Here is a 140335-nt window from a genome sequence, read left to right on the forward strand (position 1 = left end):
CAGCCTAGCGGCGGCAAATTAATTTGCTCAGCCTGTACGTCTAGTAGCAAACCATAGGAATTTCTATTGGCTAACACCGTGGATGTTATCCAATCACAGCGCTCTATTTTGTTAGAGAGTCTTAAGGCGGGCTTAACAGGATAACGACAGTCCTGCAACGGTGAACAAGGAAGGTGGCTATGGCGAACGAAGAGCAGTTGTTTGAATCGGCGTTGGCGTCAACTTTGGAGGAGTTGGACTTGTGCTTTTCTTTGAAAGTTGAGCAACACAATGCACTTAAGTCATTCCTTTCGAAGAAGGATGTATTTGCCGTTTTGCCGACCGGATACGGATATGGTCGTAGCGCTGGCCTATTGCATGCCTAGACAGTTTGAAAGACAATTCTCTGCCCGCCCCTTGGATTAAGCGAGGTGAATGGCTCGATTCCAGACTATACATTTCAATGATATAGGATGGCCCGCCAGGCTAACCACATACTAGATTTCAAGTTCAAATAAAAATCACACGGCCACATGCTGCTTCTTGTATAAGCCTGCATAGCTTTTATATGCTTTAAAACGGATGCATGTTATGATTATCAAATCTTACAATCTTTGGCTTTCCTTCATGCACTTCTGTAGCAGTTTATTAATGTGCAATATGCATTTCCCAATGTAGTTTGACCAAACCATATTTAATAACAAATTATAAAATCCTCTCATCTTTTTCAATTAAAAAATCCCTAATTAACAGATCACAAAAATGTACAAATCTGTTCATGGCCAGAGGGCAACATACCTTCTCTCTTCATGCCCGTGGCCAGGCACTTCTGGTAGCGGCAGTACTGGCAGCGGTTGCGCTGACGCTTGTCCACCACACAATCCTTGTTGTCCCGGCAGGTGTAGCTCAGGTCCTTTCGAACAGTGCGCTTGAAAAAGCCCTTACATCCCTCACAGCTGTGCACCCCATAGTGTTTGCCTTTTACAGAGACAGAGAGAGAGAATAAGAAAGAGGGAGCCTGTGCATATGATGGGACAGGAACATAACAGACCTAATATTTTATTTACTCGTTTTGAGCACTAATACGCAATTTTCCCTAATTGCCATATCATAAATTAAACTTACACAGTACAGATGCCACCAAATCTATACAAAATATGACAACTGAGGTTATGATTTATGGTTATTGGGTATTACACTCTTAAATTATATGAATAAATCAGAAATCTTCCTTTAATGAGTAGAAAATGGCTCAACAAACCATCTACTTTAAAATCATTCAACGCCAATGCTGACTGCTTGATCTACCACAGAACTACACTTAGAAAGCACATTCGTAATTCATCTTGGGGCAGCCGTGGCCTACTGGTTAGCGCTTTGGACTTGCAACCGGAGGGTTGCCAGTTCAAACCCCGACCAGTTGAGCAAGGCACCTAACCCCTCACTGCTCCCCGAGCGCCGCTGTTGTAGCAGGCAGCTCACTGCGCCGGGATTAGTGTGTGCTTCACCTCACTGTGTGTTCACTGTGTGCCGAGTGTGTTTCACTAATTCACGGATTGGGATAAATGCAGAGACCAAATTTCCCTCACAGGATCAAAAGAGTATATATACTTATACTTAATAGAGATTCTAAACAATCTGATTTATCAAAGTGCAGAGATGTCTCAAACCTGAAGATCGGTCTCCACAGATGACACACATCCGTTTCTGGGATAGCATAGGCCCAGGGCTGTGGCCTGACAGAGACTTTAGGCCAAATGGAGGCTTAACATCATCAGAGCTGCTTACTGCATGCAGCCCTGAGATGGACACTGAAGAGTTTATCTGCAAAAAGACATTGTTGGGTAGGCAGCATACAGACGTGATTAGGACATGAAAGAACCATGAGTATGACATAGGAAAGAACAGGGTGGAATATTGTTATAGCTATGCAAGGTCTTGAAAGTTTGCTACATCTCATTCACAACACCAATCAATATCGAAATTGGAATAGCGGGACGCCACCTCAGGGTTACTTAAGGGTCCACAGCTCGCTGAAGGTGTTGCTGGGCCACCAGGTGAGCCAAGTGATGAACTTGTAACAGAGAGGGGAGAATCCAGGGAGCTGACAGGGCTGCTGTCTGCCGCAGTGGTATGCGGGTGGGAGCTCATAGATGCAGCCAAACTGGCCAGTGAGAGGGGGAGAGGACATTAAGGAGATATTTGGGCCTCACAGATCTGCAGCAATAGAAAAACGGAGAGAAAGCAGATGATTAGTTAATCAGACCTTAACTGCAAGTTACCCACTCGACCTATGCTGAAGCTATCACTATATAGGCCAACTACGTTACTATCTTGGGACCAGGCTAATTAAAGAGTGTGGCCTTACGTGTCAAAAAAGTTAGCTTGCTACCTATGCTAACCGCTTCATATCGGCTAACGTTAGTGATGTAATATTCCAGAAAATAGATTGCCTGCGTCCATTAAAAAAAAGAAAAAGAAAGTGGTTGTGCAGTCGTTCGGGTGTTGGTTTGGACCCATGAATGCATATGTTAACAATAGTATTAGGCTGTGAAACAATGAGTAATAAAACACAGGGTAAGCAAGAAACAAAAGAATGAAATGGTACGAAATTGTTAGCTAGATAGCCAAATTAGGATTTGACGGCTTAAGTTAACTAACTGCCACGAAATGCCAATTGGCAACTTAACGTTATGTAAGACTCAAATAGATGGTTGGATAGTTAAAATCGTTGCAGGAGCGATTATGACCAAAATAATTTTAATTCAAAGCTGCAACATTTTCCCCTAAACGGTTACTGGAGAATATTAATATCTATACAAATAGCCAGTAGTTACACAGGGCGAATGGGCTATCGTTAGCCAAGTTAGCTTTTTAAAAAGAGGGACAGTGGCTAACGTTAGGTCTAGACAGATAAATTTAGCTGGCTAAACTAGGAGACATCAAAGATGTCAGATAAACGCTGGTTGCGCCGCTAATTTCTCCAACTGTTCAAACTACATTCAAGGCCAAAAGCACAAGTAGCACATGCACATAGCTGTGTGACGATATCTTGTTTCAAACATTTAATAATTTACTCAGTATAAGCAAACTAGTTGCATTTAACTCTGGCTAGTTGGAATAGCTAGTTTGATTACAGCTAGCTAGCTATAACGTTAATTCAATATTCTTAACTTTCACAGCTAACTTTAGCATTGTCAAGAAACTTGAAACGAAATACTCAATGTCAATTCAGTGTACACTCACAGACATAACACTAATGTTAAGTTAACAACAAATCAATCATATGATACAGACTAATCTTATCAAACGTTTTGTTGGAGTCACCGAAACAGTAACGTTAATGTTAGCAAAGATAACGAAAACAAACATTGGTTTAGCTTGCTAGCCATGTTCACATTAGCTATCGCTAGTTAGCTGACGTTAGCAGGGAAGGTTTACATTACATCTGTGTTTTGCTATTTGCCAAACGTATATACTTGCACTACAACACATACTCTAACACTTACGAGACTAAAATATACGAAGAAACGTTATAAAATCGGAATGTTTAAAGGAAATTTAACATTATGCATCCAACCACTAACCTTCTTGCTAGCCTCCTAGCGGCCAGAGCTCTTTGGGAGTGAAAATAAATAAATTAATTCATTAGCTAAAGACTTACCTTGTTAGCCCACTTGGGACACTGTACTCCAAAGTAAAGTCGACTATATAAAAAATAAACCAGGGACATGCTACCGTAAGAAGTAACATAACAAGTGGCATGGACAGAGTCCTTCACGTTAACGTTAAGTTACCCATCTGCTTTATGTTAACGTTAACGATAGAGTTGCCTGGTTTGCTCATTCTTCTGCATTGTTTGCCTTTATCACTTAAAACTGTTTGGACAGTGTCATTGGTATATTTTTGGGCTATAATTAGTTTATTCATGACTAGGGAAAAAAGTCAAAAGTATTATTTATAATAAAAATGTATGCAGCCCTAACACCATAGACTGTAGCTGCTATAGCCTAGCACTGAAATGCTGATTGTTTTTTGACATCAAAGAATCTGACACGCTTCATCATCAACCGCTTTTTATTCAGGGAGAAATTGACTGAGCATCAAAACTCTTATAGCCTACAGCAATGCCCTGAGTTTACAAAACATACAACAACAATAATCAAAATAACAAAACAAGAACAATAAAAAGATACAAACCCCAAATAAAATATAAATAAAATAAAAAATAGTGAGAAAAGAAGAGGGGTCTGTGTGTGTGTGTGTGTGTGTGTGTGTGTGGCCATAATATATAGGCATAGTTAAAACCAGAAGTTTACATAGGCTACACATGTTAAAGTTGACTAAAAAGAGGATTTTTGAACATTGATCTTAATGTCATAATTTAAAAAATGAGGAAAAATCCAACCTTTAAGGACACCAATTTTCTGAATAAATAATGTTTCGTGAATAAATAAACGTTCCTCCTTAAAATACAGGGGTTCATAGAATAGCTATACATCCCTATGTTAAATTCCTATAGAGGTAGGCAGTTATTTCATGGATCCAGGATCCTGATAAAGTTCCCTTGGCTTTTGGAATTAAAATAGCTAGCCCCACATCATCACATACCCTTCACCATATCTCAGGATTGGTATGGAATACTTCCCATAAGATCATCTCTCAATGCAAATCAAACCTGCTATTAGGCTAACAGAAATAAAACATATATAAACATATAGGCTATAAAATAAAATCTAAATAATAATAATAATATAGTCAAAACAAGAACATTGTACAACAGTCATATCATCAATCATATCCTTGAATTGGTCACAAACCAATTTGAATCATTCTTGCAATTTGTTCCATTTATTAGATGCAAAAAATGTAATTTACCAAATTCAGATTTAATTTGAGGAGTTTCAAGAGATATAAATCCATGTGGACGTGTATTGTGACAGATTGATTCAATTTTCAGAAGAGAAATTAGGGGAAAAAAGTAACTTTCCCAGTAATGCCTTATATAAACAAAAAGGAGGCAGTGTCTTTCCCTCCTATCATAAAGGTATAAGTATAAGTACTCTTGATCCCGTGAGGGAAATTTGGTCTCTGCATTTATCCCAATCCGTGAATTAGTGAAACACACTCAGCAAACAGTGAACAGTGAGGTGAAGCACACACTAATCCCAGCGCAGTGAGCTGACTGCAACAACAGCGGCGCTCGGGGAGCAGTGAGGGGTTAGGTGCCTTGCTCAAGGGCACTTCAGCCATGGCCTACCGGTCGGGGTTCGAACTGGCAACCCTCCGGTTACAAGTCCGAAGCGCTAACCAGTAGGCCACGGCTGCCCCACTGAGGGAAGACCATCATACATTTTGGTAAAGTTTACAATGCTGAGTTTTAAATCCATCCCCAGTTATAAAATGTAGAGAACTGTGGTAAACTGCATCAAGTGATTTGAAGGGGCTGCATGCATATACTACTATTATAGTTGCTTGAACAATGGTCATTCTGTTTTCTAGAGAGAGCAAGACCTAATCCTGTAAGGTGCACCCAATTTATTTATTTTTTTAAATTATGTTCTTTCAGGTGTAACAGGCCTACTAATGTTCTATGATCTATCACCTATAGCCAAGGTCATGTAGGCTATGTTAAAATCATAGATTGTAGAATATATCTGATACAATTATTAATTTTGCTATAGGCTACAGTCCTGTGAAACGAGGCTTAGGGTCTATATGGTCCACCAGGGTGAAAAGCCTATGTGTGCGGACCTGTTCATCTTCATTCCTTTCTATTGACTGACAGTTTTTTTGAAAGCACACAGCATTTTCATTAGACCTAGTCGACGCTTGTTTTCCAAGTTCAGAAACGAATGGCCTTTTCTTAAGAAATGGAGACTTTTACTGTGAGTGTATTTCAATATATATAGAGCCTTTGTAAGACTGGAGAAATATAACCCATTGCTTGTGTAGAAATTGATTGCCTTATGGAGAGAGAGTCCTATAGGACTGGTGATATATCAGCATCTACAAATTGTGGCATTCAGCGGAGTTCTGTTAGTTGTTAAGTCTGTCATTCACCATTTACAGAGGCGAGATTATTACATACAGAAGCCATGTCACTGGAAGTCTATTATTGCTCTATGTGTTTAAAGCGAAGACAAAAATAGTATAAGTGTGTATCTGATGTTACACTTTAAGATCACAACATGCAGGCTATAGCATAGTCTACATGATTCCAGGGGGAAGGGAAATTATAAATAATAGGCCTATATCTCCTTTTTGTCTGGCCTACATTTCGTAGATAGCCTAATGTAGCTGAGGCTACGTTTTGACCATTTTCTTGTATTTCTTAATTTCAACTCTACTCCCAAGAAATAGCCTTCCTCTTGTCTCATTCCAGTCCAATGCAGCCCTAAAATCTTGAAATAGTTTTACAAATTATTTTTGCTTTTCATTTTCCCTAGGAGTTAGGTGAAAAAAGTCAGAATTCAGTGATCTCCAATAAGATCTATTTCTGTGAGACAAGGAAAAGACAGAACAATTTCCCTCTGACTTGATTCAATTGTTCATTCAAAACAATTATTTTTTTCAGCTGACAGTTTTTCATGATGTGTTTTCACCCACAGCCATTTCCCCCTCCAAATGACAAACAAGAGGAATGCTCTCATAGGGTTCACAAAGCAGTATTATTCTTACATACCCACACACCTTCAACAATGATGCTTATACTATTCATCACAGGTCTGTATGATTTTGACATTGACTAATATATTATTAATGACCACTGCTTTTGTGTTTGCTATTAATGGAAAGGCCCATAATATATTTGGATGCCTTAGATATATCCTAATAATTAAACAAGAAATCTTTATTGTCATTAGTGATTTACTTATTTAGAAGTAGTCTGAACTGTGTTTAGAATGGGCATTTCTGTCTGTTTGTTTCTGTTTTTAAATGAACTGATTCAAAAGAGACTTGGCCCTGGCACAATGTGTAAAAACCTGAGCAGTTCTCTCATGTTCATTTTACAGGCGTCCTTTATGTTGGCTGCACCCAATACCAGTATCACTTTGTGAGCAGTAGAATGAACTGGACCGAAGCACAGAGTCACTGCAGAGGCACATACACTGACCTGGCCACTGTTTGTAGTGAGAGCGATGTAGACAGAATGACGGCAAATATCCCACAAAATTTTATAGGAGCTGCCTGGATAGGATTAGAGAAGGGGGAAGTGCAGAGATGGCAGTGGTCCTTTGCAGACAAGGATTTTTATACCGGTGATGACTTAAACTTCCGCAACTGGAGGAGTAGGCAACCAACAACTTCAATGGAGGACAGGTGTGCTGTTTTTGAGCCTGATGGTCAATGGTTTGATGACAGCTGCAGCACTCAGAGACGCTTTGTGTGTTTTAATGGTAAGTCCATTACATGTCTATTACTATGTCCTTTTAGCCTGGGTGTTCCCATGCTGCCTTGCGCGCGATTTGATTCACGCTGCTAAGGCAGCCTGGAGACCATGGAGCAAATTTTCGCCTGAGATAGGGAACCAATCACAGAACAGGGGGGAAAGCAAGACGATGATGAGCTATGCACAGACGCATTTGATAGACATCCGTGGCACCCAATAAACGGATCTGGGCATTTTTTTTTAATACGAGAAAATGAACGTTTGGTTCCCAGACCACGTCTCATTGAGAAGTGGTGGCGCTAGCCAGGCTAATGTCCTTTACAACAACCACAAAAAGAAAATTCTTGAAAATTCAATCTTAAAAAAAAAAATGTCTACAAACAGATGTCTTCCACCAGCCTATTGCAATTGAACTCACATGTAAAACTAATCACACAAAATTCCCTCAAATCAGAAAATATGCACTAAAAATGTTTATCAATCATATTTGTGTCACTGAAGCAGATTTCGAAAGGAAATCTCTGATATGTTAACTTCAGCATGCTGCTTTTTTCCTCACAGCTTGAATCCCTTTGAGTGTCTCTCATGCTAACATTTGCCATTGTTTCTTTGTGTAAACAACTTTCCACATTCCGACTTTTTCAAAGGCCCATTGGTGGAAACTTACCATCTCAGAATCAGGCCATTTTTTGAAGATGAAGACTAGTGGTTAAATAAGACTTTTCAATGACGTTTATTCAGATTAGGCCCTTACCTGCCAAGCAGACCAAACCCAAACTTTTAGGCCCTTTGGTAGCATGCAATTTAAAATCCCTTTATCTGAACTGCAGCTAGGTTCCATGCTTCTGTTGGTGTCATGTGATCAAGCATATGGGTGCTCTACAACTTGGATTGATTTTCCATGTGGATCCTTGATGCAGATGCCGTAGAACTCCCTAGATTTAGCATGTGCATTATATTCAACCAAGACATTTGGACCTAAAACCCAAATCCGCAAAGAGGTCCCATGAAGATTTCTGATTCTAAGTCTTTATTGTATGCATGTGGCATATGGGAAACAAAAATGAAGAAACCTCCTATGCAGATCTGAGCTAAGGGGTCAAGGGCTGTATTTTGGACACCAGCGCATGGCGTAAAGCTCGTTTTTTTAATTTGTTTAATTCGTATTTTACACGTTTATTTTTTAAACATTGCGCCCAGGGGTGTAGCAATTAACAACCTAGAGAGGGGGCTGGCGCGTTGCCTAAAAATCACTATCATACACCACCTAAACCTGGTCAACCTGGCTAAAAGTCAATGGCGAGTTGTTCATATGCTATTTTAAGAGTGCATATCAACAGTCATATTGGCAGGTGCACGCACCATCCTTCTATCATTCATGAACGCACACCAGTGCACGTCCATGCAAAGCATTACAAATTGCACGATTACAATGGGAAACATAATTAAAACTAGATGTACCACATAGCGGTACAAAATATGACCTCCGCTCAGTCCTGTACATCCGTTCCGCGAAAATAAATCACACTACAATTTGTCTCCATATTTTACTCCATCACCCACTCTTGAAACTTTTGTGTGCTTGTTTGGCATGCATAGCAGACGGGCATTGAAACTATGTAGAATCAACATTACATTGTCGACCATAAATCATTGAATCAATGTCGGATTTCGATGTTGATTTAACATCAGTTTGCACCCTCAGTTAATATTGAAACAATGTTGATTTATTAACTATAGACCAGCGGAATTTCAATTGTATTTCAATTAAAATAAATATTGAAACAATGTTGAAATTACAACCAAACTAAAGATCAATGCGATTTCAATGGTATTTCAATTCATATTAAACCGCAGTAAACCACTATAAATCTGGCAAAATATTGGGAAATTCATACCCTGCTTTATCTACAGCCAGGATACATTTGGCTAGGCCTAGGTATGTCTGGTTTAGGCTACACAAGCTTGCATAAATAACCATTGACAACTTGTTATCAGTTTGAAAAGCAAGTGCATTTATTCACTCTTCTTCATTTATAAATTCCCGTGTGCTGTGCTTCCCTGCCATCTATTCAGTAGGCCTACGGTTGCAGTCAGCCTGACCATCCAGTTGAGTGAAGCGGCACCTAACAGAAATAGAAGAAAGATATACAGTGTTAGATAAATATGTTAAACTGAAGGCTACTTACAAGTGAAACTTTAGAATAATCATATTCCGTCTATGTACATCGTAGCCTAACTTACAAACTCATTCATGCTTGAGCAGGGTCGGACTGGGAACAAAATTCGGCGCTGGCAATTTTCTCCTGGACCGGCCCACTACTGGACCGACGACCCCCCCCCCCCCCCCCCACACACACACACACACACACACAAGCCCACCGATACCAAAATTCCCCCCCCATAAATAACAAACACACAGTATCATGCTGTAGCAACACTTCATAAACTGAACCCAAACATTTAGATTTGGACCTATAGGTTATTATATAATCAGTATCGTAATTTCTGTCAACTATGACGATCTCCATGCATGTTCAGTAGCCTATATTTTTCATTTAGTCAAGCAGTGACATGTGGTTTAATCAGTGTTGGGCAAGTTACTTCAAAATTGTAATATATTATGTATTACTTATTCAAAGTAATTCATTACATTATAATATTACTGTCTCTGAATTGTAAGGCATTACACTACTATTGTATTACTTTTAAGTTACTTTTACCAAAATATCTGGAAATATGGATTTGGAATTCTAAATGCAGTTTATTATGCTCAATGCAGCTCATTGCACTTCTAATGGAGGGTGATGTGGTACAACATAATGACTGAGCTAGGCTTAAGGCTACAGTAGAATGCAATAGGTGCAGTGATGGCTCATGATGCAATACAAGGAAAAATCATAGCCAGAATTTTGACAAAAGAAGAAGACAAAAGAAGAAGACAAAAGGTCAAAGTCTGGTCAATTGTGATAGAAATGCTGTAACTTTAGGCTTAGGCCTACTCATTAAAATCAACAGAGAGCCCACTACCTGTATATTGTAACCCAAACCTTAAAGACATGTCAAGATAGGCTACACAGTGCAGCTACTGGCCATTTTTGTGCCCTAACTGGTGAAATACAGTATTAACCTAAGTATGTCATTATATGGCCAACTATAAAGATGTAATCTGCCTGTTCCCAGGGATGGGTAGTATTTCTGAAACATGTAATATGTGTTTCAAATGCAAAATAGTAATTTTGTAATTTTAAAAATACTGCAAAATACTATATGTGAAAAACACAAAAAAAGTAGATACTACAGACAGGTGTAATGAATAATTGGTAATTAGGCAACAATGGTTTATGTTTATCGCAATAAGCTAATGTGAGAACAGCTGTGTTCAACAACACTTACAGCTTTTCAGTGACGGCTATTGCTGAAGCATCAGCTCTGGTCTGAAGCACTGGTGTGAAGTGGTACGCAAGTAAAGATGAGCAAGTTGACCTGTGCAAGTTCACATAAGGACACTGACAAAGGCAACCATGTCAGAGACAGTAATATTATAATGTAATGAATTACTTTGAAATGACAGTAATAAGTAATACTTAATATATTACTATTTTGAAGTAACTTGCCCAACACTGATTAAACCACATGTCACTGTTTGACTAAATGAAAAATATAGGCTACTGAACATGCATGGAGATCGTCATAGTTGACAGAAATTACGATTTGTGCCAACATGTTGTAGAAACACAACCACAGCCTTTAGGCCTATTTGGTGCAAATCTTCTACATTGGTTATAGTCAGCGATTCACATTAACTGTAGGCTATCACCACAAGTGTATACTAAACGTTTTTGCCCAAGTTTGTGTGCCGTCATCACATTTTGCAAAATTTGGCTACCTTCGTTACTAACCTACCAGTTGATACTTTTTACGTGCATCGAGATTGATTGTGCATCTAATGTAACACTCGGTGGAGAGACTTCCACTTCCCAAGTTCCACTTTCATTGTCGTTGTGAGCTAAAAGGCTACTTTGAAGTTCCTTTTGAGTCCAAACATGAATAGGTTTTCTTTAACCTGTGCTACACTTTTCCACCAAGTTGTGCGAAAATGGTAGGTATCCAGAGATTTTTTTATGTTGACAGACAAACCGCACTACAGTAGCCTACATGGTGCAGTAAATGGAAGCTCTTCGTAGCGCGTGCAACTTACGTCTATGAAAACAATATATTTATGGAAATGATAGCTTCAGCGAAAGTTCTACTAGGAAGACTCGTAGTGTAACTTACTCCTCCCATGCTTACACGGAGCCAATCTTAGCTTTGCCTACTTTCGGGAAAGCCCTGCAATCTGATCATTCACTCATTCAATCAGTGCTAGCCTATAGGAATTCAGTGGGCTCTTTAAATACGTACCACCTAACACTGCTTCTACTTCTCAGTATGCTGACTCTGACGTCCTAGCTCAGGCTTCCGCGTGGACCTGGGCTCTCTGCATTTTTACATTCGCCCCTTCTGCCCTCAGTGGCGTTACTTATTACAATCCTACCGCGCTCGTTTGCTGCGCTGTTCAGACCTGTGCGTCCTTCAGTCAGGGCCACTGCATGTCGCTTCATCGCTAATCTCTGCATATCGGAGCCAGTCACGCTCACGCTGTTGCAGCCTTCAATTCACGATAACCTACTGCCGGGTCGCCGTCCTCGCGCAACTCTGTTGCAGGCCCATGTCGTTTTCGGCAACAATTTCTCAAGCTTCAGCGTCTGGTTGGTAAGGTTATCGTGCTCTCTCTTCCCAAGCTCCTCGAGCTGGGCTACACTCTACCCACAGTCATGCAACCTGCTTGCCAACGATATTCGGCGGGCAGCAAACAAACTGACTTGTCTGACACGGTTTAACTTTCACTTAAGCCTCCTTACATAATTCCTGCTGATTTTATAATCCTTGCGATTTGTGCTGTAAATTCCTGGCCTGCACCACGCTGCCGTTGAACCCAACCCTGTATTAAGACCTGTTTAATTGATGTTCTACACTCACTGTGGTTATCTCGATGTCTACCTTGGTTGAGCGTCGTCAAACCAGTTGTCTTTTTGTGTAGCCTCTTATTTTGCCTCGCTGCTCGTTGGGCTGCATAGGCTTTAGGCTAGGCTATTCGTCTGCTGGACCTTCGGTTCAGGTATCACTCCTTGTGCATGGCTGCGGGAAGCCAGTTCTTCGTTGCATTCATTTAATCATCTGGGATTGCGTCCCATACCTTCTGGTAGGAAGTCTACACGGCCTTCCTCGGGTGATTTTCTGCATGCACTTGCCGTTGCTCAAACTACTCTCAGCTACCGCTGATCTGTCATCTCCCAGGTATGCCGTGACGTCCCCGACGTTCTCAGCTATCTGGGTTCTCAATTTTGGGGGGTCTTACACCAAAGCTCGAACCAAAATGACGGCACGCCGGCCCATGGTCATCAATTGCCAGTATGTCACACAAGCTATTATCTAGGCAATAATAGGTGTTTTCTTTTCAATGCCCGTATTATGTCAGTGTTCATGAGCTGACACCACAGTGTGGGCTCATGCCCACATGGTTGAGCTTTTAATTAAGAAGCTGTGTCATTTGTGTATGTAACATATCCTTCTAGCGTCTTTTGTATGTTTAAAATGTATTTTCTGATTCCGTATTGGGTTCTTAGGAATTCTATGGCAGGCCTCACTTTGCTCACTGCCCACCAGTGGGTCGCTTCAGCACTCCATATATTGGTGTTAATGGTTACCGGCTGTTCATGATTATGTCGGCAATTTTACATTTCGCTAGTTGTGGTTTAAGTGGTGGCCTATGCTGGAAGTTCGTTGATCACGACTACCAACGTAGCCGTTGGCTGGTTGTTTTACCGATGACGATGCTACATGTCGCCTGTAACCACTCCTTCCTTCTCGCAGGTCAAACGGAGCGGTCCATCATCACTGGCAGACTCAAGTCTCCTTCAGGCCAACGCCGCGCCCTTCATGCACTCTCTTTAGACACAACGGGTCTCTGCGTGTCTGTGTGATTTCAGCCCATCTAGTCACGCCATCAGTCACATTGATTGCTGACTCGAATTGCTGTTTTAGCAGGATCCTCTGCATAATGTGTACTCTAATTTCCATTCTCCTATTTTGCCTTGGCTGTTTTGTTTTGGCAGATATGCTCACCCGAAGTGATCGCGCCAGGGAGGACGTGCAAGTTCCTTTTACATTCTCCTCCCAATCTTTAATTTGCTAACCCCTGCAGGTGCATCATGCCTCCCCTCTTCCGTTGAGGGGGATGCAGTTCGTCAATGGAGAAGCAGTTCCACATATCACACGAACATCTACTTTCTTACAGGGATGGCCGTGCCGGTTCACGGAATCACGCAATCGCGTGGATCATGTTTCCAGTTCATACTGGAGGGGGTCATCCCTCAGTCTTCACAAATCTCCCGAAGGCCAGCGCTTTCGAGGATATCTCCTCTTGTAGCACGGCTTAAAACTAGCCTTCCTAATCCCAGCACTTATCACCTGTCTAGAACTAACACTTGTCTGTGTAAAGCACACTGATGCACTTTTCGTTATTGCGCTCTACCTTCTAAATTGTTTTCAATTGCACTGGCATTGTGGGAGAATTGTTTTAGCTTTAACCTGTTTGCTGTCACGTTGGTCTAGGTTGCCCTAGATGCTGGTTGCCCAGCTCACTGTCCAGGTTGCCTTGGTCGCCGGTTGCCCTGCTCATGACGCTCGTCTAGGTTGCCCAGTCGGTCCAGGTGGCCCTGGATGCCGGTCGCCCGGCCATCATGTCTGTCTAGGTTGCCCTGGACGCTGGTTGCCCAGCTCATGGTTCAGGATACCGCTATACGGTCAATGTTAACTGCCTGATCCCGGACTTCGACGCAATTGGATGACACTACGTCTGTCGTCTGTTTAGATCGCCTCTGGCCCGTTATACCAGCTACACAGATATTGGTTCCCCGCGATGCAAGGGGCAAAAGTTACGTGCATCATACTCCTTGCCAGACTTGAGTCTCTCCCTGAGCAAACGCTTCCGTGAGAACTCTGGATTCCCAGGGTACATTCTCAGTCGCTTTGATTAAAAATGTCCTGGCCACATGGAATGTCACGTGAATGCACACCCCTCCACTCACTCAGGGGCCAGTGCTGGCGCATGACTAATATAATTTCTGCATCCAGTTGGGCGATATGTATTGCTTATTCTCTCCTCATTGCTACCTTTACTCATTGTCTCTCCAGCAGCCAGTTCTAAACTGTCCTATCCTGCCACAGTGGTGCAGCTGGTATAGCGAGCTCGCGTTAAGTCATTCTCAGAGCTCCTTTGCACTCTGAGATGCATAAGCACCATGGTGGTGCCCCAGCACTCATCTGTTCGTTGTCTCGTCATATTTCAGTTACATATGTTCTTCCTCCTGTCACATACAGGCATGAATTGTCCTGAAGTCCTTTGTCTACCTCGCAAGGTCATGCTTCCCTCGCATTACTGATTCTGCTCATCTTATTTTGGGGGGCTTTCCAAGAGCAGGTGCTAAGGCGTAGCACACGCATCCATCTTGGCTTGGGTCTGCAGCTCAATGCATTCATCTCACTCTAGCCGCTGCAGGTGAGCTATCGAACCAGAACACACATCTGGCTTCACAAGCACTAGTCTTCTACAAAACTAGTCATAATGCTTGTCTATCCTAAATATTAAACCACATGACTTCGACGTAAATATACTCAAGCACCCATATCAACTAACTCATCGCTCCGGTCCCAAGCATCTGCAACTACAAGCTCTATTCCCCTGCATTGATCCTGAGTACATTATGTTTAACCTTTTAACCCTAACCATGTTTTGCTTCCCTGGTCCCCGTTCACTACCTTAAACTACGGCTCACACTTTACCTGATTTTCAGCAGCCATCTAGCTAACGTGCTGCTTAAATGTAACCTCTCTTCAAAGAGGTTCACCTCTCACTCATTCCGCATCGGCGCAGCCAAGTCTGCCGGCCAAAAGGGCCATCCACGTCATCCATCAGGATGCATCAAACTAACTCCTCTTGACATTTTCGATGCTCAGAAGTTGCTCTCCCATGTTAACTCAGGTACCTCATTTTACCTTCACAAATCCTGGTGGCGGTGGTTAAATTCTGGCATTCGCCTTGCACTAATCGCTGAAACATATTGAGGCCCAGCATGCCGGTAGCTTGTGGTGATTTAGTCTCAGCCATGGGCATGTTGCCCTTTTCACTGGTTGCCCAGCTCGTTCGACGCTTATGGTTCAGGTCACTTCTCGCCGGTTGCCCGGCTCGTGATGCACGTCTAGGTTGCCCTAGACACTGGTTGCCCAGTTTGGTCCAGGTTGCCCTGGATGCCGGTCACCCGGCCATCACATCGGTCTAGGTTGCCCTAGACGCTGGTTGACCAGCTCATGGTTCAGGTCGCACCGTACGCCGGTTGCCCGGCTCGTGACGCTCGTCTAGGTTGCCCTAGACGCTGGTTGCCCAGTTCGGTCCAGGTTGCCCTGGATGCCGGTCGCCCGGCCGTCACGTTGGTCTAGGTTGCCCTAGACGCTGGTTGCCCAGCTCACTGTCCAGGTTGCCTTGGACGCCGGTTGCCCGGCTCATGACGCTCGTCTAGGTTGCCCTAGACGCTGGTTGCCCAGTTTGGTCCAGGTTGCCCTGGATGCCGGTTGCCCGGCCGTCACGTTGGTCTAGGTTGCCCTAGACGCTGGTTGCCCAGCTCACTGTCCAGGTTGCCTTGGACGCCGGTTGCCCGGCTCATGACGCTCGTCTAGGTTGCCCTAGACGCTGGTTGCCCAGTTTGGTCCAGGTGGCCCTGGATGCCGGTTGCCCGGCCGTCATGTCTGTCTAGGTTGCCCTAGACGCTGGTTGCCCAGCTCATGGTTCAGGTCGCGTCGTACGCCGGTTGCCCGGCTCGTGACGCTCGTCTAGGTTGCCCTAGACGCTGGTTGCCCAGTTCGGTCCAGGTTGCCCTGGATGCCGGTCGCCCGGCCGTCACGTTGGTCTAGGTTGCCCTAGACGCTGGTTGCCCAGCTAATGGTCCAGGTTGCCTTGGACGCCGGTAGCCCGGCACGTCTCGTGGTCTAGGTTGCCCTAGACGCTGGTTGCCCAGCTCGCATAAGCACTAAAGTCGAGGTTGCTCTGGATGCCGGTGGCCTGGCTCGTCACGATGTACTAGCTTGCTAGTCACTGGGCGCCCAGATCGTGAAGTGCTTATGGTCCAGGTTGCCCTGGACGCCGGTTGCCCGGCCGCCGCATTGGTCTAGGTTGCCCTAGACGCTGGTTGCCCAGCTCGTCAAGCTTCTAAATCCCACTAAAGCGAAAGCATGCTGCGGGCCCCACTACAACCCTAGGTTTATGGTTAACACCTAGCTACTTTAAAATTCTGTCGGCGTCCTGGCACAACGTCTTCACCCAGGCCCAGTCATGCTGTTTAATTCATCTTGTATGTATACTAATGTCTCTGCTCCTCTCAGAACCAGATTACTGAGTCACCGCCCGGGCATTACTCATCCTTTTGGGGGTAGGCTCCCCGCCCCTGCCTTCATCCATCGGCAGGAGACGAGATCCGCTCATCGCTGGACGGATCCGAGACGGGGCCTACGCCAAAGACTGTTACCTATTCAGGACTCTATCATGCTTGCATCCAAGCCGTTCCTTTACTAATTAAATTGTTAACTGATTCTATTCTGTCTACTGAGTCTTTCTGGTAGAATAAAATTAGACACCTCTGATTGCTGTTTATGGTTAAACTGCGATGATGTGAACACCAGCCAGCCACGGGCACTTATATAGCCTAGGCTACCATGCATGGACTCGTAGGCTATATTTCCCCACAAACCAAGCGGCTGCTTGGACAAATCCACTTGAGGGGTGGGGCAGGGGGGCGCGATCGTAACACACACTGAACCTGTCATGAAGAACACACACTGAACCTGTCATGCCAAAATGATTGACCTGTCACCCCCCAATCCAAATGGATGCAACTGCATTTATAGGCTAAGCCTAGGTCAAAAGTCAAAGTCAAAGTCAGCTTTATTGTCAATTTCTCCACATGTTCCAGACATACAAAGAGATCGAAATTACGTTTCTCACTATCCCACGGTGAAGACAAGACATTTTACCAATTTAAGTCCACAGACAAACATAACATTCAAGTAAACAAAAAAGTAAGTAAATAAGTAAAAAGAGGGCACATATAATAATGGAAAAAATAAGAGCAGCAAAATTTGGTTGAAATTGTGCATGGACAGTCAATAAAATACTAGTGCAAAGTCAGTCCAATAAAAGGCTTGGGTAGTTCTGTTTGACCTAAGTAATAAAGAAAGTGGCATAGTGGTGCAAGTTATGTAAGAGCAGCAGAAGTGTTGTGTTTTCAGGACAACAACACCAAGTTGTAAAGTGTACAAGTGTGCAAGTGTGCAAGTGGAGTAGTGCAGGCGGCCATTGTGGGTCCAATGTCCAGGATGTTATGTAGCTGAGGGTGGAGGTGGGAGAGGAGGGAGAGAGTTCAGCATCCTTACAGCTTGGTGTATGAAGCTGTTGGTGAGTCTGGTAGTGCGGGAGCGCAGGCTTCTGTACCTCTTCCCAGAGGGCAGTAGATCAAACAGATTGTGAGCGGGGTGACTTGAATCACTCACAATTTTGGTCGCCTTGCGGGTGAGGTGGGTGGTGTAAATGTCCTTCAGGGAGGGGAGTGAAGCACCAATGATCCTTCCAGCTGTGTTCACTATGCGCTGCAGGGCTTTCCTGTTGTATTCAGTGCAGCTTCCGCCCCACACAGCGATACAGCTGGAGAGGATGCTCTCAATGGTGCCTCGGTAGAATGTGGTCATGATGGCTGGTGGAGCACTTGCTCGCCTGAGTTTCCGCAGGAAGTACAGGCGGCGCTGAGCTCTCTTCGCCAGTGATGCAGTGTTGGTGGTCCAGGAGAGGTCTTCACTGATGTGCACCCCCAGGAATTTGGTGCTGCTCGCTCTCTCCACCACAGCACCGTCGATGGTCAGTGGCAGGTGTTGGGTGTGACCTCTCCGGAAGTCAACAACAATCTCTTTGGTCTTGACGGGCCGCAAATAGGCTAAATAACTTTAAAAAAAAAAAAAAATCCCGGAGGTCACCGGTCAGTGACTGAAGTATAATTCATACTGACCGTCACCGGCCCACATATGGACCGGCCCACCGGGCATTTGCCCGGTTGTACAGATTACCAGTCCGAGCCTGTGCTTGAGTCAACTTAGGCTAGCTAGCTGGTAAGTAATGGTTCACGTTAGCCAGCAGCACATCATCTTCAACCTATCATTTTGACAGTAAAAGTTTAAACTCAACAAACATTTTATGTAAATCATATGAATATAATAAACTCTAACTTACTGACAACTAACGTTAAGGAAGGCCTAATTATAAATCAGACTGCCGAGTAACGTTAACGTTAACATAACATTATGATGAACTGCTAACGTTAACGTAAAACATTAATTTGACCAGCAACGATAACGTAGCTAGCCTAAGTTGACTCAAGCATGAATGAGTTTGTAAGTTAGACAGTAGGCTACGATGTACATAGACTGTAAACATGCCCGAATTTAATGTAGTACAATTTCACATTGAAACATTATTGTTAGATAAATAAATGCTTGCTTACCATTAAGGTGGAGCGGCGAACTTGACAGAGAGCTGAAAACGGTTTGTCTGACTGAACCGTTGCTCAAAATGATCTCCCGCCGGACAGTTCAAACGTCGTCGCGCGGTCAACTAAAAATCCACTACTTTTCAATCACCACGTCAAAATTTCCCAGTAAACCATACATCCATGACTTTTCAATATCTTTTACTGAACTATGTATCGATGCTCTATCGATTATGGCAATATAAACTATAAACCAATGTTGTTTCGATGTCTCTCTATCTATGCTCATGCACTGTCGGGGTTTTGTCAGGATTGTAATGCTGATTCAATGTCTATTTACCATTGAGATTTCAATCTCAACCAAAATGATGATTTGGATGGAAAATCAACATCATATCAATGTCACCTTGCTATCTGGGGAGTGTGTGTGCGGCTGCACAGAAAGTAGCCTACTGGTGCTGAAAAGGTGAATAGATTGTAGAATAGCCAAAGAAGATGTAGCATTGTTATAAAACCTTTAAAATCTCTAAACAATCACAAGTAGGGCAGTTCATCACAGTTCATCCATTGCAACTGGATTGATGAAAGGTCACTTACACCTGTAGGCTACATTGCATTTGGGAAAAGCAAAAGGTATCAGCATAATGTTATTTATTTATTTATAAACAAAAACATCTCTGTCAGTTCCATGCCGTTTTCAACAGCTATCAAAAACAAAGGTCATTTTTGGATGGATGGATTTTTTGTGAATGTTTCTTCTTCTACATAAGATTTTAGTCATCTTTAGTTCATGTAATACTTTATTGTCAATGCACAAATTAAGTAACAGTAGTCTGAAACGTTATTGTTAATGCACAAATTAAGTAACAGTAGTCTGAAACGAAATGCTGTTTTACATCTAACCAGTGGTGCAAATAACTGACATGTCCAAATGGGCCTTGATGAAATGCGTCGCTAGACTGTTCATACACATTTTAACGGGCCAAAGTTGAAGAGCTGTTGTCCGTTATTGTTCGTGCAAATTTAGGCTGATTCATGTTCCCTTGTATTGTGTAACTGAGGTCCATGGCTAGTCTGGCTTTCACCAGACCAAGCTCAATCTTTTAAGAAATCAAAAAATAAATAGCGGGCAGATCAGGCTGGGTTCACCCAGCCTAGTCCATAGGCACCCGATATTGTTTAATTTTCCGATTGAGATATCCACGCTCTGGCTATTCTAAATGCAAAAATGCATCAGGGAGTTATGACAAAACTGTAACTAACAAACTAGATCCTAATAGAAAGCTGTTAGCTTCCCTAAGCTACAGGTAGGAAGGTAGGCCTATTTACAACATAAATTGTCAATAGGCTATGCTGGTGACACAAATAAAATCTCCTTTGGAAACCAATGGCTACGCCTTACAGTATCAAGCGGACTTAAACTGCCATATCGTGGCGAAAAGTTGTAATAAAATTCACGCAGCTCCATGAGTCAAGGAAAGCGCGAATGAAGTAGCCACTTCTAAATGGGACCCACTACACAGTAGCTTAAGGTGTGTTGATAAAGCAGCCATAATGAAATGAAGGTGTCATTGGATACTTCACACACACGTGCTTTTTAATTTCACAGACTACAACTACCAAGCTGGAATCAAAGCACATCGATTCCCCTCTCACACCCTGCACGCACTTAAAACAAAATAAACAGGCGTCTCAGTCTCACGAATGTATAGGCAAAACTGTATCAGACCTGTGTAACGTTGGTAAATCTTCCATTGCACAGAATGATTTTTGTAGCGCGTGCAACAAATGACAGTCGAAAGATACAATTACTAGCCTGGCTAGCGCCACCACTTCTCAATGAGACGTGGTCTGGGAACCAAACGTTCATTTTCTCGTATTTGAAAAAAATGCCCAGATCCGTTTATTGGGTGCCACGGATGTCTATCAAATGCGTCTGTGCATAGCTCATCATCGTCTTGCTTTCCCCCCTGTTCTGTGATTGGTTCCCTATCTCAGGCGAAAATTTGCTCCATGGTCTCCAGGCTGCCTTAGCAGCGTGAATCAAATCGCGCGCAAGGCAGCATGGGAACACCCAGGCTATACAATTACAGTGCTGCTATCAATTTGCTTGGTATAACCGCATTTATAGTTTTCTACAAATGCAATCAATAAAAATTGGCCTCCATCACTCAGCCAACGCTAACGGTAACATTACCTAGGTCCTTATTGATATTATAAGATTAACGTACCTGCAGTAAAAACCAAGCATGTCCGATAAACATCCTCAGATTTATTTCGGCTTCAAGAAGAAATGGAAATTACATTTCATGTGAACATCATCCTATCCTTATTAGACGTTCTCTGCGGTAAACTACACTCCTTGTATGAAGCGTCCATTGTTTTTCCAACCCACTTTTAACTTCCAACAAAATTACGTCTCACTGCAACGACGCGCCATCTAGTGGACAAACGACTACTTATCGCCAATACTGGAAATGCAGCCATGATGATGATGATGAATATTTATTTTGGCTTTCTTTTAATCCTACTGAATTTGTAATTATGTATCGGCCGTTCTAATTCCGATAGTCTGTGGGTGCCTGTGTGTGTGTGCATGTGTATATGTGTGCACCGCCATCTACAGGCCAATGAGTACACTAAATGTACACATAACCTTGACCTTTTTTAGACTCCCCCCATGGATGAAATTCTACGAAACTTGGTATACCCCCAGAGAATGCCAGGTTGGTGCAGTTCTGTAGTCAGTAACATCTTAACTGAAGATAGGGGCGATTAAAGCAGAATAATATTGCATTTTCATTTTTTACCGGGGGGGGGGTGCAAATCACAAATGAGTGATTATGGGCCAGATTGATGTGGGCCCTTGAGACCAACATACCATAAAAGATTAAAGATTCTTCATCCTCAGTCCCACGGTTCAGGTAGTTATTTAGGAAAAACGCTTTTTTTGCGGTTGGGGGGGCCCAGCACAGGGGGGGGGAGTGGCCCCCGGGGACGAAACGAAATTTTTCTGTAAAAGTCTAGTGGGGCTACATACGGTTTGGTGTCCCGGGTATCGTTGACCAAAAATTCAGGAAGTAGATGACGAAAAAAAAAAAAAAAAAAAAAAAACTTTGACAATCCCTATATGACCGCTTTGCTAGCGGTGGTCATAATAAAGATATTACGAAATACTGTACATCTCATGATGAGTAGTTATTCACAATCATTTGATTAGAGGAGAGGCGAGAGACACGTATGGTGCACAGCTGAAGACGCACTGTCACGAGATATAGCAACTCCTCTGCAGGATAAATGTTGTTTTATTCAGTCATTAGAGCAACATTAGAGTAAGTGTTGCTTTTTCCAGCCAATGTTTTCGGTGGTAACCAATTGTCAGTCAATAGTGAAAGTAACTGCATATACTGTCTTGTCGTTGACTGACTCCTTGGTGAAGTTAGTTTCACTTTGCCAATGAGTTCAAATAATAGACGAGTGCAAATGCGTGAAGGCTATGCTAGGTTTTAGTAAAGCATGGTTTAAGAATGACTATTCCATACGCTCTCGCAAGCAGCCTCCTTCAAATGCGCCGTTGAATGCCAAAATACCGATGCATTTATTTGACATATTGCGCTTTGCGCCGTTAAAGTGAATGACAGATGTCATTCTCATTGGGTTAAAATGATGTTACGCCCCAAACACACCCATATGACTGATTAAAAAACCTAGGAACACCTTGTTGCGCCATGCGCTCCACTTTTGATAACGAAACCCCTCCCAATGTGAACTGTATCCTACTAAATTTGAATAGACTTTTGACGAGTGACGATGCACTTTAGAATGTCATGATAGGATAAGTATTCTGGCAGCTGGATATGGTTTCTTACATTTAGGGCCATTTTACTATATGGCCATGCCAAACAAATCTGCATTCAGGAACTGACTATCCAACCTACAGTATATCCTGGTTGACGATGGGTTTCCTATTCACCAACATTACTAGATGTGCTTAACTCAACTTAACTAAACTCAACTCAACTTAATTTAATAGTTGGCTGCTGTAACCCAGATTTGGCATGGTTTGTCTTTCATTTGCACTATAAACTATGATGTTGCATGGAAACCTTTGTATAGACTTCACATGGTCAATCTAGTTGAGTGCTACTGCAGATCTGCAGTTTCACAAAAAATACTTGGCCCGCCATGACACCAACAGAAACATGAAACCTGATTTGAGGTAAAAGGGTTTGAAATTTCATACTGCTCCAAACGCTTGACAGGACGGGGTTAATTTAAACAAACTCTGATGAATATTCTTATTTGACGACTACATATGACACTTTTTGGAGATAATGGGCCCTATCTTACGCCTAGGACATCATGGCGCCAGGTGGGATACAAGTCTCAGAGGCCGTTTACACGACACCGCCGGGTGGATTTTCTCTTACCGCTTTCACACCTTTAACGACTCCGGCAAGAAAAAACCTCGCGTGCACACACAGAGGTGTAACCGGCTAAATGTGCTGTAATGCATATGCCAGACCAGTCGATGGCGCCGCTGTGCAGAAGCTTCACGACAATTTCGCGTGAATCGCGTAGAAGAAAACATTGTTGAAACAGTTTGTTAAGCCAGAGAATGTCTAATAAGTGCTCTGGTTAAGCCGTCGCATGAAACTGTTAAACTAATAAAGTTCATTTTCAAGGTATGTGACTGCTATGTGAAATTTCAAATACTTAGCCTACGCATTGCATTAGGTCTGAGCACCACTGGAGAAAACACTAACATGCAGTAAGCTAATGTTTAACTAAGTTAAGCTAACGTGTGCTTCTAACTTAGCCACTAAAGGCTGATAGGCTACATTGTGCACATAAATCATGACAGGGGAAAGAAAAACATTTTAATATGATAAATAAATGGTTTGGTTTGTTTTGACAAGCAACATGTCAGGTCGAGTGCCGTGGCTGAGTTGAGAGGTGGGGCTATGTCGTCATAAAGTTGCCGGCTTCGCACCTACAGGCGTCTACACGGCGAAAGTTAGCCGGCGGTTTCAAAAGTTCCCACTTCGGAAGCCGGTTTCAAAAGCTATCGGTTTCAGTCTCCTAAACTGCCGGCGTCGTGTACATGCAAGGCGTAACCGTTAACAAAACCTCACCAGTTTCACAAAAACCGGCGTCGTGTGCATGGCCCCTCATTCAGGCGTGTAAATGGAAAAAAAAAGTGTAGTCAGGCACATGATCACAAATTTCTGTTTTAATGGCACTAAAAATGATAACACCACTGACCAAGAAAAGCCTGGACTAAAGTGAAAGGCACATGTTCTACACTGAAAGCACACTGCCATGAAATGTAACAATTGGCTAGTTCCAGGCAACACCACTGGTGTTCTTGGATGAATGTCCTTTCTATTTAGTCATTCGAATATTATTGAGCTAAGTGCTGCTTTTTTCAGGTTACATTTTCGATTGTAACCCCTTGTCAGTCAGTAGTGAAAGTAAATAACTAAGTGTAAGACTTTGTTTTGTCCTAGCCTACGAATTCAAATACAAGGCGAGTGCTTGTCATATTGCTTTAGCAAAGCAAGCTTAAAGGAGAAATCTGGGGATTTTTCACATAGATCTCCGTTTCTCAAGGTCACAGAGTACTATGGTAAGAAAAAAAAGCCGAAAACAATTGGTTTTACCTAGCTCAAGTTGCTGCAGCCAACAGCTAACGTAGCCAGGCTATAGTGCTACACTCTGGGGGCATGAATATGGATGGATTAATGGAATGGATGTTACGCCCAAAACAAACCCATGATTAAATAAGAAATATAAGAACAAGCAACTGAACCATGTACCTGACAAATTTCACTTTCTCTCAAAATAGGTAAAGCAATTCAGACATGCCCTACACGTTTATTAACATCGTGCTTCAGACTATGCGATTAGACAGCTAAAACTGGGCCCCATGTGTTTCCAACTTTTGCTATTTCTGTAATTTTATAGAAATATAAATTTTGTTACAGTGCATGCATTGGCACCATGACATCATAAAGGGCTAATTAAACTGATTTGCACCTGTATCAACTGCCAGCTGCTCAACTAGGCCCCCTCAAAGTGCCAATTAAACTGATTGCACCTCTATCAAATGTTTTCTGCTCAACTAGGCCCCCTCAAAGTGCCAATTAAACTGATTGCACCTCTATCAAATGTTTTCTGCTCAACTAGGCCAACTCTCTCTGTCTCCCTCCATTCTACAAGGATATAAGGCACATTCCATCCAACTTTCTATCCATCTTCTTCAAACCACTTCACTCATCCACCCATTAAACTATCTATCAACATGATCCATTAAACAATCTGCCTATCAACATCCATTCAACTTTCTGTCTATCATCCATTACACTATATCTACATTAACCTTTCAACATCAACATCAACATCATCTACATCATCTTTTCAACATTTCAACTATGACGACCGCCAACTGTTTCCTCTGCCCACAACTGTTTCAAAATAAAACTTTGTTTTGCATTTTGTGTTAATATATGTTTTGCATTTTCATGCACTGGTAATTCCTCGGAATTACATTTTCTAGTTATCTTAAAAAGGTTGCTCTTAATTTCTGGAACACATTGTGATTTCACCACATAATCTTTCTTTATTTTGTAGAGAGTGCAGTGGGAAATATGAAGTATGTTTTGATCAAGGAGAAAAAGACTTGGCGAGATGCACAGAGGATTTGCAGAGAGGAACACACTGACCTGGTCAGTGTGAGGACTGCAATAGAGAATGAGGCCATAAGAACAGAGGCAAACGGTCAGGTGTGGATCGGCCTTTTCAGCGACCCCTGGGTGTGGTCGGACCAAGCCAACAACTCCTTCCGCTTCTGGGAACCAAACCAACCCAACTATTTCGGAAACATAAAGGAATGTGTTGTTACCAGATTTAATAATCACACACAGATATACCAGTGGAATGACATTAGATGTGATGTCAATCAGGCTTTTTTTTGCTACGGTGGTGAGTTTGCCAGTTATCTCTTTACCACAATTTTGGAATCCGTGTACATATAATAATTAGCATTGATAATTTTCCTTCATACATTTCAAACTTATCTGCAGATGTGGATGAGGAAATTACGCCAACGGTTACTTCAGATCCCCTGATAGGTGCCACTTACTCCACTGGCAGTGCTGACCAAAGCACAACTCCTGCTCATACACACCACACTATCCACAATGCAGCTACAGCTAAGACACACACACATGTAGCCACAATCTCAGGCAGCACATCCTCCACAAGCACAATAACAACTACAGCTACAGAACTAACCAGTACTCTGAGTAATACAGACACTACACACAACGCAGAACCAGTCATATCTACAGTTACACACTCAACAGACTCCACAACTACAGACTCCACACACACTCAATACACAAGTGGGGCTGTCACAAACACTACACACAACGCAGAACCAGTCACATCTACAGGTATCACACGCTCAACAGACTCTACACTCACTCAATCCACAAGTGGGGCTGTCACAAACACTACACACAACGCAGAACCAGTCACATCTACAGGTATCACACACTCAACAGACTCCACAACTACAGACTACACACATACTCAATACACAAGTGGGGCTGTCACAAACACTACACAACGCAGATTCCACTACACACAACGCAGAACCAGTCACATCTACAGGTATCACACGCTCAACAGACTCTACACACACTCAATCCACAAGTGGGGCTGTCACAAACACTACACACAACGCAGATTCCACTACAGCTATCTCCTACACACATGTAGCCACAATCTCAGGCAGCACATCCTCCACAAGCACAATAACAACTACAGTTACAGAACTAACCAGTACTCTTAGTAATACAGACACAACACACAACACCGAACCAGTCATATCTACAGTTACACACTCAACAGACTCCACAACTACAGACTCCACACACACTCAATACACAAGTGGGGCTGTCACAAACACTACACACAACGCAGAACCAGTCACATCTACAGGTATCACACGCTCAACAGACTCTACACACACTCAATCCACAAGTGGGGCTGTCACAAACACTACACACAACGCAGAACCAGTCACATCTACAGGTATCACACACTCAACAGACTCCACAACTACAGACTACACACACACTCAATACACAAGTGGGGCTGTCACAAACACTACACACAACGGAGAACCAGTCATATCTACAGTTACACACTCAACAGACTCCACAACTACAGAGTCCACACACACTCAATACACAAGTGGGGCAGTCACAAACACTTCACACAACGCAGAACCAGTCACATCTACAGGTATCACACGCTCAACAGACTCTACACACTCAATACACAAGTGGGGCTGTCACAAACACTACACACAACGCAGAACCAGTCACATCTACAAGTATCACACACTCAACAGACTCCACAACTACAGACTACACACACACTCAATCCACAAGTGGGGCTGTCACAAACACTACACACAACGCAGATTCCACTACAGCTATCTCCCACCCTGAGTTTACTCAGACTGACAATACAGAGCATATACTTCCCCAGACTATAACTGCCACTTCCAATACCATTCAAACAACGACTTCTGAAGAGAAAGTTACAGAACAAACAACAGCTCACCAACTAACTGAACAGACCAGCAGTGGACAAACACTTATTTCCTCTTTGTTTGAAGGTATTCAATTTTGACACTGATTTTAATGTGTTGATGATTGCTTGATTCACACTTTCACATGAGGTATTTAAGCAGGCATAATCATGGATACTAGCGTATAGAGTAGTATGCACTGGGCTGTGGAACCGTCCCTGAAATCACTGATGGTAAAATCTAAAGTGATAATTATTGCATAATTATTTTCTGTCCCAGTACAGAATGCATTGAGTAAAGCAAAATTCATCAATCAATCAATTCAATCAATACAATCAATACATTGATTTATAGCGCAAAATCACCTTGGTCTCACTTGGTACACTTTACTAAATAGCAGTAGTAATCACATACAAAAATAGTCAACTCCAACAGACTAATAGCCAAGGTTGGCAGTGACAAGTCAGGATGTCTGGACATGATGGTGACTCTTGGGGCCAGATGCACGTACATTTGCAAACGTAGTGTTGTCAGCACCATGGCCAACCCGCAGAAACCGCACGCTATGACACTTATGCTAACATCGTATTTACGTATCAAACCTGCAGTTCATTGGCACAGCGCCTTTCTCCGCCCCCTATAGCGCGGGAATGATGCCAAAAACCTCCCTTCCTACCAAACGGTGGATCCATCAAACGTCATGTCAAACGCCTACCAGCACGTTCATTGCTTTATCATGCAACAACAAATGTGTAGCTACTTCTCCGGACGTTTTGTTTTTGGTGCATTTTGTCTGTTTGTCTAAAATCTAAGACAGTAGAAAATTATGTTTAAAGAAAAAACATAATTTTCTACTGTCTTAGATTTTAGTTTCACATTGCAAGTAACACTTAACATGACCAATAGGGCTACAAATTGTGGTTAACTAGTGTTGGTAGTATATTGCGAGTAGTTGTGAACCATAGGAACTTTAATCGTAGCCTATAGCCAAATTGAAATAAATGCGAATTTATGATAGCCTAAGCCTGTCAGTTCGACTGGCGACCCACAGTTGGATAAGCAGGTTCCCCCGAGCAGTCTGCATTGCTACACTGAGGGCTTCTCTGTCTGCTGATGTTTTGCTCAAAGGTCCAGGCGGTCCACATATAGTCTTCATGCCATTTCAGCTGAAAACACTTTTCATGTGTTAGCCTACTTAATAAACGTATCTTTATTAGTGTCAACATTACAGTATTTAGGCTATGTTAATCTCGCCACTCTAAGAAATGGCCGTAGGCCTACAGCACAGCAAAATCTATTCAAATTGCAGTCCGAGGGATATTGTCCATAAAACGTTGTTAAACTTAGCCTATAGGCTAGAATAGGCTACATACATAATCACATATTTGGAGATGATTTGAAGTGGGCTCATATGCTTCCATAACGTATTGATGTAAGAAAGAGAAAATGTAGCCTAGTCCTGTTTTGCAGATGGTTATTAGGCCTACGCATAATAGTTTAAGCAACAGTAGCAATAGCTTGTCACTAATAACGACACAAATAGACTAATGAATATTCATTTAATGAAGTTTCCTACAGTTTTCCTACATGTATTCATGTTCCAACAGAAGCCTACATGTATCCATCATGTTCCAACAGAATAAGTACATGTTGCACCAATTCTGGGCACATGTTGGATACGTGTAGGTTCATGTAGGTATATGTAGGCTGCTTATAAAAAGGCAATTATTCTGATACATGTAAGTAAGGCGGGTGGTATGACGTTCGGTTGGTCGATCGGTTGGTTGATCAGATGGACGGTCGGAAGGTTTTAGGCACGATTCCCGCGCCATAGGCCATAGCCCCCTACCGCAATTTATGAACGTTAACAACTGAACAACTACTAAATACTTCAAGCACAAGCACAGTTGAATGAAGTTAACTGATGACAGCATTGAAAGGAATCAAACGTTTAGCGATCATGATATAATACAATGCATGATGTCAACAAGCAGGAAGACAATGAAGAGTTCAACTCAAACTAGGGTACTTGTGCACGTAGTCTATGAAAGATTGGTCAAATCGAGCAAGTAGGAAAGTTTAAGTGGATGACATGAAAGTGAAAGTAAGACATTCGAAAGGCCAACAAAAGTTAAGGTTGCTTTTGATATAATAAGACGCAAAACTGGTGCTCTAAATAGCGATTCTGTTGTCTTTGAAAGGTTCTCTTATTGACGCATTTAACCGCAAACCGCATTTAACACCTGCTTTTACAAAATATTTAGGTGCAGGGATGGATTACTGCACGGGCCTACCGGGCCCAGGCCCAGGGGGTCAGGGGGCCCTGAAGCCTAAGCCTTTGCATGGAATCATTGCCTCAATATCAACAAATCATATCTGATTGAATTTAGTATTGGCCATCCCCAAAATGCACCAGAATACAGGAAATCACATCAAACAAATTTAAAAAATTCTGGGGGAGGACCCCCAAACCCCCCCTCCCACATATACGACAATAAGTGGGGGGCCCTTAATACATCTGGGCCCAGGGGCCCAAAAGTTCATAATCCGCCCATGTTTAGGTGCAAAATAGATGTGCGCTTTCATGGGCAGTTTTCTTACATACAGAAGAATACTAGGCGCGTTTTACACTTCTCCCATCATTTTACACGGAACTCCCACTTTCCCCTGACCCTCCTATGAAAGCATATGCATGAGATGGAAAAGCACAATTTGACATTCACAGCTCTCGCGACAGGCAGTCTGCGCTTTTACCTCAGCGCGGCCTGTTTGTAACCTGACTATCGCCAGATGAATTTCGTTCCGCTTAGCTCCGCCTAGCTTCACTCACATCCATCTGGGACCTCTTCCGTTGAGAGTGATTTCTGCACCAGATTTTATGGTAGAGCCAATCAGGACGCAGGGCGGGAGTTTCATAGATGTGACATAGCGTAGAAGCGACTGAGACTGTTATCAGCATCACGGGTTGGCTTCGATGTGAGTGGTTGAAGTAGAACGTCAATAGATGACGGACAAGTGGCTTATCCAATCATATGCAAGCATTTTTTGATTAGGCCTAGCCTTCTGAAGCAACACTTCAATGGTGTCAGACACCAAACAGGACGAGGACCACAAAAGCGTCACGTTCAAAAGTTTATTTAAGGGTTGGGGGTTTCAGGGGTTCCGGGGGGGGTACAGGAGTTCCAAGAGTCTGCGTGTGTGTTCCCCCAGTAGCCGAACAGCGATGGCAGGAGCTGGATGATCCGGGAAGTCCAGGGCTGGAGAACACAGAAGTAGTCGAGCGGGTCTAGGATCACAGGCAAAGAGTCAGAGGCGTTTTCCTAAAACAGGCAGGTAACTGGTGCTGGTTGCAGACGATCTGACAAGTGTGGACTGAAAAGCAAGGCTTTATATAGAGGGCATGATGAGTGGTGAATGCAGTGCAGCTGGTAGGTAACGAGGGTGAGGCAGAGCAGAGCAGGAACAGGTGGAGGTCATCAGACTTCAATCAGCGTGTGTTACCAGGCAGATAGAGAGCTCATGACAGAACCCCCCCCCTAAGGGACGGCCCCAGAAGTCCCCAAGAGTGACACCACGTCGGGAGGGCGGAGGGGAGCCGGTGGAGGGCTAGAATTCCTCCGAGTGGTCCGAGTGAACATCCTCATCCTCGGAGGGAGCTGGAGGGTCGTGGACAGAAGACGGGACAGGTACCGAGACAGGGTCAGGCACAGGACAGGAAGCCGGGCGGGCAGGACGGTTAGGGACCCCTCTGGGGCGGCCCCTACGGATTGCAGGTTGATCAGGATGCAGACGGTGGAAGTCGGCGATGAGTGTCCGGTCCACAATCCGACTGGCTGGCACCCAGGTTCTCTCCTCAGGTCCATAGCCCTCCCAGTCGACGAGATACTGGAGGCCCCTACCTCGCCGTCTGGACCGAAGCAGGCGTCGAACGGTGTACACCAGCCCACCGTCAACGAGGCGAGGAGGAGGAGGAGGAAGCGGCACGGGGACCAGCGGGCTTTCATGCGTCGGCTTGACTTTCGAAACATGGAAAGTAGGGTGCACCCTCATGGAGGTTGGCAACTGGAGCCGGACTGCGGTTGGGCTGATGACCCTCTGGATAGGGAACGGGCCGAGGAATCGAGGTGCCAGTTTACGCGATTCCACCCGCAGTGGGAGATCCTTGGCTGACAGCCACACCTTCTGGCCAACACGGTAGGCGGGTGCCGGCGATCTTCGGCGGTTAGCCCCAGTGGCATAGCTGACAGCTGACTTGAGTAGCGTGGCACGAGCTTGTGACCAGGTACGACGGCAACGGCGGGCATAGGCGAGGGCAGACGGGCAGGACACATCTCCTTCCTGGCTGGGGAACAGGGGGGGCTGGTAGCCATACACACACTGGAAAGGTGACATACCAGTGGCAGAGCAGGTGAGGGAGTTGTGAGCATACTCTATCCACATCAGTTGTTGTGCCCAAGCCTGGGGTTTGCGAGAAACCATGCACCGCAGCGCCTTCTCCAGCTCCTGGTTTGCCCGCTCGGATTGACCATTGGACTGGGGGTGGAACCCAGAGGTGAGACTCACTGTGGCCCCTAGAAGACGGCAGAACTCCTTCCAGAATGTAGAGGTGAATTGCGGGCCTCGGTCAGAGACAACATCCCTGGGCAGCCCGTGTAGACGGAAGACATGATCAAGAACAGCCTGGGCAGTCTCTCTGGCAGATGGCAGTTTAGGGAGGGGAATGAAGTGTGCCATCTTGCTGAACCGGTCAACCACAGTGAGAATGACCGTCATCCCACCTGATGGTGGGAGGCCAGTTACAAAGTCCAAGGAGACGTGGGACCAGGGTCGTGTGGGCACAGGCAAGGGCTGGAGTAAACCAGCGGGGGGCCGAGTGGAGGACTTGTTCTGATTGCAGGTGGGGCAGGCACGGACGAATTCTCGGACATCCCTTCTCAAAGAAGACCACCAGAAGCGCTGGGCAAGGAGATGGCAGGTGCGGGCGGAGCCCGGGTGGCAGGCAAGGCGGGAGTTGTGTCCCCACTGTATGACCCGGGACCTCAAATTCTCTGGGACGAAGAGACGACCGTCTGGGCATGCACTGGGACTGGGATGGTCACGGAGGGCCTCTTGAATTTCCTCCTCGATATCCCAGGTCAGGGCAGCTACGACGCAGGGATCGGGCAGAATTGATGCAGGTTCCTGGGAAGGGGCGTCATCCTTATGAAACTGACGGGAGAGAGCGTCTGGCTTGGTGTTCCGAGAACCTGGGCGGTATGACAGGGTGAAGTTGAATCTGGTGAAAAACAAGGCCCAGTGGGACTGTCTGGGGTTAAGACGTTTGGCATTGCGGATGTATTCGAGGTTTTTGTGATCGGTCCAGACCAGGAACGGAACTGTGGACCCCTCCAGCCAGTGACGCCACTCCTCCAGGGCAAGCTTGACAGCCAACAGCTCACGGTTTCCAACATCATAATTGCGCTCTGCAGGTGAAAGCCGGCGAGAGAAAAATGCACAGGGGTGCAACTTGTTGTCCTCCTCTGCCCGTTGAGAGAGTATGGCCCCGACTCCCACGTCTGAGGCATCCACCTCGACAACGAACTGCCGGTCTGAATCCGGCATCTGGAGGATGGGGGCAGTGGTGAACCGGGCCTTGAGGGTATGAAAGGCTGTGTTGGCCTCTGGGGTCCAGAAAAAAGGGTGTTTGATGCTGGTCAGAGCTGTGAGGGGAGCGGCGACGGAGCTGTAGTTCCGGATGAATTTCCGGTAGAAATTGGCAAAACCGAGGAATTGCTGCAACTTCTTCCTATTCCCCGGAACTGGCCAGGAGGTAACTGCCGAGACCTTTGCGGGGTCCATCTGGATATTGCCTTCAGCGACGATGTATCCCAGGAATGACACAGTCTGAGCATGGAACTCGCATTTCTCCGCTTTGACATAGAGCGAGTTCTCCAGGAGCCGTCGAAGAACCAGCTGGACATGACGGGTGTGTTCGGACAGAGTTCTGGAGAAAATTAAGATATCGTCCAGGTACACGAAGACGAATTTATTCAGCATGTCCCGCAGCACATCATTCACCAGCGCCTGGAATACCGCTGGGGCGTTGGTGAGGCCAAATGGCATTACCAGGTACTCATAATGGCCGGTGTGGGTGTTGAATGCAGTCTTCCACTCGTCACCCTCCCTTACTCGCACTAGGTGGTAAGCATTTCTAAGGTCCAGTTTGGTGAAAATAGTGGATCCCTGGAGCAACTCAAAAGCAGAGGTGAGTAAAGGCAGAGGGTACCGGTTCTTCACTGTGACATCATTCAGACCTCGATAATCAATGCAGGGGCGAAGAGAACCATCTTTCTTTCCCACGAAGAAGAACCCGGCACCAGCAGGAGAGGAAGACGGGCGGATGAGTCCAGCTGCCAGGGAGTCCCTGATGTAATCCTCCATAGTTTTTCTTTCAGGAGGGGATAGTGAGTAGAGGTGACCTTTGGGTGGAGCAGTCCCAGGGAGGAGATCAATGGCACAGTCGTACGGACGGTGTGGGGGCAAAGATGTGGCTTTGGTCTTGTTGAACACCTCTCGGAGGCCATGGTAACATTCAGGGACATTAGAAATGTCGGGGGCAGTGCTGGGGGGTACTGAGCCGGGGGGCAGCGCGGCAGCACGCAAACAGGTCAGGTGGCAGGCATTTCCCCACTCTTTCACAATTCCGGAGGCCCAATCGAGGTGAGGATTGTGGAGACGGAGCCAAGGGTAGCCCAGGATTAGGGGTTGGCCTGGAGAGCTGAGCAGGTGGAAGCGGATGGTCTCTCGGTGGTTTCCTGACACCATCATTGAGATGGGGGCTGTGACGCTGGTAACTGTGCCAATTACGTGACCGTCCAGGGCCCGGGCTGGAACAGGAGTGGACAAGCGATGGCTTTCCAAGCCCAGCTGACGAGCAAGTCCTGTGTCAATAATGTTTGCTTCTGCGCCAGAGTCCACCAGGGCTGCCAGGGTGTGGGTGGAATCAGACAGGTGAAGACAGACTTGGATGAGGGGTTTACGGCTGATGGAGGGCTGAATGTTCATTGAGCTCATCCGGATTCCTCCTACATCTGGTGAGCTCCGGCTTTTGCTGGACAGGTGGCGACTCGATGACCATCACCACCACAGTACAGGCACAAGTTGGAGGTGATGCGTCGCTGGCGCTCTGCAGGGGTTAGGGAGGCGCGGCCGATCTCCATCGGTTCAGACTGGTCCGGCTGGCTAGATGGTGTGGCAGGTGCGGACAGAAGGGCAGTTGGGACACTCCGTGTGCTGGTGGATGGACTCTGGCGCCCTCTCTCACGACGGCGGGCCTGGATCCTGCGGTCGATGCGGACAGCCAGAGCAATGGCTTCATCAAGAGTGGGGGGTTGATCATGGGAAACCAGCTCGTCCTTTATGTAGTCCGCCAGGCTGTGGAGGAAGGCATCCACCAATGCTTCCATGTTCCAGGAGCTCCGACTTGCCACAGTTCGAAAGTCAATGGAGTAATCCGCAACAGTCCTTCTGCCTTGGCGAATACTAATCAGGGTCCGAGATGCCTCGGCTGTTGTGGATTCCAAATCAAATACCTTGAGCATCTCCTCTGCGAATAGGTTGAAGGTTGCACATGCTGGGGTCTGGCGCTCGAACTCCGCCGTTCCCCAGAGTAGAGCTCGGCCCGTCAGGTGAGTGATCACGTAACCGACCCTCGCCCCTTCAGTGGCAAAAGTCCTGGGTTGCAGGGTAAACTGGACACGGCAGCTCGTCAGGAACGCCCGTACCTGGGTTGGGTCGCCGCTGAACCGCTCTGGATTGCCGATCCTGGGTTCTGGGGCTCCGGCAGCCACGGCAGCAGTGGACTGGGCAGGAGACTCGGGTGCTGGGCCGGTGAGCAGGCTGGCTGGGGCTGGGCCGGTGGGAGCAGGCAGAGGAGAAAGGTTCGTGAGAAGTTGAATGATCATTGCAAGTTGTTGCTGTTGCTGCTGGAACTGCTGACGCTGTTGGTAGCCGGCTTGAAGTAGGGAGGCAATGTCAGCAGTGTTGCGGTTTACCTCTCTCTCTGTCTCTTCCAGGCGTTGCATGGCGGTGGGTGGTTCTGGTTCGTCGGTTTCCATGCTGGTTCGACCGTGCGCTGGGTCCATGTTTGGTCAGATCGTACTGTCAGACACCAAACAGGACGAGGACCACAAAAGCGTCACGTTCAAAAGTTTATTTAAGGGTTGGGGGTTTCAGGGGTTCCGGGGGGGGTACAGGAGTTCCAAGAGTCTGCGTGTGTGTTCCCCCAGTAGCCGAACAGCGATGGCAGGAGCTGGATGATCCGGGAAGTCCAGGGCTGGAGAACACAGAAGTAGTCGAGCGGGTCTAGGATCACAGGCAAAGAGTCAGAGGCGTTTTCCTAAAACAGGCAGGTAACTGGTGCTGGTTGCAGACGATCTGACAAGTGTGGACTGAAAAGCAAGGCTTTATATAGAGGGCATGATGAGTGGTGAATGCAGTGCAGCTGGTAGGTAACGAGGGTGAGGCAGAGCAGAGCAGGAACAGGTGGAGGTCATCAGACTTCAATCAGCGTGTGTTACCAGGCAGATAGAGAGCTCATGACAAATGGATTGATCCCAGATGGATGAGTGGAGCTAGGCTGAACGAAATTCATCTGGCGAGAGTCAGGTTAGCCTGTTTGTACATACCTCGCCATTTTTTTATGCACACGTTGCAAAACAAATACGCCTGAAATGGGGTGCAAAAGCATGAGAACATCTAGCCCTTGGAGATGACAGTGCACTGAAAAGTCTTCTTGAACAGACCAACCAGACACCCAGCAGATGAAATGAGTGATTCATTGATTAAGTCTGTATCAAAATTTATGTTGAAATGTTTAGTCTTGGATTTATAGCTTACACTTTTCTCAGACTCAGAGTAATTACTTTTTCCTCAGATACGCTGATTCTCATACGGGAGAATATGAGCTGGATCGAGGCCATGACTTACTGCAAGACACATCATCTTGGCCTGGTCTCAGTCACTGATGAGCACACACAGCAGGCGGTGGCAGAGAAAGTGGTCAATGCGTCCACCCCCCATGTCTGGCTGGGTGGTCAATGCGTCCACCCCCCATGTCTGGCTGGGTCTGCGCTACACCTGCAAGTTCTCCTTCTGGTTTTGGACGGGCTCTGACAGTGTGTGCTACCAGAACTGGGCTCCGGGACATGGCCCAGGGGGTCAGAGGGAGTGTGGCCTCTCAGGGGCAGTAGAGTCCAGCAGGGGGAACCAGTGGGTCAGCCTGCCCGGGACTCAGGAACTTCAATTCATTTGTCACACACGTGGGAAAGGGCAGAGTAATGACCTACAGTTAAGCATGTGTAAACAACACAGGACTTGAAAAGAAGACAAGACAGAGAATAAAATGTCAGTTGTGCCATACAAATGCTGTATAATGTCTTTTTTTCAGGCTTAGTTGTGCAAATGTATTTTGTTAGTGGTTGCAAGTATTGCACTCAGTAAAGCATGTTACTACATTTATTGTTGCAATATAATGATGAAATTTAGTTGGAGTGGAAGTATATACTTCCAAAATTCTATATTTTCGTTGGTACTAGGCAGGATGTTGAGGACATATGGACAAATAAATCAGCAGCCAAGTGTCCCATCCGTCTCCAAGAGTCACATTCTGACTCCGTCCCCCCGCACCCAGAGTCGCTGCCTGACCCTTGACCCTTCGAGCACCCCTCGCCCCCGCAGACCACAGACGCACAGCCGGCCCTCCTGACCTCACCTTCACTCCGTGCTGAGGGAGGCCAGCCCGCCTTTGTCTCCCAGACGATATCCCTCCCTGATCGGAACTGATGGATTCGCATTCGCCACTTGCCACGTTTCCCATGGCTCATCCATTGCTTCCTGGGAGCCCAGCAGTGGGAATGGGTTTCAAGGGTCTAGCTTTTGTTTCTGCTTTCCTAAAAGCATGTGAAAGTGAGAGAGCTTTTTATCATTTTCTATGGATGATGGCGAAGGCCTCTCAATGCTCTGTGATCCCAGAATTAGACGTCAAAGGGAATGTTGAGGAGTATGTTGTGTTTGATGTAAAAAAGTATTCTAGTTTCCTGTATATTAGCCGCATTGTGTATAAACCGCAGGACAGTGTTTTATGCAAGTTAAAAAAACGAAACCATATTAATACCATATTAACTGCCCCCGTGTATTAACCTCATTGCTGAAGAAAGTAAGATCAATGTATAAACCTTGACTAATAGTTGGGAAATTACGGTATATACATTGACATATTCTTTCTTTAATGTTATCATAATCAATTACCTCTGCTTATGTTTTGGGTAACATGTTTGAATTTCCATTGTCATGGTTGAAATAAAACCTGTGAATGGCAGTACAGAAGATGGTGCATTGATTTGCTCTGAGAAACATGCAAATAAATATGGTCAAGGTATAATGAGAGCTTAATATGACCATCAGAATCAGAGACTACATTAACCAATGTAAGGGCTTTCAGTTGAGTGAGTACGTTTGACTGGGTTTCAGGCTGTTTAAAAATGATCATAGATCTATGAAACAGCTAACTTTTATACAAAATGTTCCTTACATTCTACAGACAAGCTTTGACCACATGAAACACCATGTGAGCATGCTGAGTAGATTGCATCTTTGGGAACTGTGGTGAAGTTTGACTCTATGATTTCATCTGTATCTTCCCACGAAAGATTTTATGCCTCAAAATTATACACCTAAACCCCAAAACAACCATCTCTTCGTGTAAACGGGCCTCACAAATCACATCCTACCATACTGTATGAATATACCGCTTGCCTTGCTTTACACATACCTCATACTTATCTCAGCTCCACCATCTCTTCCAACCTTACAGGAAACACCCCTTACACACAGCCTTCACGCCTCAGCTTCACCATCTAACCACAGCAGACAGCACAGGCTCAGACAACCAGCTTTATCCTACTATTGGATATCTCATAAACGTCCCTTGCATTAAATACCCCTCACAAAACACATATTTTCACAGCCATGCATATTACACTTAGTACTATATAATACTATACTATACTTCATTCACACCTCACTACAAACATGCCTGGCACTGGAGAGGATGGATGCAACAGGATTAAGTACCACCGAAGTGTGACCATCCATATTGAATGAGGAAAATATATCCATCATGAAAAAATAGGCTTTGTATGAAAATGTGACTATAAACAGCTCTTTACATTTAAAGTTTAACATACTCAAAAGTAAAAAATACCTTTGACTAAATTGGGGTACCGTGACTTTGGTGTAGGGTAATGCAAATACTCAAGTTTTGCATCCAACGATAACAAAAACGATAATCAATAAAAGATAATAAAGATAATCGAGAAAACATAATTATGTTGCTATTATGCTTTTCCACAGCATTTGGAAAATCAACTGTTGGTAAGACAAGTTTTTGTTGTTGTTGTTTTATAAAAACAGGACGTTTCTAATGCCAATGAGTAATTGTGTTAATTGAGCAACCCTGCTTTTGTATGAAGTTTTGCTTTGTCAGTAAATGTGTGATTAAGAGAGCTCAGAACAGACATAAAGTGATTGTGACATTGATGATATCAGGCACACTTGGTCCAGGCATGCAGCCCAGACCCGGGTGTTTCTGGACCACCGTCTGCTTGTCAATCAGCCCCCAGTGGCTCGGCAGCTCTAGCAGCGAGTGTCACCCTGTAGGAGGCCTGGTCAGCGGGCTGCGGGAGGGACCGATCAATGGCCTTTATCCCAGTTCAATGTTAATGTCCTGTAGGCCCCTGTTCATCAGGGCCAGCGCGGGAGACCCCTCCTTCTTTTCTCACCCTCGGCTCCTGTTGTCTGCTGCCCAGCTGCCCGTGCCCCCTGACCTCCTGACCCTCACTCCTGACCCCAGGAGTCGTTCCCACGGCACGCCCTTTGTCAGCCTCGCACCATGGCAATGCACTGGTCACTGCTGCCGCGGTAATGGATGGCCGGGCCTCAAAAAGTGAGATAAAGGCAAGTGCATGGTGATCTGATTGACTATCTAATGATATGGCCTATATTACATAGAACTACTAGTGCTACTTTCCCTCCCGAAAAACTACACCTTAATTAATTCTATAACAGCAATGGTTTTACTAATACTGAACCTGTTGATCTAAACACTACTTCAGAAACATCACATTCTTGGAAGTCTACCACAGTCTTTTTTAGTCTGGTAGCAATGTTAGTAATGGTGTAATTATCATAAAGTTCTGAACATTTCACTAGCAGGCCTCGAAAGTTCTCAGTGAACAGTTGTAAAAGGGGGACATCATTTCATGCAAGTTAGTGGTGAATACAGCTCTTGTAAAAATGATCAGTGGTCATTCCAAGATAAATCCAAGGGCACTTGAGTCCACCATTATGGGCACAATATACAGTGATAAATCTGAATGTTAAAGCAATGTCCAACCACCACTCCACAACTGCATTATATCAACTCATCTCAAGTGATTCAGCCTTGCACTTCAACTGCTTACCAAACCAAAGTCATAAAAGTTCAACCACTTACTCTCTTCTCTCCCTCACTTTCCATCCATCCACCTGCCATGCCCCCCCCCCCCCCCCCCCCAACAACTTCTCCCCTCCATCTCTACTACTCCCTTTCTTTCCCCTCCCTCTCCACCCCCGTCACTTTCGTCATTTATTGTAGCAAAGGGAGATTTTCTCCATTGAGGCCCAGTTTCTTTGGTAACCCCAGCGCTGCATGTAATGAGATGGGCAGAGGAGGAGAGGGCTGGCCACGAGCTCACAGAAAGCAGAGGAGCACGAGCTGGACACACACACTTTGGAGAGACAGGGCCACGAGGAAGGACACTGGACATTGAGCGGAGGGGAGAGGACTTCATCACAGGAGTACGCGTTGCCACTGGATGCTGGATGAAGCTCAATGCTATGGATGATTACAGAGGTAATATTGGGATACAGCATTGAGATTTCATCTACAAAGATCTTTTCATTTGGAGAGAGGCCTAGAGTGAGATGCCTCAACCTTCAGAATTCTGTTTCTTGAACCAGATTTGGTTTTGCGTCAAAGAAATATGCTAGTGTTTTGCATGGCTAATTATATACAACTATAGCCTAAATAAATGTGATTTTTGGAAATAATCTCATGATAGACTTGACTTGACTGGACTGAAACAGAATAATTTAAGAACTAAATATAGGGTCTTGTTATATAGGGATACGTATTTAGACAATAATAACATTTTGTTTGATTGAATGCACCATTAGGTCAATTATTTCACCTTCTAAAATGATTACAATGAATTTATCCACAGAATGGTGGCTTTTACGGATTGCTTACTCATGTGTTGATGCTTTGTCTAACAAACACATAATGGGGTAAAAACTGTTGAGGGCTGAGTGACATGCTGCTTAATCCCCCTTTTTCCATCTCCCAGGGACGAACCAAAGGAATGGCTACTGAGCTTCTGGCCGATGAGGGTCAAAGGCTGATTGTCCAAACGCAATTCTTGTGTTTGCCAGTTCTCCCTGCAGGAGTTGTGGATGGACATCACACCTTTGACCTTCCCTTAACTTCAGCTGAAGAGAAAAGGAGGAGAATACTAAAGATATGCCATTGGGTGATCATAAAGAGAGGTGGGTTTGAAAAGAAGATGGTTCTAAGGGTTTAGGGGTTTAAATTAGAGATTGCACTTTCTTTGTAACTGTAGGAATACTGGAAGCATTGATATCAACATCACTGTTTTAATGGTTTTCTTAGCAGTAAACCATCTAATTAGAAATTACTGCAAAGAAAGACAGAAAAAGATGGATTTTACTGCGGAACCTGAGGTGGTAAACAGGGCAATGACCAGTCCAGGCCTGAGAAGGCAGCAAGGAGATGGGTCAGTGGGTGGAGGAGCTGCACAAGAGGATCAAGAAGGGATTGTTGTTAAAAATGCAAATGACCGGGGTCAGTGAAGCCAGTGACCACTCTAATCCCAGCTGCTGGACACATATATTAATACAGAGGGAAGGCTAGACGGAGAGAGAAAAAGAAAGATTTGAAAATATACTCATGTTTATGGATGACCTGCCACAGCGTGACTGAAATGTATAATTTTTTTACTTAGCTACTTTAGATAGCTACAGGTCTACTCTTTTCTGAACAATAGTCTGTGATGTTATCTCATGCAAGTATTAAAAATATCAAGATATGTGATATGTCTCTTCTGCCTTTTTAATGCTAATATGTTGTATACTGAGCACCCATGTTATGTAATGCTCTGAACTGGTTTTGCTTCAGTTTAATCACTCTGATGTAGTGTTGCTGAAGAAATGAGGAAAACATAGGAGCCAAAATGGATCAAAAGCTACACCTAGAGAACTTTTTTTTACTCAAGTCTTGGAAAAGTTTTAGACCAACTAATAGACCAACACAGACTGATGCAAACTGCCTCAGTTTGTAGACATTTTAAGTTAGGTTTCTTTCCTGAAGAAGGAGTAGAGTTCAGTGCTCTCAGAAAAACCTCAGGACCCCTACTCATGCAGTGCATTCAAGACCCACAGTAAGTGTTGAGGGTTCATTCTGAGGGTCAAGGCTTCTTTGGTGGCAAAAAGTTAACATGCAACAGTCATTTTAGAACAGTTAGCTTTCTATAATGTGAACTTTTTTGTCTATTTTTTCCCTGTATTTCTGTACTAGTATTAATAATAATAATAATAATTAATAACTAATATAATAATGACTAACATAGTCATTTAAATGTAAACGTGCCAATGACAAATAAGAATCTCATATATTGTGTTAAGAACCAGTGGCACGATCTTTGGGAGAGATGGCCTCTACGTAGCAGGAGCAGCAGCCTGACCCTGCCTTTGTTGTCCTCAGTGGGGCCACCGTGGACGTCCATCTTGGGGTCACTAATGTGACTGAGAGACGAGAGTGTCAGCACTCTTCACGGCTAATGGGAGTTATCCATGCTAATTAAAAAAACACAAATGCAATATTTTCTTAATTCCCATTCAGACAGATATAGCATGACTCTGCACTTGAGCCTCTGTTCTCAGTGTATCTCTTATGCATGCTCCATGACACAAATGTCTGCTCTTCAATATAAATATCTCTGTTTATTTACTTGACCATGATCAGATCCTTATCACATTCCATCACTCTCTCTGGGAGTATTTGGGGTGTGTCTATCCACCGGAGGCACCACATTTCAATCAGATGAGAGTGAAGCGTATGTGTCTTTATGCAGTCCTGTCCTGATGGAACACTGTGGAGGGAGCAAAGCTCTGACTCCCCACCTGCCTATTGCTTACTGCCCTGAATGCCACTTAGATGAGAACAAATAATGGGAAAGGACTGGTCACAAGCCCTAGTTGACATGGCTTTGTTGTGGAGCCATTCATTTAAAATCTTACAATCCACATGTTTTGATCCTCGTCTCCTCTGAAATGACTTTCCTGTGGTGAAGGATCAGAGGCGGAGAGTATAAAATAGCATAATTTCTGACACAAATGGATTTGCACTAAACACAATCTCTAGAGAGTAGCATTTTATTGAGAGTTTCTTAAGTTAAATTGGATCTACATTGGATTGGGATATTCAAATTTGACAAGTGTAATATATAACTGTTAATTTAGATATAATTTAGATAATAAAGAAATAAATGTTAGAATATCAGACCTTGTAGAATGCTGTTTTTCACAGATTACACAGGAAGGCAAGTCCTGTTTTCTCTAGTGGGCACATCCCTTAACAGGAAGCTGTCTGTATTTCCTGTCACATTCTTCTGTGATCCAGCAGATGGATTAAGAGTGAAGCCCAGTCACACCACAACCTCACACAGCCCCTCAGAGGATGCCGCAGGCCTGAGACAAGCCCATGATTTAGTGGACAGTACCACTTAAGCATGTAACATTTACACGATCATGATTGATAGATGGCAACACAACTGCACACACAAAGCTAAAGTTTATCAATTCAAATGGAGGAAAATCGTTTGTTCAAATGTTTAGACTAAAATCAGTGTCAATATTTTCAGTGCATTGTTCGACAGTGTACAGAATGAACTTTACAGGCATGTAAATGTTTATTCACACTCTCTGCGTCTGGGGCCAAGCGTGCGAGCTTTACACGGTCACTGTTTTTAGAACACTCCTCCCTCTCTCGCCCACCAGAACCACCTTCCCTTCATCCCTCTCCTTTGCTCGACCCGTCCTGCAGCTCCACAGGCGAAAGCCCACCACGCTGGCCACCATGGCGAAGCTGACCGACAGGACCACCAAGCCCAGGGTCAGCAGGAGGGAGGCGCTGGTCCTCTGGTGCTGCGAGTGGTCCCACAGCCCCACCGCCACCACGCTGACGCCAATCAGGATCCCCCAGATGCCAATGGCAAGCGTGCAGGAGCCGCAGGTCAGCTCGGCGCCACCTGTCACCACGGTGATGCCGGCCACCGAGACTATGCCGCCGGGCAGGGTGACTGTCTCCGATTTAGACTCGTAGGTCACAGCAGAGAAGGGAGCGGTCATTTCGGGCACGTCAGGTGTGGCCATCGTGCTGTTATTCTCTACATCCAAAGACGGACACAAAGACACCTGTGACATTTAGGCGCTGAAGTGTTTGGTTTTGTTGAACTGAAGTGTGATTTTTGACTTGGAAGGTTTCCCCTGTGAGTGAAGAGGTGAAGGCAGTGAGGAGTCACAGCTCAGTGGACACTGATGCTAGCTTGGGGACATTTCCCAGCTGTTTTCCTCTCTGGCACACATCCAAGTTCTCTCCCCACCTGCTCTGTGTCGGACTCAGACAGGCCGTTGGAAAGGCTCCCCTGAAGTTTGCTTTGTGTTTCCTCTTGTGTGTCTTGTCTATCTCTGCTCCTTCCGCTTTCCAACAGATGCCTGTGGTGGAACACAGAGCTACTGTAGCACTGGAGTGTGAAAACACAAGCTACCACTGGAGTCTGCCAACAGAAAATGGAAGAACAAGTTGAGGAGACTCAATGGATTTCGGATGGTCTGATATCAATCAAACCACTTACAAGACCAATTACAAACCAATTACAGAAAGGCATGTCAAAGCTGCAAATTGCTCTAGCATTCATCACACATCCATTAAACATGCAAAAAATAGCATTTGGCTATGTTGGATGGTCAAGTCTTAACATATTGTATTGAAAGTATTATATCCGAAACAATAAAATACAGTTGTGCTTACCATAAGGCCTTGAACCTCCTCTGCATCCACACCCTTACATGAAGTTATGCAGATGTAATAGCTACCTTAATGTTCCACAGAGAGTCCTCTTAATAGACGACCGTTTGCCACAAGTCGTCCTCCTCTGTGGGAACCAGGCCCCTTGAGGGGTGCGCATTTATCTAGTGCGTCACAACCTGAGGCCTACCAGCATGGTGGGCGTTGTTGTTAGTGTTATTGTTGTTATCATTTGTTGGTTTCCATCACCCTTTGTATGCTAAAGGAAAGCCATGTCTGTCATTAAACGTCATTACGGTCCATTACCTCTTATTTATCTAGACCCCACTCCCTTCCTCCTCTGTCCGGGCTTCTCTCTTAGCCGAGGAAGATCTGGGCTCTTTCTCGCGTGGGTATTGTTGTGTGCAGAGAGCTGTTCTCCTTTGTTTTTTCCCACTTTTTTCCCTTTGGCTTCCTCCTTTGCCTGCTCTTTTTACAATTAAATCAATGCTTCTATCTGCACCATTTTGAGAGGTTTCTCAAGGAAGGAGAAAGTAACAGATTTCACACAGTGAATATCCCCAGTATATTAAGTTTTCACACCACAATATCCATTGTATTTCTTCACACAGACATACATGTTACTTTGGCAGAATATTGGGAGTGTTAAAGGAATATGAATTGTTTAAATATCCCATTGGATATTCTTAATGGAAATATTGCATTGTCAAACTTAATGTCTGAAATGTGGGTATAAATCATCAAGAAATGGGTAAATCAGTTTAAGAAAAGAAATGCAAGGTATTATTTTACAGAAATGTCTTGCTATAAGGTGTTTGCCTTTTGTTATAACCAGCTTGTTTTTCCTTCCCTGTTTGATTTACACAATCACTTAATCCACAAATGTCCAGATTGTGCAGACACACAAACAGTGGAGCGGTCAGTACAGATTTAGCACTATTTCAACCCTTGTAAGGTGTTCGGGTCTGTGGGACACGTTTTCAATGTTTGCTAAAAGAATAAATATTTATTATTTTATTCAAACTTTCTGTAGCCTATTTATTATTTCTTCAAACTCAGACTCATTGGCCTTGGCTCATTTTCTGTGAAGAACATACTCATAACTATTACATATGTGGTGTTCGGGTCTACTGGACCTGAGTATAAAGTATAATAATTGTAGGTGCTATGTACCTTAACTGTGTCCTCCTCATAACTGGGCCTGCTGTGTGTGTGTGTGTGTGTGTGTGTGTGTGTGTGTGTGTGTGTGTGTGTGTGTGTGTGTGTGTGTGTGTGTACCTGTTCTGATAAGCATCAATAATGATCAAAAATCTTGTTTCTATTTTTTTCCAGCCTATACCTTGTTTATTATTGAATTTCCTCAAAAACTAAAATCATTCATCATAAATGTGATCTCACAGGGCAAAAGGCAAATATGAACCTATATGATGTCTACATCATTGGTAATTGAGCTAGTAGTAAATATCTGATAAGTATTTTTACATAAATTGTTATGGCTGTATTGATTTAAAAGCCTAATAATGTGGTGGGTCCACCAGACCTGGAAACATTGGCTGAGTAACAAAAATTTGAACACCTTACAAGGGTTAACATGCCTAAACAAGGATGAAGTGTGGCACATTTCTCAGTCTGATGTAGTAGGAAGCAAAACATCACAAGGCAGTCTAAGGATAGGACTTGCATAAGGGGGTGTTCCTAAGTGTAATCCAAGTAATACTATTGTGGAGTTCACTGATCTGGCACACAGGTGTGCAGAGACTTTGCAACTGTGTGAAATGTAAAAATAGACAGGGAGTTCAGATCAGGTGAATGGCCAGAATGTGGAAACACAAGAATAATAATGTTTCTGCTTAATCTAAGCAATAAATAAAGTTCTCAAATGTGATGCACAGTTTATCATAACTTAATCTTTATTTCTTTTGCTGACCCTTTTTGTCCAAAATGATTTACATGCGTAGGACCAGTTTCCCAGACATAGATTAACATTTAGTCTAAAAAAGAACTTCAATGAAGATCCCCACTGAATGTTATGGAACCTGCCCCATACAATTTACTTTACACACATGTCAGAATCTAGACTATAGTTATAGTGCTAGAGTGATAGATTGAAGTGTTAGATATTTCTAGACACAAGTGATGTTTTAGAAACCTCACTTCATTAAGCTTTTGTGGCTTCAGGATCACGATGGAAAAGGACCTGGCAGTGCAAGTGGTAAGAGGCTGAGAGCAGAGGGCTGTGGTCTGATGGGGGCAGCATTATTGGCTCACACGGCTAATCCAATAGAGCTAGGCTCCCTGCTGCCATTAATAGAGCAGAGAGAATCACTCCGAGTCTACTGGGTGGGCACTAGTCCCCACAGGAGCATCAAAAGAGGAGGACCGAAGTGCTGGCCAAAAACTCTACAAATAGGAATGAGGATGGACGGTTGTTGGGGCAGGAAGCACTGTGAATCTCGTCAATGGACATGCGGATTTCTTGCTCTTTGGCCAGAGGGTCATAAAGCAAACATATTAAAGGACCTCTTTCTGATAGACACTTAATTGTTTACCATAACTGCAATGTCCACAGCTGGTACGATCAGTTACACCATCACCTGTTAAAACCACATTCCTTTCACCCTTTCAGTTTCCAACTGCCAATTGTGCTGTCTTAGGTGGAGGGAAGATCTCAGGATGTTTGTGGCATTGTGTAATTTACCCTGCTAACACCCCCCCAAACCCCACCCCCAAATTCATTCTGATGCTACACTGACATGGAGAAGGGAGTCTCTGATATTGTCAATGCACGTCTAGAACGCTTACAGAATGTATTATGTAATGTTGTTGATCAGATAGGATCATGACCCTTTTAGTTGGATTTGGACTAACTTGGTATTGTCTTTGCACTAAAAAGCATTGGAAATTGATTATATGAAAAACAGATAAAAAAAACAGCCATTTAATAACATTCTCTCTTTTACAGTCTTCTGCTCTTTATCTCCTCTGATCCTCTGCCTCTCATCTCCTATGAGCTTAGGGATCCCCTCCTCCTCAGCTCACTCACTTTGTCTACCCATCTCCATGCCTTCTCTTTCTCTCACTCATTCATCTCAAGTTAGCTTTTTATTTCTCTGGTGTTTTGATTGTTGTAATTGTAATATTTTGACTGCCTTTATAATCAAATGGATAATACATGAAAATGCAATGCTGTTGATCTCCCCAGGAAAACTTTTGCAAGTGTAATAACCTGATTTTGTGGGGGAGAAAGGCACTTTAATGACATCCTAGGTCTAGGCCACATTGTTTTTGTAATCATACATTTTACAAAACAACAACTAACAAATGTCTTTAAGAGTTTTGGCAAGCACAATGCTGGTGTATCCTAAGATGATGTATCCTAAGATAATAAAATCATAGATTACAAATGCAATCAATAAATACATTTTATGGGGTCCCATAGAAAGCAAAATTCTAAATGAGACCTGAGCTGTTTCACCTCTCAATTTATATATTACTTTTCAGAAGAAATCGCAAATAAGTCTCAAATAATAAATATCAATAGGAGCTGATATTTTTTTTGTGGGAAAAAGAAAAAACAATTCAAGACAACAAATTTTCCTTTGGGAAAGCCCATAAGGCCCTGTTGTCGTGTCACATTGCTTTATTGGAAGCTGCTCTACGACTGGATTTCCACATTGTAACTGTGCCAGCCTGGGCAGGTTTTACAAATGACCAAAAATGAACCCTATTGGACCCTATGTGTTTCATAGCATTCCATGACCAATGTAAGGGCATGCCTGAACAGCTACAAAACGGGAGTTTAACAATAGAGCAGTACAGCAAAAATATATTCCAAAAGACCAAACACAGGCTAAACTGACTGTCAAGTCTTATATCCCAGTAGAAACAGAAGAGACTTCTTGCCTAAACTCAAGAATCGTAAATGCAGACGTGTTGGCTAGATGGTCCTATGGGCTGGCGTAAGAGCAGAATCTTGTGGGCGTGTGGGGGTGGGGACTATGGGAGTACTAGAATGGACCTTAGAAAGGCCATGCCAGATGGCCTGTTAAGACTGAGACGCTCCACACTCCATTAAGCCTAATTGCACTGGTTGTTGTTTGGTACAAGTCAGGTACTGAACAATGCCCAGATAGTAAATGGGTGTTATCTATCTATAGGCCTACCAGGCATCTGAGCGCTTGTGTTATTTTCGTCACTCTAGGAATGGCCATGGACTTCTCCCAGACTGTTGCGTATTTGATGATGACAAACAGAATCAAAGCATACAGATATTTTTGATGCAATGTGTTTTCAACTGGATATGTAAGGATATGTAATTCTTGAGGCCCAAATCAGTAAAAAGAAAATGGCTTCAATTCTGTTTGTAACATTAGCACTGGTATGTGACATGAAAGGCAAGGCAGCTGGTTGATTAAAAACTATTTTGCCATTAAATCATAAAAAAATACTATAATTTACTATAAAAATGACTATATGACTTATCTTGCCTATATCTGGCCTATATCTATTGGATATAGGCCTATAATTGTCTAAAATCGAGAGATCCAATGTAGGGGAAAAAAACAAAAAAGTAATTGTAGCATCTGAGGCCAAAGTCTTAAATAACTGAGCCTATTGTACTAATGATCAATTAAGAGGCCTAGTAAAACCATCAAAGGACTCATGAGGTGAATTTAGGTTGTTTGTCTCAATAGATTATGGTGTCTACCTTTAGTTGAATTTATTGGACACAGGAAAACATCAGACACATAACAATTGCTATTGAATTTATTATCTAGATTTGTTTTTCATTGGAAAGATGCTGTTTACAGATCCCATTGGCCTGGTGGAAGCTGGTCTGGTCTGATCTCAGGGCTGCCAAACCAAAACATTGGCTCCACATTGGCTCCATCCACACAATATGTGGCAACTCATCATCAAGATGTATATGGGGCAACAAGGCAACAAGTAAACTTAGGCCCCAGGGCTCAGCCAGTGTAATCCTCTTGTAATAGGTTTAATGCAGCTGTCAAAGGTAGCAGCCTAAGTCTGCCTCAACCTTTATCTCTTCATCTTCTCTTACTGTCTGCCACCCCAGGCTTTCGTCATCCCTTAAATATCCAGTTCTTGTCTTGGGAACTTATGATTCCCTCAGTAGTTATCACTGGTAGGTCCAGCAAGTGAACGGTCAGTCGATCCGGAAAGCCTTGTGCACTGCAACTTGTCTGGACTAGAGGTCTGATTTCTGAGACAGTGAAGAAGATTCAACTTGGGTAGACCTGAGTGGACTTTTTTCCCCCCTCTGATAGCAGGCTTCACCAAAGGGTGCGCCAACTCCACATCCACAGCACAAGATGGGAAACTCAAAAAGCAGCGCCATGTCTAAGGAGATCCTGGAGGATCTGAAGCTGCACACCAAATTCTCAGAGAACGAGTTGTCCCAATGGTACGAGAACTTCCAGAAGACGTGCCCCAGTGGACGCATCAACCCAGAAGAGTTTGAGGCCATCTACGCACGCTTTTTCCCTGATAGTGATGCAAAGACATACGCTCAGCATGTCTTCCGTTCCTTTGACACCAACGATGATGGAACACTGGACTTCAAGGAGTATATCATTGCCCTACACATGACCTCAGGTGGAAAGACACAGCGGAAACTAGAGTGGGCTTTCTCACTGTTCGATGTGGACAAGAATGGCTATATCACCAAGTCAGAAGTGGGAGAGATCTGCCAAGTGAGTTTCATCAGGGTTACTCTGGTGGGATGCTTTGAAATTTCAATTGCATGTATTGTAGTAGACGTAACTTAAATACTTAAAAGATGTTCCAGGTTGTGCACAGGCGCGCGGGAACCTATTTTTGACCAAGGGTGCTGAATAACAAAAATAATGGATGTCCGACAATTCCACGATCCGCCCACCCCCCCCAGGACATATTTAGGATTTTGAATGCTAAATACGTCATTTTAGTGCGGTGTGCGGGTGATAGCGAGAAGTTTTAGAAAAGTCCTGGGCAGCCACAAATTCCAATGTTCCGCGACAGCACTCCGAGTCCACTGCGCCCACCCTAACCCCCACATAAGCGCACTTGACATCGTTAGCCTCACTATAGCTAAGGAAAATTACTTTTCTGATCGTCAAAACCACACCAGAGATGTTAGGCTTTAAATATAGGCTAATAATCAGGCTGCAATGATCTCGCAAATAATTTCTGAATAGCCTAAAGTGTGTCGTCTTCACAGCAAGTAGCCTATGTGTCCTAATAATTTCTATCTTAGCGACTAGGATAGTGAAATGATTTCACTAGCTATGCATTTATTATTTTTGCAAAACTGTAAAAGTTTCTTTCAGCTTATCCATGGTTTTTGAACGTGTAAATCGCATAGAATATGTAGGCCTATATCAACCGTAGGCCTACACACTTGATCGCTATCACATAGATGAAACCACGCTACGGTTCTTACAGTCACGTTCACGTTGATCTCTATAACTGTTAATTTTTAGTAGCCTATATTCGAACCTATCCATAACCCTTTTTTGCTATTTGACTCATCATTTCACATACAAAAATATAAATAATGTCAGACAGCGAATTAGTAATTATTTAAAAATATATATAATATTTTTTTGAAAATCTATATGCTGCAGCACCCCCCCTTCCCGCGCCCTTGGTTGTGCATAGCCACTTAGAGTAATTCAGAGAATTATGGGGCTAAGATCCTTTTGAGCAGATCTTAATGTAGGTCAGCATCTTTGCTATGGATTTACATTCGTTTCTCACTCTGAGGAATCCTATGGCAGAAAACTGTATTCAAGGCCTCAGGTGTTCCTTTCTATTTTCAATCAAAATAAGACACAACCTGTTTTTGTTTTGTTTTAAAGAAAACTTGTTTACTATTTTGAGCACGCCTCGTAGGCAGTAATCTACTGAGTCAAAGCTACTGAGTCTGAAGCAATGTTTACTTAAACCATGTGATCATTAATAGTAATGTTGAACACTGGGTTTTGTTTTGGGCCAAGTAATTTATTTGTAGAGGTATATTAGACAAGAAAAGTGGAAAATAGGAAGTGGAAGCTTGGTACTTTTTGTTCTTTGTTGATCCTTACTTTCCCCAATGATATTGCTTTGTGTTTCAGTGATTGTAACAAGGAATTGAGTAGGCAATATTAAGGGTCAGGCCCTGGTCTAGTATTTTTATGACTCATTATGAGTTATTCATATCCTATTATTAAGAATCTTGAAAACATCACACATCAGTAACCCATTGAGATAGTGCCATTACATCTGAAATCTCTTTAAAATTGAACAGGATTTCAGCCAAAAACTAGGTTGCTTTTGGGCAGTGAATTACAAATGTGATGTGCAAAAACATTCCAAGTCCATTACTGAGGTATTACTATCATAAGAATTGGGCTTCAGTGTTTGGTTTGTTGCTTGTTGTTTGTTGTTTGTTGTTGTAAACAACATGTATGATCAAAATCAGGAAAAGGGTCATAGTAAGGGCCATGGACATTGAGTTTCTAAGCATGAATGTTAACATTTTTAAGAAGGATAGGATACGTGTATGTTTGGTCAGTTGTGATGTAGGCTACACATCCTTTTCACCAGAGATATTCCTCTCCCTGGCCATGTGTAGAGGCTCATATATCACAACTCCAGCACCTTCCATAAGAATTGTGAGATAGGAGGAGAGAGATAGTGATATACCCTGCTATATATCAGAGCTTAGCAGCACCAGAGAGCAGCTTGTTTCTCCGCCTGTGGCTTGGCCATGGCCCTAATCTACCCTAATCTGTCTTTAAGCGCCTGAGTCAAGTGCTCTTTTCCTATCTGCTGCTCACTTTAAGAGTGCTGGCCTGGTTCCTTATCTGATTCCTTACTCCGTAATTACATTCAGACAGCCACCCCATTTGTTACTTTGTTATACTGCTTCAGAAAGGAATCTCTCACGCTTAGCCTACTCGAAAATGTCCTTAAATATTCTCAGATGTGAGAGTGACTGAAATCAAGATTGAACTTTACAGCAGTCTCCAGTTTTAAACACATGGCGCTGTAATGGTAACTGTGGCCTTTCACCACATGCTCCACAAACAATTTCTGTATGCTTAACAAATATCCAATCTAAGAGTAGATGTGATATTCTTCAATGGGCAGAATTACCTAGAACAAGATGTTTATTTTAAATGTTTCAAACATTTAACCAACAAATATTGCTTATTTTCACATAGAGTGGAATTTATTATATAGACCTAGTTTGTTCCATAAAGAACCATCAATTGCTCTGGGAGTTTATTACTTACACAGAGTGATGTTTTCTGTTGGATACTTTGTAAAGGAGAAACCCCTGCTCCATCCTCAGTATATGATTAGGACTCACAGGGTTTCATTGTTTTAAAAAATCACTGTGCTTACAGAAAAACAATGTCTAACTGATAGTACTGAAACATGTTGGGGCAGCAAAGCTACTGGCATGTGGCAGAGTTAGGGACTAACAGCATCCCAGCAGTTTACCCGTTAGTCATTTGCAAGTAGTATATTCTCAAAAGGTCCATGCCTTGGTTGTTGAACAAATACAGATTTCCTGTGGTCAACCAGTAGCCTGACGAGCCAAACCCACATTAAAATGTAGGGTCTGGGCACTCACCGTTCGCAGTGCTCAGTCCGAGGGGCGGGATAATCGGTTGTCTTTCAAATTCCCTCTGCACGCAAAAGGACAGCGGCAGCGCTATGAGTCCCATGCGTTTCCCACCAGCGGAGCTAGTTGGTTAGTTCAAACGTTTGACAACTTGGTAAAAAGCTTAACTCGTGTCACACTTTTCGCCAACAGCAACATCCATCTTATTTGTTTTCAAGTAGCAGGGAATTCAAGCCAAACCGTTGAAACTCTGCCATCAATCATTATGTAAAGCCCACCTAACGACTCTATACACGATTTGATTAGCCTGATAGAAGTTTAATTTTTCGAGTTCACAAGCCAACGGAGAGTTGCTAGATTTCTAGGCTAGTCAACCAGTGTGTGAGGCACAAAACTTGCATACAAAAGTGAGCTTCCACCTCTTAATGCTTCTATGTGCAAAGATCGCTCCAATATTTTGGGGTTACCCTTTTCTGAAAAACATTATACCATGTGCAATTGTGTGTATCCTTATAGTGAGAGCTTTGGTACAGTTTTGCAGCAATATGGTGATATGAAATGACCCATAATTACATTAATCTGATAGAAGTGTGATGACCCACCATTGTTTTAGGGGTGGGACATTTTTCAGTTTGCACTGCTTTAGTGTACAGTAGGCTACTCAACAGTTAGTGTTACAAAGATACACAGGTTCAATTGGCACACTGCACTATTGCTTATAGACAATGACCTCCTGGCCTCCCCCCTGTGGTCACATTTGTTACTACAAGGGTCATATCAGCATCAGGATGCTGTGTGTATGCCTGTGAGTAAACTGGCAGTACCAGATGTGTTCCTTATAGGGCTTGAGGAGGACTCCAATTTAAATTATCTGAACTAAAATAATTTAAATAATTCAAAAATATGTTATGACTTTCTTAGGCCATCTTCAAGCTGATCCCCAAAGAAGACCAGGAAAAACTCCCAGCAGATGAGAACACCCCAGAGAAGAGAGCAGAAAAGCTGTGGTCATATTTCAACAAGAAGGACAATGGTAAAGTCACTCCTCTTTCACTAAAGCACTATGGGAGTTTTTTTAGGGCCATGGCCGTTATGTGTCAAAGGTTTAGAAATATGGTATTTCTAAATGCCTGCCTGTTCTATAGTCACTAAGGACTTGCAAGCAGCAGATCACCATGTGGATGGTTAATAATACATACAGTAGACAGTGTATATTATACAATTTATATGAGAGCTAAGTTGAGAGTTACAGTATGAAAGTTAAGTTTGATGCTGATTTTTACTGCACTGCAATCTGCAAAGCCAATCTAAATGTATCTTTTCAGAATTTAAGAAAATATCTTTGAATTGTCCACATTTCTATTTTATCTATTAATTGTATGAGGAGGTAGTGTTTGTTAATTGAATCAAATGTTAATAGCATTCTTTCTATTTGTCTTTTCCCTAGAACGCCTTGCGGAGGGTGAATTCATCCAAGGGGTGCTGGAAAATGAAAATGCATTACGTCTCATTCAGTACGAACCCATGAAATGAACACCACCTTTTCGTCCTCTTGCTCTGTATCGTTCTTCCCTCTGTGGTTCAGGCATGCCATCACTTCCATCATCTTCATTTTGCATGCATGTGTTCTCTCCCTCTCTCCAAACTCTTTTCATTGTGTCCCTTTGTTTCGCTGTGACAGATTTATCATGGTTATGCACATGAGCCAAACCATAGACAGTCAATGCTTTTTACGGCTTACTGCTGGTGTCATAGGCAACATATTCACAGAGCATATAGGTATGAACCAAATAAAATGCAGTCATGCTCGGTGCTTGCTTTACATTCACTGTTCAGGGACAGGGCTGCCAGACCGAGCTTACACTTCAAGATATTGTCATATACAGTTGGAAACTATGTCATTTGTGGGTCAGTAATACCAGGTGTGTAAATTATAATGACAAATGAAATGTTAAGATAATGTTAAGTAACATGTTAATGTTAAGCCACAGAACAGTTTCATTATAATTAAAGTTAAGTAACAAATCTTGATTCGGCTGATTAGGTCCTCTTGTGATACCAATGCAAACTCATACAAGCCTTTTCTGCAACTGATTATAAAGGGTCAGGCTATTATACTAAAAGACAAAAAAATCATTACAGATGTAGATCAGCCATTAGAATGTTGAAATGTTAGCTAAGGCTATAGTATTTTTATTTTTCCAGAATCTTTGTTTTTAAAACGATAGGCATTAAAACCTATAATAAAGTTTTCCGATAAACTGTCAGTTCATCTCACTTTTTTCTGCTTGAGTGCTCAGAGAGAGTAAATAAATAGTTGACAGATTGACCTAGACAGTTTAATACATTTTTGTTTACAGAATGGACAGAGGTAATGAATGCCTGTAGCAATATTTACAGTTAATCCAGGATTATCAGTGCATGCCAATGCTAAAGTTAAATTATCTATTGGGTTTGGTGTGTGTATATGTAAGTAATGTGCTTACAATTATCTACAGTAGAAGTCTACTTTGCGTGTGTGTGTGTGTGCTGGTGGGGACTAGGTCACCTCAGGCATTTCGTAACCTCGTGTTTATGGTGTCTCCATCTCCTCTCTTCTCTTGATTCTACATCCAACTCAGGATTACAGACATAATCTTGTGTTCAACATCTGAGAACAGACTTACAAAAAATCTCCTGTTTTCAGCCCCCCCCCCCCCCCCCTCTTTCCACTAATCTCTGTCAGTGCATGTGTTATTCTTCCTGTCAGGTTGTACATCCACTCTCACTATTGTCCACTCAGTACACAAGGAGCCGGTAAAATCCCACAGGCCAACCACTGGACAAAGAGGCAAAAATGAAGGAGAGGGCAATGGAAATGGCTCCACAGAGAGAGAAACATGTCCTGTTACTCCCCTAGCACACAAGCAAAACACACAAAATATCAAAGCCCAGCGCAGCTACAGTCAAATGCCTGACATGCAAATTAAATTATTTCAAAGTATGCATCAGGCCTCATGCAGGCACCTCTTTTGACATAAAAACAATGTAGGCATATCTGCAAGTAAACACAAACTCCTTCATTTTACAAACAATCACTGCATAACAGTCAATGCATGTAAACCTGTAATTTATTTTTCTTATATTAGGCTAGCCTATTACACTTCTTACAGTAGTAACACAAATGTTACAACATGTCCAACAGTGAACAATCCACGGCATCTAGGATCCCACAGCCACTAGAGTATATTGTTATTTCAGGTTAGCATCTGTTCCAAGCTCCAAGCACGTGGCTAAATCATCAGCCCCTTCAAATGTTCCAAATTTCTCTTGTTTTTCTAACAAGGTGAGTCTGTTCTCTCTCTCTCCATGGCCTCCTCCATTTCATCCATTTCTCTCTCGCAATCCTCACATCCGTCCGGGCCACATCCGCCCACCAGGACCAGGGTGGGCACCTCCCCGTCCTCCTCCCCCACCACTCCCATGGTCCCGTCCGGCGACCACATGGTGTCCATGATGCCTTCGGGGCACTGCAGGAGGCTGCTGACGGAGTAGAGGGTGCCCCCGGGCACCACCTCGTCATAGGAGGGCGCGTGGGTGGCGGCGCGCGCCTCCTCCAGGCGGAGCCTCTGCCTGTGCTTCAGCTCGATGATGGTCTTGGTGTAGGAGTTGAGCGTGAAGACAGCAGCGCCCATGCAGCAGCTGAAGGACACCCAGGCCAACCTGAGGAGGGCGGAGAGGAAGACTGTGAGCAAGTGAGGAAGACGTCCACTTGTAGCAGAGGCGAATTGAGCTAGCATGCTAGTTGCGTGTGGTAAATTCTCACACCCCTAACCTTAAGAACGCTTCTAACCGCTGAGTTGGGAGCCTGGGCATTTGGGCTCAGTGGTTAGAGCGTTCGACTCCCATGCCGGTGTGTTGAGGTGGTGGGTTCGAGGGCCAAGAGCAGCGAACCGACCGACCTCTACATACTCATAGAGCCACTTTAGGCAATTCTGAAGCCAAAAGTGTTCTGTGACGGGTACTGACCCAACTGATGTTGGTGTAAAGTAGGCCTACTGTGCATCATACTGTGCACCATAACCATTGTGAGAGAGAATGAGTTATAATATAATGGTGAATATGTAAGCATGAAAACTCACGCAAATGACCAGCCATAGTCCCATTCCTGAGGCCTCCAGTCTTTAGGCCCTACAATCACAGTCATCTGGAACACGGTGGTGTACATCATATGAGCCATCATCCCCATCAGGCCTAAAAAGTTTGTAAGATTGCATTACGTTGTTTTACAGCAAACTTAAGTGTATGCGTCCAAAGTCACAGTCCAAACTTAGGTTCATGGTTCCAAAATATGACTGAAGATGGAACAGAGTTGCAGAGTTGCATTCTCTCAGAGAGACAGTCACTAAGTTTAGTCCCACTCACCAGACAGCACAGTGCAGACAGCGGCGAAAGCGTTAATTTTGAGTGCATGCATCTCCTTATGGGAACACAGCACCTCCAACCACATCAGTAGGAAACCCATACCCAGCAGAGTGATGTACATGAACTCCGATATCATGGACAACCACAGAACTCCTGCACAGGAGGCAAGGGAATGTAAATAGTAAACTATATACTGTTTAAGCTATTCTGAGAACAACACACATGACACACACGGACCACATTTCCTTACCATGGGTTTCTCCTGGTGTTAGTCCGAAGAAACTGCGGCACCTCTCACCTACAAAAGATCATTCCAGGCATGTCACATAATAAAAAACAAAACAAACATTTGTTTCTTACGCCAATTACAGAAGATCTGCAACTGATTTTCTCAATTTGCATTTGTCAGGGCAACATTTCCCTTATTAATAAGTGTGCCAATGAACTCATATAAACTCACCATCCGCATGTTTTTCACAGGACTCCCAGAATCCTGTGTGGAAGTAGCGGAACATGTATTTGTCCTCCCCGGTCTCCCAGATGTAGTGGACGGCATTGGCTAATTGCCTCTGGCGTATTTTGGCCAGCTCCTCCCTCCGCTTTGGTGACAATGTCCGATTGGATGGGCCCCTAGGGTCAGGCGTGGGAGACTCTGCAGTACACAAGTTTAACATGAAGCAACCCCAAGCTTTGCTAGGAAACATTACCAAAATAGAGGTGAGCAAATACAATTAAAAGCTCATATGACGCATCATTAATGCAATGCTCTTTCAAATAGCTGCCATGCCTACAGCTAATTCTGTTAAACTATTTGCCATGTCTGTTGTCATTTCACAGAACACAACCATATTAAATGTCTTAGGGTTAGAGATTCAACCAGGCATACCAGAGGGCACTCAGAAAGAGCTTGCAACTGATTTTTTAGAAGTGTAAGTGCCAGACAAGGAATGGGTAAAATGTATTACTACATTACAGTTATGTTTATTACGTCATCTTAGTACAGTCAATTCATAAAATTCAAAGCACAGCTAGTTAGGCTCCAGTCTTTAGGTTTTGCAAATTTTGCAAAAAATGATGCTACAGTAACATGGGGTACTATCCAGTCAAGTCTACACTGATTTTGCTAACATGTGATACTGTCCAGTCAAATCTACACTGATTTCTGAGGGATTTCTGAGGGTGACATCAAAATATACTTGAATTTCAATCTGCATCGATCTTGGCAGTAAAGTGAATATAATAAGGGTCATCAAATCTACAATCACTTCCTTAAAAAGTCCTGCCAAAAGCTAGTCCACAGACACTACCTTCAATCTTATACAAGACTGCCAAAAGCTAGTCCACAGACACCTTGACTCTTATACAAGACTGCCAAAGGCTAGTCCACAGACACTACCTTCACTCTTATACAAGACTGCCAAAGGCTAGTCCACAGACACTACCTTCACTCTTATACAAGACTGCCAGGTGTGCTCCAGCTGTGTCTGTGTTTTGCAGGGGGGGGGGAATCCTAAACCTGACAAATCCTGCAGCGTGAAGGGATTAAAGCATGTGAGAGCTATGAGCTCTGTCAATCTCTTCAAGGCTTAAGGACATCTGCTGAGGAAATAAAGACCAGAGTAAAACCTTAAACCCCTGTCCTATACTGTAATATACTGAAGACTTTTAATAATGCAGTAGTCCTATTGAGCTACTGGAAGTTACATCCTCACTCCATTAGTCCACAAGTACATTTTATCCCAGACATGGGGAAATTAATCAACTCTAACTGATGTGTTCAACCCTATCTGACCTCCAGCTTGGAGATCATGCATGACTTATTAATGCCCCTGTGCTCTTTGCCCACGTGGTGATTGGCTCTGGAACACATCTGGCCACATCTGCACCACACCCAGGCTAGATCCTCCCAAGGGTCAGCTGCTACCTGACTTATTTTTTCACCCGGAGGAGGGTGAACCGCATCATGACCTTACAGATGACCTTTAGTGTGGCGACTTCTGAGGACAAGGACTGCCTTATCCAACCACATACATTATTTTGAATACGCCAGTAGACAGAGGTAGACAAGCCTTTATGTTCGGTAGAGTGAGGAATTGTCATTCTTTCAGTAAATGTTACCCTTAGATTGTCACTGAATATTACAGGTGGCCTTGAATCATCTGATTACAAAAACTGCAGTCTGACACCAAACAATAAGCTATGGTGGCCCTTTACCCGTAGTGTAGGGTTCACTGTTGTTCTGCCCACAGTTCTTCATCTTGACAGGCGACAGGCAGAGAGGCTTGACCACCTTGTGTGTTCCCTCGCACCAGTAGGATGTGCAGAAGGCCAGCACAGACAGAGCCAGTGCCAGAGAGGTCAGCGACAGGGAGAGAAGGGACCGAGAGCGGCGGGACATGTGTTCTAACATGGTGGAAGTGAACAAGGGACAGGGGTACCAGAAGTGACCAAGGGAGAGAATAGAGAGAAGGTACACACACACAGTGAAAGGGGGAAGTCAAAACTATGGAGTAAATACTAAAAGCAAGAGAATGAGAGAAAAGATTAAAGAAGGTATGGTGAGGAACAGTGCAGATGGATTAGGAAATGGAAGTGATTAACATGTGGTACAGTTGTATAGTGAGGCAGAGAGTTGGGGGGAGGGGGAATCATGTATGTACAAGACAATGCAAAGTCCGGCGACTGGGGAAAAACAGCAGATGGGTAGCACAAATGAACAAGGGGGATTTATCTTTGCCGAGGGTCAACCCAGGGGAGACCTCGGCAACCCGGACATATGCCTCATGGGACTTCTATCTATGTTATCCTATTACGTATATCTGTAACAGACAGTTCAGCTGAGCCATGAACTAGTTCTCTACCAAGAATGCCCACCCTCAAAAAACAATGAGACCAAGTAGGCTGAGCTACCACCGTTACCATTCATGGTATAGTGCACATTAGTTAGCAATTTGCTACGCAAATTTAACACGTGGTTGTGGCTGGTTAGTTGATGCATTATTCTCCGTCATATGGTGCCTAAGGATATCCTGCTTCCTCTTTAACCTCTGCTACAGATAAGATGCTTTATTTCCTTCATTAGTGGGGACATCATTGAATGACAAAGTATAGGATTGGAGCCACTGTTAGGCAAAGTCAGTCTGTCAGGCTATTTCCAAAGCCCTGGTTTGTTTATGTGTTTATCTGTCATACAGAGATGAGTAAATTATAGGAGTCTATCCACCTTAATGACTTCTCCTGCTTTAGAAAACATTATTTCCCTCACTTAAGATTATGATGGAATTAAAGATGCTGTAAGACTGGAGGGGGGTGAGAGAGTGGGAAAAATATCAAAGGATTAGATTTTTGATGACATGATTGGTCAATCTCCTGATTTAAATCTAACTTTACATGTAATCCATATTAATCTGCTTTAATCTGTTTGTACTAGGTGTGTGTGTGTGTGTGTGTGTCTGGGTGGGAAGGGAAGTAAGGGAATAGCAATGGAAGGGCATAGGCTGCTTTCCCCTTCAATATCTTCAGGGAATTCTGTATGGTAATAAAAATTGATGAGCATTGATGATAATTTGTAATTTTAAATGGAGGGAAACCAAAATGTTGTCTCAGTGCTATATCGTTCACAGTCATGACGTAATGTACAAGAAAATGTTCAAGATGGCAGGACAACGCAAAATTGGATTCAAAATTTCAGACTATGATCTACGAGGATTAAAATGTTTAATAATGCATTTCTTAACTTTTTTTACACTCAATTCTTTAATTTTTTACACACTTATTGTCAAATTAAATCAGTCATTGTGGATAAAGTTTCTTTGCATGTAATGTACTTTATGTATTTTCTTTAATACATGCAGTTTTCAATAGTCATCAAACCATCATTAGTCAAATTTGGAAATAAATTCACAAGATCAAAAGTAACATTTAAAATCTGAAATACCTACCTTTTGCATGCTTTGCTCAACCGCAAACAACTTGCTTTCATTAGATGTTACATCCTTAGACTGCAAAATCACTGCTGCGACACTTTAAACAAATTCTGTCAAATTCATCCTCCTGTATTGCTGCGGTGCTTCTCCGACAAAAAGAATAGAGATGACCTTCACCTTTCGCACTGACTGCGACATTCCTCCACCCGCTCACTTACTCGCCTTGATTCAGGTCTTCCCTCGTTTTTTTTTATTTTTAGCAATCCTCCCCCTTCACCCCATCCCGGTCCTCCTTGGGAATTGGTGTTCGAGACCCACCCAGATTTCATGTAATCCCTCCAAGTCCATCTGTTGCTGCACTTTCTTTTTCAACATCCACATCTTAAATTCTCTCGATCTTCCCTTTGATGTTCCATTCTCACTTAACATTTAACACATGCCTTTGTAGCTTTATGGAGCTTTGTACACAGAACACAGATATTATACTGAGGCTGCATATTGCTCTTTCACATCCAATCATTTCCAAAAGAGCTTAAGCAATCTGAAGATGAATCCGAACATGATAACCGTGCTAAACGCAATGCTTCAACACAACAATTATGTGAGCTTTTCAGATTATGTCCCACAAATGAGTTTTTTTTTTTTTTGCATTAAAACCATGTCCCACCAAATTCACCAGTGTTATAACCAAAGGATGAGAAACATGGAATTTATTTACACTTTACACTTTGTTATTTACATAAAAACAACATATTGACAACATAAACAATTAACACAGGATAAAAATGTGTTTGCTTTTGTGTGAGTAAGTGTGAATGAGATCACATAAAACTAAGTCATGATGGATCAGCCCCAGGCTTGGGATTTACAGTAGTGGAGAACCAACTTCCCATCACTGCTGAAACACTAGAAAAACAAAAACAACAATTTACTTGTTAATTCAGTCTATATATGGCCTGATTGAATTAACCTTAATTGGCAGTTTTGCAATGTCACTTACAAAAAAAAAACGTAATTTTCTTAAATGATATCTAATGGTCTAAATCAAAATACCCAACTTTGGTCATTTTCTCATATGATATTTTAGAGTGCTTCCTTTCCTGATATTAGAGTGCTTCCTCTCCTAACACACCTAACAATCTAACACACCTAGCATGCATTTCCCATGCACTTTCTTTCTTCCTTTCTTCTACCACCATCTCCTTTGACTACACTTTGACTAATACTTCTGCATTCTCATCCACTAGTAGTAGTATTGCTGAGGTCTCCTTTGTAATATAGCTTGAATGTTAATCGTCATTTTGTAGATCCCTTTCAATAAAATCATCTGCTAAATGAATAAATATGAATTACAAAAAAATCGGACTTGTTCACTTGTAGCCCCCTCTTGAGATTTACTGGTATAACTGCAGAATCCTGGATGCTTTAACTGCAGAATCCTGGATGCACATTAGCATGTGCTCTTGAGACTGATGCACTACTGATGCATATAAGCCTCTGCAGTGCATATAAGACCACATTAGCATGTGCTCTTGAGACTGATGCACTACTGATGCATATAGCCTCTGTAGTGCATATAAGACCACATTAGCATGTGCTCTTGAGACTGATGCACTACTGATGCATATAGCCTCTGTAGTGCATATAAGACCACATTAGCATGTGCTCTTGAGACTGATGCACTACTGATGAATATAGCCTCTGTAGTGCATATAAGACCACATTAGCATGTGCTCTTGAGACTGATGCACTACTGATGCATATAGCCTCTGTAGTGCATATAAGACCACATTAGCATGTGCTCTTGAGACTGGTCTACTGATGCATAGCCTCTGTAGTACATATAAGACCATGTCTACACTGCCTTGACACCAGAGAGGTTAATATTCTTATTAAAACTGCTGACAAAATGGCCAGATATTAGCCAAGTTCTGCACTCTCCCCTCCTCTATATGTCTTAGTCCTACAGAGTAAACCTCTAACGACTGACCACAAAGGCAGAGAGATAAAGTCACAGCACCTATTACGAGCCAGTACCAATATGTCCTCTGTTGTATCTCTGTAAACTAGCATGACCCAATGTCGCTACACTTGGAGACATAGACTGGCACAACACTTCTGCTGGATTTTGTTTTTTTAAGGACGTTCACTGAAAGGAGCTGCAAAAGAGATATCTCAGGTTGCTGAACAAGCAAGCCATTGGCTATAGCTGAGGCGCTCACAGACTACTTGCGGTCATGTTGTAGCATGAGCGGACTCAGATATGAAATCTTGTTGCTGTGTTTCTGGAGGAATACTTGTTGATGCAGGTCCAGGACGCCAGACACCACTGTTCACCACACAACCTTCTGGAAGTCTTCTGGGCCTAATTCAACAAAACACCTCTCAAGGAAGGTGCCTGCTTGATAACCCCAGTGAAATTTGTATGGAGGCTGCTCTATTGGTGATGTTTTAAGCACACAAAGGTTGCCTTGATAGTGATTTTGTATGACTTTGGTTCTTCTTTGGACATTCAGGCTACTAGCAGAGTATGTTGTATCATGAAGAAGGGCCTTTATGGATTCTGGGTACAACATGTGGCATGGTTGTAACTGCCCCCAGTCAACTGTGCATAGTGGTTGTATCCTGTGTCATATTGTGTAATGTTAAATAGGCTTGGTTGTCCACAACACAAATAATTTAATACCTCTCTTACCTGAAATTAACTTCCCTGACTAAAAATGACACCATGTAATTACTAAGGTCAATATTTCTAGCTCACATGTGGCTGGGAACCTGCATGTGGGCAGGTTTTTAAATTGCATTTGAAAACATACAGTATATGCAGATATTCTAACAATGTCTTCTTGATTATTAGTACAATTTAGTAGTCAACCCCTTACCTCAAAAAGAATTCCTACTTCTTGGTCAGGTGATGGCGCAAAGGACTGATTGACATATATAAACTGTGGAAGAGACATTTAAAGACATCTTCCATTATTCCGGTCAACTTTATGCTATTTTGGAAAACAATTCACATATTCACTAAAATACAAAGCAATGAAATATACGGAGCATCCAGTAGGAACTGATAGAGAAATAGAAAAGTGTCTTACCAGTTGTTCACTAGGCTCAAGTTTTAGAAATCGTGAGATAAACTGTGACAGGGACTGCACTGTTCTTCCACGTTCCACAGACCACTTCTTGGTCTTCATAATGGGAGCGTCCCCAACAGCCTTCAGCAACACATCAACTGTAAAGAAAAGGCATTCTCATGTTATGTATGGATACTGCAGACAACATTAAGAGGTGCACCCTTTCAGACAACTGCCGTGACATCAATACAAGCCCTAAGATGGGCCAAAGATAGCTGTAGACTACATGGCAACACTATAATGATGATAAAAAAAAAAAAAAACAGAATATATGCTCTGGTCACATGAACGCAATATGAGTATGACGCAGAAAAGCATTATATTCTAATTCATCTAAAAGAGATAACTCTCGTAAGCAAAACAGAAACACAACAAATAACAAAAGCTTCCCCAGGAATGAGAAGTGTAGCCTACTTCTGCGCACCTTTAGGTGTTGCATTTTTGAAACCATGATAACTTTGTATATTCACATGACAAAAACAAGGCAATATGACATATAAGTTCCACCCCAAACGATTTCTGCCACAACCATTGGACAATTCGTAGCTATCTATCCGTTCATACGTTGGAAGAAATGTTCGTCAAAATGAAATACGGAAGTAGAACGCAGTCCAGCTAGCTAGTTTGCAACATAGCTGGCCTGATGATGGTAGCTAAATTTAGCGAAAGAAATTACATTTGTAAACGCTAATGTGAAAATAATTACTCTTTTTCTTTTCATCTGCAGTTCCGGAGTCCTCATTCGGAGGCTGTTGTGTAGGTGGCTCTTCTTTTTGTGTTTCTGTTGGAGAGTCAGCATTATCTGACATCTTCGCAAAGGTATCTGCGTTGGAGGAGTGCAAATTTGACATGACGTCACAGCAAGAGTCTTCGGTTGTTGCTTTCAGATGGTTGAAAAATCTGTCAATCCAAATAACCCATGCTAATGCGTGTTTTCTAACTGGTTGAGAGATATTAAGTCCTGCCCATCAGTACTGCTGTTTTGTTCGCGCACCTCAACATGCGTCAGAAAACTGCATGGTATTTCGAACACTGTCTGGTGGGCTTTCATGTCAGTTTTACATAAGTCAAGATATCCAAACAAACTAAAAGGTCCACGTTTACACCATTGTAATACCCTCGAAGGCAGGTTTTGTTTTCAACCTATATTCTGTCGTCGTGTTGGGAATCGCCTGTCTGGAAGCAGCGTCGTCTTGAGGAAGTCCTTACTAAATAACTGAATGTCATTTTAGAACTTTCCAATAAGAAAAGGGGGCGGAAACTTTGATACTGAAAATACCAGTTAATCAATCTCTACAACAGTGACCTGACCTGTCTTCGTCCAAACGTTCCTTGTGGTCACCTTGTCGTCAGCAGTAAGTTTATGGGGCTTGTGGCTTTTATGGATTTACTCATGAAATCAAACACTGAATTCGGGCAATGTAGCTAATTCTTTAATCTTGTATGCTAGGACTGACACTGTTTGAAATTAATGTGTTGTTGTATTCAGACATATTATCAAATCTCACTTGCAGTGGGGAGCATTGGAAGACTTTCGACCAAAGGAACTGTACTGTTGCTTTGTGACATGCAGGAAAAATTCCGTCCGACTATTTTCCAGTTCACCAACATTGTGGGCAACGCAGCTAGAGTGCTGCAGGTGAGGATCAGTCCAAGTATTATCTAATGCAGATGTGGCTTGTTTTCTTCAAGCGAATAGAGTATTACAACGTCCTCACATTCAAAAGAAGCCATCGATTCACTTCACTTACCTCAGTTTCTCTTCTCTCACAGGCTTGCCGGGCTCTTAGCATCCCTCCCATTGTAACAGAGCAGTATCCCAAAGGGCTGGGTCCCACTGTGCCAGAGCTGGGGGCCTCAGACTTGAAGCCTCACGCTAAGACCAAGTTCTCCATGCTGACTGAGGAGGTGCAGAGTGAGCTAAAGTCACTTGGGGACCCCAAGAAGGCCATCCTGTGTGGAATTGAGGCTCAAGCTTGCATTGCGGTATGCTGTTGCCTTGATTCTTAACCGTAAACAGTTGCAGAGCATTGTTTTGAGTGCAGTATATCAAGCTGAAGTCTCATATTTTTTCTGGTGAGACTTGTCTTTTTCAAAATAGGTCACCCACAAGATTTGTGCAGATCCGAGGAGAAATTATTTAAGAAGTTGGGGGAGAGGGAGTAGAAGAGGAAGACTAGAAGTAGAAGACAATGTAAGAGAAGGTGCCGCACACTCCAAGTTCAAGAAATAATGTTTAATCGGTGATAACGTTTCGGCCTACAAGGCCTTCATCAGATAGCATAAACATTATTTCTTGAGTGTGCGGTACCTTCTTTCAGGGATGGATTACTGCACGGGCCTACCGGGCCCAGGTCCAGGGGCCCAAGGGGTCAGGGTCAGGGGGCCCTGAAGCCCAAGCCATTGCATGGAGTCATTGCCTCAATATAAACAAATCAGGATGTAGGCTATGAATCTGATTGAATTAAAGTACTGGCCATCCCCAAAATGCACCAGAATACAGGAAATCACATCAAACAAATTAAAAATGTTCAAACCCCCCCTCCCACACATATGCGACAATTAGTGGGGGGCTCTTAATACATCTGGGCCCAGGGGCCCAAAAGTTTATAATCCGTTCATGCCTTCTTTCTCTTACATTGGATTTACACACCGGCAGCAAGCACCTCGTCTTGGTGTGCGTTACACCTCTCCTCCATAGAAGTAGAAGACACCCTCAGTTTACTTACAATTCTCCATAGAAGTAGAAGACACACTCAGTTTACTTACAATTCTCAAGGGATGTAACCAGTGGTAAAATTAAACTTATACATTAATACGTTATACATTAAGCTCTTACGGAAACCCATCTTCTAAAACAAGATTTTTGTGTGTTAACGTATAAAGGTTGCCCCATTTTTAGGATTCATTTGACAGGATAGGTAGGATGACAGAAATGAGTGAGGGAGAGAGATGGTGAGTGGGTTTGGGAAATGACCCAAGACCGGACTCGACCCTGGGTCCCCCTGGACACTGAGCCCGTTTGTGGTAGAGACGCTGACGCCAAAGATTGTATATAGGCGCCTACTACAATCTTTGCTACCACTGTGATACAGCTCCTCCGTTCTTACCTTTTAGACCCCTTATCTGTTTGCATCCCTAATCAAACACAACAACAGGGAAGATCGCTTACTAATGACACTAGTAAAATTGTAATAATTTTTACCTGCCTATTTTTCTTTTAGTGCACAACCTTTGACCTCCTGGACAGAGGCATAGAGGTGCATATTGTGGCAGATGCTGTGTCCTCACGGAGGTACCTGACACATTACACACAGACTCACATGACTATTAGTATTGTAATCGCTTAAAAATGGACTATGGGTGTACATTTGCTTATCTCTTCCAGTCAGACGGACCGGTTGTTTGCACTGTCTCGTCTGAAGCAGAGTGGAGCTTTTCTAACCACAACTGAGGGATTGCTGCTGCAACTGGTGCAGGATGCCAAGCATCCCAACTTCAAAGAGGTATGGAAATGCTGTATGTCCCAAGCGCTTCTCAGATGGATAACCAGAACAACATAAGGCATATGTTCTCCAGTCAGAGTACTGCATTGCAGAGCAGGTGTTCTTCCAAGAAAAGCTGACAAAACTAAAACAAAATACAGCAGAATGTATCCTCTTTAACAACTTACCATTTGCTTGTAATACTTTTAAAAATAAAAAAAGTAAATGCTTTGTAATTATTTAATGAGTAATGATGTTTAAAATGACACAATTGTCTAATGGAATGTCAAAAAAGACAAGCTGCTAAATATGTATGCTTTTGAAAATATATGCTTCACAGCATAAATAGCATAATTGTATGCTGTTGTAAAGTATATAAAGTGGCAACACTAACATTTGGCTTGCGGGGTAAAGGGCAGCGGTCTATGGCTTCTGGGGGAAGGGTCAGTGTATGGACAGGCAGATCAGCCAGAGGCCTCATCTGGCAGCGGTGATGATGTTATCTGTCCTCTACCTCTGTCCACAGATCCAGAAGCTGCTGGCCCACCCCTCGCCTGACACCGGCCTGGTGTCCTTCTTCAGCTCGCTGTGAGGAGCAGGGACAGGGCTGTCGCCACAACAAGTGCTTTCCACATCGTTTTAATGTATGCACTCTGAAATGTGACAACAATAAAACCTGTTTGGTAGAGAGCTGGGTCAAACAAATTGTGATTGTTCTAAGCGGACAGTCTACTTTAAGTTCAGAAATATCTCCATTGTAATCTTGTAAATTTTAAGAGATGTATGCAGTCTAATATTTATCTAATAAAATAAGTTTTAAAAGGGGAAAAAAAGAATTAAAGATTGTTTCATGTTGCACTTAAGTATTAATGTCATTACTTCTGTAAAATGTACACTGACGCTAGGAAAGTTCAAATATAATTTTTACTCCCCCTGGTGTCAACTCCCTATAGGGTGTCTGACTCCATATCTAGCAAAAACTCACATTGGACCAGGAAGTGTTTCGGTTGCACTGAGTGCAAGGGTGTGTTACCATTCCAGAGAGGTGGAGAGAGAGGGAGGGAGCAAAAGAGAAAGAGAAGAAGTGGATACATACTGATGTCACACAGTAGGAGGAGCATATGACTCTCACAGGACTGAAAAAGAAGGGGAGGAGAAAGCCAGCGCACGAAAAAGGAAGTTTTTTTTCCCTCCTTAATACTTTTTGACCGTCTAAATTAAAACAAAACAACCAAACGCGTCGAGTCCAATCATTGAAAATGATGAAAGTGCCTCTCACTGGCTGAGCAGCTGAGGAAAACAAACGGAAGAAATATAAGGACAGAGCTCGACTCGGAGCCTTGCACGACTGATGACAGCATTAAAAATTGACACTGTGAAGCCTGGGGCCTGTTGACAGGGGAGAAGTAAGTTAACCTCTCTCTGCTAATTATCACTGAGGCTATTTGGAAGGAATGTGTGGAAACTTGTCCATTACATCAGTGCTGTACAATGTTTTGATACTCTACTGCACTTCTGCTTTTATGACAAGAGGAACTGATCAAGAAAAAGGAACTTGTTTTCTTAATAAATAAATCTGTACCAACTTTGGGTTTAATCATGGTTTGAAAAGGGTTAGCGTCAAAGGGATGCTTTTACAATGTGTACCATTTTGTGCAGAACTGAGTAGATCGACAGTGAAGTCTGCTTTATGTCCAACAGAGTGACCGGCATATAATAATGACCTCAGAACTGGACTCCAGTTTAACCAGCATAGACTGGCTCCCACAGCTGGGCCTAAGCACTCTACGCTCAGGCAAACAGCGCGTGGAGAAGGAGAAGAGGAGAGAGAGAGACATTCCTCCCTGCATTCCCTCGGCCCCATCTCCCTCCAACTCCAAAGGGAAGCCTCCTCACAGCTATGCCACGCTCATTGCAATGGCGATCCGTGCAGCCCCTGATGGCAAACTCAGTTTGAATGACATTTACACTTGGATCAGCGACACATTCCCTTACTACAGCAGGGTCGGACGAGGATGGAAGGTAGGATATGCAAACATACAGCTCCAGATCCATACAAACAGCATAGCTGCATTAAGTGTTGTTGGAGACATGGATATGGAGAGGGTCTAACACCAGAGTGATTGGAGATGCATGTCTGGGGAAAACACAGACCTCTCCAGTTATCCCTTCTGTTACCTCCTCTGAAGAATGCATCCATGGGGAAGAGCCACTAACATGCCTTGCCGAGTGGATTTAACTGTTACCAGGAAACTCTCCCAGAGTGCACAGTGCTGTCTTTGGAAAACAATGCCTTCATAGTCACGTGTTTGTATTTTGGGTTAAATATCCTAGCATAAACATGTATCAGGCACAGATGTTAACACTACAGACAGAAGTGTAAATTTGACTTGATGGCTTTCTTCATTTCAGTTGCATAATAAATTACCTGATGTAACTGGTCCTGATGTACCATATTTACCATATGCATTAATGTATTGACACACGCTTTTATGCCAACAGTGACATTAGTGTTGTGATACTTAAATTCACAGAATTCAATTCGACATAACCTGTCCCTGAATAAGTGTTTCCGAAAGGTCCCACGGCCCCAGAATGATCCAGGAAAGGTAATGTAACATACTTGGTAAACAATCAAATCTGTAAACTCGATCTTGAAATGTTATTTTATTCATTTCAGCTAATGCACTTCAAGCCATTTGGAAAGGCTAATTCAAGAGTTTTTTTGGTCTTAGCAAGTCTTTGAATAGTTAAACAACAAAAATACCAAAGATACCTCTTCAAGTTTCTCCTTTAAATATCTTAATACCTTTAAAGGGTTCTTACTGGACAATGGATGGACCCCCTGAACCCCAAGAGCCAAGAGGAATTAAACGTCCATATCCCACAGAATCTGAGGTGATTTTCTCACCATTCATCCACATTTCAAACATCATTTCAGTAATGTAACTTCATTGAGGATTTGTTGTAACGACTGGCTCTAATCCTACAGGCCCAGGTCACTCAGAGACCAGCTGTACAGGAAGTGAGGCCCCAACCCCTTCAGGTTCAGCCTGAATATGTCCCCCCACAGCCTACCCAGAAGAATGTGATGTCACCTCCACCCTTCAAGGTATATGACGTCTTTAAAGCCACATGTATCCCACATGTGTCACGCTTTACTTACAGAGTGTTTATTTGTGTTACCACAGCAACGTGCACCCCCTCTGGCATCCCCATCGGTTCTTCTTCCGGCACATTCCATGAACGACCCCCCTTCGCGCTTCCCCTTCACGGATCTCAACATGCCGGACCTGTACGCCTCTTTCCAGTCCCTCTGCCGGAACATGAGAGAGCGAGTTGCCTCACAATGTAAGTTTGATGGAAAGACACACAAAGGCCAGAATGTCCATGTACTTTGTATTTGGACAAAGCTAGCTATTCCAGTGCGTGGTACATCTTTTTGTCCTCATGCTCATCACACCATGGTCTTTCTGGAATGTTCCTTGTTTGTAGCGGATGCTGTGCCTTTGTATGGGATGAATAATGACAGTGCCCCGCTGCACACTCCAATCCTCTCTCCACTGTCTCCACAACCTTGTCAGAACCCAAACCCAAACCCTGAGCCAGAACGACCAATACAAAATACTGGTGAGCAAACACTATTTTAGGAAAGTTATGCTTAACATGGTTTGCCAGCCAATGTCTTTCTGTACATTTTATTCTCTCTTCCTCCATCAATTCTCCCAAAGGCTTGTCTTTAGTATACCCCCCTGCAGTTGTGCCTCCAGACTGGTTAAGCAACGCTGATTCTTTAAAAGAGAGTTTCAGGATCGCAAACAGCCTGGACTGGTCGAACATAGACCTCTCCAGTCACCCTGGTTAGTTGAAGTTTTTTCAGTTTGAAATGCCTATATGCTTTACAAAAGTTCTCTTTCTTGCATGTAATGAAATATGACTGATATACATACTGTAGGTCTTTCTGGGGTTGGTGTGAGTGTGGTCAGTTTAAATAGTGTTACATTAATCATGTTGTAGTCATCATTTTAGTGAAGGTAATTCAAGTTAAGTGGGAGATGTACAGTGCAACCAGGAAGTTTTCAGACCCTTTCAAGTTTTCCACATTTTGTAATGTTTCAGACTCATCTTAAAATGGATTTTTTCCCCCTCATCAATCTACACAAAATACTCCAATACTCCAAAAAATAGAAGGTGTCTGGAGTGTAAATTTATAAAAAAATAAAAGACAAAAAATATTCAATTTACATAAGTATTCAGACCCTTTGTTATGACGCTTACAGTTGAGCTCTGGTGCATCCTACTTCTGTCAGTGGTCCTTGAGATGTTTCTAGAACTTGACTGGAGTCCACCTGTTCCTAAATTAATTCGTTGGACATTATTAGGAGAGGCACACGTCTGTCTATATAAGGTCTCATGACAGTTGATGGTGTATGTCAGAGTGAAAACCAAGCCACGAGGTCGAGAGAACTGTGCGTAGATCTGCGAGTCAGGATTGTGTCAACACACCGATCTGGGGAAGGGTACAAGAAAATGTCTGCAGCATTGGAAGTGCCCAAGAGCACAGTAGTCTCCATCATTCTCAAATGGAAAAGATTTGGAACAACCAACAGTCTTCCTAGATCTGGACGCCCAGCCAAACTGAGTAATTGGGGACAAAGGGCCTTGGTCAGACAGGTAACCAAGGACCCAATGGTCACTATGAATGAGATCCAGAGCTCCTTTGTGAAGATAGAAGCGTACAGAAGGACAACCATCAGTGCAGCTCAGTGCTTGGTTACTTCCACACATGCCTTTGGGAATCGTGGCCAAATAGTTAAATCTTCATTTCATCAGACCAGAGGAAATGACTTCTCATGGTCTGAGAGTCGTTCAGGTCTCATCTGGCCACTCTAGCATAAAGGCCTGATTAGTGGAGTGCTGCACTGATGGTTGTCCTTCTGTACGCTTCTCTCATCTTCACAAAGGAACTCTGGATCTCAGGAGAATCTCCTGGAGTATTGGAGTATTTTGTGTAGATTGATGAGGGGAAAAAAATAATTGAATGCATTTAAAGATGAATCTGAAACATAACAAAATGTGGAAATCTTGAAAGGGTCTGAAAACTTTCTGGATGCACTGTAGGTTTCATACACTTCACCTGATCTTCTTTTCCAGACCTTGTGGAGAGCATGAGACAGGCTGAGCTCTGTGACTGGGCCCTGGACCCGGCCCTCTTCACCTCGCTCTGCGACTCTCTGAACCGCTTCTTCACTCAGAAGGGCTTGATCGCATCCCCCTCTGGCAGCCCCTCCACTCTGGGTCCTCCAGCCACTCTTCCTATGACTCTCTTGCCTTGCACAGCACCCACGCTGGCGAGTCTGACTAACCCCTCGCCACTGGCCTACCCCTCTGTCAGTGGGCCAGGCGCCCAGGGCATCAGGAGGAGCCTGACCCCCCAGACCCAGAACCAGCCGGTCACCAACCAGCACATGTCACCAAAGGGTAGGACGTCTTCTGTGTCAAACACTGCTCCTGTAGTCTGTTTATAGAGGTGGATTATAGAGCAGGAATGTATGAAATAGCAAGTTAATAAGGGACAAATACAGTCAATAATTTGAAAGATCATATTTCTGTCCAAGCTTTACACATGTGTTAATATGATTATTTGTGCCTTTTTACAATTCAGTTACATGTAGGGAAAAGTTAATAGAGAAGTACCAGTATGAGCATAATCCAATTATTATCCACATCATAGGTTGGATAAATTACAGTTGTGTACAGTAGTGTAATGTTTATGGTTATCATTGTTATTCATTCTCTTTAGTCCATTAACATATATAGATATTTTTTTATTTGGGTAATATGACTTTACTATAAACTGTTAATTGTAATGCAATGCAGTATTTACTGATGTCATTGTTAGTCACTTTGGACAAACCCATCTGCTTAGAACCATAAATATAAACATACATAATTAGCATATACAATGTAGGTTTAATCCAAAAATGAATGTCTTGGATTTTTGGATTAATCCTATCCATTTTTGGATTATACATTTGTGTCCCACAGCTGTCCATTCCCCAACAATGATACGATCACCAATGAAGCATACCAACAGCGAGGAGATTCAAGATGACTTTGATTGGGATTCGTTGATTGTGTAAGGATCCTTGCCTATATGACAAAAAGACTGCAGCACAGACCAACACGTTACACTAATAGTGTTGAACATCCTTCAGAGTAGAGTGAGAGGATGGCCTAACTGCCCTGGTTAAACTACAGTAAGTGCATGTGCAGTAAATGGCAGAGTTTGTGACACCAACTGACATGACATGACAGGTTGGCAGAGCCTGGTGGAATTCAGTTGAGTCAGGCAAAACATAAGAGTTGATCAAGCAGCTGACTGGCTGAAATACTGTATGCTGAAAAAATGCATGATATCTTTACCCATTTCAGCTGTCTTTTTTCAGAAATGCAAACTTTATATTACCATAAAATGGCATAACTGTACTTTAACTGTATTGTAAGTGATTGTTGTGAATGGTTTTGTGACTACCCTGACACTTATTAGTTTGTTAGTTTGTTAATGCAATAAAACATACCATCTTCTGATGCTTGAGCATGGTCTGATTGCAAATCACTGCAGTGAGGGGTAAGATGAAAGCATCATTACTGCCATGACTCAGAGGACGCCACTGTAGAGTCTGTTATGCAGCATGTTCACATGGCCTGAACCCAGAGGCTGAAAGCTCTCATTACTCCAGTGTTCTTCACATCAGCTGCATCACACATTGAATACTACTGCCACTTGAATCTTAAACATGCATAAAGTTTACTCTGTAAACTAGGGCCATATATTTTAAATAATAATCTTCTCAAAATTGAAGTAATGAAAAAAAACATCATATGAGGCATATGAAAAAAGATCATAACTGAAAGCGCATGAAGGAAACAACAGTGAATTTAACTGGAAGATGTGAAATCATGTCGTTGTTGAAATAACAGAACAATTATCATGTACAGTGAGAGAAAAAGGCCTTCATGTATAGCCATCTTGTGCCAGTGATCACAGTCTCTTCTATGACTATTGATGAAATATTAATAAAGCACACCAAGGATTGTTGCGAGTTGCTGATTTTCTGGATGTTGAAAAAGTGTAGTCACTGTGACTCCGTCTGTTTAATTAAGATGAAGTTGCGGCCTTCAAGATAAACAATGATATATCTTGAAGGTCACCTAAATTGAAGAGATATGCATATGTTACCAGACTGTGCAACACTTTTTTTCTCATTTACAAATTAAATATTAATCATATATATTCAAGACCATTCTAGACATTAAAGCCAGCCCAGCAAAGTGCTGATCAAATGTGAATTTCCACACTACATGTTTTATCATAGATGTGGCAGGAAGTTAGATATAGATGAATAGTAGAGGATTACAGGGTATAATTGATGGTGCTGATAAGACCATAAATGACCACAGCAGCAACAAAGAGAAATGACTGAAGAATTTGTTGGTAAAAAGATGAGTGTGGAGGAGGGTGGGTCTGGAACGACACTACGGTTGAGTCTTCTTGAGGTCTTGTGGGCCTAATTCAAGAAACACCAATGTTTGCTTGATAACCCGTTGAAATGCTCACAAATGTTGCTCTATTGGTGATGCAGGCTATTTATGCACATAGGTTGCTTTGTTGATTTGTTTCTTTGGTTAGGCATTCAAGCCCCTGTAAGTACATTTGATACTGTGAGGGAGGAGGGCTATTATGGATCCTGGGTAGAATATACAGCATGTTTACAAACTGTGCATTGCTGTTGTATCCTGAGTCATGCTGTGCAAGGTTAATAGGTTTGGTTGCTGTTCGGCCGCTGTGGGAAATCCCCTACCTTCAGCACAAGGAAATTTAACACCTCTCCTGTATCTGAAATTAGATCAGGCTGGAAAATACGTATCACGACACAAACATATTAGAGTGTGACAGTGAAAAATCAGAACAGTGCAAACTGAAATGCCCAAATCAAATGAATGACTAATCAGAAGAGGACTTGTGAAAGGCATTATGGAAAAGGACAAGGTATTAGTCACAGTTGACTTTAACCCAGGCTTATTCTATTGGTTGCGATTTCAAAGTTTGGATTCTCAGACAAGCACTGTCCTGTATTGCCTGAAAACGTATACTGATCTGGTGCTCTGGAAGCAAGGAACAGGATATATCACAGGATGTGGTTCCTAAATCAGGCGTCTGTCTTTTGAGTCACCACTGGCAAGTGAGCAGCTGACAACATTAACTTGTGCAGGATGTGTCCTGCTGAAAGGGAGCCGTCCACTTTCAGCATTGCAATGTCTTGTCCTTCCCCTCTGAACCTGCGGGTGCCAGATCACCCAAACCTCTGCTAACTGTATTAAACCGTTTAAAACTAGATTAAGGGAGTTTGACACCTTGCGAAGTTTACTTTTTTTTGTCCAAAAAATTCCCAAATGTGCATGTGACAAATGGCACAAATTTGGACTTACGCCTGCAAGTTTATTTTTAAAATATGACCATTCAAATTTAATTAAAAATGACAGCACGGATCATTCATCCAGTCCCCCATATTAAATTTATTTTTTTTTACCTTTAATTCAGATGATCATCTGTTTTTATACAAGCATTTTAGTTCTCCTCCTCTTGTCACACCAGCAGGAGAAAGAAGCGTGTGGAGGTCACATGCCTAGAGACTGGGGTACAGGTGACCTGTACACATGACAGTGTGAAAAATGTAGGCTTCAAAACAAATCCAGAGGGGCGAGAGAAGATGAAATAATAATTGAAAATAAAATAGGACCTTTTATAATACCTTCTTTTAATCCCCACATTTACAAAGCATTGAAAAAGTGACTTTAAAAAAAATACAATTCATGTTGTATTTCGCCTTTCAAGTGACTGTAGTGAGCCAGGAGGTTGGGAGATTGGAAATGCACATATAAACACAAGTGCAGACGTATATACACAAACACACACCCACACATGCCAAAACACATTTGCTCTCACTCAATGTACAGCCATACATTCACACACACGCACACACAATTTCCCATTTTCCCCTCGATTCATGAAATGTTTAAAATCACATTTTTTTTTTGATTGTTACACAGAAATGTTTGAAGGGAAGAGAAAGACAGGCCGCTCATTTAATGGCATAGTTCAGTGTGATTTTCCTTGTTCCCTAGAGTACAAAAAATTAAAATAAATTACATTAAACATTAAATAAGATTTTTAAAATAATACAGCCATTGAATGATTTCGACCAGTTTTGCCTGAAATGTCGCTGTGAGTGTTGTCCCATCCATCCTTCATGCACTCGTTTAATCTCAAGTTTCTCCCTCCTTCTGATCCTCCCGCAGAGAGACGAACGGAGAGGCTGTGTGTGATCACAATCAGTTTTGTTTTAGTGGCTATGCTCGACCCTCTCTTCTTCCCCCACCCACCCAATCACTCATTAGTCTCTCAATCACTTCATCATGTCTGCGCAGTACTGGTGATGGCATACTACAGTGATGTCCTACACTGATTAAAGCCCCTCATCATCCACCCTCTATACTGCCCAAACAGGCTGGGGGAAAAAAAGAAAAATAATTTAAACGAATTTTGAAATTAAATAAATAAACACTTCTTAATCTTCTGCATTCCACCCAAGGGAAAAAAATCAAAAAAACATAAAATTGAAATGCTTTCTGTGAAAGAAAATAAATTTCTTTTTTTTTCTTTTCATATTTTTTTTTTTAAATATAGAGATGTACATGTAATTCTGTATTTTTTGTTGTTGTTGTTGTTGATGTTATTTCCAGACACATAAACTGTTTGTGATGAGGGGCTGGAGCTGTGGAGGGTAGTGTGGGAGTGTCAGACGCCCTCAGAGAAGGAAGGGATTGGTGCTCGCTCCAGTGGCCCCACCTCCCCCCACTGCACCCCCAGCACCCATCACCCCTCCCACCCCCGTCGACCCGCCCAAAATCAATGGGGGCTGACCAGGCACCCCAGCGCCCATGAAGTGGGCATTCCCTGGCGGGGCCATGGGGGACATCCCACTGAAGGGCATCCCCATCGGGCTTGACTGCACCATTCCCATCCCCATACCGGGGGGCACCATGGGGACTCCCATCCCAGGCATGCCCATCACGGGCGGAACCATTCCCAGGGTTGGGGGGGGCATGTGACCCAGCATGGGGTTCGGTGGGACTGGGCTGGTGCGTAGCTGGTTCAGACCAAGCGAAGAAGGCTGTGGGGAGATTGAAGCCATAGAGGTCGAGCCAAAGGGGTTGGAGGTTGGAGGAGGGGTGGGAGAAACCCCCCTGCTGGAGATGGTACTGCCCGGAGTGACGGCCATACCAGGCACCGGGGATGAGCCTGAGGGAAAGGAGGGAGGGCAAGAGCGAGAGAGAGATTAGAAAGGAGAAAAATAACTTCATATGAGATACTTAAAACAGGACATTTGTTTTCCATAGCAGTGGTCCTCACCTTGTGTCTGTAGGAAGGGGTTGTTCGTGGAGGAGTTGGAGAGAGAGGGAGGAGGCTGCTGTTTGGGTTTGGGCTTGGATGATATCAGAGAATCCAGGTCCACCAGCGCCGCGTTGGGCCCCAGGAAGGACTCAGGCGTCTTCCTCACGGGCAGGCTGGAGCCCAGCGAGGAGAGGTCAAAGGGCACGGGAGAGCCTGTGCTACCTTTGCTCCCGTCGCCGGCTGATGAGCCTCTTCTCTCCGGGTCTCCTGAAGAAACACACACACAAACGGAGAAATAGGAGCGCAAGTAGCGAGAGGCAAGAGCCAAAGAGAACACGGAACAAAAATGGAGTGTTAGAGTCTCATTATGACATGATGGTGTCACACAATGACCACTGATGTGTGGAGGAGAGGAATGCTGGAGAGGAGAGACATACAGACATACAGACAGACAGACAGAGACTGGCCCATTCCAGACAGCACACAACACAGCTCCTCCAAACAGAATGGCAATAGCTTCATTCAGTTCAGCGCCTCGGACTGCTGGCTGGCAAAGAGCTGACGGTGAGAAACTGTGCGTGTGTGCGTGTGTATCAGGGTTGGAAATTAACTTTTTAAGATGTGAACATCTACCAGCCATTGAGAGATAAATGGTCAAATGGTCACCAGCCATTCAGTAGTAAATCATTATTTTGTGCATGAAATGTACAATCAACTGTCCTATTTTACTAGCATTCGCTGTTGCCAATTTCCATCCCTGGTGTGTGTGCATGTGTGTGAGTGTGGCTGATTCTCAAACACTTAGGGCCCTTTCATGCACCCGGCGCAAGGTGGCGCAAAGCGCGACGCAAGGCTTATTCTTATCTTACGCTCAAAGTGAGGAATTTTTCGCCACGCGCCCAAACCTTGCGCCCAGGGGTGTGGCAATTAACAACATAAGGTGTGGTCTGGCGTTTGATCCAAAAGTCGCCATCCTACACCCTCTAAAAATCATTACGCCACTGACCGAGAAAAACCTGGTCTATAGCGAAAAGCGCATATAAAGCACCACTGAAGACGCACTGTCACAAGATGTAAGCAGCAACTCCTCTGCAGGATAAATACCCTTAGGATTTTTATTCTGTCATTCGAACATTACTGGGGTAAGTGTTGCTTTTTTCAGGCTATGTTTTCGATGGTAACCCTGTGTCAGTCGTAGTAGTGAAAGTAATTAATAATTAATAAAAAATTGTCGTTGATTATGAGACCACGGTGAAGTTAGTCTTACTTTGCCTATGAGTTCAAATAATAGGCGAGTGCAAATGCATGTAGCTTATACTCTGCTAGTCAGGTTTTAGTAAAGCAAGGTTTAGTGGAATCCCTGTTCCAAATGGTCTCGCAGATTCCTTCAAATGCGCCACTGACTATCAAAACAGTGTTTCCTCTACGTTTATTTCAGCATGGCGGCCCCCCACGGTTTAATTAATACCGTCACGGTATCAGAATCAGGGCAGACGCACAATGTAGTTGCAGTTGCTTTTTAAATAATCCTGCCGACGTATCCTCCCCTGCTGGCTGCCACTCACATTGCAACTTAACAATAAGTAGTCAGACCTGCCGCCACTGTTAAAAAAAAATCTAGCGGAAACACTGCAAAATATTGATATTTGAAGTTGCGCGGCTTGCTGCTAAAGGGAACCGCCAAAATAGGGCCCTTTATGACAAATGAAAACTATTCCTTAAATGTATGCACACCGGCTTATTTTTACTGTTGCAGTGACTATGTGAGTATATTTATATATGTGTGTGTGTGTGTGCACGCGTGCAAGTGTGCAGTATGTGTACCTGTGCCATTGGTATGTTTGGTGGGGGCGCTCCAGGGATCAGAGGTGAGGGAGTCAGTGACAGGGACAAGCCCATCCACAGCCCAGGGGTCACCTGACCCGGAAGCTACAGGGGCCGGGGCTGGGGCCACTGAGGTCCCCCAGGGGTCCGCACTGGGAGGGGTCACAGCTAGGGGGGAGAGGTGGAGGGGCTGAGGGTTAACACACAGGCAGGGCAACAACAGTTGGGATGAGACGGGGAGGAGAGATGGGGGGGGGGGGGGGGACTGCACAGACATCCATGTTCTTCATAGTGGACCTTATCACGGACAGGAACGACAACCTGAAGATATTTCCACATACATGCCTCTTTCTACTACATGATTTGATATTCTGGCAGACTGGTACTGCTATGCCACATTCAACAGTATAATGGGTCTGTTTCCAATTAAAGAATTGTTTCAGATTCTAATAATTTTAAACTAAATGAGTATTAATTAGTATTATGAAATATCCAGTAAACCACATTGCGTATGGTAAATATCAGAGCTTAATTATCAGTATGACTTCACTGATATTTAATTTAATGCTCTATGATGTCAATATCTGTCAATATCTACTTGAGGAAATGCTTAAAATAAAATAAAAAAATCAATTTGAGGAATATCATTTGAGAAAAAGCAGTTAATAAACATCTGATTTGTTTCGAGAACAAAATGGGACAGCAGAGCAGAGTAATCTCACAGGACACTGGTTCACCTCAAACTCTGCATACTCAAACACACAGCTCACATTCACAGAGCAAGTGCAACTTTACATGAACCATTTCTGTACTGTAAACATTATACATAACCAAAGTTAATTCTCCAATTAAATGTTCACCAGGTAAATCTGTTGTTTTTATTAAGTAGAAATTGTTTCCATGGGCCTCATTAAGTTCTTACCGATGTCCTTGACTGTTACCTGTTACTATTAAGTGCATGAGTCAGTCCACACACTTAACATGTCCAGAGGTAAGAGGCTACAGGATGGCTGCACTCACTTGTTGAGCCCCAAGGGTCTGAGTTGGCTCTGGCGGAGTCTCCCCACGGGTCTGGAGGGGGCTCTATCTTAGGCGGGCCCCCGCCCCAGGGATCGACAGGGGGGGAAGAGGGCGAGGCAGCCCCCCATGGGTCTGCCGCACCCCAGGGCCCAGCGACAGGGGCAGGGGCCGGTGCTGCTGTGGGGGGAGGGGAGGGCCCAGCAGAACCCAATGTCGTCGGGGCAGCAGGAGCGCCCCATGGGTCAACAGCACCCAACTCCATCAGGGAGCTCTGAGACAGAGACAGCAGTTAACACACACACACAGACAGACACACACACGTGCCTCTATGAGAGTGGCGTGCACACAGACCGTAGTTACTATGCTCTCCTTCCCCTAGCTCAGACAAAAAAAAAAAAACGGTGGCATTTGAGTTCTGGGGCATGCAGGGCTGACTTACATGTTGCTCATCAACAACTTCATTTGCAGTTTTTTTAGAATCATTCTGTACTCTGGCTTATCTGTTCTGTCTGTTTCCTTTTGATGGTATCAGCCACGGTAACGCCATCTCAAAAAACTAAACCAGTGAAACAAAGTACACTTTGGTGCTCCATTAGAATGCCTGTGTTAGTGACCACATTCTGTAATGGTCCATTAGAATGGCTGTGTTAGTGACCACATCCTGTGATGGGTCCTCGGCATGCTCACTTAAAAACATCGCACCGGCATATTAGCAAGTAAAGGGTAACTTGTTCAAAGGAACCCCAAAAACTAAACCAAGACCATGATTTACTGTACATAAGCCAAATATGCCACATGTGAACACGACCAGACAGATTCAGTCAGAAATACATGAGGCACAGAGGTAGTGACAACTGGGTAGAGGTCTGTGGTATTCTGTGGTACATGAGGTAAAGTCTACCAGCTGCCCTGACAACACTGAACTCTGTACTACATAGGCGGAAGGGGGGGGGGGGGGGGTTGTGGTCAAGAGAGTGAGAACTCCATCCACAGCAGCACCACAGCCCTGAATTAAGACAGACGGACAGAAGAGCAGGCAGATACCATCACACTCACTCCCACACACACTTTCAGACAGACTGTTGTTTTGACAGAGTGTTGTTTTGAACGCACGCAGGGTGAGAGACACAGACAGAGCAGGTAACTCTTGGAGAGTGAGAGGCAGGTACACACAGTTCAGCGGGTTTTCGGCCTTCATCTTCCACACACTTCCACACACTCAGTGGCGCTGTGCCCATACAATTAGGGTGGGCACGTGCCCGCCAAAAATCACAAGATTGACATTTTTCCAAAGGGGCGATTCATTTCAATGCATTGTTACTAGCTAATCAGGCCGCAGTTAACGCGTCATCCACGCATTTCTCTTTCGGGTGTCCCTGGGTAACTGCATTCAGCTGTTTGACAGCTGGTGCTGGTTCTGAACTAGCTATTGGCTGATCTCTGTTCAATAGGCGGGACTTAACAAGACGGTGACTTTGGCAAAGCAGACAGGGAGGCAGATAGGTAGCAACAGTGCTTTTGCCCCCTTAAATCGAGATTATGGATAAAAAATGGACAAACATGAATTAGTTAGTTAGCCTATATTAAATTAGCACAGGGTAGCCTAATCACAATTGTGTGCACTAAGCTCATAGGTTTGTCAGGAATAACAATGGAAAGCTGTCTGTGGTGTAGTGTCTTCAGTAGCCCTAAGGACAACAACTGGAAATGTAATATTATCCAAGATCGTTTAAGTTGTCTGTTAACACTGCAAGTAGCCTAGCAGCCATCCAATGTAAATACTTTGAAATTAGGCTAGGCTACTTGCAGTGTCTCCATGTGGAATTAGCTTGACATAGGGCGGTAAACAGAAAAGAAAAAAAAAAAAAAAAAAACACAACGTTTGGCTGATGGGTTTTAGCCTACACTGCAAAAATAATTTTAGGCTATAGGCTACAGTAGGCTATTTTTGAACAAATGACCAACATTGTGTAGGCTAAGTGACTACTGGTATATGATTTTAACATTTCATGTGCCAGAATGAAACAGGCAAAGTTAAAAGCAATCCCATCGGACATGACATGCCTAATTTTTGTTTTGATCTTGAAAAGGGGTTTTAAAAAAATGCAGCTCAGCCCCGTGCCCACCCAAAAATATGGTTTGCACAACGCCCCTGCACACACTCACACACATACCCACCACATTTGGATATGCCCCTCTCTCTCCCCCTCTCTCTCACTCTCACACACACATGCACGCACACACGCACACACACACACACCTCCTCAGGCTTGGCCTTCTCCCTCTTACTCTCCTCGATGGCCATCTGCAGTCTCAGGTCGTCTCCCCTGCGCAGGCGCTCCTCCTGCCAATCATACACCACCGCCACATCATCAGACAGGGATGTGAACCAACCCAACCACAGCCTCAGCAGATCAAACATGGGGGGCTGATGGGAGATGGAGTTTAATGTCGACCCCATACCCCATCAGCCCTTGAGACGTGTTTGTGTTCGTAAAACATTTACTTCCCTGAAGGTGTAGCACATGGAGATAGGTTTGGTGTTTGAAAGCATGCATTTAGTGAGAACAGCGAAGGGAAGGATATGTGGTGATTACTGACACAGGCGGCCAGTTGTATTTTCAGTAAGGCAGATTCAACATTTCCATGTTAAGTGTTTTGCATAATTACAAATAGATTTTTTTTTATCATGCATGTGTTTGGTTATTCATTGAGAAGTGACAACTGCAAGTTATCAACAGTTTTCTGATGGCTTAGGTTTTCACCAAAATAAATGTGGCACCATGATTTCTTGCAAAGCATGAAGACTTCTAAACACCTCTGTCCGCTATACCATGTATGAACCTTTTTATTCACCTCCAAGATGAATTAATGATTACAACTGTCTAATGTAAGAAACAGAGGTGCAGAAAAACATTAATGTTTGCCAGTGACCATCAGGATTACTTTGAATCAGAACTCAGACTTGAGTTGGCTGTACATTTGAGATTGCGTTCAGAATTTTGGGAGTGGAACAGAGAGCGAAAGCAGACGGCCCACGATGACTTTGGTCGCCGTGGGTGAGCTTTGACCTCTGACCTTTTCTTGTAACTTCTGGCTGAGAGCGATTGCATAGGTGAGCTCCGCATCCTCCAGAGGGTCAGAGTTGGGCTGGAGGGGGGGGGGGATTGGGGTCAACAGGTGAGTAGGGGCAGATATTTACCCTCTGTGCTCTGAACTAGGCCACAACCACTTTGCAATCATGTGAGCGTCTATCCAATGCCCAATGACCCATATGGGTATTGCTTCTCTGAAAAGTTTAGTTCACTGGTAACACTGGACTTCAACTTTCACAGGAATTAATGATCAAAACTGGAAACAATAAAAAAAAAAGATGCGCATGTGTACATGGAACAGAACTGACAGTTTTGTGACCAGGTAGTCGTTATGCCTCTGGACTTTGGACTCGTGACCATCTGCAAGGCCGAGGCCTTCGGCGCAGTCTCTCGCGACCTTGGCCGAGTTACCTGCGTCCGGATAGGCTGCTCTGGCTTTACCTGCTCCGCCTCCTCTTTGCTCATGGCCAGCGCCAGCTGCAGCTGGAGGTCCTCCTCGCCGGAGCTCTGCGGCCACGCCTGCTCGCCGTCCGGCCCCTGCTGCACGGCCAGGCCGCCTCCCCCGAGGCCTGGAGCTGAGGGAGCAGAGGAGGCTGGGACATACATCACAGTCGTCAGACGTCACTCGCTGATCCGGTCACTCAAACACTGATCTGACCCGAGACATGAGTGCCCCCAATCGCCGGGGTTTGGCCCCAGCATGCTCCACAGTGTGCACTCGGTGTACACACAAGCAGCACGGCGCGTTTAGCTGGACTTTTAACCCCAAAAGCAGTGAAGCCTGAAACCAAAGCGTGTTCACAGGGAAGCGGGCATTTATGATGGTGTGTGTGTGTGTGTGTGTGTGTGTGTGTGTGTGTGTGTGTGTGTGTGTGTGTATGTGTTATGCAGGAGAGCGTGCACATGTTGGTGGTTGTGCATACTTATGTGTATAAATGTGTTTGTGTTTTTTAGCCAAAGAAAGGGGGAAGTGGTCGCAGACTGCAGTCATCATTCTTCCGGTCTGATTAGCTTTCAATTTCCATTTGAAAAATAAAAATAAACCAGCCCAGATATAATACATAATTGAGGTATTTTTATACAGCAGTAATTCAACAGCCAATGAGACCTGGGCGAGTGATGTTTCCGCTCCTGAGCAGGTGCGTAATGAGGCGGGGTCTGTGGTACTCACCACTGCTGGTCTGTGCCATCTTTTCTTTGGTCTTGAGTGCATGGATCCTCTCCTCCCGAAGTCTCTCCTCGTCCTTCAGTAGCGTCACCAGCTGTTTGGCTTTTTCTCTTACATTCACTCCCTATTATGCACAAACAACATTGCAGCGATAATTAAAAATTCCACATCCACACCATCTGTACATGCAGTCTTTTCCATTTATATTATGCGTGTTCCAGTGTTTGTACTGTAACAACAAAAAAGGTTTCAATCCTAAAACCTAATCTCCAATTCAGATATACATCTTTTATTAGGCTTGGCCAAAACAAACAGCGTTAGTATATGACCACATGTAGCCAGTAATTTAAGGGGTGGAAAAATAATGCCCTGTGAAGATAAGCACTGATGAACCTTTACCTCACTAGTACAAACATTGGCAGCACTAATATTGTAGAAGCTACAACCGGTAATCATTTGTCAGGGCTGGACGTTAACTTTTTTTTACACATAGTACTGGTGCTAGAGGTTAAAAGATTTGTAGCACCAGGCACAAAACCAGTAGCATCGGTATAAAAAACGTTTAAAATCTCTAAAAACAATCACAAATAGAGCAGTTCATCACAGTTCATCAATTGTGGGATCTAGGCCTACTGCAACTGGATTGATAAAATACCCTGGTACAAAAACAAAAAAACAATCCCCATCAGTTCCATGCAGTTTGACTTTTCAAACAAAGAGGTCATGCCATGGATTTTATACATATGCATTGGAAGTCAGCTTGTTTATTCTTGAATAAGCAGATGATGTGCTGAAGATTTTATTCTACTAAGATTTTATTCATGTTCAGTTCATATTTCTGAGTTTTTAGATTAGAGTATATCAAACTTTGTCATTGCACAAGTAACGAAATACAGTTTTACATCTAACCAGTGGTGCAAATGAGTAGGCTAACTGACACGTCACTAGACCGTTCCATACACATACAGTAGGTAGCCTACTGAAGATAGCTGAAGGTCCGTGGCTAAACCAGCCCTAATCGATAATGTTCTTGTAAAAGCTGGTTAAACACTACTAAGAGAGACTAGTGTTGAGTGTTATGTTGTGCATAAAGCATGAAGTGTGCTCAAATTTGACATTAATACATTGTGTACTGGGAATGTAACTGTAAATGAGGATGGTGTTATGTATGCAGCTTTTGGATCTTGAGAATGACACAAAGTGAAAAAAAGAATCAATATTTATGCCACTGATTATTAATGAGAAGTCAATGATAAACCATGTCATGAAGTAACTCCAATTATAACTTCTCTTAGCTCCCTTGTAGCATAATGTGGTCAAATCAGAGGTGCGTTCAAATTCGCAAAAATTGACGTTGGCGAACAGTTTTCTTTTTGTCTTGAGTTTTTGACGAACGTTTTGCGATCGCAGCCTCTTACTTTCACTTTCCGCTGCCCTCGTAGTCAGCATGCTGGTAGCCTAATAACGTGGGATGATGCCGTATGAGGTTACAGACAGGGCTACTTAAGATTTTAAATGAGTGACCGCGATATATTGTCTTAAGTAGCTTTTTTGCTAGACCCAACGAAGGCTGGCAATGTGGAATATTCCGCTGATTGGTGCACAAGCAAGTGTTCAGATTGGCTGTCTATCCGTCTTTTACGAGGATTTTCTTGGAGCAGCTCTTCCACACAACTTCGGTAGCCTAGTCAGTATGTCTCTTAGCTGTCCACTTTCATCAGACCATATATAGCACCCCCCCCCCCTCCACCCACTGACGATATCATCGTCCATCCCAATGTTTTACTGTACACATCGTCAAATGCCAATTAAGGGGACATCGCCCAACCCTACAATGTATGTAGTCTTGTGTGATTATACAACTGTTGCCTGCCCTTCCAATGCTGCAGGTAACATACTGCATATTTATCAAAATGAATAAGATAACTAAATGTTTTGGTTCTTTCGGTAATTTAGTTTTGAGATTTAAATTACCGGTAGACATGTTAGGAGGGAAAATCTACATCCATCTGACCGTTTCCTTCTCCACCACATTCCTAAAGATGACTGTTGACAAGAACCTGACCATTCAAACGCAGGCACACAGTGTAAAACGTCCTTGGGAAATGTGTGTGTGTATGTGTGTCTACTTCAAGTGTTATAAAGTGGTACCTGGGTTTCACCATGCAAGCCAAAAGTCCTTGAGCTTTCAGTTTGTTCTTGTGTAGCAGTGTCTGTGTGTGTGTGTGTGTGTGTGCGCGCGTGTGCTTTTGTTTGTGTGTGCACATACCAGTGTGGGTGTGTAAACAGTGTGTGTTTAGTAGGTGCAGGAGTAAGTGCACAGATGGATTGTTTGTAGAAGGAAGTGTAGGCTTTTGCATCAATTTCTTCCAGGCTGCAACTTCAAGAGTTTCTGAGAATTGGTATAGCTTTAACAGAACTCAGCCTGTGCACATACACGTCTCAGCAAGCGCTTGTATCAACAGCATAACTTAAGGTGAGCATGTGTTTATGCTTAATTTAAATTATCTATCCATTATAATTTAACTTGAACAACAGGTGTTTTAACTAGTTGTTTGTAGTGCCAAAGACAAGGATAAAGAGGGAGTGGTTGTGTACCTGGTCTTTGCCATCTCTGTCTATGTACTGAAAGTCTTTGAGGGTCTGGACCGCATAGATGTTCTCTCTGCACTGTTGGGCCACCCGCTCAGAGCCTGTCTTTATCAAGTACTCCATCAGTGTCATAGCCTACAAAGATACAATAAAAGTTTAAAATCAATGTCCAAACCTGCACAGTAATGGAAGGAACTGAATGAAAAAAATATATGATCTAGGTCTCTAAAACACCCAATAAGAAAAGAAAAACAAGAAACAAAAAGGGGGGGGGGGGGGGGGCTGTATGCACATACTGGTAAAACACCATGGTAACAACTACACCAAAAACACAAATAAGTATGTTAAGTGTCAATCAAAAAAGTCTGTCACAGCCCTATCTTCATATAATGAAATCCCCTATTTCCCATTTATTTTAGTATTTTGGAAATGATGGTTCAACAAATACCACTGTAATGCTTACTTTATATACATGTCTCCAGTTCTTGCCATGGTCATTCAATCGCTTCCACACCATGCTCATAATCTCTGAGAAGGCCACAACATTGTATGTTAGGTCTGCAATTTCAGACATGAGGGAACTGGAGGGCCCCCACGGGTCATTTGAGGTCGCTTCTCTGACCTGTGGGACGGCAGAAGAGACAGATTACACAGGTGCATGGTGAGAAATAAAAGGCACCGTAGAAAACGAGGGATTTGGTACAACACTCACCTTTATCTCTGCCTCAGAATAATTATGCACAATGTTCTTCACTTGCCGTCGTAGCGAAGACGTCGACATGGCAACAGCTTGGCTATCTGACTCGTCTGAAATCTAAGAGATTGTAAAACAGGGTCAATAAAACATTAATAGTTGCAGTACAACAGGGTGCTGCCTCCCAATACTGAATGAATATTGGAAACAAGACGAATAAAACTTCCCATTGTTCCCGAACGCCAGCACAAAGATAAGACAAAATCACACCAGAACACAAAATCCAATGACTAAGAGGAGCAATAAATTCCTGTGGCCTTGAATTATCTGCTCCATGAAGTGACAGCGCCAGCATGAAGTGTTTAAATCACTTCAGCCCAGTGGCAGGGTGAGAGCACTCGCTCTGGTTAAAACATTGACTTCCAAGTCCTCACAGGTCAGGAATAACAAAGGGACAGGCACGAGCAATCACCTACCTGCTAAAAAGGGACCAACGTGGACGTGGGCGTGTCTGTCTCTCTTTTTGCCTTCTTTCTTTTTTTTTTTGCCTTAGGAGTCACAGAGCTGACTTGGGCACGCTCACTCTTTCAGCCTGTCCACTTCCCTGCGCCTCCACAGGGCGACATTGGCTCCCGACAGTGGAGATTTGGGGGGGGGAACTGCACAGGGGATAAATAAAGGAGGAGGCTGTATAAAAACATACAGTCTGAAAAAAGAGGTTTACAGGGCAATAATGGTCAGCAGTAAGTAATATCAAAAGGAATTCAATTTCACAGACAAACCTAAGGTCAGTCAAATTAAAGCCCAGGGAAATCTGCAGAGCATTTTACTTTATGAAATATCAATAGTGATATTCTACAGCACATAAGACAACCAGAGTAGGAAATTACCTTCACCAAACAGAAATGTTTTTGGATGACTGGGTGTCTAGACTACACAGTTCCAGTTAAAACCTGCAGATAGACTAGGTCTGCAACGTTTCTCTTTCAATTTTATTCTGTGTTTGACAGCTCCCACCGACACACAAACACAAACCAAACTTAAAATGACATCATTATGCTGGTCGCTGCCTCTCAAATTGAGTTGTAAAGGGGATTCGTCATCTTCTATGAATACAGTGTACGATAAGGGACAAATAGATGGCACATTGTGCTCACAACTATGCGACTTGATTGCATAATCGCAACCTGATAACCGTTCCAAAAGTCGAGTTGAAGATTCCTGGAGCAAAGTCCCAAAAGTTTCAGTTAGTCACCAAAAGACCTTCAGTGACAATGAGGAAAGTTTGGCCTAACTACTTTCCCCCTAAATAGGCCTCCTCTTATGTAAGTAATGTGTTGCACTATACTTTAATTCAAAGCTAACAAAGCGTATGAAACAAGCTAAAATAAATGACGAGAACACAACGAAGCAGCAAATGTCCACATGACTTTCAAACTAAAAAAAAAAAAAGTCCAAAATCCTTGATCCACAGTGTGCAAGTGAGCCCTAAGGTTAACGTTTATAAACCCATCTAAGGTACTGACAGCACGCCTGCTTGGTAAAGTTAACTGTGACTCAAACTTATGAAGGTAAAAAGTAAAGTGATAAGCTAAACTTCAGTAAGACCGCTTAAATATATAACCAACCAAACATGACGACAATGACAGTGACAGCACGGTCTCGAGCGTTAACTGCTTCGCCCTGTTATCAAGGAACACACCCTCCAATGCAAGACCCCCACCCAGTTAGCTCGCTAGACAGCTAACATAGGTAACTTGGTTAGCAAAATGGATAGCTGCATTAAGTTAACGCTAGTTGACTTTGTACAACTGAGAACAACGATAAAGACCAGACAAGCAAACCCCATTTTAAAGTATTGGGTTGTTTACAGTGGACCACCAACTAGCACTGGTGGTACATTCAATAACGAACTCGAACAAGTTGCTAGCTAGCTAGCTAAACAAACAGAAAAGCTTGTTGGCTAACACGCTAGCACCTCTCTGGTCCCAACCATCATCTGGGTAACGTTAGGTTATCGGTACTACTTACCAATCAATTTCCCTTCTCCTTGTCAGCCACAAACACGCAGTGAAAGTAAACGCGTGGGGGTAAAGGGGAAGGGGAAGAAAGTGTGAATAAAAGGTGACGAATGAACAATTTATATAACTGTCACGACATGGAACCAATGCTAGCCATTAAGCTAGCTAGCGAAGGTAGATAGCAGCAGCCGATGATAACGAGCTGGCTGCCAATGGCCAGCTTCCTTTCTCGCAGGCTAAGTTAGCGGTTGAAGTGGCTACAAAAACAGGTGTATTTAGAATCTCGTCATGTGACAACTTGTCTGTTGTACAAATCGATGGTCATATGGAGTTTACTTAAAAAATATTCATAATAGTTAATACATGTTAAAAGCAATATACCATAATATTTATCTAGTTTGTGTCTATACTGACCCTGTTGTAGCTGAAATAGTACAAGGAGATGGCGGCACTTCCGCTTCCGCTCTAGCTACCGGATGGACCGCACCCCCTTGCACTTTCTTATTTTTTAATATTTATGAAGGGGCGAAACCACACAAAGTAGGCCTAAACTACGTGTGATTTTTACAGTAAATTACAAAGGCGGGTAAAATGTCTTGGCTATGATACATCTGTTGTGTAACAGAGTAAGTTAGGCTTTCATCAGAAAAAATGTCTGACAGGTGAGCTATAAATCACCATAAATCATCGCTGCATCTGCAATATTAAGTTTGACATTCTGTGAACGACTGGCGAACTATATGAAACGATCGCAGCTGAAGCACCTGCGGTATGAATAGCACATAAACACCCTCTTTCTTTTTCTATGTCTGTTTAACGTTAGAGGTTGCTATAGCATAAGTGACCACCCAGCGGCGATATACACCTGTAACCCAGCTGCTCATATGGCCTCATGACTTTTGTTGTGAAATGTAGCCCTATTTAGACTTGGACACAGGCTTTTTTGTTGATTAAGATATAGCCTACCACTGACAGTGACATTAAAATATCCATCAACCAAATTAAACACTTTTTATCTGTAGGCTCATGAACACATAGCTTAAAAAAGGCCTAGCCCATAGCCTGATGATAAACAATAGACCTGACAGAGATGCTATAGCCAAGGTGCAAAACATGGAAATTTGTCACATCTGGACTGTCATCTTCTCAACTCAAGAGAAACTTAAATCCAGTCAGAGCCGTTATTAAAGGCTATACTTATTGATTGACCTATGAACAATGAGTCTCAATCTGAATTAAGACTCATAGAAGAACATGATGGAATGGAGAGTATCGGAAAATGCAGCTGTCATGGTGTTCATTAGACAACTGGTGATGAGTGAATGAAGCAAGAAGTGTCGACTCAAGAGAGTTGACTGTCATGGCACCATGGATGCAGACGAGACTAAGCTGGCAGCTGTAGCCCTGGAGTGGCGTCGGTGGTAGTGACAACAGTGACTGTTTGCATTACATAACACTGGCTGTGGCATGAAATCTATAAGGTTATGTATATGAGGAGTTAGAAAGAGGAGGAGGTCAGGAGAGACAGAACGGGATACAGGAAAAGGATACAGAGCTGACAGTCAGACAGCATAGGCCTACATCAGCGTATTAAGCCATTTTGCAAGGTGAAAGCTTCAGCTGCGAGTTTTGTCACCCAGAAATGATTTCCTCTGAAGGATTTTGTGAAAAGAATGGAGAGTCTGGATGAGGTCGGAATGAGGCATGATGCTAAATAAGCTCGCCTATATGCTCTTAAAATTAATGACTTCTGCAGTGTGTGTTAACTCAATCAGTTTATGAAAGGAATTATGCAGCAGAAGACATTTGCAAAGACTGGAAAAGTTTTGAAATAACGTTAATTTTGCCATGAAATATAACCCAATGTCCAGAGTTCATACAATCTTGAGAAATGGTCGTAAATTAGAAGTAATTATTTGTGGAAACATCTTGTTAGCTAATTTGGCCTTGCAAATCCAGGACCTCTCCTTATTACCAGTGGAATCCTACGCTGCGGAAAGAATGTACTGATGGAGGGGGATGCACTGGGGGATAGGAGAAGGGTGTGATAGGAGGTTCTATGAGGGAGCTGGGATTAGCAGGTAGGGGATATAGATGGACAGAAGGCGGTCTCAGGAGGAATTCAGCAGGCTGATGGAGACGGACTAACTGACAGATTGGACACTCTAGAACATTAACACTGAGTGAGGGACGGACACATGGGGGTGAGAGGGAGGTCTGACATGCCAGGCAGCTGCAGTACATACATATTTGCAAGGAAAACAAATGGGAGAATTTGGAGAGGGAGCGAGGGACATGGAGAGGGAGGGGTGGGAGGAATAGAGAGGGTGGTGAAAGGGGACAGAGTATTAAAGAGTCGGAGTCAGTCAGGACAGTCCTATCGGTCTGATACAACACAACATGCAAGTGCGTTCAACTTGTGCGTGGGCAGAATCACAGCAGTTGACTTAGAAAAGCTGTCCACAGCAAGTAAAGATCGCGCACAGCAAGCCAGCACTAACCCAACGAGAGGGTATAAGACTCCAAAGTGAAAAGTTTGTTCATGACTGCATATGGACAGGACAATCTAAGATAGAGAGACAACAATAGTGAAATTAGTCACTTTGAAGAAGAGTCAACAACATGACAGTAAGTAAACCCTTAAAAGCATTTAAAATGCATTTACAACTGTTTATAAATAGATATTAAGGTTTTTATACTTGATAATCAGCTCCCATATATCCCTACATATTATTCATTGAGAAATATGGAATGATTGGATCACACTTTATTTAAATAAGCCTGCCAAATATGCATAATCTATTATGTGCACTGTAATAGCAGCATGGTATGTCCTGATGAATCTAAGTCAAAACTTTACTATCATGAAAGTAATGGTGGGACTGCGGTCAGGGCTTGCACAAAAAATATCAATGTGCTATTTTGTGCTATAAATGTGTAAGACTGCATATAAACTCTGTAACAAGGGTTTACGTAAAATACAATTTAATATGTTTTCATACTGTATATTTCATTGAATAATTAATCCTTTACAAATCATTGAAAATTGCATTTGATGCAGACACTTTGTCTTTGAGAAGAGCAAAATTGCTGGAAGGAGTCTCAGCTTTTAGATCGGTATTTCTTGGTCAGTTTTGCTAACCATTGAAAAGTGTTAATAGTGTTAGCTCCTGTTCCAGCTTGTTATAAAAAATATTAGACCAGTTGTCTCTTCTCATACCAACCACATTGCAAGGGGCTCTTATGACATGTTAAGGATTACTTAATAAACACTCAGGATTAGAAGGACTTCTATGAATGTCACTTTGTTATGGCACAGCATAGGCACAGTCCATTAATGCATAGGTTACATAACGTATAACATGGGGAGATCCCTGTGGGTGAGCCATCCTTAAGCTTTAGAGCTCTAGCAGGTGTAAGTAGGGATGTATGGAGTAGGGATGTATTTTTAAAAAGTTGTCCTGAGGAAGTTTTTTGTTGGTGGCTGACTGCGTTTCTGATTTGAATTGGTGTGTATCCCCTTATTTTCCTTGTAAATTGGAGGGGAGGGGGTCCAGTAAAACAGTTAATCAATTGTAGTATTCACAATTAAACAGATTTAGTGATTTTGTGCATTCAACCTGATGTAGGTGTTCTTATTGTTCAAAAGTTTGGAGTCACTTAGAAATGTCCTTGTTTTCATCATTGATGCTGTAAATGGCTGATCTTTAATGCAATATCTACATTTTAACATATACACAAGTATAGATGCCCATTATCAGCAACCATTCATCCAATGGCACATTCTTTATACTAATATCATTTCAAAAGGCTAACTGAGAAAACAATTGAGAACCTTTTTGCAATTATTTAAGCACATAATGTAATCTAAAACTGCCCTGATTAAAAAAAAAAACAATGCAACTGATCACAGCTGGTATTCTGTCTATAATAGAGTGGAATGGAAATTTCTACATGACCCCAAACTTTTGAATGGCAGTGTATATGTCAACGGTGTGATTTTGAAACATCTTATTCTAAACGTACATGTGGTGTACCCTGGACGACTTATATTGGCAGGGCATCAAACTCACTTCATAGCCCGCCGATAGGACAAGGACAATCCCATTTTTTTCCACTTAAGTGTTCCATAGCAACTCAAAATACAGTACAATGGCTACGTGTCTACAACAGGCCCAACTCATATCAGTGGAACACTTCTCTGCACTCCATTGTAATTGCAAATACCACACAGCTCAAATCCTAGTCGTGACGTTGTTCTTGCGTACAGAGTCATTGCAAATTCCAGGCGAACTCCAGTGGTCACAAAATGTCCTATAGGTTCATGCCGTCTGCTATTGCATGGGAAGGGTTTCTTATTGAACAGGTGGAAACTTTGCTGATTGATATGCTCAAGGGAAAAGTCTTTGATATAAATACACATTGTAGTTGATATTGATACAGTCATTTTGATTGTGTAACAAGGGAGTATGCTATGGACTTGGTCTATTTTGAGGTGTGTCCGGGGGCTGGTGAAGATAGAGGTGTTAAAACCTCCATGTATTGTTTGGCCGTGTCTCTGTTTGAACTGGAAGACATGAGAAGACATGTCACACACAATACTGTTATGCTGTGGTGGCATTTAGTTCTTCACTTATGTAAGCACAGAGTATACAGTGGGTATTTCAGACTCATTAGCAGTGTGACAGCTCTGACTGAAGGGCACTTGAGGTCTCAATTTTGCAGCAGTTCAGTTGTTTAAAACAGTTACTATTTAATCAAATGATTATCAAATGTCCAACTTATACTACTTCACATTTTCTTTAAATATGTTCTTGATGACACTCAAACACAGTTGGTGTAGAGACAATGTGTACTTTGGCGTACTTTATTATGCATCAGAATTGGAGATGTTGATACTGTACATCAACCTACAACTTTTGAAGCCATGGGAAACTCATTGATAACGCTGACATGTGTTTTTTTATTCTAGGCTGCGACAGAGCAACTGGACGAGCTCTGCTATCTCACAGCTCAGTCACTGACCACACTGAAGACGTCAGAGCACTTTAAGCTTATCAAGCTGCTGGGACAGGGGTCATATGGAAAAGTCATGCTGGCTGTGCACAAGAAAATAGGTGTGTGGGACTTTGAGATGGTACTTTTAACACCATATATCGATATGGAACCAGAGTGTGCAGCGCTACCCTCACTTTTAAACGCCAAACAAAATAGACATCATTGTAAAGAATGGCTTGTTTACACAGTTTGCTTTTTGATTGGCCCTCCAGGGACACCCATGGCACTGAAGTTCTTCCCTCGCCCGGACACGTCCCTCCAGGCGTTCCTGCGCGAATACAACCTTTCGCTGTCCTTCTGCACTCATCCCTCTCTCAACCGAGCCCTCGGGATCTTCTACTCCACTCCCTCCTACTACGTCTTTGCGCAACAGGCTGGTCTCCATGGTGACCTGTATGATGTCATTGTGTCAAAGGTCAGCATTTCATTCTGTATGTGCTAACATTATTCACTGCCAATCCCATTTAAACTCCCATTTTGCAACATATTTTTGAGACTGATGTCATTGGTCCACTTCTTTGCTATTTCCTCTGTTGCAAGCGCCACACCACGTTCACAATGTGACGTCTCATCATGTTCGTGTTCACAACACATCCTATTTAGATACTGTGCCATCCATCACTACTTTCTTGTCACATTTCCGAGGCTTGAGTGAGGATATCTCCAGATGCTCATAACATCTCCAGATGCTCATAATCCTCATACTCAAACACAGGCAGGCTCGCATGTATCGCCTTACGTCTCCAGTGCCTTGAAAAAATGCCAAGATAATTTGTCTTGTCATCGACCCAATGCAATGCACTTCACTTTGAGGAGACTAATTGCCAAAGCAGGATACGCTGCATGTGGTATCTCAGGAACTCTCTCTCTCTCTCTCTCAAATCAAATGGTGCTTTATTGGCATGAATGAATAAAGTCATTGTTGCCAAAGCTACAGGTATAGCATGTTAAGAATTAGCTTTACATTAAAATGATTAGACATAAAGACAAAGGAAATAATCAAGAAAAGAAAAAGGACGGTAAAAAGGACTGCTGCTTGTGGCATCTCAGTGACATACTCTCTCTCTCTCTCTCTCTCCTCTCTCTCTCTCTCTCTCTCTCTCTCTCTCTCTCTCTCTCTCTCTGTAGGATGGTATAAGTGAGGAGTGCTCTCAGAGAGTGATATCTCAGTTGAGTGGGGCTGTGTCCCACCTCCACTCTCTTGGCTTTGTGCACCGTGACATTAAGCCTGAGAACATCTTCCTCTGTGATGCTGCGTGCCGCTGGGTCAAGCTGGGGGACTTTGGCCTGGTGAGGGCTCAGGGCACGGAGGTCCGTGCCGTCTGGTATGAGTCACCCTTCTGCGTGCCTGAGGTAGCCGCGGCCAAAAGGAAGAAACTTCAAAGCAGGACAAAGAAGGAAGTGGATGGGGAGGAGGAGGAGGAAGAGGAGGATATTTGGATGTCCGTAGAGCCCAGTTTGGATAGCTGGGCCCTGGGAATTCTGGTGTTTTGCCTGCTGACCAGCTGCTTCCCCTGGGAGGAGAGCACCTCAGATGACCCGTCCTTCCGCGCGTACAAGAAGTGGTTCGACCACATGGCCGACAGCGAGGAGGACGCCAACTGCTATGACCAAATCGCTCCGTACTTTTCCATCTTCAGCCCGCTAGCTCTGTCCCTCTTCAGACAGCTGCTGAACCCAGAGCCCTCGCTCAGGTCCGGGGCCGACGAGATCCCGGGCTACCTGGGGGGCTCCTGGCTCCTAGAGACTGAGCAGGAGGAGAGGAGGAAGGCAGAGGAGGCCGAGAGGGAGGCCAGGAAAGTGTCTGACGGAGGAGTCACACGGGAGAAAGAGAAGGAGGGAAGAGGAGAAAGATAAATGGTTTACCCCTTATAGTGTTATTCATTGGCCCTTGCACTGTATATGAAGAGTTCAGATGCAAAACCCTCTAAATCCGTCTGACTACTTTTCTTTTAAATGAGCATTTAAATTCAGGCTCCTATAGGTTTTTGCCTATAAATCGATATTTCAGACCAGGAAGAGAGTGGTATTTAGTGGGTTTAGAAGTGAAATTATTTGATTAGCGTATACTATGTGTGGAGAGCATCCCCTCACCATCTTTATCTCATTTTTGACATAGGTGGCATTTAGAGGCTTTTGCATCTGAACCCTTCATATGTTGAGATATAGTGACATATCTCAGAACATATATCTATCTATAGAGATGAGTGATCTTCTGTCTACTAAGATGAGTGATCTAAAATTTGAATTGGGATCTGTATAGACGAAACAAATGAATATATGGAATGGACAATGAATGTATTTTTAGCATGAATATCTGTTCAGAAATGTAGCCTAGGGTGTTTCGCTGTACATCTATAGGTCAGCATTATTGTATAAAGCTTTGTAAAATAGACGCTTCATAGGTTCATGGTGATTAATTAATCACAACTAAATTAAACTGCTGTACTTTTCTTTTACCCTGTAAATAAATTGATGTTATAGAAGTGAATATATCTGTGCTTCAACAGAAAACACTTTACAAGTACTTGGTTGGACAACCAGTGCTGCTATAAACTATATACTGATCTAAATGCAGTATATAGTAAAAAACTGTCAGGTTATCTGCTCTTTATCTCTACCTCAGAGAGAAGTTGTTTGGCTACAGGTAATTTGCTTATGGGAGAATCTTGTGTATATGTGGTTGTTGTTTTTTTAATACTTTAATGAAATAAACATATTTTCATTTATTTACTAGACATGACTACTCTTTCCTTTAATGTTCACAAGCACCCTTTACATTTGGCATTAATTATCAGTACATCATATTACAATCATATAATCATATTACATTATATCATATTACAATCACAACAATCATATTACATTATATTATAGATATATGGGTGGCACTTCTCTTGCGCAAAAAGCTACTTCTGAGGTGCAAGTTTAGTTTGAATAGATTTTAGCAATAATTGCTCCATAGCATAGCCAACACTTTTTGAAGCAAATAAGTCTACCTTTTTTTCTCAACTTCTCTACCTGCACCTCATTCAGTAGTCTGTCATTTCTGAAGCTGGTATAAACTGTCCTCCCCTCTAACTCCTCTCACTATGAGGCCCATGCTAGGCCAGCACTCTGGGTGGGTTTATAAATAGCTCTCTTCATCTATTTGCTCTGTCCCACACATCAACACCTTCCTGTCCTCTCCATGGCCTCTCTCCCCTCTCTCTCTCTCTCTCTCTCTCTCTCTCTCTCTCTCTCTCTCTCTCTCTCTGGCCCACACTAAGCAGCAATACCCAAGCAATCCTGTATTAGTAGATCTGATCAACATCAAACCCAGTCATAATATTTTGCCCTCCCACCACCTTGTTTTCCCTTTCATTCTCTCTCTTTGTCTCTCCATCTTTCTCACTCTCTACCCCCCCCCCCCCCACACACACACACTCCCTGGCCCCTTTTTGTCTCGCCACTCCCTCCAATCTCTCTCTCTCTCTCTCTCCACTCCCTACTCTCTCTCTCTCTCTCTCTCTCTCTCTCTCTAATCTCCAGTCCCTTTGATATAAGCAGCTGTGTGTTCATGTGCTGAGTGTGCCTTGTGCATGTGGTATGTTTGCATGGCCTGTAACACTTTCACTGATCCCCCCTCCCCTGGCACAAGGCACCCCACCCCCTTTTGATCCCATCCAGTTATTGTTGTTTGGTGCTCTGCTTCTAGGAAACGAGGAAACAAGAGTCGTTCACACAGTTGTATGCGTGGGTCTCTCTCTCTCTCTCTCTCTCTCTCTCTCTCTCTCTCTCTCTCTCTCTCTCTGTGTGTGTGAACTATGTGTGTGTTTGTATGTGTTTGTGTTTGCATGTGCAATTGGCCACTGCAGGAGGGAGCATGTGTATTAGTCCACTTGTCAGGACAACTGCACAATCATCTGACAAATGGAAACAGATGCAGGGGAAAAACAGGAGAGTGCCAAGGTAAGATGCTGAAGCAGACATAAATCCAGAGCAAGCTCTGGCAGATAGGCAGAGGGACGGACAGGACAACGAACTGACACAGACGGAGATGAATGGACAGCATGAAAGACAGACACACTCAGTGACAGTGGGGTGAGGCCCAGGGACATGGGGAACTTAGCAAGCAATCCTATCAACCGAATCACTAGCTACTAACATTACAACTGCTCTAGAATTTAATTACAGAGCGGCAAGTCTACACTTGGGATGCAAATCCACATTATAGTATCTCATATTCAGCCACTGATGCCAGGCGACGAGCATTTAAAGGCATGACTCTGGACCCTTTTTTATGAGATTCAGCCTTTGCCAAATATACGGTCCAGAGCCTTGCACTTGCTACTGCTGCCAGTCATAAAACTCATTTGTGCTGTAACCTGAGATCAGATTAAAATTTCACTCATTTATACAATGCAAACGGAACTGAAACCTGCTATCAAGTCTGAATTAAAGCATGTGCGCCAAAGTAGTCATATAAACGCTAAAATTACCTGAACTCATTGGATTGAAACAATTTAAGGCAATACATTTAGATTTCGTTATGGATTTTTATGGGGTTTCATGTGCAGAGGTGGAAGACTACAATGTGTTGGTTCTGATTTCACAAATTAGATTGATCTACTTGGCTGACGAGTTGTGCTAATTAGATTCAGATTTGTTGAATGGTTGGAACAAAGACACCATTTACAGTCCAAATATATCACTTCTTGTCTCAGGAAGAAAAAAGAAAAAACATTTAATTTTTTTTTGTCACACTTACTTCACACTACAGGGAAATTATAAAAAATTGCAATGGCTCAATCATTGTTTTTTTATCATATAATATGATGCTTTTTATTCATGGTTGTTACAATATTGCCTTTGTCCCTAAGCCAGACATTGGATCTTTAACCTTGCTTCATTTCAAAGTTAATATTCACATAATGTAAAATTCATGTACAAATTATATAATTATGCCTATTTCAATTATATGTTTATATATTATTATATTGCAATATTTATTCACATGTTCTTTTTTGTAAATAGAAGCTCTGTCCCTTGGGTTCATTTTGCCAAAATAGAATCCTCATTGTTTTAGGTTTGTATACCTAGTGACCATAGCAATAGCCACTCCAAATGGGCTTACATGGCTAGACAAGAGTGACCATAGGTGGTAAAAAATAGAAGATCAAGGTAAAGGTAAGTTCAAATGAAATTGTGTTTATTGGCGTCATATTTCATGTGAGTGGAAAGGCAGCTGGACAAATGCAATTTCACATTGTGTATTTGGCAGGGTGAGATTTTAGAGGGAAGAGAAAGGCAAAATGCTATTTCCCACCACAGTCATTTCCACCATGACTACATGGTGATAAGAAAGACAGGTCGTGGTGTAATTAGAAAGCAATTTACTTGCCCTACTAAAAATATAGTAGAAAAAACATACATATCATAGGTAAGCATTTTTATCTTAAATTTGTTTATTTAAACCAACTAATTAATCAGTAATCAGTAATTTCCACCACACAGTCTTTTCCACCACAATTTATTTCTTCCATCACATCACAGATATCATCATTCTAGATAGAGTGAGGAATAAACCATGCAAATACATATAATGCATTATATAACATATTAAATAAATCTTCCTGATAAAAAAGAAGTTGGAGAAATATCCTTACATGTGTTTTTGAAATGCTTCTCACAAATGCGATGTTGGCAATTGCAGAATCTAGGTCAGCAGCTTCTCTGGCTGGACACCTTGATTACATGTTTAAACAGCAATGTGTCCCGGCTGACCACTTGTGATCAGATTACTCAAAACACATGTAACACACAAACATAAACAGGCCCAAATATGTGGTGGAACTTCTGCATATGTGTGGTGGCATGGCCACGTTCAAAGAAACAGCAAGAACACAATAGACTGGTGAGGACATTATGTGGACATCAGTCATACAGGGGAAATTCTGCAGGTTGATTAGAATTGCAGTGGATGCAGAGATAAATGTACACTACACAACGGCTGGAGCATATAAAACATTCCTAGCAGCAGAAAGCTGATACCCCCAATCACATGCAGGCAAGGTACTGAGATGATGGGTCGCCGGATGGTCCAGTCTGATGGCTTGAGTCAGGCACATGAAATCTGCTCCTTATTAAGATCGGGACAGTTTAATCGGCAATCATATCAGAGTCTGAATGGCAGGCAGCTGTGAGATCTTTAAAAGTCCCAAATTAACTCTTTTACAACTGGAGGACTGACAAGCAATCTGTAACTTGATAGTTTGATCTAGATTCAGACGAACTCATGCACAGTGACATGAATATGAACAATGAGAGTGTACAAACTGTGTGTGTGTGTGTGTGTGTGTGTATGTGTGTGTGTGTGTGTGTGTGTGTGTGTGTGTGTGTGTGCGTGCGTGCGCGTGTGAGTGTGTGTGTGTGTGTGTGTGCGTGTGTGTGCATGTGTGTGTATGAAAGAGGTTTGGGAGCAAAGGCGTGAAACACAAGCCTCTGATGCACGTACGCTTTGACGTACAGGAGCCAGGTACCATATGTAAGTTGACTGGAGCAGTACAGCTGGAGGCATCTCTGGAAGGGAATGCTGGGGTAACCTCCTGGCCAGCACTGGACAGCAGAGGGCTGGGCAGTAAGGGAAACTATGCCCTGACTAATAAACATGTCTGGCAGTTATCCAGTGTTTATGAGTTGGCATTTATTCACCCCCCCCAATCCCCCCCCCCCCCCCCATGACTCAAGCTCTCAGACTTCTTACATTAATCTTTATCTCTCCCTCTCCATAACAGCCACCCCATCCCTCACTCTCCAGCCAAATGGGGACGTGTGGGAGTCTGTCCAGTCTGTTTCTCATCCTCATCAGCACAGGTCAGCTCTCCTGCTCGACTCTCTCTCCTCCTCTCTCTGCTGACGAAAGCAATGGGCTTGGGTCAACATGTTCTGGCCTGGACCCTCTGGCTCGTGATCCGCGCTGGTTTTGGGGAGCTCAGTTCACGCCAACTCTCTCTCCGGATCTCCATTACTCAGGATGTCATCAGTTCCGTCCCCCTGCTTACTTTGTCGACCTTGTTAGGCCACCCGCTCCTCTCCCTGCAGCAGGGCTTTCTAACCTCGTTATGTCAAGTCCGTGATGAGTGAGGGCCCCTTTGAACTGCCACCTGAGTGCCCTGCCCTCCAAATGTCACTTCTTGTCTGTGACTCCATGGGCATGCCTGACAATATTTATTTTTGACAAATTTACTATGAGAATCAGGGACTCGGGTTCCCCCTCCTCCGCTCCATTCCCCTCTTTCGATCAAAGAGAGGTCCACATGAAAGAGAGACAGAGGGGTGACATGCACATGCCACAGATGACAGCTAAGAAAAGATCGCCCTCTTTTGTTCTCACTGTTCAGTTTGAAGTGTGGGACTTGATCTCTATTCAAAGCTTTGTTTTTTTTCCGTGGTATCAAGTTAGTCACTTCCCCTGTTGGCTCTGTCTGCGCTGTCATTTATATCAATAAGGTTCGCCGTTTTGCACTTGTCGGACAAAGGAGAGTGCCACAGGAGAGGGAGCCAGAGACAGCGGGCGACATGCTTAGTCAGTGTGCCCTGGCACAGGGAGATGACACAGGCGCTCAGCGCACCTTTTAAGGTAACTGGGAAAGCGTGATATAGCTCGCATTCTCCCCAATCGTCACCTACCGCATGAGAAGATTTAAGCACAGAACCACCTGCTCGGGGTGAGACAATTACCCTTCAGAGTCTCCCATCAGTGACACACAGTCTCCCCCTGGTGGTCTTGGAAATGACCTTCGGTCTCTCCTCTGCTTGGCATTGCACCCGTCTCCCCACACTGCAGATTTACAAGGGCTTAAAAGCTTCAGTTCAATTGCTGTACAACTGCTGGGCATCATTTGTGTACACTACTTGAATGGCACCTAGACAGAGAGTTGGAATCTAATGCTGTGGGAAAGAATGTAAGCAACATGCCTGATTGATGGAGGATTTGTACAAATGTTAAACAAATGTTTGGGGTAGTCATAACTGCAGCGAAGGATTATGGATTCTGTTTTTAAATATGACTGTTTCTTTTTAAATGTGAACATTCCACACATGAACAGGCAAACCCTAAAAACTTGAAATATATCAGTTAGTTTGAAAAGTGAAACCGCAGCAGCAGCGCAGCTCCTAAGAATCCCCAGATTGGAGCGAGAGCCGCATTCTTAAACATATTCCCCAGAAGAATTAGAGCACGTCTGGAGTGCCTACTCTTAAATCATGGAGCAGACTGATCTGGAGAGAGGGGGAGGAAGGGGGAGTTTAATGGGAGGGAGTGTAGAAGAGAAACAGAAGAGGAGAAGGGAGGGAGAGGAGGAAGGAGGAGAAGGAAAGAGGGGGAAGAGAAAAGACAAAAGATTCAGAAAACAAAAGGAGAGAGGGCCAGTGGAGAGAGAACAGTTGTGAGTATGTGAACAGTTTTAATGGCATTCTACTGTTTACGTCAGATCTGTACTAGTGCATGTGTTGATGCATAAAAGCATGATGAAATGCAAAGGAGATGAATAAGGAATGAAGGAACCCTTTCAAAGGCATACTAGCAGGAAGAAAAGTTAGCCAGTGCTTGGTACCTACTAGACAAGATGCATTTGGAGGACAAAAAGCAACGAGTCTAACTCAGATTGGATAAAAATTACATATTTAAAGAGCACTGGTTACTGTGATGCGGGAGAAAAGCATGCATCCATTGCTTTTTTTGTATCCATTTGCATCCATTGCTGCCAAGCTTTTTTGTGCTGCAGTGAATGAGATGCATGTGCAGGCATGGGCGTGTGCAACTGTTTAACGTGTTGTATCTTAATTTAATTCAATGTCTGGACTGGGCAGGAAGTGAAATACTGTACACAATACTGTAATATTGACCAGCCAGAGAACCTTCTGTGTGTTTGACTGTGAGAACAAGAGGAGCAGAGAAAAGTTGAGAAGGGTGGGGGGGGTGGGGGGCAGAGTGCGCACTTCTCATGAAAACACATTCTTTTGCATGAACTCATGTCTTGGACTCCAGAATAACAGAACATGCTCAGGAATATGTCAGTGGAGAATAAAGTACAGAATGGCGTAAGAAACAGCATACTGTAGGGGAGGAGGTTTGACTGCAGGAGGAAATACATGCACGTACAGTATACAGTTACTGAAATAGAAGGTTTGTGCACAAATTACCAGTTTCAACTGTAGAAAGACAGTTGGCTAGGGTCAAATCTCAGCACTGCCAAATTATAAGTCATGGAAAAGAGAGAATGATTAGGCTATGCTTGCCTAATTTGTTTCAGTGTGTGTGTGTGTGTGTGTGTGTGTGTGTGTGTGTGTGTGTGTGTGTGTGTGAGTGAGAGGGACAGATATTTTAAGTCCTCAAAGTGACTTGGTTACCTCTTGTGTTGTACAGATCATAAAGTTTGGTTGGCTGCATATCTGAGAGATGGGCAGCTACCCAATCATCTTGTTGCTGTGCTGTCTCCATGGTAACCCAAAGACTAAAACAATCATTATGTTAATTACGGTATTGTGACAACGTTTTTACTTTCCTCATCACATAAACCTTTAATTGTCTTTTTCCTCAGCGCAAGTTGCAGTTGTCCGTGCCCAACAAACTGGTAAAGTTGCGTCACTGCATAAGCACGTCTGTTTTGTTTACAAGTTTTAAATCATGGGATTGATAGTCTGGTGTATACAGACGCTCAGTCTAACTGAGCAGAGTCAGGGCGTAATGTTGTTTCCAACATGTTGTATTTGTGTGTTGTGGCAGTGGGCCCTACAAATGTCCCGGACCTACCATCTGGTGAGTGAGTGTGTGTCACGGATGCTGTGTGTGTGAGGCAGAGAGTGTGAGTGAGGAAGTGAAATGCATAGCATTTAGTGGTCATATTTATTGGAAACCTCAAGCTACAGCAAGGAAACGAAACCACACAATAAAAATCAAACATGTGACCATGATGAGTTCATTGGCACATGTAATGTCTTTGTTGTCTGCTTCCCTCTGCTAGACTGCAGGGAGGAGATGTACCCCTGTACCAGGATGTACTCAGTCCACCGGCCCATCAAGAGATGCATCCACTCTCTGTGCCTTTACAGGTAGTTACAACAGAAGCACATGGTGGACAACATTCTGTTTTTCAGTTGCACTCCTCAGCTGTATTTGTCCCATGAGTTCATTGTGCCCGTATCCATTTCTGTCAGCCTCCCTCGAGTCTATGTGATCAACAAAGAGATCTGTGTGCGCACGGTCTGCCAACAGGATGAACTGCTCAAGGGTGAGTGAGTCTCTGTTATATTCTGATAATAAAGCAACAGATGACTGAGCTGAACCAGTAACCCCCCTGTCCATTTCACTGCCTTTCCCTATACTCCCTCTGTGTGTGTCTCTCTCTCTCACTCTCTCTCTCTCTCTCTCTCTCTAACAGCGGAGCTTTGCAGGGAGAAATCTGGCTGGCCCAAGAGACTCACGAGGTCAACTAAAAAACGCTGTCGTCGTGGAAACCCAAAAACCTGGGCAAACAAGGCTTAATCAAGAGGAGGTGACACCATGGAGAGAGAGAGAGAGAGAGAGAGAGAGAAGAGTGAGAGAGATGAAGAAAAGGAAGGGCTGAACAACAAATCTCAAAAGCTCCAGCTTAGTTACTGTTACTAGCTGGGTTTCCATCCAACTGGTTTACATATTTTAAGCACATTCATGAAAATTCCATCAGACAAAATGTAAGTCTGTGTGTATTTCCATATACTGTGTTAAAAGTAAAAATGGACACTCACCTAATCAAAAAAGGGGACTTCCTAGAGGCTGTACCATCAATATGTAAGATTGTACGGGCAACTTTAACAGCAACCACTGAAAAATGTTAAGCAAATAAACCCATTTTCATAACATTAGCACATTGTGCCAAATGTGAATCGGGAGTTTATCCACATCCCTCTAATGAATTGATTTATTATTTGACTCACACGACAAGCATTTGCGGTCAGGTTTTTCTATTCAAATGATCTCAAATTCACATTAAAAGTTGGATGAAAGATCAGCTATTGTTTCCTTAGAACATTCCAACAAATCTAAACTGACCCACAAAACAATTTTATAATCCTTTATCTCACTTTTATTGTTTGCTTGTTGGTTTATTTGTCTGTTTTTAAATAATAACCACTTGCGAGGGATCACTTTATTATTTAGATGATGTTCTCATGTTTACACTGACAACAACAGTGCACTTTGTTACGATACTGAATGTTGAAGTGTCTCACTGTTGATTGCATATACCTACATATGTAGAGTTTTTTGCAAAAACTCTTTTTTTCTACATTATATCTATGCATCTCCACACACCAATCTGCATCACTAAGATGAGACAGGTGAGTAAAATAAATTAAAATAGAAAAACATGCCTCCAACTGTCTTTGTTCTTTGTCCAAAATGTCTTTGAATGTCTTTGAAAAGGGTCAAATGTCTTACCCCACACACACACACACACACACACACACACACACACACACACACACACACACACTTATAGATTATAGCGTAGATCAGGTGTATATGTCAGGTGAGCTCAGGTGTATATCTCAGTGTATATTATGTGTGGTGATGTAAACACTGATCATTAGAGGCTGACTGAGGTTTTCAGAGCAGCTCACAGCCACAAGAAATTACTGTAACTATAAAACCTGAACACATTCAGCACAAGTAATAGCAATATGCACATTTATAACTTTTGAAAATGAATGTATAATCTCCGATCACACCGCAAACATTTATCCTCTCATGTGTGTCAAAAGGGGATTTGGGCTGATGTTCAAGGTTTCCCAAAATCCCAAATAGTATTCCATAGTATTATGATAGGACTGGAACAGTTCAGTGTATAAAGACATGCCTGTGTGACATACCAAAAGGTCAAAGAGTGCATGGAAAGAGAAGACTATATATTGCTCTGGTCAGTGTGTGTATTAGTGTGTTCTAAATATGTGGAGGAGCGAGAATATCCCATCTCGAAGCACAATGAACGCTTCTGTCATGACGCAGAGTGAAGCGACTAAAATGTTTACCAGAACGATACATACAGTGTGCTCCTTCATGTGAATATGAGTGATACACAAACAAGGACACTCCAGACCACTCATCCCTGCACGGGTCCTCCCAGGGTTTGCTGAGAAACACGACTTACGGTAGGGACAGTGAGTAAAGAGTGTTGTTGAACAGATGAACACAGACCAGCTATTGTGCTTTGGGGGAGAATTCTAATCATGTCGCACTGTTCTTCAGCCATGATTAAGCTCTGGGGAAACCGCTGTGAACCTTTCACCTCGGCTAATAACGCTATTTTGAGATCTCCACCTCTGTACACACTTCTCCCACCACCAAACTCACAACAACATTAGACCTACTGGCCTCCACCCACACTCGCCCACACACAAACACACATCCACACACAAACATCCACACACAAACACACAGGCACGCACACAGGCGCGCGCGCACACACACACACACACACACGCACACACACACACACACACAGCACTTCAGGCTATAGTTATTATTATAACATTCAGAATTAATATGATCAGTTAGATCTTTAACCTCTTCAGTACTTAACAGTGCTTCTATGTATGTAATCAGTGTAATCAATGTAAAAGTCAACATTGCCTTGCAGAATCAAACTCTGAAGTCTTTAGAAGCTCTTCTAACAGTGACGGACTGCATATGTAAAAACACTAACAAATGTAGCCTACAGAGGGCGCTCAACACCTCCTGGGATGCAAAGGCACAACCGTGGTTTCCCCCAGATCTAAACAGCGGTGAGGAACTGTCTGAGATGCTTAGCGTACAACTGAAAAACAAAATTGGCATACCTTAACCTTTGTCTATTTATTTGGTCAAAACACGTCATTTCAGTAGTCCATGAGGTTCATGGTTCAGTGAGACATTCTCGCAAAACCAAGAAACCCCTCCCAGACATGCATGGAACCAATTGAAGATGTCAGTCAGCCTCTCCTGGGAATGAGCAAAAAATCCAAATGAAAATGACTGCTACACCAGAAACACTTCCACTGTTGTGTCATAACTTTACACACATGATAATGAAAAACATATGAAAATGTAATTGTATTAAATTACACATACTTATTATTATTAAACTGCATAAATAAAATAAATCTAAATTTGGATCTATTTTAAAATCTGTGGATAAACAGATGTGTGAAAAGGGGGCATTACAGAATAGTCCATGAAGAGGACTGTAGAGATGAGGAAAAGGGAGTTGAGGGGGGAATCCATTATGAAGATATAGCAGAAACTCAACATATACTATTGCTTCTGTGAATGTTACACTTACCCTGCCAACATTTTGCACTTCACTTGCAATTGTACATCCCCTAACCCAATCATGGGCAATCCTCATGTGCTCAGCCAGATCAGGAGCATCAAGTTTTAAATAGCTGCTCTCTAGTATGTGTCTGTACTGTACTTTTTCTGAAAATTCTTCTATTTCCTCTGCTATCTGCTATATCCTATCTTCATGAAATGTGGTGATCTAAGATGATCTTTAGACTAACCCTCAGAAAAGTTATCAATTGGGGGGCATTGCGTCCACCAGGTCGAATTACCCATAGGGATAGGCTCAACTCTGACCTGCGATAATTTCTCGATCCCACCCCATCTCTCTTTCCCGCTTACTTCTGGTAGATTTTCACTGTCTTATCTAAACAAAACAAAAAAATAGACTTAAAACAAAAGAAAACTTATCACTCAGATTCTTGACTTTTGAAATTGTTCGCCTGACACAGCCAATTGAAATTGTTGATGAAGCCAAACATGAATGAACACTTTAAAAGAGAAATTTGTTACTTTGTGTTAGTTTAATCAAAATTTGTACAACTTCACACCCTCAGAAATCCAGTGGCTGAAATCCAGTGGCTCAGTCACCAAACAGAAAATGAGCGTGTATCATGGTCAATTTACATTAAAAGTTTATATTGGGGGGCAAGTTTTTGCATTAGGTTAATTAATCATCACATCTAGCCTGGCACTGCTAGCCAACAATACTCACTAGAAAACAAATTGAGGTCTCTTTGCACAATTAGCCATCTTCACTGAACAGCTAATAGTAATGCTAGGCTACCACGTGAGCTGAGACAATGAAATGACATATATTCTTAGAAACTGACACAAAAAAACAAATGCTCATGAATCAAGATGATGTTGATCCATAAATGGTGCAGATGTGGGTAAACGTCAAGGTCCTTTCATCAAATAGGATTGCACCACCGTCTACCACAATGTAAAATGCAACATGCGTCAGACAGGGGTGAGCTTAATCTTTCATGAAGATTGTGCAACAATTAGGTATGATTTTAGGCAGCTCAACTTCAAATTCATTTTGAAAGTGCCATGTGAAGGACAGATAAACATGTCATTCCTGAGGTCAAAAATATCTCAGTGTGAGGAACCACTGCAGGTTTATTCACGATACTGGGAGCAGGTCACTAGCAACAGCATGTTCTAGTAACACTACTCAAAGTTCTCTAGGGCGAAGCCCCATCTTATACATGTTAATTACATTGGTAATACAAATCACATGAGTACAATGGTCTTTTCCAAAAAATCCTCATACATGCAGAAATACAACAATACATACACTTCTTGGACATAGCATGTGATCCATGCACCATATGCAAGTCATGTGACTACTCCAAGTAAGTAGATAATTGGTCAATACAATACATATACATCCTTCAGCATTCTCTTGCCATAGTCTAGTTCCTGTCGGGATATTCCTAATATTACTGCCTCAGGCAGAATACCCTTAACTCGTGACAAAGGGGGTCGCATGACCTTTATTAGAAAATCATGACATGGAGAGAGCAAATGACAAAGCAAAGTTGATGCACAGTATTGAATGTATAGAAAGCATATACAGAATATAAACAAATGTTAGTAATCCAAAATTTCTCCTTCATTCCCACCAGCCATCAGCAGGATACACTAAATAATTCTATGTTCCAGGTTGGAACAAATCGCAGAAATGAATGAAAACCTTTCACATTGCTGACACCTAAAGACACCATGTTAGCAAGCTTCTGTAAGAGCCTCAAGACTCAGGGTGCTGTTTGTAAGGTTTATCACGCCTTTTAGCTATAGTTTGCCAGTTTTATCCTGAACTTTGCACAGTGCTGCTTTAACCCATGATCATTACAGTATAACCTAAACATGGGGCCCTAATTTAAATGGAAATGCAAAGTCTATCAACAAGCAAAATTATCAGACATGACCAAGCTATGGTGTGGCATGTGGTAGAATTGCTGACTCATCAGTGTTTACAGCTAAAGTCCCATGGACCATGGTACATTAGCAATGTTTACAGCTAAAGTCTTGCCCATGGTGTTACAATAGCAATGCTTACAGCTAAAGTCTTGCCCATGGTGTTACATTAGCAAATTGATTTTGCCTAGTTGTTAAATTAGCTTTGGTTAGACCTAAGACTTCATTCAAGTTAGTTCAAGTTCATCGTTCAAATTAGGCCCATACTGTGACAGCATACAAATTATTTGATGAATCTTTTCAATCGGCAGCTAATAGTGTTTTTGGTCAACACGAAAGTGTTGCTCGTAAATTCAAGGAGAGAGAATTCAGGCAGTTGTTTCAGAGCTCTGTCAGGTATCATCACTGTAGATAGATAGATAGATAGATAGATGCTTTATTGATCTCCAAGGGACAATAGACAGATACCTGTAGCACAGAGGCAAGACTATACCGTTTTCGGTTGGGAAACTTAACATAAAAACTCTAAAAAGAGATCACAGCCTCTCTGTTTCTGCCAATCTCCTAAGAACAGACCTGATGCTCACATTGGGATTCAGCTTTGACACATATCGACTTGTAATTTGTATCACCATTCTCAGTTTCACTCAATTGTCATATTGACATTTATGGGTTTAGTTTACTTACTAAGGCTGTCTGTGTACACACAGTAGGCTACACCTAAATGATTGCATGATTGTTTTGTTTTTTTGTTTAATTCACTGTTTTTATTATCAAACAAAACAATACATTGTTATGCTCAAAATCACAAAAAACACATTTAACAAACATTAAATTTAATTCCCCCCACACCCACCCCCTGATTGTATGATTGTTATTGTTTGATTGTTATAGGTGATCACTGTGCATCATACCAGTGTATTTTATTTAATTTTGCTCTCAGTAAAAACAGTCACAGATTTTCATATAAAAAGTTACCTATCGGGTAACTATAAATGCCAAAATGCTATACATATGTGCATGTGATAAAATTCAAGTCTCAGGATTAGCACCAGTAGGCTACTTTGCTATAGCAACAATTTTCAGAATGCATCTTCATATTCAGCACAGAAGAGGATGAGTGTCACAGTCCGAGCAGCGTAAACGCATCTCTCAGGTCTTCAGTCTCAGTAGGCTGGAATAGGAACACCAAAGTTAATGGTCAGAGAGTTGTCATTGCTGTTGAATACAAGTTAATACAACTTAAAGGAATCGTATGTAATAACTGTATTTCAATTAATCATAAAATGGCCTTGATATGTCACTAGACATTAAGAAATCATGTTCATTTTAAATACTTATATCACTGACAACAGTAGTCCGGCCAGGATATTGTCATTTAAAAAGTGAAGTTGCAGCCCTCAACTGATGTTGATGTTGTCATGTTGTGTGTTGGCCTGATGCGCCACCCTCCACCAATCTACTAATCACGAAGTCAGTAGTGTTTCGGCATCCTGGTTGCCAGCTCTGCCAGGCAGGGGGGAGGGGGAGGGGATGCACCGCTCTACAGTAATTTGAAAGTGATTGCAGTACCAGTTTTGGCCACAATCTTACCTATGGTTCCTTTAATGTGTACATAAATATACGACATAAGAGTGACATGACACTGTCATGACACATGAACCCTAACCCCAACCCTAACCCTAACTTGTTATGACAAAAAACAAATGACACTTAATGACAGAAGCGTTATGTCATAAACGTTTATGACTTGTCACGATCATGACAATGTCATGTCACTCTTATGTCGATACTGTCAAGTAAAGTGTAACCAATTATACATATTTTGTCTTTTGCTATACATATACATATTTTGTCTTTCTCAAAATTGTGTCAAATAATACCATGAGGATGCGGTAGAGTTTCCTGGACAGTCTCACAGAGTTCTGGTGGAGTCCATCCCAAGCCTTAAAGGCTCTTGCATTGCAAGCCACAAATGTTTGCCAACAGTAGAAATAGTCTGAGGAGAGAGAAAAGTTGGGTCAAAAACCTACTGCAGCAGAGAGCACATTGTGTGACTGTGTCATTAATTTCTGGGTTCATTTCTAAGTTATGTTGTCATACCTTTGAAAGTCATAATGGACAGTTTCACCCCTGCTCTCTTCAACTCCCTGAGCCCTTCTCTCTCCCTGCTGTCTTCCAGATCACAGAAGTAGAGGCGTGAGATGAAGATCCGCAGCCGCAAGTTTGGCATCTGTGACAGGAGGTTGGACAGGCGGCGGGCGCAGTCCGAGCATGGTGACCAGGAACAGAACCAGGTGACGGAGTAGCATAGCCTCACTCCACCCGGACCAATATCCCATAGGCCTGGGCACAGCCAACCCAGGTGTCGCAGAAACAGAACCTGGATAAAGTTGGTTTTGTTTGATTTATCAAGATACATTTCAGAAAAATAGAGTAAATGACAAATAGTTATTACACTAATATGACAAAAGCCAAATAGTTAAATGCTATACAAAACATTTCTGCATTTTCCTGGTTCTTGGTTCAGTCTCCTCAGCATGGAGCGCTCCATCACTTACCTCCACGTGACAGCCGGTGCGATTGCGCATGTGCCCGAAATCAAAGGACAGTGAGTTGGGTCCAATCCTTCTCTTCACCACAAAGCACAGATAAGTCTCACAGCGACCGCGAGCCCACCGCATGTTTTTGTATTGGTAGATGAACTTCTTCTGGGCCAGTAGCACACTGATGGATTGAATGAGTGCATTAGTCCAGAGGTTTAGACTGCTGGGTGATCACTCAAAGACCTGATTTTACTTTTGTCGGAAATCATCAGAGGATGTATTCGAATAGTTTTTTTGTATTTGGTATTTTTGTACAGTGAAAGAGGTTTATGGTTTCATCAACTGCAAGAAGTTGACAACAAGTATGCATTACGAGGAACACAAGACAATAAGAAAACTAGTCTGCCTAGTCACCTGGACTATACACATACACATAAAACATAAAAACCGTAGTTCCTGTTACTACCCCACGCAATTCATTTATCAGCAAATCGAAACGTTAGTTTTTAATCAAATAGAGATGTACGACACAGGTGCAGTTCCATAAATGTCTTAAGAATAAGCGCAAGAAATGATTCAGCTGAAGGCAAAAGACCCGTTTAAAACTCCATCACTGTGATCGCTGGAAGTGTCTAACTTCATCATATCACTCAGCCTGCCCCAGCATTACTCATGTAGGCAGATTATAATGAGTAACCATAAGCATACACAGAGAGACCCAAATACTCTGCCTGAGTCTCGGTTTCAGTTGTGAAATCTTGATTGAAACCAGAGAAAGTCATTACCGATGTCATCTGTGTAACATTTGCACAATAGCACTAAATAGGGCAGTCAAGATCTTATTGCTTTATTCACTAAATAGGCATTGTGAACTTAACAGGTAAAGGCTTACTTAAAGGTAAGCCATAAAATGACATGCAACTTTGTTACAATACAATAAGCCTCTTCTCATTGCATTTCATAACTGCATCACGTTTAAAAAAAACTCACCTGTCTAACTTGGTTTTCATTTTGAAAGATGAAAGTCGTGCATCCAAGCATGCAGAAGTCACTGATGGCGTGCAGTGGGCTGAACAAAGCAAACATATAGATTATCTGCAACACAGACATGTAGTGCAGCAACTGAAATGCTGGTTGGGCAGAGAATGTTTTTCAAATAATTGGGGGAGGGGAGACAAGCATCTGAAAATATCAATGACTATCTCTCCGCACGACTGACAGGTAACGTTCAACTGTTCAACTGAAACATTTCATGTTTCACCCATTTTGGTTAGTTTTGACTACTACTATTTAGCTGTACACTGCAAAAACTGTGTATCTAACCAAGTGTCATTAATGGTTAGATCAATGTTCTTATATTAAGATAAAAATGTTAAGATGTATCAAACCCCTATTAAATTAAGTCAAAATTATCTTACGAGAGCGCCAGGTAAGTCTCTTTATACTAAACAATACCAACTAGATTTTGAGCTTAATATAAGAATCACACATGGATAGAAAAGTAGTTTTGCAGTGTATGCTAGACCAGAAGTTCTCAACCTTTTTGGGGCTAAGACGCACCAAAGATCAAAACAAAACCGCAAGGCACACCGAGTTAACATTACTAATTATGACGCATCAAACACTTGATTAACGGCTGTAACAGGGGTGTTCATTCTTATGCCCTCATGTGTTTGTTGTTTGTGAGTTGAGACCACAACAATAGGCATATGCTCACTTGATGTTCACTGAGCTATACGTAACAGATCTGTAGCCCATAAGGCTACTTTATAACAACCACTTTGTATTAATATATATTAGTTGTTATATATTCTTAATAATGAAGAAAAACTACAAAGCTTTTAGACACAGTATTGCACAATGTGAATGTGTGCACAATTCCATGTTTGGACAATAGGCCTTAGTGACCAGAAATCAGTCCCATGGGAGTTTTGACGTGAGCGGTATTCCTGTTATTTACAAATGTACGTCAGCAAACTGCCAGCAGCGTAACTATGGAAATGACACAATTTTCCAGACCTCCTGCACCCAGTCAAGGAACCTACCACATTGGTTTTCCCTGATGATTAAGACACCCACTGAAGAAAGCCTCCCACATACACACTCTCTCTGTTTTATTCCTCTCCTTTTGTTTTCCTCCACCCTCAGCCTTTCCACTCGTTTAGTTCCCACCAGGGGCCTAAAATGTGGGAGAAACCATGGGGGGTCCCAAATAAGCTTCAGGATCTGACACCTACCATACCCAGGCTATTATGGAGACCAGGGAATTCCCCCAAAACACAGAGTGAGGTGTACCAACCAAGGACCTTGAGGGGCCCCTTCGGCTAAGAGATGAGCTCGCCACCAGCATCCAGTGTTACGGCATCACTGAGTCACAGCCAGCTATAAGAGATTCTATTGCAGAACACTGCAATGTTTTTCCTTCTCATTGGCATACACACTCACTCTCTCTCTCTCTCTGACACACACACACACAACCACTACAGACAAACTGTGAGACACACAGACATAAACACTCACACACTCCCTTACGCACAGAGCCTCCATACTCAGCTGTCTGCTTCCAATGACTCTCCCTCACCCTCTCATGCACCCTGTGGTTGGGGAAATCACCGTTTCCCAGAGCCTTTTTTTTGTCTTTTTCACTTTAGACCACAGCGGCATGTGATGTGCCTGTGCGTCTCTTCAATCTGATTTAACACATCTGGAAGGGATCTGTCTTCTCCTCTGATTTACCTTCCAACCGCAAGCAGGCTTCACAGTTCCCTCACTGCAATCCCACAGTCTGAGCGGCTCTAGATCGGAGACTCACAGAGCCTGTAACAGAAGGGGAGAAGAGATGGGACCAAAGAGGTCAGTGCGGACAAGTTTGGCCACTTGTTCCGCTGGCCTTCCAACTGGACTCTGGCCACCTGGCTGTTTTGATCCTCAGCCCGACACTGGGTGTGTTGTGCTTGAACGTGCGATGGACGACCGTGTGTGTGTGTTGTGGGAATTGTGGAAGAGTTACTCATGACTGTGGTTTTCACCACAGATGACCTGAGTCTCACATCACTTTCACTGCAAAGGCACAGACACAGACACACACAATCATAGGGTCTAGATGGGCTGAGGACCCACCACCAAAGAGCACTAACTCTTCAGAAACAAGTGGAGGAGCAGGCACAGGAAATGTCGAGTCACGTTTTCCGAAACCCACCCTCCCACACACACACAGACGCCCTCTCTCCTCCTGTGGCATATGCGCGCACACACACACACACACACACACGCACACACCATGTGCAGACACACATGAACACATTCACAAATATCATGTCTACTCTTCCAGAGCCTCAGTCTTGCATCTGTTTCCTGAAGGCAATAATAGCTTCATCGCTGATAGGGTGTCCTTGTGCAGATGTTCAAGAAAGGGTGATCATGCAGAAAAAGTCAGACACAACTTCTGCTAACATATAGGAGAGGCGGGTGTTTACACGCAAATACACTTTGTACACTTTGGACATCCAAAATCATTTGTCGAGTCAGTAACTTTTAAACCCTCTTTTATGGAATGGAATCAAGAAGTATTTGATATAGATGCAAGATCTGTTCAGCAGAATATAAAAATCTCCATTTTTTTAAAAGTTGACCTATAACATTTATAACTTAACGGTCATGTCAGGTAATGCGTGCTATCTTTGCGAAGTGTTTCCCCACAAACAAACACTAGTTTACAGTTCATTACATTACATTACATTACATTTGGCTGACACTTTTTTAACCAAAGCGACTAACAACATGGTGAAGATCACGCTGTATTGGGGGCACGATTACTTCAAAGACACATGTCAGCCACAGCGCAGTAGTCAGAGCGACTAGCTGTAGCTCACATAACCACACATGCATAGCTTGAGAGATTATGTCTTTAGCTACAACCCAGTCTACACCCACATGTAACCTGCAGAGCTGCTTTAGTGCAGCATGCCGTGTGTTTGTACTGCATATCACAGCCAGCACAAATGCATAAACATAATTCCACAGTGATACACACATCATGATCATACTGTATATGGCAGTGTCTTTGCAAATGAAACAGGTGAAGTCATTCATGTTTTGCAGACTCATAGCAGGAAATGCACTCAGGTGCACTGTGGCAGAAGTTTTGAAGAGTGAGAGAGGGAGAAAGTTCTGTCGACTCACAGAAACCACAGCTATTTTAACACACCCGTTTAAACCCCACAGGATGTACAAACACACTATAATATTCTTCATTAATATGACCATTCATTTACATTTCAAATTTTCAAAAATTAGACTTTTTCAACATATTTATTTAGCAAAAAAACAACAAATGTAACATAATGTATTTTCCAGTGTAACACATGAAGTTCAATTATATAGGCAAACAATAACTACACACCACACTTTAATAACAACAGCCATAGAAAATGATAAATAATCAAATAAATACATTAAAAAATTATAATCCCAGCCCATTGAGAGTGTTTAACTGTCAACGTGAGAATAATCAAGCTTGCTGCCTTCAGCCAATGGGACTTCTTGCATTGCAAAAGGCTGGAGAACCACACATGCACACCACTGGAATAAGTGTCCATGGTGCCCATTAGTAGACATATGGTCAAAGTACCAAGCTCAAATGTGTGTGTGTGTGGGCCTCCAAATGCAGCCTTTGGGGTTGATTATCTTGTCTGCGCTTGGCTCCTTCCTTCCTCCTTCTAATTGCTTTCTCTCATCCCCTCTTATTTGTCTCTCTCTTCTTATGCTGTTTTTCCCATGAGGTGGGAGAGCCTCAGCACTGGCCTTTAGGGGCTGTTCTCCATAAGACTTCAGTGTAAAAACAGCACTACGGGCAAGCTAGCCGCCGCTTTACAAGACCAACTTCAGCCAGGCTCCCCCCCCCCCTCGGCCAACCCTCCTCATAGGTCTTTCACAAATACTTTAGTGACAGGGAATCCCAGCCAGCCCTTCTGAGGCTCTTCGAAGTCCTTATTCAGCACTTCCTCCCCGTCAGCCACCTCGCCCTGTAGCCGGTATCCCAGCTTCCTGAAGAAGAGCTCCCCCACGCGGGAGGGGAAGGGCACGTGGGCGTAGACCCTCCGGGAGCCCCGCTCCTTCTCCCGGTTCGTGAGACACTGCACCAGCAGGCTGCCCAGGCCTTCCCTCCGGTACCAGCTCTGCACCACTAGCCTGCAGATGCGGGTCGCCCCCGAGCGGTTCACCGGCTCCCTGGACACGCAGCCGATGACTTCCCCGTCGCAGTCCACCACCCACACCTCCCCTGCCACTCGCGCTCTGTCCTGCAGATCTTCCATGTCGTGGTTCTCGGCCTCTTTTCCTTTTTCCTCCTTCTTCTTCTTCCGCTTAGCCTTCTCCTGGGCTTTGCCTCGGACCCCTACGGGCCTGGCCATCCGTGAGTAGGGGTTCTCGAGTTCGGAGTCTCTCTCCGCCAGGTAGGTGCTGCCCACGTAGTCCCAGTACGGCCGGCGTGCTCCCAGGATCCCAGTGGAGCGGGGCAGCGTGAGCTTGAGGTAGATGATGACGATGAACACGGGAATGACCAAGGCCAGGATGAAGGAGTGCAGAACGCAGCGCAGGATGGACGAGAGGACGGCCAACATGAAGAGCGCCAGAGGGCGAGTGAGGAGATGCAGGATCAGCCGGTTCTCTGTGCCCTCGCAGCCCTCCTGACATGGGAATCAAGAGAGGCCAGAAAGTATGCATGACAATCAAACTGTGAATTAGAGTACATACTATTCATTGCCTAAGAAATACCACCAAAACTCTTGTACACTCACACAAAATGAATTGTGTGTATGACAAAAAACTTGATCAATAAAAATGACAGTTCTTCTATGCATGAGATAGATCTAAATAATAGTACAACCTTTATCAAACCTTTGACCGCCTCTATGTCGTCTAGCCTCATCCTTCGGAGGACTACACTTCCCAGGTCTAGCCTCACCATGACTGCAGCTGTCAGACTCCCTGTAAAATTGCATATAAAGGGAAATAAAGTTCATCATTACAGCAAGAGCCTGTTAATAAACATCAGATGAAATCACTGACCAAATGAAGTAACTATTGGGGGCAAACAGCTCTCTCACAGGCCCCTGATCAACAATAAAGTAACGGTTTACTACAGCTGCAGTATTTTCCATCAACCTCTAGAGGGTACAGTAATCTTATCAGGATAACCCCCATCAAGCATGTTGATGAAAAACTTTACATTGTATCCAATGAAGCCACTGGTTGAGAAAGTCTGTAGCGTGATCGTCTAGACAAAACAAAGTGACGCTTATAAAGTCAAGTATGTAATGTATCATACTGATGGTTTCTAAATAAAACAGGGGGAGTCAATAGAAATTAGCGGATTATGGGGGTTGCGCATGGCGTGCGGCTATTTCATGTGGCTCGCCGCACTTATTTTTGTCATAAAGCTCGAGCATGTCACGCAATTATGAATAAGTCCATCCTCAAAATATCTCTGCTTTGCACGCGATATTTTGACCAGATGTTAATTCCGTGCAGCCGATGATTAAATGCGAATACAACGATGGGTCGGGGGCGATAGCTAGCCTTTCATCCAAATAACAAGGCAATGATTAAGAGCTTTATACACCATAGTATAAGCTACAGTCTGCTTTTTTTTTTTTTACGATGATCTTACCTTTTTAGAAGAGGTGTGGTGTATCGGTGGGATATCCACGGACTATAATAAAACGTCCAGCGATGCTGCTCTGACTGAAATAAGCAATAGATAGAATGACCTACGTTCTTTACGTAGACTATTCATAGGCTACGGAAACACTACACCGTCAACGTACGTAAATCGAGATGAGAATTGGAAATCTGCGCAAACGTGGGTCAAATTTCTAGACCACGCAAAATGTGTAATAATGTACGGGAATACTTCTAGTCCATATTTAGAGTGAATTCGCTGCCATGAACTCGTAGGCTATGTCAGAAATTAAAGCAACATGCCCAATTGCCTACTAGGCCTATACAATAAAAAATATGTTGAATAACTGTTTACCCTATAAGATTTGCTCATTAGACCTACATTATCAGTTAAATACAATCCCAATGTTATATTGGTAAGCAACATGCTTAGGATATAGCTTAGGGCTACCTAAACAAACGACGTATAGACTATTGGCATGAAGAGCCTAATTCATTTAGCAAGCCTACTTGGACTAACTTCTCAAGTATCCTACTCTGACAGACAGGATCTTGGACAGAAGCATCAAGAATGGCAGACTGTTTGTGAGTCAGATAATTAAAAACATCTAAGTGAAAATAAATCAGAAGTTACTGCAATGACAAGAAATCCCAGTCTTTGATTATGACTGAAGATTCATGCATAACATTTTCTACTTGCAGTCTTAAAACAAATGTGTTGAAAACAACACAACTTGCGTCCAGATAGGGACAACACAGTTTGTGTCGTTTCCAACACATTGCTTATTTGTTACACAATGTGTGTTGAAAATAACAGAACTTGTGTTTGTTTTTAACTGTTTTTTTATCTCTGTGTCCAGATAAACACATTTGTTTAAGAGTGCGTTTATTCCCTCTATAGCCAATAATAATGTATATTATTACCGACCAAAAAAAGAAAAGTTACTTGTTCAGACTCTGAACAGGGCAGACATTCACAAGTGATGGGCAACTGAAAATGACTCCAAAGTTAGCATGGGAGGTTTACAATCAATTTGTGTCCAGTATGATACTCAGTATCAGTGTATGAATCTCATTCAAAAAACCTTCACAGGACATACATCAAAGATACCAAATGATTTTCAGAATCTTTTATAATTTTTCCTCATCCATCAATACATGTAGGCCTATTTTTAACAGCTTAAAAATGTTGCTTTTATTGCATGGTAAGATAAAGGTGGTTACCTACAATCTGTCTGGTGTAGGGGTAAGCATGGAGGTGTCGAGATAGATGACCTTTGTATGTGTCACCCTAAAAGGCTGTACACGGAACTTCACATCTTGTCATTATATGACTGGTCTCGTTTACCTACTGACCACCCTGAATAAGGAAGCTACCACAGGGGAAGCAAAATGTGATATCTTGGCTGGAGAGAAGAGAGCCCACCAGCTGTCGAGGTGCTGGCAAGTTGTAGCAGCAGCATGTTGGTATTCCCAACCAATTTACACAGAGTCAGACCAAAGCAAACAGCACTCGCTGATAAAAGGGGAGAGAAAAATACTCAAGTTGATCAAAATGGCTTCAGGCTTCTGACTGAGATGTGAAAAGACGTCACTGAAAGATAACATTACTGAAAGGTCTGGGATCCACCATGGAAGGAAGAAATGCTTTGATGAATGCCTACATAGGCCCTGCATTGACATATGCATATTTCTCAAGTCAGCCAAATGTGGTCGTATGGGAAATTGCTGTATTATTAATGATTTACAAGGAATTAAGATTGAAAGGACAACTAAACAAAAATTGCATACAATGTTGATGACTAATAGGCCTATTCTTTCACACTTGTGTTAGTTCATCTTAATAAATATAAATGGTAAATAATTGATGTTCAGTTTGGGGTTAAGAATATAGTTGATACAGATTGTTCGGAACAGATTGTTCTTTTTTCTAATGTTGCTAATGAGAGTCTCTAGTGCTTTCTATTACTGGTCACTCCCTGATCCCATCCTTTGTGGTGTAGCCAAGCCACATCATCAAACCAGTGTGGGGAATTTGCATCAAACCATTTGTATTGAAGTGAAGAAAGAAAAGAAAAAAGAAAACTGTACGCACTTGTGTTGCGTGATAAAAATCTAAATGAGATCCAGGTCTGTGCTCCCCACACACTTATCTGCCTAATGAAAATTTCCACCACTGCTACTTTGATTTGTTTTTTAAGTAAAAGATATGTGAACATGTCAACATGTTTTCCTAAAATATTTTTAAATATATATTTGCCTTCAGAGTAGTCTGCATTTGGCATGGAATCCAGTCCAGAGCTGGGTAAAATCCCTGTCTGGGACTCTGGCCCAGGGCGGGTTGAGATAAGGCTTCATGGTTTTAAGCTCCAGAGGTTTGTGACACCACAGCGCAAATAGTAACAAGGTCTGTTTATAGGGGGAAAACACATTACTCGTTTCTAGTGTGTGTAGCGAGCACAGAGTGTTACTGTCCCTCCTTCACTTGGTTTGTGTATATTCATTATAGATAATCAGTTTCCTTTAATCACACCCCAAAATATTCTCATGTAACCAACATAACACACTCACTGTGAATAACTCATGTACTTAATATTAATAACTACGACTCCCAACACAAATTAAATGTTATAGCAATGAGTCTCTGTAACATAAATACCTATTCACATTTAAAAAATCCACAGATATATCCACCAACACAGACACTTTTATCAACTGTATAATTTATTACATTACTATGTTCTAGTATCAATATTTATGATGAAACAAGCAACTGTAAGAGACGTATTCACAAAATTCATGGTTATTTTATACACACTGTCAACATGACAGCATAATTTAAACTTGCCGCATTTCCACAAGCTTACTGTCTTTATCTCATCTGCTGTATTCACAGCAACCACACAATGCAAGCAAGCACCAAAGATGTCCTTCATTCGTGTTATTAACAGTTTATTATAACACAGAGGTGGTTTCCCACATCTGTGTGAGTGTGCAAGAGTTGCCCCTAATACAATTGAGCGCCAGTCACTTTTTCACACCAGTAAATACCCTGCTGACACACAGTAACTACTCTTGTGCAGTCTGTATTTCTTTTGTGTGTGAGTCATAAAGAAAGGTGTGACCCAAGCTATAAGGCATACTGTTAGATAGAAAAGAAGATTTTTAGGGACTTAACAAAAACCCAGAGTTCGGACCGTGCTGCTCTTGGGCAGGCGTCTAGTTCTCATGATCGACATTTTTCTGTCCGTGGGTCTCTGCCTCGGACACGACCCCGACCGCCACGTCCCGGATATCGCTCATCTCTTTGCCCTCCATGCTCTCTAACGTCACTGGCCCTCCCTCCTCCATGCCCCCCTCTCGGAGACTGCTTGTGCTCACCTCTATGATGACGATGCCCTCCCCTCCCTCCAGCTGAAAGATCCCCTCCATCTGCTCCCTGCTCTCCCTCGCTACCCCCTCAGCTTGGCCAAAAGCGCTGCCCTCTCTTGACCCGGCGCCCTCTCCCTCGATTAGTGCAATCATCTGGACGTTGTCACCGGGCCCGGAGCCTCCGACCATTTTGGCCTCGTCCTCCAGCTGAAAGACCACCTCCTGCCCGCCGAGTGGCACGAGGGCCTGAGCAGGTGGACAGGAAAGGCCCAAGTCGTCGCCCGGCGCCTCTGGGTATCCTGCGCCTGATTGTGCCCCCTCCTCGTGGGCCTCAGCTGCCTGGAAATGGAGGATGAATGACTCACCCTCCCCTTCGACGCCTTCCCCCAGGCCGGACGCCCTCTCCGCCTGCCTCTCCGCTCCCCAGTCCTGGAGCAGGTTTAGGGACACCATCCCGTCCTGCTCCTTCCCTCCATCTCCCTCCCGCTCTCCGTCTGCCTGGAAGTGGAGCACATACGACTCCTCCTGCCTCTCTCCACCCTCGCCATCTCCTCCATCTCGCTCTGCCTCGCCTTCAAACTGTAACACGTACGACCTTCCTCCTTCCCCACCTCCCCCCATCCCCACCTCCATCTCCACCCCCATCCCCCTCTCCTCCTTCTTGCAGTCTTCTCCCGTGTCCTTTTCGAAGCACAGCACAAACCTCTCCTCTGGCAATGTATCTGAAGGCTTGACCTCTGCAGGCATAGCCTGGTCTGTCCAAACAGCCGAGGGCTTTGTGAGATGACCACCCTGCATTTTGGGCTCCGCTGTGGGCCCAGAGGTGCTGGTCGAAGCAGCCTGAATGTCACAAGCTGGCGACTGAGACAACTGGCTGCCAAGATTTGGCACGCTAACCGTAGTGCTGAGTGTGGTGACGGCTGCTGACGTGGTGGCCAGCTGGGAGCCTGCTGGGAGTGTGGGCGCTGCCTGACCGGGAGTCTGGGACGCGGCTTTGGGTTTTCGGCCCCGTCGACTCCTGCCGGTCTTGGTGCTGGTCAGCTTCCCCAAAATGGGCCGAGTGAGCGTGGAATTTCGGGGCGGAGGGTTGGTGACGGCCTGGGTGTTGGTGCTGTTGGGGTTGGTTATGATGTAGCGGGGCTGGGTTTGGACCGTCTGAAACTGGGGCATCGGGGTTTGGGCCTGGCCCAGAACGTTCTGCAGCCCCGGGATGGTCTGCACCACAGGAAGAGACTGCGGCTCGGCAGCCACGGGATTAGACGTGGTGGGGACGAGGATGAGGCTGGGCTGGTTCCCATTGGTGCCCTGGCACTGCAGCAGCAGATAGTTCTGGGACTGTGGCTGGGGTGGAGGCGGCGGGGGTGGGGGTGGGGGTGGCGGGGGAGGTTGCGTGGGCGTGGGGTTGGACAGAGGGATGAGCTGCAGCCCCGAGGGCGTCTGGATCATGAAGTAATTCTGCGACGTGTTGGGCGGGATGTCCAAGTTGGACGGCGAGAGCAGCAGCGTGGAGCTGCCCGAGCCGTCGCCCGGGAACAGAGAGCTGAGGCCGCCCGGCGCGTTCACACTCAGACTCAGCGTCTGCGCCGGGCCTCCCGAGGCTCCGCCGCCTCCGCCACTTCCTCCCTTGGCGGCCTTCGCCCCCTCCTTGGCGCCCCCGCTGCCGGCGGTGGCGTGCGTCCTGAGGTGCCTCTGCAGGTAGGAGTGCATGACGAACTCCTTGCCGCAGTGCGGGCACTTGAAATCCTTGCGCGAGGAGTGCGTGCGCAGGTGCAGCTGCAGGTTGGACGAGTGCGTGAAGCTCTTGTGGCACTGCGCGCACTGGAAGGGCCGCTCGCCCGAGTGCGTGCGCTCGTGCTGCTTCAGGTTGGACGTCTGCGAGAAGGACTTGCCGCACACGGAGCAGGAGTGTGGCCGCAGGCCCGAGTGCAGCTGGCTGTGGCGCCGCAGGCAGCTGGTGTTCTTGAAGGACTTGCCGCACTCCTGGCACACGTAGGGCCGCTCGCCGGTGTGCTGCCGCAGGTGGTACTGGTAGTGGGAGCTCCACTTGAAGGTCAGGGGGCAGTAAGGACACTGGAAGGCACGCACACCAGTATGGACCTACAGAGGGCAGGAAAAGAGTTGCTACTGGCATCATATAAATGCACACATTGATTAATTAATTGATTGATTGATACTTCATTAATCCTTAACCTTAAATGAATTTGTTAGAGCAGCTCCATGTCACCAGAGCATCACAACACACATCCAACACATACTCGACATCTAACATAAACCACATCCAGCATTGCATGACAACATACAGCTTCCACATTTCTTGTCAATTAATACCAAGGTTCATTTATTTGGACCACTAGTGCAGTGCCCGTTCAAACATGCTATTCCTGTAGAACACCCGTAGCCCAATTACATGTCTGCAGGTATGCCTGCTTTAAAAAAAAAGGGAAAAAGATAGTAATTTATTTCAGCTAAGCATTCAATAAATACTGAATATTATATGATAATACATTAGCCCATAATAAATGTGCAGAATTTAGGCATGGCTGCATGTGACATTTTTTACAGATCAACATGACATAAGCCTAACAGCTTTTTTGAGTTATATGTAGGCTATATATTAATTGTTAAGCCTATTGAATAACTTCATGATAGAGAAGACAAACCATTTGGTGGAATGATGAATCATCATAGGAAATTTGCAACGATGTGATTCAAAAACCATCTCTTGTAGCCTATAAGTGACATCACGCTCTGTCTGCCACTCATTGTCTGTAGCTGATCAAAATGACATAAGCCTAAAGCTTTGATGTAAGGCTACATGTTTAGCCTATTGAATAATTTAATGATATCAAAGAAGACAAACCATTCATATGAGATTTGCAAAAATGTGGCTCAAAAACAGTCTTTGCTAGCATAAGTGACATGTCGCTGTCTGCCACTCATTGTCTGCAGCTGTGTGGCATTCTGAAACATCCTTAAATTCAGGACCAATAGCCTATCGCTCGTTTCAATTTGGGACCTTGCAGTCGGAATTATTTGTTTATTCAAGTCTCAAGTCCAAAGAAATCTGAGCTTTTCGAAGTGTCAGCTTATTGCACATCATTTTTGCGTTATTTTGAATAGCCACTGCATACCCGTGTTTGTTGGCGTGTTGTTGCAAAATCCATGGAATCATTCTATGCTAGAAAACTGCATACATGTAGTCTTTATTGTTAAGGTCAGACATGATAATCATCCAAACATCTTGCATCTTGACCCCTGCTGTGCCCTGATTCAGTGCTGCCAAAACTCTGCTTACCCTCTCTGTCTCTGGTCCTGCGCTGTGCTGTGTGAGAGGGGGAGTGGCTACGGTAGAGCGGAGAAAGCCAATGTGTGCTTCTTTTACCAATATCAACCACACACACACACACACACACACACGTTCCTGCAACTTGTAGACAGATACAGGTGCAGTACTCACTCTCTGGTGGATGGAGAGCAGTGAGGACCTCTTGAAGCTCTTCCCACACTCAGTGCAGCGGTAGGGCCTCTCTCCCGTGTGGTCCCGCATGTGGTAGCGCAGACCGGAGGAGCCCTTAAACGACTTGCCACACTCTGAGCAGCGATACGGACGCTCTGGAGCACAAAGGAAAACTCCCATCAGAAGGGAAATAACAAGGACTACAGAAAACTTACATTCAAATACACTCTAAGTCCTCGGAATTCTCAACATGTTGCAGTAACTCAACCTTACTAGCCTTGAAATTCAGGATCAGAAATGACAAACACATGTGGCAAGATGCTAAACTACATTGATAAATTAGACCCCTGAAATACCTTTCAACTGAAATGACCCGTGTTGCGTTTTAGCCTTGTGTACAGCATCTTGTGTACAGCATTTCAGCATTTCAGACTAAAGTAGATCAAAATGTAAATAAAGTCTGAGGCTCTCTCACCACCGTTGCCAGGGGTCTTGTTGACTGCCCCTCTGCGGCCTCCTTTCCCTCTCTTGCCCGCCTCCTCAGTGACAGCGATGAGGCTGACGTGGATCTCCCTTTCCCCTTCGCCGCCCTCCTGTGCTTTGGCGATGGGGGAGGACGGCAGAGGCAGGGCGAGGGACGGGGGGCAGACGATCTCGGCCTCGGCCTCGGCCAAGAGCCGCTGCTCGGGCGTGTGCGAGTACTGGTGGGTCAGGAGGGAAGAGAGGAGAGGGAAGGAGCGGTCACACGCCGAGCAGTTGTACTGGGAGCGAGTCTGGGATGACGAGAGGGAATGGGCCTGAGAGAGAGAGAGAGAATGACAGGACAGACAACATATGGGCCAAGGAAAAAGAGTGGTACAGAAAAGACATTACATATAGTTATATAGCAAAGAACATCATTAAAACAGTAATGTATTCAAATGTGTGTTCTAGGTTTCGCAATAGAGTACAAGTGAAGAACAGAGAAACCCCCATGTCCCCAATTGATACACTCCTTCCGCTGACACAATATCTTCCACGGAACAGTGGATAGTCGCGAATACCATAGAACTTGTTTTTTGTGTACACATTTTTAGTCTACGGTAAAGTGTAATTCATAACATGCACACTAAAAGACATAGACAACAACAACTAATATTAAAAACGTATTATAGCATTATCAGTATATTGTTATAGAGGTTATGTAAATTTGGTCACTCAAATGAAAGAGCTGCTGATGTTTTTGCTTAATTCTGGATGGAGCAATGACAAGGGGTAAATATCAATTCTTTGCAAGTCCTCCATGCATTCTTTCCTTCCTTCCTCCTTTGCAAGCCATACGTCCTTATCCCTCCATTTAATAACGCAAGAAGGAAATAATGCAATGAGGATGCAGGAGTCAAGGACAGACATAATTGGGCCCAATTTAAAACATAAACTGTTTATTTTCATAATTACGACTTAATATTTCCTGTTATGACGAACCGCGAATAACTAAAACAGCGGATACGGAGTCTGCTGAGATAGGGTTCCACTGTAACATTGATCTTCATATTCTATAGGCTGCTCAACTAATATATTGCATTACCCCTCCCTTAGCAGCCTGCTCAATCCTACCTGTGCCACATGCCTGGTTAACCCACTGCTGGTCTTGAAGCTTTTCCCGCAGTAGGTGCAGAGCATGGAGACGTTCGCTGCTCCTCCTGTTGTGTCGGTGGGCACGCTGGCCTCGGGGGGTAACTGTGGAACTGTGGTGAAGCCCTGGAGGAGATCGTACTGCGCCTGACCGTTCTGTCCACCAACCCCTCCCTCGGCTCCCCCACCCAGGCTCAGCAGCTCCCTGGCACCCTGCCCAGTCTCTGCCACCGTGGTCGTCTCCACCACCTCCTCGAAATCCGCCAGGAGGGGTCCAGCCCCAACCAGGCTGACGGTGGACGGCTCGGCGCCTGTGGGCTCCCCGGCCTCCGGCCCTGCCGTGGCTCCGGGCCCCAGGGCCCCCAGGTGGAGGGTCTGGTGCTCCTCCAGGTCTCCCTGCGAGGTGAAGGTCTGGTTGCAGCTGCCGCAGCTGAACAGCAGCACGCTGGCGCCCGTGTCGGTGGTCACGTGCACGTGCCCCGCCGCCGCCGCCGCAACCGTGGTGGGCGTCAGCGTCAGCATGGTCTGACCGCCGGCGCCCGACGAGGTGTGATGGGTGAGGAACACTTCGCCCACGCCTAGCCCGGCTTCCTGACCAACGAAGCCCACCATGTCCTGGATCCCGACCCCCACCGCACTCAGCTCCTCCGTGGCAGCGGTCCCCTGCATCACCGCCCCCTCCACGCCCCCCTCCTTCCCCTCTCCCGCCTTCCGCTTGTCCTCCAGGTGCGAGGTGCGGTGCAGCGCCAGGTTGGACGAGTGCGTGAAGCTGCGGCCGCACTTGTTGCAGACGTAGGGCCGCTCGCCCGTGTGGATGCGCATGTGCTGCCGCAGGTTGGTCGACTGCGTGAAAGCCTTGCTGCACACGGCGCAGACGTACGGCTTGAGGCCCAGGTGGACATTCTTGTGTCGGCGCAGGCTGCTGGAGTTCTTGAAGGCCTTGGGGCAGCTGTCGCACGGGTAAGGGCACTCGCCGGTGTGCTGGCGCAGGTGGTACTGGTAGTGGGAGCTCCATTTGAAGGTCAAGGGGCAGTAGGGACACTGGAAAGTGCGGAGTCCAGTGTGAACGCTGCGGTGAACCTGCAAAATATATGAGCAGATTTGCCCTGTAACAAAATCTAATGGCAGTATATGAAGCGCCACAATCAGCTTTGCAATATTAGGCTACATGTTAGTAACAATATATGTGTTGCTGCTGCTTGAAGGAAAGCAGATTTATCCTGGGGCCAGTGCTAATGACATGGCAGAGCTCTGCTATGGTCTAGGGTGTAACCGCTCCAGCCTGCAATTAGTTGTTGGGTTCAGGAGGTATCCTGAGGTATGTAAACATTTCCATTTACTTAGCCAATTCTTCTGACCCATGACCTACATAAACATGATGCCCATATGAAAGAGAGAATATGCCCCAGTTCCACAGCGCTTGGCCGTGTGACTCACCTGCAACAGAGACGAGCGTTTGAAGGCTTTGCCACAGTCGTCACACTTGTAGGGCTTCTCACCAGAGTGGGACCTGTGGTAGCCACACTTTGTACCATTAGAATGACCAGTATTTGCACTTCCACAGGACAAAGTTATACAGCTGTCAAAAATTATAAACTGAGAAACAACACCCTGTGCATGACTAATGTGGAAGCAATATTCAGCTCTGTTGTTGAGGCAAAAGATTAACTATTCTTCCAAAGAACACAAAATCTTCATAAAAGAATCCTGAAGACAAAAGAGGACAAGTCATGAAAGAACCATCCTTCAAAGTAAATATGTAACACAGACAAGACAACAGTTGGTCTTAATGATGGGACAACCTGGTAAGACAGTAAGACTGGAATTTGAAGCATAAACTATTCACCAAAGCATCTTATCCAGACACCTGCTGACCTCTTTCCTCTACCAAATATTTCAACAGAATCTTGCATCTGAGCCAAAAAAGACACTTTGTTTCCATCCATGGGTTGAGTGATACAGATCAGTGTTTCTTAGAGTAAAAGGTTGGGATCTTTTTTTGTCAACAAATTTGCACCTGAAAAGACCTAAAAATTGGGCCCAGATAGAAAAATCCCAAAGTTTCCAATGAAGCAATGAGAAAGATACCCTACAACATGGTGCGTACCTTAAGCATTAGATGAAATGCAAACTGTACGGTAGCCTGTGAACTTACTAGGGTTGTAAAGGCACACATATTTACCAAACCGTTTAGGTACAGGATGTTAGGTTCAATACAGATGTGTACCAAATGTATGCAGTCTCTAACAGTAATCAACAGAAAGGAACGTTTTTTTGCTTGTGGACCATGAGTTCCCACACACGCATAATAAGTGGCAGACTATATGTCAGCTTAGTTATTTAACTACAGTAACTTAATTTTACACCTTTTTAAAATACTATTGTCAGAGAATTTTAAGTTAGTAGTACCTACAGGCTTACAGTACCGAAAATGAACTGAACCGTGACTTCAAAACCGGGGTACTAGGGATGCACTGATATATTGCCCAACATCGGTATCGGCCAATATCAGCCTTGTTGACCGATATTGGTTATCGGCACATCAACATTTACCGATGGCAGTGGCTGATATTTATCGGTTATTTTCAATTCTGCAAAAAGGTAAATGTTGTGCTATGAAGGCCTGAAAGACTTGAAAATGGTATTTTATGAATATTTTAGTTTTGTATAATTAACAACAACAACAACCCAGTAAACAAACAAAGACAAAAATATCGGCATCGGCATCGGTTATCAGCCAATTTATACATCGATATCGGCCCAGAATTTTAGAATCGGTGCATCCCTAAGAGGTACACACGGAACCATGATGCTTGTGTACCGTTATACCCCTAGAACTTACCGCTGGTGGTAGAGTAGTGCAGAGGAACCCTTGAAGGCCTTGGGGCAAAGGTTGCAGCGGTAGGGCCTCTCATTATTGTGGCTACGCTGATGGTGGGCCAGTCTGGATGACCATTTGAAGCTTTTTCCACAATCCAGGCAATGAAATGGGTGCTCAGGATTCTGGGGCACTGGCGTGACGGGAGACGAGGTGGACGTCACCATCTCCATACCGGTGAGCACCACCTCGGTAGCAGTCTTCTCGTCCGGCCTCTCGCCATCCTCCTCCACATCATCACCGGTAGCAAGCAGAGAGGGGAAGGGAGACAGAGACGATGATGGTTGAGTCGGCAGGAGCTCCGTCTGCACCACCAGCGTGGCCACCGAATTGGCCATCTTCATGAGGCCAAGGGTTGGAAGGGTGCAAATGGTACTTGTTAATTTTTACAATCAGGTCCCATCTTTTGTTGTCATTGGGTTCATTCCAGGTGGGCCATCCCCAGCTACCACTCAAGTATGTTCTTCATGTGTGGCTGGAACAGTCTTCATCAGAAGATGTTTGGCAATGAACTTCAGCTGTGAGCAATGAAAGTTGTTTAAACATTTTTCTTATATATATCTATCCTATGACTAACTTTCCTCTCTCTCTCTCTCTCTTTCCTGTGTGTTACTTACAATCCACAGTATTTTAGCCATTGTTAAAATGTCAGTGTAATGTTGAAAGACATTGAAAAATCCATTTATTCACAAATCATGAAAGCATCCCTGATTCTCATGGCTCATAGCATCTAATTGGGTCGGCCAAACATCAACACACTTTTCCTTTAAATCCCACCTCCTCCCTAGTATCTTCCCCTCCTCCCTACTCTACGTTCTGTATCCGTCTGCTCTTGCCTTGTTGTGTCAGGTTATAACGTTTCTCAAAGGCCAAATGCTGAATCAAATATGTGCACTCACCTTCAGAAACAAAATCAAGTCGGTAATCAGTGGATTACTGCATGAAACCAGCGGATTGGGTCCAAATGTAAACCGGCCTTCTCGAGTAAATTTTACCCTCAGTTCGTCTAAATTTCCGATGCGTCGGAACGAAAGGTTTTGCATGTGCACAATTGCACAGGATACTTGTCCGATGTTATTTACATGATATAGCTGATATTGTCTATGTTTTGAAAAAGGACTGAGACCCGCAGTGTTACTCCATACAACCTTAACAATAATCTCGAGCACAAACTAACCAGCAGTCACCCGCCTGCCGTAGCCTCCCAGTAAAAGCTTTAGTTATTGGTCCATCCCAACTTGAATTCAGCCAGTGTCATTGGTCAATAGGTTTGGCATACCATTCTGTTCTGGTTATTAGCTAAATTACATTAAATCATGCTATATTCCGGTTTAGTTTTAGTTTTAGTTTAACCCATCATCATTCTTCTTAACTAACAATGAAGTTAAATTGTGCCAGTACTGAGTAAACACCCGAAGCCGTATGCTCAAGCCTCTTCTACACTTTTCGCAAAGCCTTGTAGGTAATGTAGTTTAAAGACCATTGCAGACAGACATAGCCTATCCTTTGAGAGTACCAGCACCAGGCCACAGTGCATGGGCCTACAATTTGAAATGTACATGTGCTAGTAGAGGCATAATTAAATAGACTGTATTTTGAAGCAGATTCCCGTTTTCTCTTCATCTCAACGATTGCCCTAAAGAGGCAATAAAGATGCAGCTCAGCCTATTGGACACTCATCATACCACCAGAAATTGAAGTTGCTGAAGACAATTCCTTTATTTTTGTGTTTAAATAATTTTATCTGCTTGTTTCCTGGGATACCACACATGAGTGAGAACATTCACTGATGGATGTTGTAGCCTCAGTTTAAAAAAAACAATATGAAGAGATGATTGCAGCAATAAAGATTTTAATAAGTTTAAGTATAAAAGTATAAAACAAACTTAAGAAGGCTGGCTTCTTTGTGATGAAAATAAATAATATTGAAAAAAATATAATAAATTAAAAATACTGTATCAAAATACTAAAAACAGAGTAATATTGATATTGCGACACAATGATAGTGATAGTGATAGGAGTACTGGAAATTATATCATAGAAAACTACAATATAATAGACATTTGCATTGTATACAACATTTTACATTCTGATATGTACACTGTACAGTACCATAGTCTCACAATATCACAATACATAGTATTTTAAGGCTTCGGTTTGATGTTTCTTGAAATTAAACTGCATCTTGATGCAAACCCAACGCATTTTGTGCAAAGAAAAAAAAGATGAAACAGGTCAGTGCTTTGCAACTCTATCTACACATTTTAAAGGCATATGGCACTGTCATCAAACTCCCAACTATTGCTACATCTAGTGGCAGAATATTGTATCCTAAGAATTCCATTTTGGGGTACAACAAACTCCCCGACTTGCCCTTTACACGTAAGTACAATCAGTTTACTATGACAGTTTAAGATACACAAGTGCTACGTGGAATGTGTTATCCTATGAAGCAAAGGCATCACAGGAACGAGATACAGAGGAACAAGTCTAAAAAAATAATTAATGCATGAATGGAGAGACAGCAAATGTAAAACATGTCACAAAATCAAATAAATAATGACACCAAATAAATAACTAACAATAATAAATAAATAAATATATAAATAACAAATAGGATCAAAGATTTATAGGAAAAAGAGGAGGACAAGGAATATAAGGCAACGGCAGTGGCCTACTGATGGCCTCAATGGGGACATGCCGCGTGCTGGCATGGTTAGATCACAGGACTTGGGTAAATTGCTGCAATGTGGTTGTGGTACTTCAGATGAACTCTAACCTATACCAGTGTACTTGATGAGCAACTGCTGATACAGGAAATGTATGTGTAGACCGAACACGGCTGATGGCTATTAGGACGTTGGCCATTCATAACCTGGACACTGGAAACTGGTGCAAAAAGTGTGGATATTGTGGCTGGATAGAGACGGTGGAGACGTCATCATGCTGGGACCTTGGACTTTAAGGTGAGGAATGCCCTTGTTGCCCAGTCACAGAAGAGACGGAACTGCTGGAGGAGCTCTATAGAGGACTGGGCCACCTCCCAGTGGAAGGCTGGGTGTGGAGGCATAGAGGGATTGGGAAAGGGGAGCCGGGGAGCCTCCATTCTGCCCATCTACAGAGAAAAACAACAGAGATCCCTTAGGTCAGGACAAGACATGACGAGCAACATATTATGGCTTACTTTATGTATCTCATCTGTATGGTCAGGCAGTTGTGTACCTGTACTAGTATTATAAACTTCAGAGGAAGAGAGTGCATCATCATACTGGAAGTGCATGCTTACCTGTCGCTGGAGGGAGTTCATAAGGATCTTGATCTGGTGAATGATTTCCATGAGTTTGGGTATGGAGGAGTGTTTATGCTTCTGTGTGATTCGGTGCAGCCAATCAAAGTGATGCTCGAAGGACCTGAGGTCGGCATGGAGCTGGGAGAGAGTGGGCTTCAGCTGTGCAGCGTAAACAGGAAGAGAGACAGAGCGAGAGGGAGAGATGTCAGCTGGGTGTGACGGAGAGCACAGAAGAAAACAACCACAGAGCAAAACTAGCCAGGGCCTTGAAGCAAAAACAGTCCGGAGCACACACATGAAAAGGCCAAGGGAATTTTTATGACAAAAGAGAGAAATGAGGTCACTCGTACCTCTAGTGAGCTGAGATCTGTTGCTCGGTTGCCCATGGATGGGAGAGACTTGAATCTGTGGTTCTCAATCTCCGTGTCAAGGGAGTGTTCTTTCTGAAAGTGAAAAAAAGCAAAACGTATGAAAATAGGCCTCACAGTGCAAATCAAGCAACAAAGCATGCATGTATTAAATGGCCAGAAATGTCAACAACACAGTGCATGCCCTGACACTCCAGACAAGCCTCTTTGCTCTTTGTCCTCTTTGGTGGAATTACAAATGTGTGGAGTCAAAGAGAGTTCACCCCAAATTTAACCTTTAAACATCAGCCATAAAAGTTAGTGACCTGAAACCACAGGATGTTTTTTAGAGGAAGAATAAAAACATATGCAATGACTAAGAACTCAAAGTGGAAGAGACAACAGAGGACCGAGGGAAACTCCAGGGTCGCAGTTAAAAATGGCATCATGACGTGCAGTGCAGGAGAATCCTGATAGTAGCAGGCCTGAGCCACTGGAGGGCAGGCTAAACTTGAGATGGCCAACCAAAACAGGGGCATTGAAGCCAGCACAGGTAGACAGAGTCCTGACAAGTCACACTCTGTGGCAGTCTGCCCTTTACAACTAGAGAGGGCATAGCAATAAAAGCAAGCACTCCAGATAATCAGTCAAGGGGTCTTTGACTTTCAATGCAGAAGTCATAGTGCCTAGGTGGTATTTGACCATTTTATGATGTGTCAATGACTCATCTACTTTATGTAGGTCTGTATAATGAGCAAGTTAAAGCATACAAGAGGAAATTAATGTGTTGAAGAAAATGCTACTTGCTTTTGAACTGGTGATGGTTCCATACATTGTCTCCTAACTCTTTTGTATCCACACTGCCCTGTAATGCTATCCCTAAGATCGACTTTCTTATGTCCCAACCTCCCTTCTTGTCCAAAATGCTGTAATTGCAATGTATGGATTGCAGTACCATGTGCAGGTTCACGATCCTTGAACTTGTGAAATTTATTTTCCTTGGCCTTTCTGATTTCCTATAAATCTCAGACTCTAAAGTAAACATTCTTAATCTCTTTCTCTATCTAGTCTTATCAACACAACATAATGCTCCTTCTCTCTAAGTCAGTATCCAAGCATCCTCTGATACAGCCTCCCACAGATGTGTTAAAAGGCACGCACACACAGACACACACACACACACACACTCACTCTCTCTCTCTCTCTCTCTCTCTCTCTCTCTCTCTCGCACACCCACCCACACACATACAGGTGTGTGCACATGCGCGCACACACACACACACACACACACACACACACACACACACACACACACACACACACACACACACACAGAGTGTGTTGGCCATTCTCTCTCCACCTGGCCCTCTGATCTCTTTATCTCTTCTGCTTCACTTCGCAGGCCATCTCTCTCAGCCCTGTAATTCTCTCTTGTCCTCCCATTCCCCCCCTTCCTCTTTCTTTCTTTGCCTCCACTGCAGATCATGAGCTCACTCGACTGAGCCTTCCCTCCCACCGCCTCATCCTCCCATGTTCCTGAATGCAAATACTGGAATGTGATAAATCCCTTCTGATTTCTATCAGGCCACTTTGCTGTGGCGACCGAAAACTAAACACCAAACACCACACCTACAAAGCCCACAGCTATTTACAACACAGTACATATACTGTGTGCCATGCATTCACTGCACTGGTGCACTGAAGCACACACATTCTCATCAACAGATACGCATGCGTGGCCATGCACACACACACACACACACACACACACACACACACACACACGCACACAATAGCTACATATCTACATACAATGCACATGCTCTGCAACCCACTTGAGAGACAAACACCACACACACACACACACGCACACCACTATTTTATTGCCTTCTTGTGGGGACTTTCCGTTGACTCCCATTCTATTTTTCTTTCCTAGCCTTGACCCCTGTTAAGTGGAACTCCATACAAGAAGAAAAGAAACCAAAATAAATGTTTCATGTCATTGAAAAACTAACAAAATATTTTTTCAAAAGGCGATCCCTGCGCTCTGCCTCTTTGTCACTAGAGCGGCCTTTGATAATGCTCCACCATCCCTCACATCTGGCACCCATACTCCACACAACACCACTAATGCGCCGGCCGATCACAGCTACAGTGCACATCTGAACTCCCAGTTCACCACCGCACATGCATACACCCTCAGGCATGCACAACACAACTAGGGCACAGGAGGGGCAAAGAGTCTAACCACAAGTCGAGCATGGTTTCTTAGAGCAGCAGTATAGTTGGCTACAAGCAGGACATTCATCACCAGAGGTCACTGAGTTCTAATGGCAGCGAAGAGACGCGTTGTCATCCACCCCCTACCCCCACCACTCTCAATCACTTGGTGCCACTTTAAGGAACAAGTGTATTGGAATCACAACATCCCGCTGCAGACGCAAAGGTCTGACTCCCCCTCATGGCTACACCAGCCTCAGTGCTGGGTTACAGGAATATAGATGCCTCACGTGCATTTTCCAGACGGCTTATGAATTCACACTGAGGGTTCAGACACCACAGTGGAGCTGCACCTCACAACCAGGGCGTTTAGCTCCACACTGCGGCTGCCAAGGCCTTTGACGTGCGAGGAGACCTTTTGGGTAATGATAGTAACACCCTGGAGAATCAGTCTGGGCCACAAGCAAGAGTGCCAGTCTGTGGAGCGGAGGGGAGGGTCTAGCAGGTGACCAGCAGGATGTTGGAGCACAGCCCAGAGTTTAGATTTCACAGAGATCGTTTTTTCCCCCCCTAGACTTCAGGACAGAAGAGCACCTGAGGCAGCTTAACCATTAAGTTGAGGCGTCTGGGCAGCCATCCAGGTCACTGTTATTACAGTCAGATAGGGAACTACTGTAATAGATTTATATCTGTATCCGGGTAGCCAGAGTTACCACCAGCTGTGCTAGCAATTGTGATAAATGTATCAGAGTGCCGCAAAGAAGAAAGAGAGAGAGAGAGAGAGAGAGAGAGAGAGAGAGAGAGAGAGAGAGCGTGGGAGGGACATTCATCTAAACTTGCATGGTGGCAGATATGTCCCCACTTTGCTCACACTGTTCATATCATCATATCCCATCATTTCAATTATATCTCACCAGTAGATCTTGTGTGAGTTTCAGCAGATGTTTTGTTTGATTGGTTAGCTTGTCAAAGTCATTATGGACGGGGTATCGCAGCGGCTTTGCAGATGTAAACAATGGCAGCTGGGCCAACAGCAGCGACAGGAGCAAGGATGAGGAGTCAACCAGCACTGAGGGAACAGAGAGAGAGAGACAGAGAGAGAGAGAGTCATTAATTGACATCATTGTAGTTTAACTAGCATTGCTGTAAATTGACTGAATGAGTGATGACATTCTTGATTTGAACCCAGCTGAAAACACTGCCATAAGATAAGCCTATAATGCCTGTTTTACTGGCAAGTACAAACTAAACACCTTTCTCTTCCCAAAGGTGAGAGGAACTAACAGTAGCCTGCAACTTAAATAAACACTGCACCTTAAATCAATAAATGCTTTGCAATATGTCCCTGGGGATTACCGCTTCAAGCAGCCCCCAATAGTTTTTTTTAATGGCCATTGCTGAGGTTATAACTTTCTAATTCAAGTTTTTGCGTTGCAACAGACATATTATAGGCTACATGAACTGCAACTTCTGTCAACATGATGAATTCCTTGGCATGACATGACAACCGCTGGAGCCGCGGGTCAGGTTCTTTGCCAAATAACTCATCGTTTGGCCATAACGTCTCTCTGCTATTCCTAAATGAATGCAATTGATCATAATTTGCAGAATATCAGTTTGAATAGGCAAAGGTTAGGGGATTTATCCCATGCAATGAGAACAACGATTTCATCACCTAGAAGTGGTAGAACTGACACAGGACGTCTTGAAATGGCTACTGACCAAACTCTAATTAAGCTATAGCAAAGTGGCAAGAATACACACTTAAGTTAATTAAGCAGTTAGGTGAGTTCAACAAGTCAATCTAAGCAAAAAAAGACCATGAAGAAACTTACATTTCATATTTGTTCGGATCCCAGGAGTTCCAACCAAAAATAAATAAACAGAGTATGCTATATATAAATAGTTGGATAAATAAATAAATAAACGCGTCAAATTAATAAATAAATGGAAGTCCGGAAAGAGTCACGTGCTCCAAATGTCTTCTTTCCTTGACACTGTCCGCTCAAAAAGACTGACGGTGGTGATAGGTAGCACAGGCTGTGCGGATAGGGAGCGATGGTTTGAATGAATGAATGAAGAAGTGAATGAATGAGAATAGTCGGATCGAGAAATAAAATCAATGTATGAAAAGTTTTTCCTCGATAAAGTTTCGGTTTAGATCCTTTAATCCGTGCGCAGTGGCATGGTAAGACAGATATGGACACATAAAGAGACAAGTAGACTGAGAGGGAAAAAGAGATGGGGAGAGAGAGAAAGACAGAGGTGGATGCGAGAGTGTGTAGGTCTAATTTTTCGCGGAGTGAAATGTTTAGGCTTGTTTAAAACTTCCTTTATAAAGACGTCGGGGTGTATGACACATCGCCTGACTCACCATCCATTC

The 140335-nt window shown here is 43.5% G+C and overlaps 15 protein-coding genes and 1 long non-coding RNA gene across 24 annotated transcripts in view; 6 read left to right on the forward strand and 10 right to left on the reverse strand.

Moving 5' to 3' along the window:
• The window catches only part of rxrbb (retinoid x receptor, beta b), a 13064-nt gene extending 9286 nt beyond the window's left edge, over positions 1–3778 (reverse strand). The window contains exons 1-4 of one of the 2 annotated variants that reach the window (XM_042106617.1): positions 3644–3778; positions 1984–2196; positions 1650–1803; positions 778–957 (exon numbers count right to left, since the gene is read on the reverse strand). In XM_042106617.1, coding sequence (XP_041962551.1) covers positions 778–957; positions 1650–1803; positions 1984–2130 — 481 coding nt within the window. In that variant the 5' untranslated portion in view covers positions 2131–2196; positions 3644–3778. Of the gene's footprint in view, positions 1–777; positions 958–1649; positions 1804–1983; positions 2197–3566 lie in introns of both variants that reach the window. The other variant, XM_042106618.1, reaches the window with a different exon arrangement.
• LOC121720884 (putative C-type lectin domain family 20 member A) lies at positions 3679–26860 on the forward strand. Its single transcript, XM_042107356.1, has 6 exons — positions 3679–3766; positions 6591–6705; positions 6996–7379; positions 25636–25986; positions 26088–26459; positions 26553–26860. The coding sequence occupies exons 1-6, from the start codon at positions 3743–3745 to the stop codon at positions 26858–26860; spliced, it is 1554 nt and encodes a 517-aa protein (XP_041963290.1). The 5' UTR covers positions 3679–3742.
• On the reverse strand, positions 9364–19416 carry LOC121720488. Its single transcript, XR_006034566.1, has 2 exons — positions 19018–19416; positions 9364–9498 (listed from the first exon to the last, which is right to left on the reverse strand). It is a non-coding gene; the product is annotated as an uncharacterized LOC121720488 (long non-coding RNA).
• Positions 26861–43119: 16259 nt separating the features above from the next.
• Positions 43120–44913, reverse strand: LOC121720707 (transmembrane protein 100-like). 2 transcript variants are annotated; one of them, XM_042107069.1, is made up of 2 exons: positions 44793–44913; positions 43120–44538 (listed from the first exon to the last, which is right to left on the reverse strand). In XM_042107069.1, the coding sequence occupies exon 2, from the start codon at positions 44183–44185 to the stop codon at positions 43712–43714; it is 474 nt and encodes a 157-aa protein (XP_041963003.1). In that variant the 5' UTR covers positions 44186–44538; positions 44793–44913; the 3' UTR covers positions 43120–43711. The 2 variants fall into 2 exon arrangements, with proteins under 2 accessions (XP_041963003.1, XP_041963004.1); XM_042107070.1 differs by having other exon boundaries at positions 44858–44912.
• Positions 44914–49898: 4985 nt separating this feature from the next.
• Positions 49899–55670, forward strand: rcvrn2 (recoverin 2). The gene is made up of 3 exons (XM_042108338.1): positions 49899–50503; positions 54325–54436; positions 54851–55670. Exons 1-3 carry the CDS (start codon positions 50123–50125, stop codon positions 54934–54936), a joined length of 579 nt encoding a protein of 192 aa, XP_041964272.1. The 5' UTR covers positions 49899–50122; the 3' UTR covers positions 54937–55670.
• A 771-nt stretch (positions 55671–56441) lies between these two features.
• si:ch211-149k23.9 (germ cell-specific gene 1-like protein) lies at positions 56442–62318 on the reverse strand. Of its 2 annotated transcripts, XM_042108333.1 has the most exons (7): positions 61749–62318; positions 60022–60210; positions 58268–58459; positions 58058–58105; positions 57808–57960; positions 57525–57636; positions 56442–57105 (listed from the first exon to the last, which is right to left on the reverse strand). In XM_042108333.1, exons 2-7 carry the CDS (start codon positions 60203–60205, stop codon positions 56721–56723), a joined length of 1074 nt encoding a protein of 357 aa, XP_041964267.1. In that variant the 5' UTR covers positions 60206–60210; positions 61749–62318; the 3' UTR covers positions 56442–56720. The 2 variants fall into 2 exon arrangements, with proteins under 2 accessions (XP_041964267.1, XP_041964266.1); XM_042108332.1 differs by lacking the exon at positions 61749–62318 and having other exon boundaries at positions 60022–60217.
• A 110-nt stretch (positions 62319–62428) lies between these two features.
• Positions 62429–65718, reverse strand: atg12 (ATG12 autophagy related 12 homolog (S. cerevisiae)). Its single transcript, XM_042108339.1, has 4 exons — positions 65574–65718; positions 64829–64965; positions 64616–64678; positions 62429–62639 (listed from the first exon to the last, which is right to left on the reverse strand). The coding sequence occupies exons 1-4, from the start codon at positions 65716–65718 to the stop codon at positions 62580–62582; spliced, it is 405 nt and encodes a 134-aa protein (XP_041964273.1). The 3' UTR covers positions 62429–62579.
• A 347-nt stretch (positions 65719–66065) lies between these two features.
• Positions 66066–69210, forward strand: isoc2 (isochorismatase domain containing 2). 2 transcript variants are annotated; one of them, XM_042108337.1, is made up of 6 exons: positions 66066–66222; positions 66357–66506; positions 66641–66853; positions 68092–68162; positions 68256–68373; positions 68879–69210. In XM_042108337.1, exons 2-6 carry the CDS (start codon positions 66435–66437, stop codon positions 68942–68944), a joined length of 540 nt encoding a protein of 179 aa, XP_041964271.1. In that variant the 5' UTR covers positions 66066–66222; positions 66357–66434; the 3' UTR covers positions 68945–69210. The 2 variants fall into 2 exon arrangements, with proteins under 2 accessions (XP_041964271.1, XP_041964270.1); XM_042108336.1 differs by having other exon boundaries at positions 66382–66506.
• Positions 69211–69337: 127 nt separating this feature from the next.
• On the forward strand, positions 69338–74948 carry foxj2 (forkhead box J2). The gene is made up of 10 exons (XM_042108330.1): positions 69338–69758; positions 70054–70374; positions 70887–70961; positions 71170–71250; positions 71345–71464; positions 71544–71703; positions 71848–71982; positions 72084–72212; positions 73507–73833; positions 74401–74948. The coding sequence occupies exons 2-10, from the start codon at positions 70072–70074 to the stop codon at positions 74493–74495; spliced, it is 1425 nt and encodes a 474-aa protein (XP_041964264.1). The 5' UTR covers positions 69338–69758; positions 70054–70071; the 3' UTR covers positions 74496–74948.
• A 3128-nt stretch (positions 74949–78076) lies between these two features.
• Positions 78077–91633, reverse strand: epn1a (epsin 1a). 3 transcript variants are annotated; one of them, XM_042108327.1, is made up of 13 exons: positions 91236–91633; positions 89681–89863; positions 89223–89324; positions 88974–89132; positions 88517–88645; positions 85922–86042; positions 85192–85343; positions 84734–84805; positions 83916–83999; positions 81656–81926; positions 80636–80803; positions 78830–79078; positions 78077–78718 (listed from the first exon to the last, which is right to left on the reverse strand). In XM_042108327.1, the coding sequence occupies exons 3-13, from the start codon at positions 89289–89291 to the stop codon at positions 78225–78227; spliced, it is 1968 nt and encodes a 655-aa protein (XP_041964261.1). In that variant the 5' UTR covers positions 89292–89324; positions 89681–89863; positions 91236–91633; the 3' UTR covers positions 78077–78224. The 3 variants fall into 3 exon arrangements, with proteins under 3 accessions (XP_041964261.1, XP_041964262.1, XP_041964263.1); XM_042108328.1 differs by lacking the exon at positions 84734–84805; XM_042108329.1 differs by lacking the exon at positions 80636–80803.
• Positions 88365–98301, forward strand: sbk3 (SH3 domain binding kinase family, member 3). 2 transcript variants are annotated; one of them, XM_042108335.1, is made up of 4 exons: positions 88365–88394; positions 96198–96342; positions 96496–96698; positions 97412–98301. In XM_042108335.1, exons 2-4 carry the CDS (start codon positions 96318–96320, stop codon positions 98138–98140), a joined length of 957 nt encoding a protein of 318 aa, XP_041964269.1. In that variant the 5' UTR covers positions 88365–88394; positions 96198–96317; the 3' UTR covers positions 98141–98301. The 2 variants fall into 2 exon arrangements, with proteins under 2 accessions (XP_041964269.1, XP_041964268.1); XM_042108334.1 differs by lacking the exon at positions 88365–88394 and adding an exon at positions 93582–93853.
• A 6323-nt stretch (positions 98302–104624) lies between these two features.
• On the forward strand, positions 104625–107676 carry mfap5 (microfibril associated protein 5). Of its 2 annotated transcripts, none has more exons than XM_042106943.1 (7): positions 104625–104712; positions 105693–105768; positions 105868–105900; positions 106053–106085; positions 106291–106378; positions 106484–106557; positions 106708–107676. In XM_042106943.1, the coding sequence occupies exons 2-7, from the start codon at positions 105726–105728 to the stop codon at positions 106809–106811; spliced, it is 375 nt and encodes a 124-aa protein (XP_041962877.1). In that variant the 5' UTR covers positions 104625–104712; positions 105693–105725; the 3' UTR covers positions 106812–107676. The 2 variants fall into 2 exon arrangements, with proteins under 2 accessions (XP_041962877.1, XP_041962876.1); XM_042106942.1 differs by having other exon boundaries at positions 104651–104716.
• A 4772-nt stretch (positions 107677–112448) lies between these two features.
• Positions 112449–115163, reverse strand: aicda (activation-induced cytidine deaminase). The gene is made up of 5 exons (XM_042107712.1): positions 115085–115163; positions 114110–114275; positions 113652–113931; positions 113432–113547; positions 112449–112722 (listed from the first exon to the last, which is right to left on the reverse strand). Exons 1-5 carry the CDS (start codon positions 115102–115104, stop codon positions 112672–112674), a joined length of 633 nt encoding a protein of 210 aa, XP_041963646.1. The 5' UTR covers positions 115105–115163; the 3' UTR covers positions 112449–112671.
• Positions 115164–117924: 2761 nt separating this feature from the next.
• Positions 117925–120865, reverse strand: nat14 (N-acetyltransferase 14 (GCN5-related, putative)). Its single transcript, XM_042107136.1, has 3 exons — positions 120765–120865; positions 119982–120082; positions 117925–119781 (listed from the first exon to the last, which is right to left on the reverse strand). The coding sequence occupies exons 2-3, from the start codon at positions 120060–120062 to the stop codon at positions 119014–119016; spliced, it is 849 nt and encodes a 282-aa protein (XP_041963070.1). The 5' UTR covers positions 120063–120082; positions 120765–120865; the 3' UTR covers positions 117925–119013.
• A 3933-nt stretch (positions 120866–124798) lies between these two features.
• znf628 (zinc finger protein 628) lies at positions 124799–133308 on the reverse strand (the record flags this gene model as incomplete). The annotated part of the gene is made up of 7 exons (XM_042107357.1): positions 132996–133308; positions 132061–132614; positions 130656–130728; positions 129201–130298; positions 128080–128401; positions 127605–127759; positions 124799–126244 (listed from the first exon to the last, which is right to left on the reverse strand). Coding segments are annotated over exons 2-7 (3474 nt in total), but the record flags the coding sequence as incomplete, so codon positions are not given.
• Positions 133309–133845: 537 nt separating this feature from the next.
• Positions 133846–140238, reverse strand: il11a (interleukin 11a). Its single transcript, XM_042106881.1, has 5 exons — positions 139788–140238; positions 138867–139021; positions 135736–135828; positions 135383–135544; positions 133846–135211 (listed from the first exon to the last, which is right to left on the reverse strand). The coding sequence occupies exons 1-5, from the start codon at positions 139792–139794 to the stop codon at positions 135038–135040; spliced, it is 591 nt and encodes a 196-aa protein (XP_041962815.1). The 5' UTR covers positions 139795–140238; the 3' UTR covers positions 133846–135037.
• Between the last annotated feature and the right edge of the window lie 97 nt (positions 140239–140335).

This window comes from Alosa sapidissima, chromosome 10 (genome assembly GCF_018492685.1).
Source record: "Alosa sapidissima isolate fAloSap1 chromosome 10, fAloSap1.pri, whole genome shotgun sequence".
NCBI classification, from domain to species: Eukaryota; Metazoa; Chordata; class Actinopteri; order Clupeiformes; family Clupeidae; genus Alosa; species Alosa sapidissima.

Bases quoted from the DNA above. Each gene is read 5' to 3' on its own strand.
- isoc2 (XM_042108336.1), top strand. The intron at 66,507-66,640 runs GTGAGGATCAGT...CTTCTCTCACAG, and splicing joins ACGCAGCTAGAGTGCTGCAG to GCTTGCCGGGCTCTTAGCAT. The intron at 68,374-68,878 runs GTATGGAAATGC...CTCTGTCCACAG, and splicing joins AGCATCCCAACTTCAAAGAG to ATCCAGAAGCTGCTGGCCCA.
- aicda (XM_042107712.1), bottom strand. From the start codon at position 115,104: ATGAAAACCAAGTTAGACAG. The intron at 113,548-113,651 runs GTATGACAACAT...CTCTCTCCTCAG, and splicing joins GTCCATTATGACTTTCAAAG to ACTATTTCTACTGTTGGCAA. The intron at 112,723-113,431 runs GTATTATTTGAC...TTCCTATTCCAG, and splicing joins AACTCTACCGCATCCTCATG to CCTACTGAGACTGAAGACCT.
- rcvrn2 (XM_042108338.1), top strand. From the start codon at position 50,123: ATGGGAAACTCAAAAAGCAGCGCCATGTCTAAGGAGATCCTGGAGGAT. The intron at 50,504-54,324 runs GTGAGTTTCATC...TGACTTTCTTAG, and splicing joins AAGTGGGAGAGATCTGCCAA to GCCATCTTCAAGCTGATCCC. The intron at 54,437-54,850 runs GTAAAGTCACTC...TCTTTTCCCTAG, and splicing joins TTTCAACAAGAAGGACAATG to AACGCCTTGCGGAGGGTGAA.
- LOC121720884 (XM_042107356.1), top strand. From the start codon at position 3,743: ATGGACAGAGTCCTTCACGTTAAC. The intron at 6,706-6,995 runs GTCTGTATGATT...TTCATTTTACAG, and splicing joins GCTTATACTATTCATCACAG to GCGTCCTTTATGTTGGCTGC. The intron at 7,380-25,635 runs GTAAGTCCATTA...TTTATTTTGTAG, and splicing joins ACGCTTTGTGTGTTTTAATG to AGAGTGCAGTGGGAAATATG.
- foxj2 (XM_042108330.1), top strand. From the start codon at position 70,072: ATGACCTCAGAACTGGACTCCAGTTTAACCAGCATAGACTGGCTCCCA. The intron at 70,962-71,169 runs GTAATGTAACAT...ATACCTTTAAAG, and splicing joins CCCAGAATGATCCAGGAAAG to GGTTCTTACTGGACAATGGA. The intron at 71,983-72,083 runs GTGAGCAAACAC...ATTCTCCCAAAG, and splicing joins ACGACCAATACAAAATACTG to GCTTGTCTTTAGTATACCCC.
- epn1a (XM_042108327.1), bottom strand. From the start codon at position 89,291: ATGTCGACGTCTTCGCTACGACGGCAAGTGAAGAACATTGTGCATAAT. The intron at 84,806-85,191 runs GTAAAGCCAGAG...CCCCCCCTCCAG, and splicing joins GCAAAGAGGAGGCGGAGCAG to CCCAACTCTGACCCTCTGGA. The intron at 81,927-83,915 runs GTGTGTGTGTGT...TCTCTGTCTCAG, and splicing joins AGAAGGCCAAGCCTGAGGAG to AGCTCCCTGATGGAGTTGGG.
- mfap5 (XM_042106943.1), top strand. From the start codon at position 105,726: ATGGGCAGCTACCCAATCATCTTGTTGCTGTGCTGTCTCCATG. The intron at 106,086-106,290 runs GTGAGTGAGTGT...TCCCTCTGCTAG, and splicing joins TGTCCCGGACCTACCATCTG to ACTGCAGGGAGGAGATGTAC. The intron at 106,379-106,483 runs GTAGTTACAACA...CATTTCTGTCAG, and splicing joins CACTCTCTGTGCCTTTACAG to CCTCCCTCGAGTCTATGTGA.
- il11a (XM_042106881.1), bottom strand. The intron at 135,829-138,866 runs GTGAGATATAAT...TTTCACTTTCAG, and splicing joins AACTCACACAAGATCTACTG to AAAGAACACTCCCTTGACAC. The intron at 135,212-135,382 runs GTAAGCATGCAC...TTTTCTCTGTAG, and splicing joins TGAACTCCCTCCAGCGACAG to ATGGGCAGAATGGAGGCTCC.
- LOC121720707 (XM_042107069.1), bottom strand. From the start codon at position 44,185: ATGTCACAGGTGTCTTTGTGTCCGTCTTTGGATGTAGAGAATAACAGC.
- nat14 (XM_042107136.1), bottom strand. From the start codon at position 120,062: ATGGTGAGGCTAGACCTGGGAAGTGTAGTCCTCCGAAGGATGAGGCTA. The intron at 119,782-119,981 runs GTTGTACTATTA...TTCCCATGTCAG, and splicing joins CGGTCAAAGGTTTGATAAAG to GAGGGCTGCGAGGGCACAGA.
- sbk3 (XM_042108334.1), top strand. The intron at 96,343-96,495 runs GTGTGTGGGACT...TTGGCCCTCCAG, and splicing joins GGCTGTGCACAAGAAAATAG to GGACACCCATGGCACTGAAG. The intron at 96,699-97,411 runs GTCAGCATTTCA...CTCTCTCTGTAG, and splicing joins ATGATGTCATTGTGTCAAAG to GATGGTATAAGTGAGGAGTG.
- atg12 (XM_042108339.1), bottom strand. From the start codon at position 65,718: ATGTCAAATTTGCACTCCTCCAACGCAGATACCTTTGCGAAGATGTCA. The intron at 64,966-65,573 runs GTAATTATTTTC...TTTTCTTTACAG, and splicing joins TGCAGATGAAAAGAAAAAGA to TTGATGTGTTGCTGAAGGCT. The intron at 64,679-64,828 runs GTAAGACACTTT...TCTCTTCCACAG, and splicing joins TTGAGCCTAGTGAACAACTG to TTTATATATGTCAATCAGTC.
- si:ch211-149k23.9 (XM_042108332.1), bottom strand. From the start codon at position 60,217: ATGTTAGAACACATGTCCCGCCGCTCTCGGTCCCTTCTCTCCCTGTCG. The intron at 58,106-58,267 runs GTGAGTTTATAT...GATCTTTTGTAG, and splicing joins CTGTGAAAAACATGCGGATG to GTGAGAGGTGCCGCAGTTTC. The intron at 57,637-57,807 runs GTGAGTGGGACT...CAAACTTTTTAG, and splicing joins TGTCTGCACTGTGCTGTCTG to GCCTGATGGGGATGATGGCT.